The following is a 121,896-nucleotide window of genomic DNA, read 5'->3' on the forward strand; positions in this document are numbered from 1 at the left end:
TTACCTGTTGGGGTTACTGGCGTACCGGCTTCCGGCTCTGATGAGGTTCTCTTGCTGTTTGCTGTGCTAATTTGCCGAAACATCACGGCCAACAGTTTTCACTCAATTCACCCATTAGCCAGCTGGGGAGGTGGGTGACCATGGACATGCAGCTCAGCTGCAAAACCCATGCAATACGTTTTGTGCAATTCTCTGCTAGAATATTTATATTGCCTATATTTATCATTACTTACTTAATTTTTGAAGAGTAGTGTGTCTCTGACCTCCTGATGGATTGTCTTCCCTCTAGCCTTTCAGAGTAGATTTGTCTTAGATGTCATATCTCTCAAAACAAATGTTCACTCCTTCATATAGGAGGGGTGACAAATTCATTTTTGACATGTCCCTCATTGTAGTTTCCCTTGGAGGGTCATTATGACTGTGAGTCCATATGATGTATGATCGCCTTATATTAACACATACACACAACAAATTGATGGATAACAACTTTTGAAATCAGAAGCCAGTTAAGAGCAGGGGGGGGGGGTTTTCGACTACTTTTCAATTTGTTTTAAAAAGGGAGGTTAGTGAAATGCTTGAAATATCTAAATAGTATTAAAAGTCAAAAAGGCAATTTGCTACTTTTGGTATTTCAACAAGAAACAGGAAGTCACTGCACATGATTTGCCTTAGTGGACCACGTAAAATTATGTTTTGAGCTGGATCTGGCCCCGAGGCCTTGAGTTTGACAATTTTATAAATTTGGTAACTGATATAAGGGCATGCTTAGTCATGGCTCTTTATTTTTTTTCTTCTTTCTTAAACATGTCTCAGACTTATCTGAGCACTTCAGAATGGAACTTTGAGAAACAACTTGAGGTTATAATTACCAAAAATGATCAAAATATAAAAAAATAATAAAAATCTGTCTTCTGTCTTGTGAAAAGGGCATTCGTGACTCTGTTGGTGTTATAAAGTTTTATCCTCTGCGTCACTTTTGCTGATGCGGTCTTGTTCCAGCTTTTTGCCTGTGATGAGTACAAATGGACGGAGCATGTTCTATCGGCACAGGGGGGGAAGAATAGCTCATAGTTAGGCCCTATACACAACAGTCACACCTCACTGGAAACCATTACAGCAACGGAAACCAAATCATTGCAGGGGGCAGCGAGAGACGACCTTTTGTAACTGGGTTATCTCCTTCAATCATCATTCTTGTGAGACTGGAGTTGTGTCACCAGTTTCACCTTCCAGAGGGACATCATCTTCTTTTATTGACATGTCTTTCTTTTGTTGTTGTTGATTTTAAATTGACCAAACAATGGTGACGTTGCTGGGGTGGGTGGGTGGGGGGTGTAGTTATTGTTGCAGAGTAGTCGCATCTTAGCAAAGCACAAATGCTAGTCTGACATGGTGAAAAGAGAAAGTAAAAGGTTTAGGGAGACACTGCAATTAGGAAGGAAAGATACGATAAAGGGTTTTAAGGTGAGGAAATCAAATCTGATTGGAGCATGTACACCATTTATGCCCCGTTTTTCTTTTTAGACTATGTGGTTTACACGTAACACACAACACATGTTAAATCTTTACCTTTTTCATCCATGTTCCCTATTTAATACCTTGACTATACAGCACAATAGCAGTCAAATGCAACACATTTAAATATATCTGACCAATAATAATACATGTGATTCGCATGGCTGCATGCCTCTACTAACCCCAGACACAAAAGCACGATTGTTGTATAAAATTGATCATATCATCCTCCTTGGTGGTTGGCATGGGTTGCATAGAAAATGTCAGCTGGCAGTTTTATACCCTCTGTGTGGTGATGGGCTGGCAGCTAAGCATGGGAGATGGATTGTGATGTTGATGTATTTACCTTCACTGTGCTGATAGCGAGTTGTTCCTATATGCCCTGATTGACTGGGTATCATCACAGCAGCCAGCGCAGCTTTGTTTAACCCGGTGAGACGGGCGGACGGGTTGCTTATTCACTCATGAGCCGTCCATGAAGATGAGGGGAAGACCTTCGATCTTGGCTGACATTGCTGGCTCGGCAGTCGGAGCAGGTCACTGACGCACTGCATTTGAATGGAGGTAATTGTTGGGTGTCAAAATGTGGAAAGTCTCATAATATTCTCCATCGGTATTGGTTGAAGTTGGTGTCTTGGTAGAAGCATGTAAAATGGGGTCTGCAAATGTTTACATAACTTGAAAGTGACACGACTGGACTCTACCAAAATATACAAGCTTCTTAAACCAATTAAAATACAGTTGTATAGTTGGAGTCTTTTCCCGATCAGGATGATAGATGTTAGCGGTCAAAGTTACGTACCCTGGAGATGCTAATCAGACAAGTTGATGTTTCTAAGACTAAATATTGATGAGGACTACTTTTTTCTACTAGGATGGTGAACTAGCACACTGGCATCTCACTGTCAGGAGACTTCACAATGAACATCTGCCAAACAGATTAATGGGCCGTGCTGGATAGGACAATCAGGTGTTCGGCAAGTGGCCCGCAACGTCACCGGACCTAACTGCTTGTGACATCTTTCTTTATAGTGTAAGGTTTATGTACCTTAATGCAACCCTGGACGTGCTGGAAAATCATCCCACTGAATTTGTACACATGATCGCTTTGGATATGCTGCAGAGAGTGGACAGAGCTAGACAACTGTATCAATGTTTGCAGAGGAACCAGAGCGGCGCACACTGAGCTTCGATAAATTGGTGTTTCTAAAACCTTCACCGGGTCAAGGCATTAAATTTGAATAATCTCACAGAACACCACCAACAATTCTGGAATAATGAAGATTTTGTCTCAGTTGACTCAAAAAATGTATACTTTGTTTGAAGTCTGCTTGTTTAATTGGACACAAAGCTGTTATAAAGCTGGCAGGAAACCATGACTTATACCCCTTTCCCACTGCCGCAAAATCACGGGTAAGCACGCTTTTTGGGGCAGTGGGAAAGGAGTGTAGATCCGTGCGAATCAGTGTCCACCAGCAAGCAATCGGAGGCGGGTTGTGATCGCCTCGGATCGCCTCCGCTTGCAGTTTGAAAGCCTAACATGGGACTTCCCGGTAATTACGTGATGACATCGGGCGGTACGTGATGATCGCGCGCCATCGGCCTCGTGTATAGCACGCCCCCACAACAAAGCTAGGAGATCGCCCCTTAAGCTGTTGTCTCAGTAGTAGCAAAGAGTTGATCCCCCGCTGCTTTTCGACCATTTTGAGGATGGTAAAAACATGATAAAAGAAAGAACACTCGCTTCCATGTTGCATTGTTTACCACCAAGAAATCTGTCACACTATCATCTACGCAATCACAGCGTGGTGACGTAACCAGACGCAAAGTGGTGGTGGTGGGGGGTGGGGGGGGCGCAGAATCGCCTTCTGTTGGTCAATGGGAAAGGGACATATTGCCAATTGGTTGCGTGTCGCCACGGATCACTACTACCCACTATTTTCAGTGGGAAAGGGGTATTACTCTGTTGTATGAATGAGAAGAGGTGGAGTTTATTGGACCATCTGCCAATCAAAAGTAGAGCATTTGATTGAATTGCTTTTCACCACACATCGCTGGCATAGATGAATGAAGACATATACTATCAAAAATAATTTGGGACAAATTAAATGAAATTGGGCGGCCCGGTAGTCGAGTGGTTAGCACGTCGACTTCACAGTGCAGAGGTACCGGGTTCGATTCCAGCTCCGGCCTCCCTGTGTGGAGTTTGCATGTTCTGCCCGGGCCTGCGTGGGTTTTCCCCGGGTGCTCCGGTTTCCTCCCACATTCCAAAAACATGCGTGGCAGGCTGTTTGAAAACTCTAAATTGTCCCTAGGTGTGAGTGTGAGTGTGGATGGTTGTTCGTCTCTGTGTGCCCTGCGATTGGCTGGCAACCGATTCAGGCCGTCCCCCGCCTACTGCCCGGAGACAGCTGGGATAGGCTCCAGCACCCCCCCGCGACCCTCGTGAGGATCAAGCGGTACGGAAGATGAATGAATGAATCAATAAATGAAATTGGATAACTTACTGAGGTGCCCCTGATGATCTCTCATGGCAGTGGTGCCATGTACTGTGGTTGGGAAATCTGCCTTGTGCCACATGAACTGTATCATGCATATCTTGGTTTTAAAGGAAAGAACCTTACAAAAGGAAAAAAGACGCTCTGTTTGTTTTTTGTTTTTTTCTTCAATGACGTGAATGAGAAATGCATTCTACTCTGGGTATTGGTTTTGGTGTGTGTGTGTGTTTATGTATTTATTTATTTCAAGGTGACCCCCAAACTTTGGAAGGTTAATGTATGTATTGAGAATGAGAGAGGAAACGCACGCAACCCCGGCTCGAGCTTGCAAACTCCACACAGTACAGTATAGGCCCTGCGTGAGCAAGTAATCGAACCCCAACATTAGAACCGTGAGCTGGATGTGCTGCTAACCACTCTGTGCTGCCCTGCAGTTATCCGTGATATGTGGTTATAGTTATCTTGGTTATTCCGGTTCAGCATATGATGCTACTGTAATCTTCTGGAAGCACATGGCACAAACCCGTCCGTCCCCTACCATGGTCTCCTGACGCACACAAACACGCACTCGCACGCGCGCACGTTGCCTTGTCAGCTAACCCCCTCTAGTGCCGATCCTCCTGTACAGATGCGCACAGTCTCCGTCGCCGCGTGCTTCGATCATCTCCTCCTCCTCCTCCTGCGCCCTCTTCAATCGTCATCCTTTCAGAACCTCGCTCGCTGCAGCAGCGGTCCGGACAGGAGGCACATCTCGGAACACGATCGGGACAACCGTCGCGCGCGCGATGAAGCCTCAGTGCAAAGATATTTGCGCGATGCTGAAAGTGCCGCAGTAACTTAGGAAATGTGCGAAGTTTTGAAGCAGCTTATTGTTTGATGATTGATAATTGATCTTTTGTCAACTTACCTCTTGGCACCTTTATTGCTGCTGCACGGTGAAGGGATGGATCTCGTGATGAGCAACCAACGGGACTAAATGTAATCAGGAGCAGAGCAGGTGGTGCTTTTTTTTGGACGACCCTGTCGTCGATTGTTTTTTCTTCCCGGCCACGCACGCTCTCGGCTCCGCTGCAGTCGGTGACCGATGTTACAGCAGATATGAGTGTCGGACCACGATTTGTCCCCGTTGTACTTTTTCTTGGAATTGTCCTCACTCGCTGTGGCCACTGTAACCAAGGTGAGACACTTTTACACATGCAGCATCTTGTGTCTTCATCGGAGACGCGTTTACAATGCATGAATGCAAAAAGTCTTTGACTAGACATCCCTAACTCGCATGCATGTGTAAAATATTTGTCTAACTTTTGGATTGTGGTTGTGCTTTAGAAACTGGAGGATAGAATTGTTCTTTTTAAACTAGTTCTGAAATACATTTTAAACTGCTAATGTGAAGAATCAAATGTTTTACGTTTAGAATCATCCAAATAGCCCCTCATCTAAATTCTAAATATGTCTGCATTAAAACACTTTGACTTGTCTCAAATATTATCATTTAAAATTTGCAGACATATGAATGTAGCTCAAAGTGTTGGGTTGACAAACATTTTGTTTCATTTGTGTCTCTTTTCAAATATGAAAATGTATTTCAAACTTTCTCGATTTATTAGTACACAAACATGCCGGTATAGAAAAATCTGACATGATGACAAATTCACAGCAATAAAATAGGATTGATGTGGAGGCGTAATAATAGAAGATGATAAAATGTAAGCTCGGTGTGGGTGACCTGATTTAATTACACTTCAGTACACGCGTACACACAACAGGACAAGCATAGTTGCACTGAATAAGTGAGCGACAAAATGAGAATGTTCATGTGTGAGTGTGTCATCTTGCATATCAGTTTCATGGTAGGTGGTGAAAACAAAAGTGGCTCAGAGTAAACAACCGGTAAAATCCAGTGTGGAGTTCACATTAACTCCGTTTACAAGATGTTGGGACAAATGATGGTTCCATGTGTTTTGGGCTGCGTGTCTGCGCCAATGTGTTTAAGGTCTCAGGCATGGTGTACATTTGTGTGTAGTGTCTGTGATTGTGTTCACACTCCCACACGTTCCTCTGTGCATGTCTGCTGTTTTTGTAATGACGTGGATGCAAGTCAAAGTATTGCCAGCCATCAGTCGTCTTAGTGACGATTATCGATTTGTCCTTTCAGGTATTTTAGTACTTTATCTAGCTTCGATAAACCAACTTAGTTTTTTTTTGTTTTATATCCCTACATGTGTCGAATGAGTGAATGGTGTCCGCTGGCTTCGGTCCTTCATGCTTCTATATTGACCACATACGCGAAGAATTCTTGGCACGATTGCCGTCATCTTTCACCGAGTGGTGGAGCTCAGTGGGAAGATTTGTTAAGTGTCATCACATGTGTGTCAATGTTTCTCACCACAGTTTTGTACCGGTTTTGATTTTGTTAGGTCATTGCCCAATTGAATTCAAAGTGTGCGGCTGTACCGTGTATTGTCATGTGCTAGTTAGAAAATAATCCCATGATTTCTGGACTGAGGATGTGTGTTTTGATCGGCTGCGTTTGTCGGTGTGTGTTCTTCCCAGGATTTTTCCAATGAGTTTGGTAATCGTATGCTGGATTGTTAATACTTCTGCTGATTGCACGGAAATGGTTGTTGATTAATTGCATCTTGAGGCAAAAGTGACAAGTGCACTGCTTGTCTGCACTGTCAGCACTGTTGATTCAGTCTGAGTTAGTCGGCATAGTATGAGATAGGGCACTGATTCCCAACCACGACTGAACACAGTGGCCCGTTTTAGATGAGAAAAATCTCACCATAAAGTATGAAGACTAAAATAATTAGGATGTTGTCTCTATTTACCAACAAACGGAGTGAAAACTGGTCCTGTGAACATAAAGTTAATATATTGGCAGGAAGCCGCGGCTTATTTTGTTTTGTTTATTGCACCAAAAGCATTTGATTGATCTGCCTGTCACTATAGGTTCGTCGATTACGAACAAAAATGTGTTGTGAATTTTCTGATGAATTAATTGGAATTAGATGTTCAGTGGCACTTGTGATTGTGTTTCATGCCACCCTGGTTTGGAATGACTAATGTCATGCAATCTGATATTTGGTTCAATATGACACAAACCCCAAAAGGAATGAGATTATTCTATTCCATTAAAATTGTATTAAAAATAAAGATAAATCAATCATTTCTTTTCCCCGCAATTATGATTAAGAGATGGAATAAATTGAGTCAATGGCCCATAACGTCACCATGTATTAAATGATAATTAAAAAAACAAACAATAAATACAAAAACACACAGACATGTATTGTGTATGGCATTAGGGGTTCCTCTGCGTTGTCACTGATGATCATTCTTTCAGCAACGTTATACAGACGAATGGCGGCCGTCTACTGCATAAGGCACGATATGATGAAGTTGCACAGCTAGTTGATGTGGTCCACAGCATCCAGGTCCAAGATAGTCTCCAGTCCACCTGTGATTGTGAAAATGTTTTTTTTTTCCCTGAAATCCCGTTTTCCTTTCATTGCTTAGCCGTACTGCTGATGGGAAACAGAAGCTCACACGATTCCACCCAGACACCCATGTGTAAATTGCTGCTATGGAAATCAGGCCTGGAATTTCAAAGAAAAAAAAATAGGACCTTTCCTGGCTGTTGGGAGAACAATTAAAACAAAAACGACAAAGCTATCTGTAAGCTGGCACGGCAACACTTTCACGTCGACATTCAGTCCATCATTAACTTGTCTCCACCCCCCCCCACCCATTAAGATGACAGCAGCAATTTTCTCAAAAATGACAATTCATGAATCCAATTCACTACCCTGATTCATTGAGATGTTTTTAGACAGCACAAAAGTAATCTGAAGACAAGGTCTGTGTTCCTTATTTCAGACATTGCTGAGAATGTGATTGTTCTACGGGAGGCAGAGTTTCAGGAATTACAAATCGGGGATGTAATCCATCCTTGGCCAACGTGTGAGTCATGGGGAGGATCTAACAGACTTTGTGAGAAAGTCTAAAGGCAGCCACAATTATATGTCGGGAATATACTCAGTCATTCTGTTGCTGTTGGACCAGTATGAACAAAGTACAACAAAATGCAAAGTGTGCGTTTGCAATAAACGTGGGAATTATTATAAGTTATGTCGCTCTCGGTGGTTTGTTCAGTTTATATCAATTTTGAAGCCTTTAATTCTATTCAGGAGGAAAAATCAATTCGCCAATCAAGGCATCAAAACGTCAACTTGCATGCCGAGGGAGCTCATGCGTGCAGTTGAATTCTTAATGCGGAGAAAATAACCTGGTTTCTTTTCCCCGCTCAGTTCTAAATATATCGTTAGACCAATGCATTTCAATGTAAAAATAATTCATTCAAAATGTATGTATAAACTGTTAATGATGCTATGCAACAAAGATTTTTCTTTGACGGTTTTGGCGGTAAAATGTACAGTATGCACATGTATCTGCGACTTTGGAAAGTTGGGACATCACCACCGCAGCCCTTCTCTCTTTAAAATGATCCCCAAGTTGATGCACATTTTTATTTTTTTATTTTTTGTCTTTATTGCCTCTCGCTTTACATGTGTCCTTGACCTCGTTATACAGTATATAGGTGAATGCTTAGGAGCCAGTCTTTAATCATCCACTGAACACTACGGTAAATTACATTTCATCACCATAAATGTATGCAGTAGCCAAGGAGTCAGCAACCTTTTCAAAAACGAGAGCTACTTCTTGGATACTGTTTGATGCTTCTGAATTTGTTGTCAATAATAACCACAGATATTTATAGATGTCAAGGATGGGCAACTTAAATGTTGGAAGGGGGCACAGCTTTTCATCAGTGCTACTGGGTTGCAAGGGCTGTTTGGCACGAAAGATACCACTCAAGGATGACACAATAATGCTGGCCAAGAAACCAACATTAGGTGCAAAAACTCATTTTGTACATTAGTTCACAGAAATCAACTCACTGAAAATGCAAATATTTTTGAGGTACTAGGTTTCCTCTTATATTATTACAAATCTGCAAAAAACATTTGGCCTACTCACGTTGGCGGATAGGGCAGTATAAGACCCATTCTAAGTGCAACCATTACATGTCTGCCATCTAGTGGTGATTGGTGGTATTGCAACTTAAAACTACAGTTGACCCCTGCAGACTCAAATTTGCTGATTTTTTTTTTCTCAAAGTTTAGATTTTTTCTCATTTTCCGGAAGAGTTTTCACCATTCCCCCTAGTTATTACGGATAACATGAATGTGTCTGATTTCCAAACTATATTTTGGCTATACAGTAATAAAAAAACTATACATCATATGACATGACTGAAAGTGTTAAAACCCCAAGACATAATGTGACTTGCGCTAACACAATTTTAAAAAGAAGTGACTGCAACTGTGACAGAGTGTTGCACATCCTAGGCATTAAATACATTTTTCTAATTAAAATATCCCTGTTTAAAAACAAACTTCTGCAGCACCTCCTCTGTGTCCAATGCTACGTTCACAACGCCTCGTCTTTCTCACCGGAGTTTGATTGCAGAATACTGTACTATGAATGTAGCTGCTTCATTCACACCATAGTCGATCGAAAATGAAGCGTGGAGTGGTATCACATCACATGATAAAAGTTACAGCATGGTGCAACGTATGTAACTTTTTTTTTTTAACACTGGATTAACGCTAGTAATAGTTTGCAAAAAAGCAAAGTGTGTTCGGGCACAGACGACATTGTTGCCATTGCCAATGTCTTGTAAAGGGAATCATTTTAACCAGTTGAGTTGATTTCTCAAAAGAGACATTGGTTATAGTAATTTTTACGGAATATTTTTCTCATGTAATTTTGCAAAACCTTTATGTGAAGATGCATAAAGTTTCAAAAGTCTGAAAACTTGATTAAGGCAGGTTTGAAATCCTGATGTTCGGAGACCTATGTGGATTAGTAAGGGGTAAAAGGTTCACAGAGATGGTTTGTTTAATCTTAAAAAAAAATTCTTAGAGTAGTAAAAACAAAAATCAACAAACACATTATCGAGCAACTATTAACTGCCTAATTGCTTGTCAAATCCATCAATAATTATTTAGATAATCAATTGTTTAGATACTTTAACTCAAAATTGTCCAAATCCTCAGAATTTCAGTCTCTCAACATAAATACTCTCACATTTCTGCAGTCTTCTATCAAAGCAAAATGATTATCTTTGTTTTTTTTCTAAGACATATGCAACCATCTGCTTTTGCTTTGGAAAACAATGATCAACATCTTCACCCATTTTCTGACATGCTACAATCGAAAGCAGTACCTGAATTATAATGTCATCATAATTTATGTTTTTTGCACTTTTTTTTGCACTGTCACATTACAACACCATTGTTTTATGTGCTTCTGATTCATCAATTAATCAACAAAACAATTGACGGACTAATCGATTATTTAAGTCATCGCATGAATAATTGAAGCACGAAAGTACATTTCTCATTTCACAATTATTTATTTAACTTGTTATTAAATTCGAGTGGAGTTTTAAAAAATGTGGCATCTGCCATCCCTTGTGGTCTTTGTAGAGGAGGGAGCGAAGACAAACTCCTTTCATGTTATTAATTCATCCGTTGGCGAGCAACCTCACATTGGCCAAAATGATCACTGGAGAGAACGGTTCAAATTTTCTGCTTCGCTTTACTTCACTTCTCCATATTTCCTCTGAGATGCATTCTTTGCCGAGGGGATGCCGGACAGCTCCTTGAAGCTCCTCACAGTTGTCGGTGAAACATAGCAAAAAAAAACAAAAAAAAAACATTTGTGATGGTGTCTAAACTTATCCTTTATCATTCATTCATTCATCTTCCGAACCGCTTGATCCTCACTAGGGTCGCGGGGGGTGCTGGAGCCTATCCCAGCTGTCTCCGGGCAGTACGCGGGGGACACCCTGAATCGGTTGGCAGCCAATCACAGGGCACACAGAGACGAACAACCATCCACGCTCACACTCACACCTCGGGACAATTTAGGGTGATCAATCAGCCTGCCATGCATGTTCTTGGAACGTGGGAGGAAACCGGCCCGGGAGAACATGCAAACTCCACACAGGGAGGCCGCAGCTGGAATCGAATCCGGCACCTCTGCACTGTGAAGCCGACGTGCTAACCACTGGACTAACGGGCCGCCATCCTTTATCATATAACATCTAAATAAAATATTAATATTACTCTTCCATATGGGACACCGGTTCCATATTTGAAGTGGCATAGCTCATTGCGGTTGTAGATGAGTGTCGTAATAAACGAGGGGGAAAAAAGGGGAGCGGGGGGTTAATCAGAGCAAATCGTACATTGAGTACAATGTTGACGCATCATGAAACATGGCTATTATGTCAGCGTGAACATTTGGAATAAGTGCCTCGTCGGCAGGTTTGGGTTTGAGGACTCGAGAGAATATTTAAAGCAACTCAGTAAAAGTTCATATGATGCACAGAAGCAGTTAAGATCTTTTTAGTGATGCGCCATTGCCATCTAATCAGCATTCAGGAAACATTTCTTAATGGTGTCCCTTTATTCGAAAAGTACCAACATTGCTTGTCCACCTGCTAAATTGACGGCGGTCAGTAGTGACTCGCCAATGGCCGTATCACAGTTTTTGGAAGAATGCAAATTGACATGAAGTAGGAGCTGTAAGAGGCCGCCGACGAATATGATGCTATTTCAGGGTGTTTGTAAGGCGTGCGGAGGCTCTAGGACAGACAGGCGATGTCATCATTCCGCTAGAGCTCCATTTATTTGTGAGTTGGCCGGCTCATGTTCTATTTATATCAAACCAGTTGAAGTCCCGGCGGACCGCCTGCTCCAGGCAGAGTCTGTGGGTGCCCTCCTGAAAGATAACTCCATAGAGGATAGGCCAAGGGATTGATGGATATGTATTGTATATTGAGGCCAGTTGAACGCACACTGGTGAGGTAATGTACTCTTTTGGAACTACAAAGCGTGGACGCGCGACGTATAAAACCACGGCGAAATGTAAATCCGTCCCCAATGGATTCAGATTGAGGCTAATAATACTCCATTTTTCATTCCCTCTTTACGACAGTAATATTTGAGTTAAACCGATGCATCTTAATTGTCCCCACAAATGAGTAGTGTTCTCTCCCCTCATATTCATCGGATGTTTTTTTTTTTTCTTCAAAGACATTGAAAATGCCCACCGCAGTGCGTTAGAAAGCCGGCCAACCCTCAATAATCAGGCCATCCCCTCGGGAAGGTACTGGGCAGGTAAGCAGCGCAATGTGGCCTAATGATGGCCAATTAAACCATTGGCTTTTGCCAGCTAGTCTGTTCAACCTGGCAGTGGCCCTGACGTGACATCCACAGGCACAGGGAGACAGAGAGAAAAGGGAGCTCTTCCAAATCAAGCTACCGTGAAGCAAATATTAAACCAAACTCAAAGAGCAGAGAGGGCAAACGTCGAAGAAATTCAACATAAAGGCTCGTATGCCAGTCTAGATGCTAAATCATTCTTTAATTGATATCGTAATCTTGCAGGACATGTTTTCCAATGAATCAGTGCTCATGTAAGGGGCAAATTAAAAGTTTAGTGCTTACGCTCTGCTTGCTATTTGCACACGTTATTTGTTTTGTCATGACTGTAAAAAGGATTTTGAATAAAAATTGTGAGTTTCAAGGCGGCATAGGGTCTTCTGATTGTAGAATAAAAAGACAAATTCAAACGATGAACTGAGGTTTGTTACTCTCACTTCAGTGGCTCCACTATGGTTGTGATGTTACACAAAGTCGGTCTTGACTTAATTTGCGGGGAAATTCTTTATGATGTCACACAAGATGTAATATACTATGTGTCTGTAGCAAGTTTTCAGACTGTTTCTGAGTGTCGAAAATAATTCAAAAGGTATTATCTGTGTGGATGAGAAATTTAAATTCACGCTGACATGGCAGAAATGCATCAGGCCATCATACGTCGAGAGCAGCAAGTGGGTCCTCAAAGTGCCCTTTTCACACTTTAACCGACTCCACACTTGAAATGATCCCAATTCAAAAATTAGCCGATCAACTCTGAACTGCACTTGAAACTGTCTTAAATTAAAACATTACTGACTTCATTCACTGAACATCAAAGGAAGTGTCAATTCAAAAATAATTAGCCACCCGCAAAAGGAAAAGGCAGTGGTAACCTCATTTGCAAAAAGGTAAACATACTACAGGGATAAATTCACCAGGAAAATCTGACTCGCGAAAAAATAATCCAAAACATGAATTCTTTGGAGTGACGGTAAGGTCGAATGAATTATCCAACAAAAACCGAGAGCTACAGGGGAAACTCAGTATAATATGCATGACACAAAAAGACACAAGAAAAATGTAAAAAAAAAAAAAAAAGTAAAATGCTGATTTGTTGAAAACAAAAACTGAACATGGCAAGGCAGACATGGGCTGCATTTAAAACAAGATACAGATGCAGCAAAACAATGAGGTTACAAAAAGAGACTTCCATCTATTTTCTGTACTGTTTATCAGATTTATGGATGCAAGGCTCTCCTACGAAGTAGACCACAAAAAATGGAGGGAATAATTTTGCCGAAAAACTGTGAAAGTGGGACTGTAGAAACTTGCGAAAGAGTGTACTGGTTGTCCGCCTCCTTCTCGCTGCCGCATGCGTGCGTGTCTTCCCAGATCAGCTTTTTAAAAAGGCGGGCATACATCAATGAACCAAACAAATCCGATGATGCAGTTGCAGCACCACTGTAGGCTCCTTTACTGCTGGATTGGCTCATAAATGCCGCAAAAAAAAAAAAAAAGTCCAATTTTCTTCTCTGCTTGCCTCAGCCTTGTCAGAGAACCTCCACAGAGATGTAAATGTCACTTCTCCTCGAACACAGCAGTTTATAAATGACGATGATGTATACAGCGCTGAGTTGTTATTTGAAGCGCTGTCAGTTGCAATTCACACTCTCCAAGTGTAATGGCTGCTGATTTATACAGGAAATATCGTGCATTGGAAAAAGTGGTCGGAATAATCAGACTGTCTCCCCCTTGCAGCCCTACAGGCCACTTTCACAGCTCTACATGGACGTTGTTATAAAACACTGATAAAGCTTTGATTTGCCAGAAGTGCGCGTGTGTAAGCTTGTGTGTGTTTATGTGCAATTCGTCATGTAATATTGTCAGTCAACAGTCGCTCGCGGACAGATTTAGGAAGTGTGCGGTTCTGTTATCATCAGATTCTACTTTGATGACTCAGAGCAGAGACATTTGTTATGCGATTCAAACCACTTCAAGTCTAGCGTGCAGTATCATTCTTGCTCTTTCTTAATCTCTCCGAGACATTGGCATAAAAATATTGATCATAATTGCTTGATAAAACTAGAGATGTTCGATACCACATTTCTCAGACCAATACAGTACGAGTGGGTTTTTTTTCAACAGATAGCGATACCAAGTACTGATATTACTTGTACTTAAAATACATTAAATCTAAATGAACTAAATGACAGATCATTCTGAAGTAGGCGTGACGATTCACAGGTGTGTCGCGGCCACAGAGTAGCATCAATTATTGGCAAGGAATACTTACTTGATGTGAGATTTTCTTCGTATTATTTTTTTGTCTAAAATATCGTTGGCTGGTCATCATCCCGCATGTATACCCGATAGCTTGAAATTAGGCCGGATCAGCCTGATATTGGTACCTGGTATTGGTACTTGCCCAGTCCTAATAAAGACGCATGAATCCTTAAAATTGACTTCTCTTGATGATTTGGTGATCTGTCTGCTGCATGCACCACATGCACTGATGCACACAATAACTGAAAGTGTGGGAATTGGTATGCAGATTCTCTCTAGTGGTAAGTAAAAGAATCACAGCCCAAGTGCAGGCTAGTCGTATTTCCATCAAATTTTTAAGAAATATTTGTTTTGAAACTTTTTTGACTGTAGTATTGTCCTTTAACTGATGTGGAATCCAATTTAACTGAATCATCACAACAGTATTGCTGGTTTTTTTTAAATATTACTATAATGCAGCATCAATATTAAAAATGGTAGCGTGGCTGACAGTAATATTAACTCTACTTTTTTGTTCATTCTTTACTGTTTTTGATGAACACTTAAGTCTAAAATGCTACTTTTTTCCAGTATCGGTCATAATGATGGCACTTGGAATGCTAACTATATTGTTTTAGGTGGTACTTGGCGGAATAACGTGCTGCTTCCCCCAATAGCAATACAATTGCTGGTTTTGACTGTCTGATCGTCCTAGTTTTGCACAAGTGTGATTCAATTGCAGTCTGGAGAGAGGATGAACGTTTCCTGTTTTGGCTGTTTCTAAAAGTCACTCGTCACTTTTTTTGATAAATGATTTCGAAAGGGGCAGCCCTGTGGTCGACTAGTTAGCACACCGGCCTCATAGTGCAGAGGTGCAAGGTTCAATTCCGGTCCCGGTCTTCCTGTGTGGAGTTTGCATGTTCTGCCCATGCCTGCATGGGTTTTCTCCGGGTACTGTGGTTTCCTCCCACATTCCAAAAACCTGCATGGTGGGTTAATTGATCACTGTAAATTGTCCCGAGGTGTGAGTGTGACCGCGGATGGTTGTTCGTCTATGTGTGCCCTGCGATTGGCTGGCAAAGGGTTCGGGTGTACTACCCAAAGAAAGCAGGGATAGGCCCCAACACACTCCGAGACCTTTTGTTAGGATACGCGGATCAGAAAATGGATGGATGGATGGATTTCTAAAGGGGTATAAATATTAAAGGGGAGTGGGATGAGCAGTGGTTCATTTGCATGAGATGGGAGCACCCCCCTGAAAGCATGCTGATTTCAGCTGATCTCTAAAGAATGTGAAAATAAACTTTCATTCACGGTCCTCGGGATATTTTTTGATGAAATGACACGTCATGGGAACTATTTTCAATTATAAATCAAATCATTTGTTCAAACACAGAGTATTTCCATAGCAAGGTTGGATTCCAGCTGGATTTGTGTTTATATCTCAGTCGGTCGCACAGCAAAGGAAACCGAGATTGTGGCTAAAAATGACTCAAAACAGTGGATGGCAGGCAAGGGAACGGACTGTTGACAGCAATTTGAGGGCAATCTATCAGTCCCAAAATTGTGTGGCAAGTGGCAGCACTGTTGTTCCTCGTTTTTGTGTTGCCACGCTGATAAATATTCATCCAAGAAAACTCATTCCTGTTATGATAAAATGCCTAAATGAACATGTTTATGACTGATATTTCAATTTCCAGTGTGAAAATGGAACTTTTGTGCGCTGACAGATGGATAATAGGTGGATTCCCCCCCCCCCTCTTTTTCATTTCAGTTGTGCTGCTGGATACAACGTCTGTGCTAGGAGAGCTCGGATGGAAGACGTATCCTATAAATGGGGTAAGGGTTCTGTGCCCAACTATTACAATTACTGTATTTACTCTCCATGTTGGTTTTTTTTTTTTGTTTGTTTGTTTGGGGGTTTTTTTTGGGGGGGGGGGGGGTCTTTGTTGCATCGACCAGATCGATTATAGTGACGCATACGTTTTTGTTTTCGGTCAGACGCCTCTCTGGCCTCATGGGAAACAAGGTAACTTGGAAACACATAATGAGATCACATCTCTTAGGAGGCTTTTTTAATGTGGTTCAATCTTTTCTTGTCACTTGCTTTCCCTTCCCAGCCAAGTCACCGCAATATTTCACTCCCTTAAATGTGAACTGGGGGGAAGAAAATTGGGTGGCCATTAGTCCATATGTCCAGCAGTAGCTCTAATAAGTATAAATACACACAGGATCTACAGGAAAGCATAGCAATGCTGAGTGAATAAAATTTCACTGTGCATTTGGACCTCATTTCACCTTTGGTTGCCAGTGCTCCAATACAAGAGAAAAATGATTGCATGCACTGTGCCGAACACAGTCTACTACTCAAAAAGGAGATTTCCATTCCGCTCAGACAAGGTGCCTCAAGCACAATTCTGCTATCCTACCTGACTGAAAATGTGAACACAGGTGTCATGTCATATGAAGGTGTTGCTTTACTGAAATAAAAATGGCAATGATTTGGACGTTTTACAGAATATCCATTCAGCACTCAATAATAATATTGCTTTATAGATTTTTTTCTGATCCATTACATTTTTGTATGTAGTTTTAATCATAGAACACTTAGGTAAACTATGATGCGTTCCCATCATCTCTTTGTGATAATCCTCAAATTTCTGAGTCATCTTCTGATTGTTGCTTCCTTTTGAGTGGACCTACAGTAAACAAAAGTCTGGGGGCCTTATTTTCATGCAAGATCTAACTTTGTGCATGGCTGGAGATTTCTTTCTTTTGGTATTTTCTTTCGATGTACGAAGTTAGAAATGGGCGTTTGCGCTGTTTTGAGAGTGAATGCAGCCGACTTGATTGCCAGCCAATTGTTGCGACTCCTCATTATTTTTAAAGTCAGCTCAAGTGAAGTGTGCGGAGCTCTGGAGTCTATGCAGAAGATCGGCACGCCAATGTACGTTTTCAGCAACTGCAAAAAGATCATTGTCGAGCGCCCTCCACCCCCAACTGTGCATCTGTATAGATGACCCCCCCCCCCACCCACACACAAGTCCACTAAAATTGCATTACACCACCTTCACCACAACTGAGACCTGTTCGAGCTGGTCTAAAGTCTAGTCTACTTTCTGTCACCAAATTATCAGGTGCACCGCGGGCGTGTGATAGAAAATGCCCTGATCTGCAAGGATGCCCAGCGAGGTTTAGTGCCGTCTGCCAAATTAAACACTTTAAGCTAAACTTAAACTGCCACAAAAATTTAAATGGAACAATTTTTGCGCATGTGCATTTTCTACGAAAACAACGCTTCTCTCAGTCACATTCTTGTTGCTTACCCTTTGTGTGGAACAACAGTGACCAAAAGACAAGGCATTGCTGTTGCCCTTCTTAACATTTGGCATGTCACTGCCTGCTCTGATGATGCTCAAGTCCACTTCTCAGCAAAGTGTCTCACTATAAATCAACGTCCCTACTTGACTCGATGAGATGTTGAGCCTCTCACATCTGCTGACAACTTTACTTTGATGCTTTAAATTGCCAAGCAAGTTCGTGTAGTTACTGCAGTTGGAACACTGGTGTCAAACTCAAGGCCCGGGGGACGGATCCGGCCTGCTACGTCATTTTATGCGTCCCTTGAAAGTAAATCATGTGTCACCTTCTGTGATCCTTGCTAAAATATGCACACAATTGACAAATTGTCAATGAAGTTTTGCAATATTATTTAGAGCTGTCAGTTTAGCGCGTTTTTATTGGCATTAATTCAAATTAATTTTAACGGGATAAAAAATTTTCTCGCGAGATTAACGCGGCACATGTCACAGCGGATGTTACGTTGCTCTATAAATAAACCAGAAACAAAACAAAAAGCGCGCTGCATAGGTCCACGCACGTTTGTTTTGCCAGCCACAGCAGCGCGAGACACCGAAAACGGATACTTAAAGAGTTAATGAATGGAAAGTTTACTTTTAAAAAGTTGCCAGATTGCTCCACTGACAAGACCAAAGTTACCTGTATCATACAGGTATATGATGTATACACAATTGTTACTTGTTTGGAACTATTTTGTGTGGAAGGTTACAGTGTTCCGTGTCCATATAAATAGAGCGGGTGGAGCTTCTCTGTGTTCATCTGACAGTGACGGTGTAGTTCAGCGGTGCAGTGGTAGCGACCTAGCGAAAATAAAACGTCTCCAGTGTTGTCATCGAACCAAGTGGAGTCATCCGAAATGTCTACACAAAACCGTAGAGAGACTTCCGCGCAAGAAGGACCAACAGAATCACCATAGCCTCACTGCTGTGTTTAAAGCAAACTTGAGAAAAACGAAGTATGCAACCATGGCTTAAATCCACTATAGGCTGAGTACTAGTTTACCTTAGATGTGCACTTTATACTGTTATATTGCTCTGTTTTGATTCCATAAAAAGAGCTGTTAAAGCAGCTGTTGTGTGACAAAATAGTTGTTTCACTGTTGTTGCTGGACAGTAATATTGTGTGAGAGATCATGTATGAATAACTGCTCAAAGCGAAAAATGAAAAATTGAAAATCGAAATTGTTATTTCAGTAAATATTTGCATTTTGCACATGGAAAACTGATTCATGATTCCATGTTGATGAGAGCATTAAAATGGGGAAAAATAGGACAAAAAATATAAAAGGAAATTCAGAAACGATAAAAAATGCGTGAGGAATCAAGATTAATTTTTAGTGAATTTGAGTTATGACAGTTGCATTTTTAATTAGATTAAATATTTTAATCGTTTGACAGCTCTAATAATTTTATTTCCCTCTTTACACTCACTTGAACAATAATTGAGTGCCAAACTGGCTCGTGACAAAAATCTGAGTTTGACACCATGTTCTTATGCACTGTATGTAACACAATGTTTCATGCAGGCACTTCTCCCACATCTGTAAGACCTGAGCCTCTCTTACTTTGAGTATCGACTACTTAAATGATCCTCTTCAGCAGAATCCCTGAGGTCCCCCCTGTTCCTCTGTGCACTCGTCTCTCTCCATGCAACGTTTGCAGTAACCCATATCAGGGTTATGGGGGTGATTACATCATGTAGGTCGTGGTGACAGCCAGCCAGAGTATTGAGAAAAAGGCAAGGGGAGGGCCACCGCCTCCATGATTAAGCTGTCAGCCCTCTCCCCTCCTCACTCATCCACTATCCATGGATTTAGCATTAATATTTAAGGCATCAAGGTGAGAGGGCCTGAGGGAAGGTGTGAAGATCTTGGGAGGTAAAATACTTTAAATCCCCTTCTCTTCCTGGGACCTGGCAAGAGGAAGTCAATCCCCACCATATTAGACACAGCCTGGTATCAGGCCAGTTGAGTAAGCCACCTTGTAGCTGCCTGCCGGTGATGTACCAGTGGTAGCTTGACATATAAACTGTGACTCACAAATGTATGAACCTCCTTCTAACAGTAATGATGATAATAATAATAACTAACAATAATGATGATGATAATAATAATAACAATGATGATAACAATCATCACTATTATTCTTATCATTATTATCATCATTAAATAATACATGGAAGTTCATGGACGCAGTGTGAATTACTGTAGTTATTGCTGTCACGGTAGGCTTTCAAGGAATTACGCACAAAAAAGATGAGAGAGAAGGTGAGAGTTGCATGTGCAATTTCATAATTTTGGGGCAAGTGAGGTGTACAACTTAAATCATGGGCTTTCTTTTCCATTATAAAAGCTATGACGAATTGTGAAAAAGCTCAAGGTGAATGAATGAAGGACGGACTGAGTCAGGTGAAGGTAAAGAGGTCTGATCTGGCGTCTGCATGGAGCCACATTAAGTCCCAGTCCGGATGGGCAAACACTCTGCTGAAATATACATGAGTCAGTTCCCATGTGCCGTATGGGTGAATTGAGAGGAGGGAGGGGGCAGAGTGGAGCAAAGTCCAAAGCACCTTATTTTACAAATGCCGTCATGAGGAGAAGGAATTTGTCTTGTCGATAAGTGACACATTGGTACACTCTTTCGGTAAATCTCAGCCAATCGCATGCATTATAACTCCTCCCACTTGACAGGGCTCATTTATTCAAGAAAAGCGTTGCTCGTGAATATATGGAAGGCAGCAAAGTGGTGTTGAAAGAACGAAGCAGCAGGTCAAATTGTTTCTGTTATTTTAAAGGCAGTTTCTGTCCCATAATGCAAATGTCGCAACGGTGTCACAACATCTTTTGTAGCAGTACGTTTTACGGCAGTAGAGTTCACGCACCAAGCTACCGGTAATGTGGATGCCACCTCTTCCTGTCGCAACTAATAAAGAGTTCACCAATAAACTCGACTCGTATCGTTCTACAGTTTCTCAAGAAAGACTTTTTATCGCAATGCTCAACCGAAAAACCAACCTGCATCGTATCTCAAAGCACTGTCTGCACACCTGATACGATTACTGAGTAAATGTTGTCCTTTGAAGAGGACTGAGGTAGTTTTCCGACGGCATATTGCATGATGGCCAGCAGTGGGGGGGGGAAAAAGAGGAATAATCTGTAAACACTCAGCTTCCCCCAACGGAGGCTTTGAAAAAGGTAGGATGATTTAGCATGGCAGCGTTCATCCCGGTGACCTCTGCCATAACTGGGCTTAAGCAGTAGTGGGGGATTCCTTAATTGGGTTGTTTCTTTTCAGGGACACACAGGGGCTGATAGCTAATGTGCTCCCATTCGGCATCTCGCTGACAGCTTTTTGGGCTAACACTCACCATGTGAGGAGTACAGGGGAGGTAACTGGAAGGAGTAAATGATTTGGATATTTTTTAGGGTTGACAAAGTCGTAGAAACCTTTGAAGAATTGTTCACAGATAGGAAAGCAAAAACCAGACTGTTTGTTCAATAGTGCATATTATTAGCTTTAAATATAATTTGAGTTGGGGGTTTTTCAACTCATAAATCTGCTATTTAATTTTAATCGATTACCCTATCTTGAAATGAATTTATTCAAAATACAATTGTTTTAAGATTTAATAAATAAATAAAAAACACTTGTGATGTGTCATACTCAAGAGGGACAAACAGGGTACAAGAAAGCAGCATTTGAAACCAAGCACTGAATATTTGCCCATTTCCGAACTCTCAGTGAGGTCACAGTCTTCCTTCAGTTGCTGTCTTTGCTATCTGAAACGTCTTGTCATGTTCCACAGATTAAGTGTGGTTGATTCAAACAGGATTTGTCTCTGCTGGTGCCTACATCGTCGAGTAATAGCCTTGCACCTAGCAGAGCAATCACAGCGCTCCATCAAGCTCTGACACATCCATTTGTCTCACTCTTTGTGGTCCGAGAGAAAACCAAAGGAAGATACTGGCACGCCATGACTTTTATTGTATTTTGATATCTAAAGAGAACAAAATGCTCAATCTTCACCTGTTGTATTGTTTTAACGCACACATGTCAGGCCACCAACGAAAAGGGGTTTGATGAAAATGCAACTTGGTGCTGTCAAATGGTTGAGGGAAAAATGGAAATACTGCAAAGCAAGAATGATTGCTGCAATGTTGACATTTTATTCCTGCTAATCCATGTGATCAATAAAAAGCAAGCTTGTGGACATGTGCAAGATACATCATAACTCGCAGTCACTGCTATTCTGTTAGCCTATCACTAAAAAGTATTTTTACTCTTAATAATCACAGAAAAAAACAATTGGAATGTTCATGTGTTTTCAAAATCAAAACATGGAGCCCACAAACAAGATTAATACAAAAAAATTAAAAAGCATTATTTTTTTGTTGTTTTTAACGACCCTTTTTTATTTTTTACCAGAAATCACAGATAAACATTCAATATACGTTTTTCTTCTTGAAAAACATGGAGGAAACGGGGAAAACAAATCCCAAACATTAAAAATATTGGGGCTGGGGGGAGGTAGGTGGGGGATTAGCAGTTCAGCAGTTTTGTGCCATCCTTGACTTTATTCATCCATCCACTTCTTTTTATAAGGGTCGCGGGTATGCTGGAGCCTATCCCAGCTGTCTTTGGGCAGTAGGCGGGGTACACCCTGAACTGCTTGCCAGCCAGTCGCAATACAAACTTTGAAAACACATTAATAAGTGCAAAATAAAATATGTAACATTTAATTATGCACACAAACTTCTCTAAATCTTATCTGAATTTAACGTGAGAGTCTCCTACTTAAGCACTCAACAGTGTATTCTGTTCGGAGATGGCAGGGGTCTGAGGAAATCTAAAATGTGCAGTAAATTGCTGCTGTTCAGTTCCCACCGTGGTGTCAACAAAAAATATATGAATATGTGTAAAAATTAATATAATTTAAAGAAATATGCAGTAGATGTATATGCCAATCTACTCAGAGAAAAAAAAAGCTCACATTCCCTTCCCATCACGAGGCTTTTGAACTTTTTTTTCACGATTCCCGCAATCGCACCAAACACAGTGACAAGGCAAAGTGACGATTTTCAAAAGATTAAAATGAATACTTTGCAAAACTGTGATAAATGAAGAAACCCAAATGTCAAAAGTGTCGACTTGAGCACAGTGCTGTGTTTCTAGAGATATGAACAGGATGACTTGATTGTTTGATTTTTGACCCAACAAAACCATTACAAACACGGAACCCAAAAAATGTCTCATTTGAACCAACAATTTGGTTACCGTTGTAAAAAAAATAACCCAGAATTTTGACCAATACAAACGATCCAAAAATCGAGTTAATGAAATAACCCAACTGTTTTGAGAGTGTCTGAAAAATGAAATGTATTAAGAGGAAATCTTTTGCACGTATACACGTATTTTGTCCATATATAAAATGGCATTTGTGTCATACATCTGCTTAGGAAGGGCATGGTCCTTAAGTTGACCATTCCTGGTTTAAATCGTCGTCATATTTGGATAGTGAATTTAATTGTTTACATTTTCTCATTTTCTTTTCTTTTTTTTTTTAAATCACACATTTGCTCATCTTTTTTTTGTTTTGTCGGTCATCTTGAGGCCTTATCAGTTACAGAAAAATTGGGTCCTTTTCCCAAACGATATGGAGTTGCTTGCAGAATACTGACATATTTACATTACAGTATGTCTTCCGCATACATGTTTTGTGTGCAGTGATGGGAAAGGGAAACATCTTGTTTCCATCTCACCTCGCTTCTCTCAGTCCTTTTGGATCCTGCCCTATAAGAGAGAGTGGGCCTGGGTATTTGGGGTCAGACCTTGGTGCCTGTTAGAGGGATACGATTTCACTGGGGTCGAACGATTAGTCTGGCAAGCTTTCTGAAATGCACTTAACATATTATATAGTCAGAAGATGCTGAAAGCTGCGCTTTACCACTTGCGCTCTCTGGCTATGCATCTTCTGCTCCCTCTGGCCTAATTGATCGAACAGACCAGACAATCCCATATTGTCTGCGCTCATTTCCAGTCAAGCTAGTTTAGCTCCTGCACACTGGAGTCAGTAGGCTTTGGGCAGAAAAGACGTCTCTCTTCACCTCACCAGAAAGGCAGACAGGCACAAGTGAGCCATTGAAAGACACATCAAAAAGATTTTTTTTTTTCCCTCCCCGTCACTGCATGCCTTTTCGTAGGAAAAAAAAACACACATTTGTTGAAAATGATTATAAATCTATTTGACCAGTTTATATAAAATGTAATGGCTGTGTAGGACATTGGCCCAAAGAGAATGTGTTACAGATTTACTGAAAAATCATTGATGAAGAAGTAGCTCTGTTCCAATGGGAATTTTTTTCACTGTGCGATAATATCATTGTTATGCTTTTATTGAGGTGTGAGTACAGTTTGAATCCCTAGAGCCAAGTGCATTTGATTTACTACATCACATCCACTTGAGCGTATTTTAAAAATGGTCTGTGCTGGTACAATCGGTCAATGTACCGGGTTCTACTTGGTTTCAAACACTTACTGAAGCACCGCTGAGGGAGGTGGGTGGTGGGAGGGTGTGGGGGCAGTTATTTCCAAAGCAGCTTGAAAGAAACAAACAGAACAAGAGGTTGATCTTCTGCCTAACTGCTCTACGACAAAATCTAATGAGAAATATCTCAGACGAGGGATCCCCAACCTTGTTTGCCCTCTATGTCAGACAATATTTTCACGGACCGGCATTTAAGGTGTGGCGGATAAATACTACAAAATAATATGGTAAGAGCTGCATGAACACTGTGGTGTTTTCGAGAGATAATAATAAACACGAGGAGTGTCTAATCTGGCCGACACACTGATCGCTATGGTAATGTTTAATGCTTTCAAAATACGATATTCAAAGTGTATGAAAATGTCAAATCACCACAATGCTGAATCAGTGTGAGTCCCGAGCTTGATTTTTCTGAAACCGGGCGGTCCCATCTCGGGGTAATAGGAGACAATGACACCTGAAGTGTGTGCTTTATTTCGAGTCTACTTCGTAATTTTGTTTTAGTCGCCGTTGCTGCACAAAACCCCCGCCCCACACGGGTAGCATGTCGGAAATAGCAACAGTGCTATAGTGGCGATCTCAGAGTATTCAGCCATGACTTGAATCCAGAACACCGGCAGAGTTGTTGTCTCGAAAGTACTTTTAAGGCCACCGTCATTTGCAATCTCCAGCAGTTTATTTTACTCATTTAGCAAGCTCCGGTGTTTTGTTTTTAGCGTAATCAGTCACAGGACGGAGAAGCGTGGTTTGACGTGCGTCAAGAGTGACACAGACGGATGTAACGGAGAATTTTTCAAAATAAAATATCTTTCGTATTCCAAAATAAATACAACGGAATTAATGTAAGTTCTTATTGTGCGGCCCGGTACCAAATGCCCCGTGGACCGCCATCCGGTCCGCGGACCGACGGTTGGGGACCCCTGTCTTAGAAGACGTCTGAAATTGCTTCATATTTCTTAACAGTCTTTGGTCCTGTGACGGAATTGTTTTTTCGTCCGTTTTTATTTTCCGTTAGTATCATTTTTGACCTTTGCTTTAAATTGAAGTCCAAGGACTGTTGACTGTAACTGGAAAACCAGTACTTCATCTAATCCCTTCTAAAAGCTTTTTAGCCTTTTTACAATTACATCCTCTTCTAGAAGTGTTTGTTCTTTTGTAATCATTTTCTCAAACGAGCACTTGGGCTTTTCTCACCCTGACAGTCTTGCAGTCTTTGCCTATTTATCTTTGACTCGCTGTCCTGTTTTGTCTGCACCTCCATGTCATTTCTTTCTTTGTTTTCATTTCATCTCTCGCCTTCTCTCTGACATCTTTTTTCTCCACAAGTGAGTGGCAGGTGGAGAAAATGCCAAGACGGTACGCTGTGGATTTGTTTGTGTTGTCACTTCAAAGCAGCGCTGTACTCAAGCACACACTGAAGATACTGTACATAATGAGCTGACCCTAAAACAACGATACACGCTAAGCACTGCGTCTTTCAAGATAGGGTTATCAAACGGTAGTAAACGCTGATGTGTGCTTTGAAGGGAAGGAATGATACAAATGCAAAAAGAATGTGTTTGTTTTTCTCTACCAAGGTTTTACCGTCTTTATCGAAGTGTATATTATTTTAGAATGTGCGCAGCCCAGTCCGTCGAACAGCTTTAACTATAAATATAATTTTGTGTCCAATTAAATTGAACTGATTAAGGTTCAAGAGGAAACGAGAGAGAATGAGAACGCAATGACCTTTTCGAGACTTGAGGAAGCTGAAGTTGTCTCCATCATTGACTCGAGCGTTTGACTACACTTGTGAGTTAGAAGTGCAGATTTGAAGATCTACTGGACATAAACGCTTTTTAAAGGTCTGCTGCCGCGTGCAGTTGCTCCGGGAAGTCGTCTCATATCAGTTTTACTTATTTCTGTAAATGCCAACACCATTAACATTCACGAAAAGCCCCAAGCAAGCTTTTAATAAGATACACGGATCCTTTTTTTTTGTTTGGAATATAAGAAAAGGATAACTCAACTTTTAATTAATGTTCTGTTTTGAATGTATGTGTTCGTGCTGCATGCTTTCCTCTACTTGGGAGGCCCGGTCTGATCGAAATTTTATAGTTGTACCTCAAGTGTGTGTGTGTGTGTGTGTGTGTGTGTGTGTGTGTGTTTCACGACTGTGCAGCCATCACTTTGATCTCACATCAGTCAGAGGATGCTAAGCACACATTGACATTCTTGCCTCTGCATCTTTGGCAAAAATAGATATGTAAAACAACGAGCTCTTCATTTTCCCACGCATATTTTGTCAAAGCTGCTGGTGGGCTGACACTGGGCTGGGCGAAAGGTTACTTGTTTGTATCTGCAGATAAGGAGTCACTCAGTTGGAGTGAAGATGAACGGCTCATCACTATTTAGGCAAATGAGATCAAAAATGGTGATAAGTATTAGAGTTAACCAGGTTTTTTTTTCAGCGTAAAACAGTTTACTGGCTATTAAGCCGGTATGACTATTTTATTACTATTTTTCTTTCTACACTATTACATGAACAAATTCTGCTCAGTTAAATGGATTGTTGTGTAATTAAATGTACTGACATTTTCACTTTTGTGGATGTTTTGGGAAATTTTGGTTTGACAAATCATTCTCCCACTGTGGCGCAACTCATGTTTCTGTTAAATGGCTTACAGTGATGCATACTGTGATGGCATTGGCCAACCCATTACTTAGAGTTCATGCAATGAATTCAACCATGGTCAATTTCTATGCAAATCATCATAGTAGACTTGATCACTGATCATGATGTCATGGTAAAGTCCCTGTCAAGTGAAAACAAATGTGTTCTGAATTCAACAACCCTGTTAAATTGTAATTTTTAAAAAATCACCAAGAGGCTTCAAAATTGTGAAAAGGCAAGCCTTTTTCTCTGCTCTTAAATGCTGTATGTCCACTCAATGTGATGAAAGCATGCAGACTGTCAACCAAATATCACTTCAACAACTTAGAAAAGTGGATGCGACTTTGTCAAGTATGCGTTTGCATATCTACATTTTGAACTGCAAAAATATATCCACTTAAAACCTGCGGTGGCTGGAAGATATCTGTTTCGCACTGGCTGTCATCTAACAGGGAGCATTTTGTTCATTTTTGAACAAAAACACCTACAAGGGTACTCCGGAAAAAAACTAAATCGAAAGCACGAAAAAAGTCCTCAATAGAACACAATTCACAGTAACACAAAAACAAAAGGAAATAAAACACACCTCCATGAGAAACAAAACAATGTGACAGCAACAACGATCTGACAAAGACTAACAAAACCCATGGAACTCAATCCAAGCAAGACACAGAGGGGTGGAGGGAGCTGATTGAAGAAGACAATGGACCAAGGCGGTGACAAGATGAAAACAAAATGAAAATGACAAAAAACGCACACAAGGAAACAAACCCAAATAAAATCTAAACAAATCCGAATCATGACAATTGTATTTAAAAACAAATCTCTGACACTTTACATGGTCTGTAATGTCACTGGAACAACCTGCAGCAGATGTGGTCTTGTAACACTCCTTGGATGACCCACAGCACTGGTTCTGATTTGGCTTTGACAACAACCCCAAAGTGTACTGTATTTCATTTTATACATGTGAAATGAACGAATTTTATTTCAACTGAAAGGCAGACTATTGAAACTGTTATAATTTGTTAATCTGTGATTGTTTTGTCCCTGTAGTCTGGTAAAATCCTTTTTTCGGTGCCCCAGATATCTAAAACGCCACCCTTGAAAAAAAGTAACTCAGTAAGCATCCCCCCCCCCCCCCCCTCTCTTTTTAAATTATTATTTTTTCAACCATAATATGGTTGCTCAAAGCTATAATATATTTTTGGTGCTTTCTGGATGATATTGTAGCAGTCAACATAGTATTATATAATATAAAAGTATAATTATTTAATCTGAAAACTTGTTTTAATCAAGTGTACAACACAGACACAAGGTTAATTAAGCATCATCTCTGTCGAGCAAAGTCAATGCCAATGGTAACTTTGAAAGGGTACCTCCCTTTTGCCATCTTACGCCACAGCAATTTAATTACATATGTGAAGCTGCAAGGCCAATTAATATTGAGTGGGGATATTTTGCTTTGCAGCAATCAATAACATCTTGATAGGTGGTCTTGCTCATTGCCCTCGGCTGGTAACACATACTCAGTCGTGATCAGCCTTCTGTTTGTTTGTTTGTTTTTTGTCTTGTCTCTGTTGTCCCTGCATGAAACCAAGACTCAGACAAAGAGACACTCGCAGGATACAGTTCAAGTAATAACAATCTTTACTCAAGAGCCCAACACCGAAATGCCGTTGGCAGGAACAACCCAAAACATAAAAGGACAGAACCCCAAAAAAAAAAAAATCGCCCCAAAATTTTATAGTGAAGCTAACTCGGAACCTGAAAGATATCTCCTTTTCTGTTTCTTCTCTTGGCTCATATCTGAGCACTGTGGCTATTTGCTTAAAGAGGGTATACCTTCAGTGGAGTTGTTGTTGTTTTAAAACTATTTATTTTGCTGTTGTATATTTTTAGAACTCCGACAACTGAGGATTTGAAGAAAGTACAGAACCATTCATTTGGTCTCGGGTCAATAAGCTGATCTTTACTATGTTTAATACGATAAACACAAGGCAGCGCAAATGCTTCTACAACCTCTAAATAGAATTTAAAAAAAGAAAATGATGAATTGGTCACATCTAAAAAAGTTTCCTTTTAGAGAGAATATTTATTGCACATCATAAATGTAATGTTCTTATAAGCCGTATATAATGCTTGACAAAATTGTAATGCTCTTGGTCCTCATTTCTGTAGATTTGACACCACGATCAAAATATGGTTGGAGTGATTAAAAAAAAAAACACAGTTTATTCATGTGGAATACTGTCAGTGCCATACACCAAAGGGGAAAAAAAAGAAAAAACACACTTATCAGCTCAACCTGAGCAGGCCTTAAAGGGTAATATGGGCTGAACTCTATCTTCAGTGCCCTTTGGAGGATGGCTAAGGCCTTGACCAACCAGGTGTCACTTTTGTGAGAACACTCTTGAGATCACCATAGCGATGACTGATGGCTCTTCTGGCTCCACCCTGCCGGCTAGCCATTTACGGTGATGGATGTTGGAATGAGAGGAGCGCAGGGTCTTTTGGATTTCATTTGCTCGCCGCTGTTCACTTGCCATTATTGATTTAGAGGTGTACTGTTAATAGGTAGTGGGACACCGCCTGTGTGCATGTGTGTGTGTGGGTGAATGGGTGTGCTCTAAAGAGAAAGTGATGTATTGATAACCGCTATCCCTAAATGTCATATCATCCTCACATTTAAAACATCAGACATAACCATTATGCTGCCATTACGAATGTTTGCTTCGTAGCGTCTTCATTTTTGTATTTCTTATTTGCAGTGTTTTGCTGATGTGGATCAAAATCAGACAGTCAAAGCCCAACGAGGGGCCAGCTTGAGTGTGAACCCTACTCTGCAATTACAGTATTCTATGGTGTCCAAAAATGTCTTTTGATGCTATAAAATAATTCAGTTTTAAAAAAGAATAAAGGAAAAACCAGAAGTCTGGCAAACAAAGAAGGATCTATTTTCGTGAACAGCATAAATTCAGCGCGCATGTGGAACATTTCTGCATGAAGATTTGTTCGACACGATGATCATAGTTTGACAGAGCAGGCGCCATGGATCTGCAAGAGGGAGGGCTGCACCGCGGTGGGTGTGGTCACAGCCGACTTCAAGCTCGAGCAATTAGTGTTTCGTTTCATTCCTTTTAAATGCAGCTGTAGTGCGTTCAACTCTGTTGGAATAAGACGAGAGCTCGAGCTAATGCTTATTTTAGTAAGGTCGATGATTTTTTTATTAATCGATTAATCTGATTTTAAAAAACTGTTTCCATTCATTTATTTAAAAAGAGCACATAACAAATTCTCAGGCCTCAGCAATGCATGAACATCTCGGCGCTCGACAGTAATACATTTTCAACAAATTATTTCAATCTATCTCGTCTGTGATGCACATTACAAAGAAGTATGGTGGATCCTCTTTTTTACATAGTAATGGATTTAATCAATACCACCTATCATGTATATAAGGTCACAGGGAAACGAGAGTCTGTCCCTGCTGACGTTGGGTGAGAGATGCGCATACCTACAGCAGATCATCAATCTACCACATAGAAACTATTCACGCATGAATGCCACCAGGGAATTGTGACCCCGTGACAAAAACTTACTGTGAGCCCCTCCACACCAATGCTACAAATCGAACATACTGTTTCCTCGGGCCCCTCTCAGTCATGGGCCCTTATGATCTTTATCATCAAATTTATTCACGAAAAAAAACGTTTAAAAGGCTTGTTGGGATCCTCAACTGTATTGCAAAATGTTTTGTTCAGTCTTACTTTTCTTTTGAACCTGAGTAACATGAAGTACAGCCCAATGTGATGCCTGCAGTGATGATGATGCTCCAAAACTAATGAAAATGAGAGCCAAATATCACAGTGAACTTGAAAGTCCACTCTGGAGTTTGCCTGCAAGCTCACACACACACACGCACACACGCACACACACACACACACACACACTTAATTCTTATTGTTTTGCTCATAAACTCACAGAGCTGCCATCAAGTTCCCCAATGATTGCACACTCTTCATTTATCTGCCTACACCTATTACTGTACCTACTGTGTGGGGGTGTGTTTCCATAGGTGCGCGTTCTAAAAGTGAACGTTTTTAGCCATCACAGAGGGAGACTCGCGCTGAATAAAAATATCTCAATCACAGTAACAGTCACACAACACACACATACACACACACACACACACACACACAGACACTCATCAGTGGGTACACATGTATGGCACATAAAAAGACCAAGTGAAGAAATCTTTCGGTCCACGCATAAGTTATGGGAAAAGAGGGATGGATGAGATAGATGAGGGAAACTGATGGAGGGAAAACATGTCGCAAGGTAATTCGATTTTTCTAATCCAAATATGGTGAGGTATCTTCAATCTACAGTCATTCTGCTTTTTTGAGGCCAAAGACAAGACAATTAATGATAACAGTAAGCCTCAGTTTGGACTGCACTTAAAAATCCAAGGTCATATATATGTTTGCAAGGTCAGAATTTCGTCTAAATACGGGGGGGTTCATGTTGCGTATATGAGGTGAAATTCACATACAGAAACCATCGTTATGCCTATCCTGGCAATTTCAGCCAGCAATGTACACTTTAATGCTGTAATGAGGAATATAAAAATATGGAAACAGGTTCTGAGCTATTTTAGACATGCTCATGAATAGACTTCAATGTATACTGGGCTGTATATTAACATGAATTTATGTTCTGACATACCTAGGAGGTCACACTTTTTACTAGAACATTAATGTGAAGTACTTGCCGGATGAAAAGAGGTTAAAGAGGGCTGAAATCCATGTTGTCTAGCAAATTTCTTTTTTATTAAAGACAGCTGTCTAATAATAAGAATGACTTGGGTTTTATAAGATACGAGATGATATCCTCAATCCCCCTCTGACCTAGTCATGATGCGCTATAATAAACTATTCTAAGGGAGAGTCGCTAAGGGCTCTGTCTGACATTGCTACATTGCTTTTTAGTTTGGGGGGAAGGGGTTCACTGGCTTGCTCTGTTGTCCTTCAGCAACCGCTGGAGAACACAATTTTTATTTCCTCCCTTAGCACAGCTGTTATCATGCCAAGGATTTGAAAATATTTGGCCAAGTGAAAACGTATACATTATTGTGCAGGTCAGCGACAGGATCAACTGCTTACCGTAATATGTTGTATCATGTGCTCCTTTATCTGTTTCCAATTGCATAATTAGAGGGACTCAGCAAAGCAAAAAGACAGATGAAAAATATTTTCCAAATTCTAGCGATACGTGTGATGGATGAGTTCCATGTCATATATTTTGTGTTACATGCATTGTGTGTATTTAAAGCTTTCAGCTATTTGTTCATAAGATGAGTTTTATTGGCCCAATTTCAAATTGGGTTGTTTCCGAGTACTGACTCAAGTACCTTAAGTTGACAGCTCTGCTCTGGGCTACTTGATGTAAAAGAACAGTTAAATTACAAACAGCCCATAGGTTGGAATTAATCATACATACTGTGTGACATGATCACCCAGTTTGTGCATGGGCAACTTTTGGCAGCTCCAGAGAAAGTCAGTTAAAATAACTTATTGTTGGATGATTGATGAAGGGAATATTCAAGGGAACCCTTGCATCTCCAAAACCATTACTTTTCAGGAACCACTCCACCCCATGTCCCAAAGAAAAAAGATGTTTTTAGTGCTGCGAATGTTATATTGTCAAAGACAGCAAGCAATTTTCAACAATTTAGGCTGATGAGTAATTGGTCGAAAAAAACAAAACAAAACACAAGAGCACCGACAAATAGTATCCATTTGTGGAAAAATATTAATTTTGACATAAGAGGTTTCCGGCTGACAATGACAATATACAAAGGAAAATATTACCCAGCGGTCTGAACTTGTTTTTTTCACCTATCGGAGACATTTCATCGGCTCATAGGAACACTTGTGTCAACATTTTAACCCCACATGAGATTAGGATGTTGTGTATTTAAATTGATGTTATTTAAATTGTTGTTTTCTTCTCTTCTACCCAAAACTCTTATTTTCCCTCCATAGTGGGATGCCATCACAGAGATGGATGAGCACAATCGGCCCATTCATACCTTTCAGGTGTGCAACGTGATGGAGCCCAACCAGAACAACTGGCTTCGATCCAACTGGATTTTTCGGCAAGCAGCCCAAAAAATCTACGTGGAGCTTCGCTTCACCTTACGCGACTGCAACTCCATCCCTTGGGTTTCTGGCACGTGCAAGGAGACCTTCAACCTCTTTTATTACGAGACTGATGAGGCACATGGCATAAAATTCAAACCTGCTCAATACACTAAGATCGACACCATTGCCGCAGATGAAAGCTTCACTCAGATGGATCTCGGAGACCGCATTCTGAAGCTCAACACTGAGGTGCGCGAGGTGGGACCCATGACCAAGAATGGCTTTTATCTTGCATTCCAGGACATTGGGGCCTGCATCGCTTTGGTCTCAGTGAGAGTCTACTACAAGAAATGCCCTTTCACATTGAGAAACCTGGCCTCGTTTCCAGACACGGTGCCTCGTGTGGACTCATCCTCATTGGTGGAGGTGAGGGGGGCATGTATTGACCATGCTGAAGAAAGGGACACGCCCAAGCTCTTCTGTGGAGCTGATGGGGACTGGTTAGTCCCCCTTGGAAGATGTGTTTGCAGTGTCGGGTATGAGGAGATCGCCGGCTCCTGCATTGGTAAGTTTACTCTTACTCGCCATGACTTACAGATACATCAAGAAAACCCGCTACGACTGACTACCCATGACGTATTTATAAGTCTTTACGTTTGTTTTGCGTCGTAGAGTGCAGAAGGGTCTGACGCAACCTCTGACTCAGGATCAGGTGTAAGGGATCAGCCAGGTTCATGCTGCAGATAGAAGTAGAGGGGGAGGGATGCATGGGCGGAGTTGTGGAGTAGCGTAGAGTTGGGTGGAGTAGTGTGTACTTAGTAGAGATTCGAACTAATAGCGATGGGGAAATTAAAACAATTAACCCGTGAATGGGAAGAAAAATTTTCACCATGATGAGGGAGTTGGAGTTTCTGAAAGCAGTAACATGCTAAAGTAAGAAGAAGCCATTAAAGAGGGAGAAAAAAATATGCATTAATTGCAGGGTGAAGGGAACGCACACAAGTTCTTCCTCAGAAAATTGATATTTGATGAAATTTAGCGATTGTCTAATGCCGATTGCTCAAGAATGGGGGGGGGGGGGGGGGGGAAACTCACAATATTCATATATGTTGTGGGCTTGACTCCAGCACACCTGTGAACCTAATAAAACCGAGCAGTTATCGGGAATGGATGAATGAATGTGCTCAATAGCGTATCATAATGTGTTTAGACACTTAATTCTATGAGACATCAGCAATTTTGACAAATAGATGAATAGTGTGGATCAATGACCTAACCAGATGGCTATATTCACCCAGCCTGTTAATACGATATTTAAAACAAGTCTACATCTAGTTCAATGGATACGTGTGATTTTTTTTTTATCTAGTTCAACAATTATTCTTTACCTCCAGAGTTTTTGTTTGTTTTTGTTTCACAACTTGCTGCCTTCCGCTGCTTCTGAACTGCCTTCCTTCATTTTTCTGCCTCCATCTTATTACTTGCTGCTTAGCTTCTCGAGGTTAACATGACAGCTAATGTCATTTTGGACCTGTGCAGGGTTGATAGTACACCGTAAAGATGTTTTCTGGTATCGACAGATAGATACAGATCAATCGATCGATCTAATCTACTTGTCTGTCCGATGACTCTATACTTGGATTTTAAGGATTGTCTGTGACGTGACTTGTGGATTTGCAATGTTTGTTTTCTCTTGGGTTGAATGGGCTTCTGTGTGTGGGTGGGATCGGGCATCTGTACTGTGGACGCCGCCTGCCACTGCAGGGGCTCCGTTGCTGTTGCAAGTTATCCACACTGACTTGGTAGCAGTTTGAACCACAGCTGTCTAATATGATTTTTAGTTTATCCCTGGCACAATGCAGCGGCATAAGAGAGACACATTCATCAAAGTCTACTGAGAGTTTTAGATTTTTTTTTGTCAAAGTTGGCAACATCCATTTTATGACCTTGCATTTGTTGTGGTGCAGTTGCAGATCATTATAAATAAACCTTGGATAAAAACTACAATTCTACATCCTGGTCTGGATCACGATCGAATAAATAACACATTTGTTTTGGGATTATACCGAAGCACCTCATTTCTTCTTACCCTGTCTTGTATTGCACAGTCCATTGCCATCATTGAGTATCAAATTTGCTGGTGCAGATGCAAAACAAATTAGAAAGCAATGCCACTATAGGGATATGCTTTGTGCTCATTTGTAAAATGTGTTTAACCCATTGTGCTTCTACAGTGTTCTATGATTAATCATGTGGCACCGGTTGCAGTTTTCAAAAAGCAACATTGCAGTCAACACATTGTGGGTTAAAAGCACCTCTCGTGTGTTGTTGATGGTACAGATGATCATGTAATGTGGTGAATCTCCACCATCTGTTTTCTGTAATATATGTGTACAATAGAGAGAGGTCAATCGCTGTACCCTGTACTATGTCTTCTATCCATCTCCTGTCAGTCGATGAGCAACGCATTTTGGAAGCTTACGTTAGCTGACGCCGTTTTTCCACAAGCTCAGCAACTGAATTGAAAGCCATGTTCATTGCTGCCTTTTTAAGAAGGGCTGACAAGACTCGAGCAGGAAGACAAGTGTCAATATTTCAAAGATGTGTTTAAAAGGACTACTTGTTGTCTGCCTAAGACGCAAAAGTACAGCTGTGTCAGTTGAAATTGAACTGATATAAATCTATCTGATGAAGTGTGCAATAATAAGATATTTTCTGTTTGTGAACAAGCAAACATTCACTATATTATAAGTATGATATTTCCAAACGTACGTAGATCGCTGTATCATTGCTCTTGGATCAGTGTTTTGTAAAAATGTCTTCCTTTTGATGTACGATAATGCCATTTAGGAATTGCTCTGCTGCAAAGGAGCAGGAAAAATGGTTGAAAACGACTTAGAATCGTTTCCTTTTTAAAGGCTTACCCGTTATCATTTAATCTCCACTCGTCTAATCGCGGTTACAATTAAGAATGTGAATGTCAGATGGACACACATGCTACGGGGAGAGCATTTCATCTACTGTGATGCATTTTATGATGACACATTTCTGCCCCCCGTTCGGCCTTCATTCATTGATTTCAACTTGGCACTGTGTAGAGTGCTGAATGCGTTCATATTCTCGCTGTTTGATATTGCCACGCTAAGACTGGCCGTGAGGTCCTTTCAAAAGACTTCACCGCAAGTTTTCTGTGGCGTGAAAAAAATGACGACCACACTAATCATTGACTCATTTAATCATGCTGTTGGAGTACAGTGCAAAAAGTTTTGAGGCCACCACTGGCTTTGTAGTTTTTAATGGCATCTTTAAAGCAAGCATTTTTACTTATATGTACAGTCGTTCAAATATATATCTAGCAAGCTCCTGCAGTCTGTATTCTATTTTGATCAATAAGCCTCATCTCTGATTACAACACTGTTCATGAACATGTCATAATGTACAGTGCTAATTTTGGTTTGGACACACATTCTCAATTAGTAAGATGAGAATGTGTCTCAAACACTTGACCGATATCGTAAATGCCAAAGAGATTTGGAAAACAGCCCCGATTTACAGCATGTAGACAGTCAGGTCACACATCTGTCAATATGTCAAACCTCCTGATGAGAAGTGCCCCTCTCTCTCTCACACACACACACGCAGATCCTCTCAGTAGAGTGACACAAAGGTTCATCATCTCATCCATATAGATGTCAAAGCAACCTTCAGCAAAATGAACAGCAACATAAAAGAGTCCAAAATCATAAAACAGAAAATATTGAAGGAAAAAAAAAATGAAAACAAGAACCGTCTTTCTGGAAAACAAACAAAGTGGGGGAGGGTGTTTACTTACAGGTCACACTGCAGGGACACTCACACCGTGACATTTTCCAAAGGAACATCTCAGTTCAACAACCGTGGCCCTTCAGACTTAATTAAAAAGAAAGAGGAGGTGATAATTGTATATTATCAGGTAGCAGAAAAACCACCCTCTTCATGCCGCATATAAACACACTCACTGTTTTCCAGTGACGTTCTTTATCCTGACTCTTTGATTTCCTCTCAGATTTTCTCCGCCTGTCCATTCATAGCATTCCAAACATTATTAAATGAGAATATTTGTCATCACACATGGGTACATTTGTAAATTACCAGTCATTTAGTGGAGCTTTAGAAATTACCCTCCTACTTTCATGAATACAAATCATGCAGTATGACAGAATTTGAATGCAAGGCTTTTTGTTTGTTGTCTCTGCAGTGACTGCATTAGCATTTGCTTCTGCGGCGATGACAAAGAATGTAATTGAGTGCTCTTTGATTGTGTGTACAGTATTTCCCCTGACTTGTCATTCAGCTCAGTGTACCAACTCGGGTACTCTGATGCGGCTTCTGTAATGGCCCATGTAAATAGCTGGAAGAATATCATAGACGAGAGAGACAGCACCGCCGTTAAAAGACAACATCGTTAAGTCACTCGGGCTGTTTGCATTCGACAAAAACGTCAAGAGCCTGAGTGTAGTTATAGACAGCTGCCTTGTGTTATACAGTGGCGGTTAAGCATTCTGATAACGTGTATGGCGGCACTTAATAAGGCAACAATGCCGAAACACCAAATATAAAATTAGTACATAGTTCTGCTGCATCATGTCATGGAACTTTAAACCCTTTGGATGTGTTTTGCCGTAGCCTTCTCTGCATTTTTATTTCTTTGGCCTCAAAACTCACAACTAAAAATACAGAATAGTTGTTTTCAATATGGCTTGATTTGCACTACCGGACACTGAACAAAGGCTGCCTTAAACCATATACGGGTACACTGAAAAAAATTTACTCAATTTTATTTCGTCAAGTGGTTGCATGAAATCAAATCATCTGGATCCAGTCACATTTTTTAGGTTAATGTATAGTCTCCTTAAAACATGTATCTAAAGCCAGATGATTTTTATTTCATATATACACTTAATAAAAGAAATCAAATTGAGTAAATGCAACAGCTGCTTTTTTTTATTTCAGTGTACGTGGTTTAAGGCAGCCAATTCAACTCCTCAGATCGCAAACAAATATATGTATGTATGTGTATATATATGTATGTATGTATATGTATATATATTTATGTACTGTATATATGTGTGCATATGTATATGTATACACACACACACATATATATATATATATATATATACACACACACACACGTTGTCCTACGATAAATTTAAACCAGGGTAATACTGGTTGCTGCATGCCATTATTGGATATAGATGATGGATCGATGCTATAAAGTTCGTGCATAGATCATGCAAGTATATGGGAACAAAAGAGAAATGTGAGTCACAGTGCAACAGAGGAATGCATGCCAAATGAGGTAATAAAATGCCAGCTGAATTAAATTCCCTGCCAGATGATGGTTTTGTTTTGTTTTTTTGGGAGGGGGGAGGTGCTGTGGGTGAAACAGAGTGTCTTTATACATCACATTTGGATCAATGAAACATCCACAGAAATAAGAGCGCAAAGTGAGAGCATCTTTACGTCTTAAAGGCTTTTGAATCCAAATGTATCAATAAAACAGATTTCACAGCACACCGTGTGCTAAAATGCATAAATTGAGTGAAATGAAAGTGAAGCATTTTTCAACATTTTCAACTTAATCATGACGCCTATGAACTACTGCTCAGTGAAAACCATTGCAGACATTTCTGGTATTACAAAATTTGTAGACCACGTACAAAGGAAAGCACCAGTCTATAACACCACCGCACAATAAATCACTTCTCCTGGGCAGCTGTCCTGTATTCTTTGTTCTGCTTTAAAGGCCAATGCAAATTAGGTCGCTGCCGTCACATCAATAACATTTATTGTTCTAAGCAGTGTTTGAGTTTGAAGGCAAGTGATGCAAACATTTTTGTGGAACAAAAATCCAGTACTGTAGCGTCTTACAAAAGTTATTCATTGAAATCTTTCTCAAGTGCAGCTATATACCTTCACCTCTTTTATTCTGAATGATGCAATGGCCGTCAATCCAGTTTCTTTTGCATGCAAATTGCCGGCGTTTCAGTGATGTTGTTTGTGCCACAGGCACATTCACTTTTTTTTTTTTTTTTTAAGTCAGCAATGTGGGATTTGTACTAATCAGCATCAGGTTTAAACAGAGGTCAAGTAAACATTGTGGAAAAAAAATATTGTATTTGAGGGTTGGGTTTTAATTAGGGCATTCGTTTCAAAAGGAATATTTCCATATTAAAAAAAGCATTTAAAGCATGTTTAGTATGAGGCTCTGGTGTTTGTTTTAATGTGATTACGTCCAGTGTTTGAAGTTACTTTTAATAGGTTAATATATACGCTGTGTTGTTAAATTAATCTCTGACAGTGTCAATCACATTTGAGGATTATAATACAGGCAGCCTTTGACAATATCTTTAGATTGAGAAGGTATTGAGGACCTAATAATGCGGCTTGTGAGCGTATCGACTTTGAAGAATTCGGTTTCAATTCCATGAATTCAGCTATCTTTAAATCCGTCACTTGATAAGCATTAGATACTCTCATGTTGTCACTCTTCGAGCTGTAATTGAGAACAAATGTGAAGAGTATTTAATTGGGCTTGTCAAGCGGGGAGGTGGGTTTGTTGGGCACCTAGAGATCTCTCCATCTTTTTGCATTTTAATTGTTTCAAGAATAAATTATGCAAATTGCCGATTTTGCGAGTCCTAGTTGCGGCGTGAACTTTCCGTGACTTCTGCTTAGCTTATTTCTGCCTTCACTGAGACTTACTTCAAAGCTGAAAAGTGATCAAAGACGTTGGGAAAAATATTCCCCAGAGTAGCAGCACCCCGCATACATACATTCATACAGCTTCTGCCTGTCTCGACATGGCGTACTCTCTCACTCTCGAAACAAAAGCATGTGACACCTTCTGATGTTTTGCATTTTTTTCCCCCTCCTCAAGGATAGTCCTGTCAGATGCTGCAACATTTCAAGTGATTTCTATCTCCTCCGCTGCATGCGCCCGTGTGTGTTCTATTTTAGAACATCAGCCAAAGGAGTGAATTAGTCATTAAAGTGTATGGTGTAGCTCATCGTGGCCCAGATAGAATATCATAGGCCTGAAATGAGGAGAAGACTTGTCATAAATGAAAGCCCACTTTGGGAGCTGAGACAGCTGCTACGCTGATTAAAAACCGAAGAGGAAAAACAGGGGTTATGTGGGGGTCAACATCGCTGATGACTGGGATTTGTCTCCATGGTAGTTTGCCTAGCTCACAGATAGAACATATTGCTTACCCGTGTCCAGTAATTGACAACGTCCATGAACATGTTTGCTCTTCAGTGTAGAGATGAATGATTTATGGGCAGCCCTCATTAGTAAGACGGTAGCAATGGTGTATCGGAAGGTTCTATCATTGCTTTCCATATGGCGTGAATGCATGCCGATAAACTTGAAACACACACCCTTTCTTTGATGACACGGCACAGGCACATATGGGCAAACTACTTCCTCAGCTTTTATTTTCAACTTTTTTTTTTCCCAGTAAATTGTCGGACCAGAACATTTTAAGATAAGAAAACCTTTATTAGTCTCGCAATGGAGAAATTCCCAATTCACAGCAGCAAAGTTATGAAAGAAAGAAGTAGAACAACAAAATATAGGAGCTGCTGGAAAGGCAGCCACTCTCGCGACGCCATTTTGAAGTCAAAATAACAAAAATAACACAACACAACACATAGGACACAGACAGTCGTGCAATCTTCACCAATTTTCTGCATACACTTTGTTGTCTGAAGCACTTATAGATGAAAGAGGAGAGGATCAAAGTGTCCTTTCAGATCTTATTGTACTCTTTATTTTTTTATTATAATAATAACAATAATAATAATCGCATAACAGAGTATGTATCATAGTTATTCTATTCCATACTGTATATTATTATTATATTATAACTTTCCATATTCGTAATTACCTTATTAATAAATCGAAGTTCTACTACATTGTAGTGAAGCGCTGATTCAGCTTAGTTTTTTTTTTAACTCATTCCACGTATCGCTTTTTCATCTCTGACTTGAGTGCCGCAGGCCTGTATTGAATCTATTTTCAATTTTATTTGGGCAGTCCTCCCGTATTAAATATTTACATGCCGCAACATGCCAGGTGGCTTTGAAGTAATGCCACTCTACTTTTGCCGCAAAACAAAAACCTCAACATTGGAAAGGTGAGTGCAGTGACAAAATGAAGTGTGTTTTTTTTTCCTTCTGCTTTCACAAAGTGGACCATATAGTGTTATTTCAGGACTCCATTTGGGATGAAACGGCATGAGCCTACATCAGCCGAAGGCTGCTTTTTAGATTTTGCTTTTTGCCGCTGCCACAAAAAATGTCATGTGTGGACAGCAGTGTTGAGCAAGTTACTAATAAAATGTTAGTTTTTTTTACGAGTTACTGACATTTATGAGTTGTTTTACAATACAATTGTTTCTGACCTGTGATATGTCACATAATTGTGGCATTCCTTTTGAGTTACTGTTACCAAAACAACTATGAAATTCTAATACGCAGGGGACTACTTTCTCACAAAATCCGACATTTACTATTTGTTTTTACAGCCACATAATAAAATAAAAAGTCAGTTGCTCAGAAAATGTCAGTGTGGTAGACTTTGCCGTTGCCTAGCTCCAAATAAATTCTGTTCACAAAAAAACAAACAAATGGAAACAGCGAAAATATGATAATCCTTAGCAGATATAACAAACACATCATCTTAATGCACTACTGTTAATGTGAATTTGCTCAGATTGCAATCTTTGCTTGACATTTTATGATCCATTAGATGTACACACACTGAGTGGTATCTTGACTGTGGTGATTGACATCTGATTTTGTCCAGTACTACAACACATAGCAATGCCCAACAAAGTTCAGCAAAAAAATGATGTGTTGCTTTTACTCTTCATACTAGAACACAATATTTTTGAGCTACTCGTAATTGCACCTCTCAAATCATGTTTTCAGGATTATTCAGGCATGAACACAGTGTTGATTTTAAATACGATCCAATATAAGATTGCCAAAGAATGTTTGTCATAACCTATATACAAGAGCTTGATAAGATTTGGACTAAAGGCTGACAACACTTAAATGCACTGGGTTCAAAATATGTGAGCACCCTTACAAGTCCAGCAATTTACAAAAATGTGACATTCACAAATATCAACTCGAATAGGGCTTCACTTTCTGATTCAAACCAAACAATGTGTTTTGTTTATTCACTAAATAAATAGCAAATCGAAATAGGTCAATAGCGTTGTGAAAGCCATTTTTTGTTGTTGTTGATGTGCTGGTTGGTTAAGGTCACAACACAATGTCCAAAATAATTCTCCCCATGTTTTTATTTATTAATAAGTCTATTTAAATGCATTCAATTTAAGAGCTTTGCAAACGAAAATGGGATTTTGGCCCTACATATAAGCAAAAGCGACCGGACGCTTCCTCGCCCTATCCTTCCATATATGAGCAGCAGCAGTGAGGGGATGGAGCAAATGACCCCAGGGCACAAAAGGCTTTAACTAGCAGTAGGTGTCTGTTTGTCGGAATGAAACTGCCAAGCTTGTTAGTCACACTGGTAGAATTGTGGGTGCACGCTCACACATAGACAGACACACACACTGTGGATAGACTTAATCCCGCTATTGAAAGTAGCAAACAGCGATAGCAAAAGTGGGTCAGGTTTAGAGAAGACTGTGGTGGCAATCCGTTCCCCTCGGATTGGATTGAGGCCTGAACTTTGGCTGAACCCCCACAAGTAGAAACAGACAATGAAGCTCTGAATTTACACGATGATACACTACTCACAAACAATTGGGATATATGGCTTTCAGATGAAATTTCAAGATGAGCCTAAAATGTATTCAAACCTTTACAGGTGAACTTAATGTGACCTTCTGTAAGCTTTCGAATGCATATGTCCAACTGTCAAATGTTTCAGTACTTTTTGCAAAAGTTGCTATTCTCTGAGGAGCTTCACGGCAGAATTCGCATCAGAAGTTTGATCGTTGAATCGACCAATAAATGTCCTGGTTCAATTAGAGCTGTCCTCATCATCCTGTTCACATTGTGACATCATGAGACCAAAACGACACCGAACATTGGATCAGCAGTACCGTGCAATTGTGATGCTTCAAACAGGACGTTCTCAGATGGAAGTTGCCACTGAACTTAGTGTCACAGAGCGTCATCAAATTGCAATAGATATACTGAGAGACTGGAAGAGTAACAGAAAGATGTAGAAGTGGCCACATCTCATGCTGATGGCCGTTACATTGTGAACAATGCCCTGAGAAACTGGATGATGAATGCCACTCAACTGCAGGCACGTTTAAGGGAAGTGAGAGGCACCCAATTGTCACGTCAGACCATTCCCAACCATTTACATCAGCGTGGTCTGCGTGCTAGATGACCTGCAAGTGTACCTGACCACACCACCAGGCACAAGCGTCATCGTCTTGCATGGTCCAGGGAGCATTTACGCTGGACGAGGGACCAGTGGGCCTCAGTGCTCCACTCTGATGAAAGTTGATTCACGCTGAGCAGAAATGATGGCCGCCAACAATCGTGGAGACGTCAAGGAGAGTGCTATGCAACAGCCATTTTTGTCACCAGACAAGTTTTTGGTGTGTCCAGTCGGTACAGAACTGCCCTATGCTTTTTGAATAGTACAGTGACACGACCATACTTCCCGAATAACATTCTTAATCCAGTGATTGTGCCCCTACATCACGTATGTCCAGCTCCGGTGCTGGAGGGCCACTGTCCTGCCCGTTTTCCTGCCCTACATGAACAACACAGGCCTAATTTCATCTTCATGGATGATAATGCTCCACCTCATCGAGGTCGCATCATCAAGGAATGGCTGCTGGAGAATGAGGTACCTCAAATAGAATGGTCTGCACTTTCTCCAGACCTGAATCCTATTGAATAGCTGTGTGGTCAGCTGAGTCTGTAGAGGATTGAAATTCTTCACCCCAGTGGCGCCACAGTGTGCTCACAGCTTCAGCCCAGGAGAGCCGCACACAGACAATTAGACAAGACGAATCGCGGGAGGTTTCGATTGTGTACAGTTTTGCTCCCGTCTACCCGGGGATCTTTGCAGCTGTTTAACAGCAGAACACCGCAACATGGTAAATGAACATCACAATGGCGTCCTCAAATAATATTTGCATGCCTCAGACATTGCATTCACCTTTAGTGGAAGAACAGCACTGCACATTCCTGTGCTCCCTTGTGTCGGTATTTAAAATGGTTCTTAGCTCCTCTTCTGATAAATTTTTCAGTGATTTCAGAGGGGATGTGAAAAGGGGAATTGTACAAATGAAAAGGATATTTTTCTTTTCAAGTTTAGTATTTATTTAGTTAAAATTAGCATTTTGTTTTGTTTTTGTTAAATTAAGGGAGAAAAAAGACAACTACTGTTTAACAAAGTTAAAGTAAAATGTCTAATTTCCCTAAAAGGGCTATTTCTATTATTAAGCAGGCACAACTTAACAAAATAAAAGAGTTCCTGTGCCTCAACACAATACCTCTCATTATTTGCTGTGTACTGGCAAAGTGAATAATTGTTATTTTCATGCACCCCATTATTGGTTGGTTGTGAGGAGTGTTGATTTGTATAAGCTTGGCTTGACCATACTAAATGGGCATATAGCCCTGCTCCCCATGATCGCCGTGCATCGGACCGGACCTTGGTCTTATTAAAAAAAAAAAAAGTGGACCTACAGCATTTCTAGTTGAGGACCACTGGGATAGGGGGTAAATTGCATGATGGTAGTGAACACCGGCAGACTGACACACAGCAATATTTATACTGTGTGCGTTTCTTTACAAGGCAGTAGAGTCATGATGAGATATCGATAGAACTCATCTCACTGGTGTAAACAAATCTATCCACTTTTGCATTCAGATTGTGTTCAGCCGTTCAGCAAGGGGCAGCATGGTAATGGAAAACATGAATGGATAAATATATTTACAGAATCAGTGTATGTACGGTACGTTTAAATTTTTTAACACTCAAAATAATTTATATGAATTGCTTATGTTGTTTCTATTGTAAAACCTAAGGATTTACAATTTGTGGCATCACTGCTTTGTTACAAATCAGCTGACCGGGCGAAACTGAATGGGTGGCTATTTTACATTGTCATTACTCTTTGTAATACCACACAGCACGATAAGTCAAACTGCAATGTTTTATGACATGCAATAATGTCTGAGTGGCTTTTTTTTTTTTACGCAAGTGCCAATAGTCATTAACACAGAAAGAAAATCATATATTCATGAGGAGTATCTGTGAATGTGTCGAAGAGGCATGTTTAAGACAGAGGACAACTTCGTATGAGTCTGTGGGCTTGTGTTTTATGCGTTCTTTTTATCCATCGCTACTTGCAGCTGGCTGGCCATTTCTTCCCACTCTTACATTAGAGGCCATGTATGCTTATTGAGTGGCCAGGGACAGGGACTGATGTATACAGCAATATAGCTTATTTTTTATGGCGGACTGATCTGACTCTGTCTACATCACGCTGTTTTTAATTTTCATTCAAAATTACAACATACAACAGAAAATTAACACTTAAATTTACATATAGCTGATGTACAGTACCATGACCTTCTCAGATATCGATACTGCATGGCCAAAGGTTTTGAGTCCGTGGGGAAAGAGAGGAGTGGTGAGGCTAGAAGGCTCAGAGGCACGTTACATTTTGGCCCGCAGATTACTACACAGGTTCATTTCAGCCTTGCTCATCATGTTAGGATGACGTCCCTTACATTTGTGACAACATTCTGTCGAGGCTTTCTATGGCTGGAACGTTGTTGCCAGGCAGCTTTGGAGCACATTTGTTGGCTCGGTAGAGTTGAATGAATTTCAGAGCTGGCGTCAACGCGAGATTTACATGTAGGCTACCTGTATATCACTGCTCAATAACGTTTGATAATATGAGAGGTGTTGGACTGGTACACTCGTCTGACTTTGGTGCAGGCAGAATGGGTTCAATTCTCACTCAGTGATAGTGTCAACGTGGATGAGCCGTACAGAAAATGGATAGATGGAGCCTTTCCGAGCAAACCATACAAAAAGAATCTGTTATTCACACTGCACAGTGTGCTCCCACTCTCACTCTCACTCTCACTCTCTCCCACTCTCTTTCACTCTCCCACTGTCTTATAGATAGGTGTGCCGCATTGGAAGAAATTTTTCACATGGCTTGTCTTTCACAGAATTATATGTGATAATTGGATGAAGAAAAAAATTGTTTGGGCTAGAGCTATTAATATCTATTTTTTGTATTTTTACGCCGTCACTCACTCTAGATACAGTATAACAAAAACAAATGAGGGATTGGTAGCGTGAGAACCTCCATGATTTTGAATTATACTGCCTTTACTTAACAAAGCCTCTTATGACTTTGTTCATCTCCTGTTCCCTTTTCTCATCCTTCTCCACGAAATCCCATTCATTTTAGCTCATGCAAAACAGTCTTGATCTTTAGCGTGCTCTGTGTAGTCTGTCTACCCCACAAATTTATATGTCAGCCCTTGAGACTGTTGTGCATGACTGCATAGCTTCAAGCACGCTTGTCACAATGCCCCCTTCCTTCTGAGTGTTAACAGTAGCAGGACAGGATCATGGGCAGCGATTAACATTATGTGAGCTACAGGGCACCAGAAGACCCCAGGGTGTAAGAGCAAAATCTCTGTACCCTAGCACTGTCTGTTTGATGTCTCTGATACACGCTGACACACAAACAGTCACAGACTCGACCGAAAGGCCACTTAACTGGCCACTGTGGGTCTATCTCAGTTGTTCTTTTGCCTCTGTTCGGTCAGTCCGTGTTTCCAAAAAAAAAAAAAATGGCACTTTGAGTGAAAATATGTGCAACCGCTGTGCTTTTCAGTGTGCTTGACAAAAGATGGAATATTCACTGCCGCGGGTTTACAGATGCAGTGGTGCAGTTGCAGTATTTACCATGTGGGTTGTGAAGGAATGCTACAATATGAAAAAAAAAAGGTTACAAAATATATGCATCAATGGCAGTGAGTCCCAAACAGGGCGCCGTGCCACAACAAGGGTGCCATCACAGATCGTCAGGGATGCCACAGGAAATGATCTAACTGGACTGATTGAAGTTTATTGAATATACAGTTGAACTTAATTTGTCTGAAAATTATTGGATAATAATTCCAAATATATATTTATCTATCTATGCTAGCGTCTCGCAGTACAATTAAATTCCCTTCAATTACTGTGTGGTCAACCGTTACCATCATCCGACATAAGTCATGGCCTCCTGCGAACATCATGATGTCAGTATTCTTACATTTTGGAATATTTTTGCTTGATGATGTGTCGTATTAGATACCCTGGATCAATAATAGTCACCAAACACTGAGCCACAGTTCATCTCCAGTCTCTGAAACAGTCAATTGATTGTGACCAATGATTAAAGTGTGGTTGATGGAAGCTTTATAAATTCCTTTCAGTAAGTGCATGCATTGTCACATTTATTTTCAACCACAGTAATGAATTAATTGTACTGCCAGACGCAAAATTTTTCAGATATTCTTTTTTTTTAATTGGGGGTAATTGGACAGCACACAAATCCATCTGTGAAAAAGTGTCTCATGCTTCCCAGATCACTCATTTGCGATTTTAATGTCAATGAATCCTGATAATGTTATACTGGGACATATTAATGTCTTCAAGAAAGAAATTAATCATTTATGGCCATAGTTTTCAAGGACTGAGCTGACATCAAATGTGGTCATATAGCACTGTGAACTTTGACGGAAGCAGCTGAAGCAAGGACAGGCTTGTACATGCAAGGCATGTGTACCTCAGTAAAAAAAATTTTTTTTAACCCTGATCTGCCCAACACTCTCGAATAGAGTATATTTGCACTTATATCACCACTTGACCCTTTTCCATTGCTCTAGAGTCCGATTTTTATGCTCTCCTTTCTCAGGCAACCTACCATAAATGTTCCAATCCGTTGAGCTCTTTTCGCCCTGCCCAACGGAAAATGCTTACAATTCACCATTAGATATAAACCTGAGTCTTATTATTTAGTTCCAGGGATGTCATTTCATTTTTTTCAGCCACATTTTATGTTTTCATTTTCTGATTCATGACAGTTCTTGTAGTTCAGTTCATGACAGTTCTGATTCTTTCCTTCTTGTAAATGTGCAGTGGCTAAAAAAGTTGGACGATTGAATGGATCATGTGTCCCAGTTCGAGTAGAATACGAAAACGAAACTACATTTACGGACAAGGTGAAAATGATAACCTTCATGGTTTTGTTTTTACCTGAGCTACTTGAGTCATTTGGATCAGATCTTCAACAGATATAGGACAACAATCTAATTGTTCGGTGTGACCCTTAAGTGTAGAGCGGACAACTTCCACATAACTGCTGTTTGCTTTGTAGCAGAGAGGAATGGCCTGAGGGGAAAGAAAGGGTTCGAGTTATTTCAATTCAATACGGGAGGCAAGCAAGACGGGTTTATCTGAAGAACAGAAGAGGCAAATTATCGGAAAAAAAGAAGAGTGAGGCACAAGATAGGAACTAGCAAGTCGGTGACAGAGAACAGAATCATCGCTTGGATTGTTTTGGTTGTTTAAGAGCTCAGGGGGACCAGCAACTGGGAAAACAGATGTTTGAAAGTACTTGGTTAAAAAAAAAAAAAAAAGGCTCACTGTTGCAAATCTGATTTTGCACTTGACACAGACAAGACATATCAATGCATGTATGACTTTCTAAGAGAGGACTTTTTACAATTTTTTGCCATTAACTTTTCCTTTTGTCATTAATGTAACAGCAATGGGGCTACCACATTCACTGTTTTCATAGATTGTTCTTGTTGAGGCTATGTTATTCATACCTGTAGCAGTGGTACAATGCATTTGAGCCGCACCTTCCAAAGTTTCTTCTTCTCAACTTTCAGAAGTCATCGCTTTTATCAGAGCAAGAAACCCTCAGTGATGACACTGGGAGCGATTTCTGCCTCTGGTGTTTCTGATGCCAGGGACTCCAGACTGTTATCCTTCCATTGGGAGTGATGAAAGCTCGCGATGTAAGGATAATTATGCATGTAGATCTGCAAAATGCTATGAACAGTCTAGGGGAGACCACTGCTTCTGCTGTGATGAGGCAAATCATTGCTTTTCGTGACTTTATGTAGAAGGAAGAAGATTTCAAAAAATTTTGCTGTGTAAAGTATCGTATTTTCCGCACTAAAAGGTGCACCTAAAAGCCTTCCATTTTCTTAAAAGCTCAAGGCACGCCTTAAAATCCGATGCGCCTTGTGTATGGTCATTACGGTAATATGTCAACCCCAAAATGACTCCTTGCTAGGGACATGCTTATAATGCAGAGTTCAAACTTAAGGCGATCAGTTTCGCAGTTGAAGACGGAAATAGAGCAGCGGCAAGAGAGTTCAACGTTAACGAGTCAATGTTATAACTTGCTGTTGGTTAAGTGTCGCTGCTTTATTAAATAAGTTTTACTGACATCTGATCGTTGCTATATAAATCACGGTGTAGTGTAGTGTTCTGTTGGCATTTCCTTGAGTATAGCTCCATCTAGTGGACGCATTGTAGATTGTGTCTTATAATGTGGTGCGTCTAATATGACAAAAATTACTAAATAGATTCAGAAGGGCCATTCATTGAAGGTGCGCCTCATAATCCAGTGTGCCTTTTATTGTGGAAAATACAGTAGATGGTTTGTGACTACAAAGTGCGTCCTGGGTTTTCGAATAAAATGGCAAATTGAACATGTTTCTCCTCATACGTTCAACAATTTTCACACATTCATCATCCAATTCAAGAAGATACTGTGTTTTAGAAAAAAAAAACGTTCAATCTTTAACTGGGCAGTTTCACACGTTCCGTGTTGCATAAACATTTTCTTTTCCTTTTTGGAGTGGCAGGGAACTGAACGCTCATTTCTAAGCAATCATACTGATGTCTCAGTGTTCAGAATATGCCATGTTGAAGGTTCAACAGCCCACACAAGAGTGTGCCTGCACGCGCGCACGCACACACGTACACACACACACACACACACACACACACACAGTGTTCCGATGGGTCTGTCTGATAGTGCTGTCAGTGTCACTGGATGCTCAAGAGAATGAATCTGTAAGTAGATCCATCTGGCCATGCAATTAGCTGCTGAAGGGGTTCTTTTTTGCTACTGTTTTTTTTTATTCTATTGTTTTTCTCAATTGCAGATGTGGAAGATGCTATGTCAGGTCTGTCAAAAAGAAGAACATTTGGGAAAGGCTTGTCTGTAGTATCTATAGATTACCATAAGAAGGGGAATCATCCTTCTTTGTGTTGATCATATTATATGATATTTATTTACCACACACTTTTGCATCTTGCTAATTATCTCACTTGAATATGAAACTTGATAGCACCGCTGCTATTGGGATTGCTTTTCCAAATGGCTTTCCGTGAAAATAAATACAGACTGTGTGACAGATGCTCAAGGTTACCTATAGAGTCAGATCATTTCCTTTCATAATCACGGGTATTATGTGAGCTTCCAGCACACCTCTATGGCAATCTATCCAAAGGAGAAGCTCAAATGGATTGCTTCTGCAGAAGTGCCAGAATATTAAACTGCGTAAACATTTTTTTTTCCCTTTAACTGAACTTTGAGATTGAACTGTGATGATTCTCAGACAGCTTTTGTAGAGAAACTGCGAACTACCGGTAATGTATTGGATGGATGTGAAAAAGTTGGATGGATGGTAGAAGATTCCACTGGGGTTTAATTGCAAGGTAAACAAAAGATATGGAATAAATAAATCACTTTCCCGGGTTTTTCTTAAATTTCATTTAGATGCGGAGCACCACAGTTAATAGTGCTGTGATTTATAAAAGAAACCTTATATTCAAAATCATAAAATGTTTTTTTGTGTGTGTGTGTGTTTTTCCTCTCCTGCATTTATATGTAGAAGAAATAGGCTGGCTTGAGGGCGATTTTGGCTCAGTGAAATTATTTGAGATCAGCACACTGAACAAGCAAAACTGATTTCAATATATTTTTTTGTTGATATAGTGTCTGTGCAAGCGGTAGACCCTCAGGGAGTCTTGTGAATGTATTATGCAGGCTTTGAACAACATCAGAGCTGCATTATGACAAATGCTCTCAACTCAAATAAAACCTACAGCCCTCCGGTGTGAAGTAACTTTCCATTTTTGTTTTGGAAATGTTTCACATACGTACGGCAACAATCATACACATAGATGGATGCACGACTGAAAACACTATGAGATGCACTCCATACCTTTATCAACTGCTGAAAAACAAACAAACATTTGTGTCTCTGTGGATGTTAGTGCCGGTAATATATTTTTGTGTTAATGCACACTGCACCCTAATCATTCTATCAGTCTCACTTTCACAAAAAGTATTTCAAAAATAAAATAAAATAAAGCAGGTCATCTTAAAACCTACGGTGACGCGTGACTGCGTCACCGGAGGTTGTTTGCGCTCAGCAGTCTGCAGTTACAGCTTGTGATCAGAATTGTTGCGCTATATCTTTTATCGTTATCATTATTCTCATTCAGAGTTTGTTTTGTACAATTCACAGAGGGGACGGGTAAAAAATGGGAATCTGAAGGGCCAAGACGGTGCGCGTGAGCTACGATCGTTAACAGGCTGCCTAAGTGCGTCGCATGCCTCAGCGTCAGGCTATTGCTCATCATGGCATGCGTGTGTACGTGCCTGCGCGGTAACGGGTCGATCATGGGAGGTTTGTTGATCGAAAAGTAGATCTCCGGTCAAAAAAGTTTGGGCACGCTTGTTCCAGACGGTGTTTGGTTGAGCGTTTGAGTTGCGTCATATTAAGCCTTCAAGATGCCATAGCCATATGAACTGCCCCTGAAAACTCAAGACATCCAGAGCTTCTGGTCATTACGGTTATCTTGAATACTGAACGTAACATTTTGAGCTGATGGTTGATATTTTTGTTCAATTGTGTATGATTGATGTAGATCAAAATCAGATACTCACTTCATTTTGCTGATGACATTGTAAAATTATATATATAGTCTACGCAGTAATACAGTTAGGCACTATGTGGAAATGTGAAGAATTTAAGCAAGAAACTAACAGCTCATTTCTGTTTCTATGAGTCCCTTATTACGCGTTTGCATTGAGAGCGAAAATATTTAAACCAGAAAAGGATTTCTGAATGCAGTCACATGGCACGAAATGTGCATTACTTACAGATATGTGTGTGGTTTTGTGGCACGCTTCACTGTGATACTTTTAGTTGTTGTTGTATTTTCATTTTGAAAAAAACGTGGTCATAATTCGACAATTGTTTCAATGAAAATCAACCTTTCTATCAACAAACAAAGCATGGTGATATATAATGATCTGTTGACTCTTACATTAGAGCCATAAATTGTTTTTTAAATATTTTTGTTGTTTGTTTGCTTGTTTGACATTTTTAAATTGTTTATTTGGTACTTTCTCACACCAGTAGGTTTCTACGTGTGTTATCTAATGCTGTTGTGCTCAAAGACATGCTGGCCTGGCCAGTGGTATCCAGCTGTGGCGATGACAGCTGTAATTTGAATGCTGGTGGTCAACGTGATTAGAGAACTGCAGGAGGCTTTTGAGTGGATTAAGTACCCTGGTAGATGAAGACTGACACATGAACAATTAGAAATGGAGGCAGTTGCATTGCACTGAGGGGAAAAAAACGGTAGTGGCATTGAAATTTGAACGCCGGCAAGGGAGAGCCGTAGACAATGGCATAAAAAGTAGCATAAAAAGCGGTGTGAAAGGCGGCGTATAAAGTGATGCATGCGGATATGCATTGCGTAATTCAAGTCCTATCAGCTTGCCATACCAATGAAGTTGCCCCTCTCGTCCAATCACCCAAATGTTGCGTCCTTTTCCCTTTTCCTGTGTGCTTGTTTGTTTGTTTGATTTCTTTTCCTTGTATACTTGTTTTTTTTATTTGTTTGTTTTCAATTCCTTTTTTTTTTTTTTGCGATTTCTTTTGTCTTGTTTGGATTTTTTTTGTCATCCAGGGCTAAAGTGGGTCTTGACCGACACATAATGTTTCTGAAAAAAAGAATTTAGAAATATATTTTAGAGTATCAAATACAATGCTGGAAGAATTTAACTGAGGCTACACCGATTTCTGATGGGGTTCTAGCTGCCCTTAGTCCCGGAGCAGCGCCATCCCTACATGGTTCCTAACCACAAGGCTGGTAATGTGGAATCAGTGCCACTGTGTCAGTGCATTTTTACAAGTAAGAGTACAAGTATAGAAATACCGTATTGGCACGAAACCAAGTACAGGTATTGGTGCATCACTACTATTTATTGTAATATTACTCACTTAAGGAACTGCTTCAAGAAATATTGTTCATGTATTTTTTTTAATACTGTACATACAAATATGCCTGAACAACAACACATGTTATGCGCTGGAAATAGCATTGCACATTACTACATTGTTAATTTCACTTATGAACCGAGGACCAGTCACTAGTTCATTTTCCACTTGGAGGGATGCTGATGTATTCAGATATGATTTATTGATCATGTTGCGCACATTTGTCTCCCCACTGTGTTCAGTTAAAAAGCAATAACATGTTTTATACCCTCCGTTCCACGTGAATGCAATAACACTAAACTAATTACACACACTGGGGACAACAGTGTGATTTGTAAAACCCACAGCTGGTTGTCGACGAACAGCCAGGAATTATTGGGAGTAAACCACCACAGTACAATATTTTATCATTCATACACACATTAGTTAGTATGATAAAAGTCAGCCACAAGACAGATGTGGCTTTGGCTGTGGTTATATGTAAGCAATAGCTGTTATCATAGCCACTCTGTCTCCTTATCTTACTGCATGTTACGGTGTCTCATCCACATGTCAGTCTATGCTAATGCTAAAGGCAAGATGATTGTTGCAGGTTAACCGATTCACATCAAAGTTGACAAATCATAACATACAGATAACTGTAGCAGATTTTCCAGAAATGATGAGTTTATACTACTGTTGGGCCACTGTTAGCAAGTAAAGTGCAATTATTGTGAAATGTAAATTTTTGGAAAGGTAAGTACATCTGCCTCACATTTCTAAGGACGTAAGGGTGTGGGGTTGAATCTGGGCTCCGGCCTTCACCTCTGGTGTGCATCAGTGACGTGCGGTGAGGTTCATGACTGGTGAGACAGCCTGTGTGGGTTTTCTCGGGGTACTCCCATTTACTCCCACATTCCAAAAACATCAGGGTTCCCACTCTTCCACTTGCTTTTTTATTTATGGACCTTTTAAGGACTTTTGAGGGTTAATTTAGCCATTTTTAAGGACTTTTCTCCATTCAGTAGGGCAATCAGCTAACCCTTTATTTGACATACTTAATGTCAAATTGGTCCGAAATGACCCGAAGTGATCACATGATCATCATCGTAACTGATCGGAGACGGCGGGAAAAGCAGAGTGGTAACCAGGAAGGCATGTAGCCCGACAGCGGGGTTGAAGGGCGCCAGGCGCATTTTCCAACAAAACTATTAATTGGAAGGGTGGGGAAAATGATACATGAAATAAAGAAATTAAATGAACACAATAGGTTAATTTTAAGGATTTTTTTATTGTTTTTAGAAGCTTTCCCTGAAAATTAAGGTCAATTAAGAACATAAATGTACAACTTATTTTTATATGGATTTTTGTGGGAACCCTGACACATGCATGACAGATTGCCCCTAGCTGTGAGTGTGAGCGCGGATGGTTGTTCGTCTCTGTGTGCCCTGCGATTGACTGGCAACTGGTTCAGGGTGTCCCCCGCCTACTGCCCGAAGACAGCTGGAATAAGCTCGCGACCCTTGTAATAAGTGGATTAGGAAACGGATGGATGGATGGAACACAAGATAAAGCCACCCTTGAGAGTTCTCTCCACACATTGGTTGAAATTGTTAAACAAGGACTTAATTGCATTAACAATGACATTCTATGTGAAAGATAAGAGAGTTCTGCAGGAAATAACTGTGAATATGTGTTCATTAATTTATTAATAATTAAACCAAAATGTCACCCGAAATAAATTATCTAATAATTGCAGGATGCTAAATTTGAGCAAAAGCTAACTTCAAATGAACAAAAAAAATGCCTCCCGCCGCTAGGAAGGGCTTGTTGTATAACAAATCACACAAGACACATTCGACTTTGACTCGCATGAAAAACATTCTTCTTTCTCCATTTGTGTGTTTTTACTTACCCAGATGTAACATTGCCACATCCAGACAGGAACACAGCACAGTGAGATTGCTTTTGTTACCTCCACAGCAACAGAGCATGTTTGGGAGATATTTTCATGACTCTCGCTTATCCCCCCCCCCCCCCCCCCCCCACCACCACATTTAACACATAGCAGTGACCTCTCTGAGATAGTGTTGCTTGGAAAAGCAAAAATAAAAGAGAAAAAGGAAAGTTCCAGGTCTGGTGTTGCAAAACATGTATTTCAAAGGCAACTTTCTTCCATGTAGGTTTCGATTGCTTTGTAATAAAAAGCACATTCAACGAAAATGACGAGAATACCAAAGGATCTAAGGAAATGAATCATCCATCAGCTTTCTCTCCTCATTCATAATTGATATTTGAAGCCTCGTTTTGTTCATTGAAATTAGCTTTTGGAGCGCAGACAAAACAGCTGAGCCGATGGAAATGGAATTGGTTGTGTGTCGGTGCATGACAGAGTGGGGATTATACCAAGGTAATGTCAGCCTTATTAAACACTATTAAACTCTATAGATCGGACAGGAACCAGGGAGGAAAATAATATAGTGGCTACTCATCTGTGTGGAAAAGTATGCGCATATGTGACGTTAAATGAGAGAGGAGCCACATGAAATTTTATATTTAGATCAAGTGAAAGATGTGCTTCGCCTCTAATAGAATCCGGTAAGTCTGAGGATAGATGAGTAGATGTGGTCCATTTCATTGTTAGCATATGACATTGGGAGCTCAGCTCTGACACAGGGTCTGTGTGTGGTATTTAATTTGGTTTGGCTCAGCATCTCGGTCCAATAACACAAGGCATAACTGGGATTCTGGATATCAACGGATCATTCGTTCATGTAAAGCACGGGTGTCAAACTCAATCACACAGCGGGGGCAAAACTCTAAGCATATTTGACTTGTGGGCTGAACAGAATAACACCTTGAAAATAAAAGTAAAGAAAAGTTGAGCTTCTCAGAAACATTAAAATAATTTATTTTATCCAAGCTGGATTTTATTTGTGGTGTTAAATTTGTTTGCGGGGTAAGCTTCGGTGTTGTTGTGTGGAGAGATTCTCCGGATGGCCTGCAGGTATCCAATAATGACAAGACTCCTGTGTGAAATTATCTTCATATTGTGGTAATCTTCAGGCGTGCAAGAAATGGTCAAAACACTTCAGCTTGTTCTCAGGAAGTGGCTTTTTTTTTATTTATGCAGGCAATCGTCAATTATTGGGAGGCAATGTGCTGGACATATCGTGCAAACAGACAGGTGGTCAATAAAAAAAAACACTAACCTCACTCAAGGCGTCAACAAAATGACAGCACAACACACAACAGCTCGGTAAAATACACACAGCGACTACTCATACTCCGATTTGATAAACAACAAATAACATCAACCAAAAATAAATAAATAAAACTAATGCTTATTTACCAAATAGCTACACAGCGTTTGGCTTGTGGAATGAATGATTGTGGGTAGCCTTTCGTTCAATATGGCACTTGTTGCACTGCATAATGTGTCATCAGCGACTGTTGGGTGTAACAGAATGGGAGGTGTTTCCAAGCACAATTATCAAATTCGACTGCGTTGTCATTCATCTTTAATGTATTATTTTGTACAAATGTGGTGTAATAGTGAAAGTGGTACTGTTTCCAGTGGAGTCTTGTCCATAATGAATTGTTTCACTCCCCAAATCTTGTCTCCTATTTGAACTACGCGAACTGAGCTGAGGTCATTGCTTATTTGACAGCTAGCCACAAGCTCTACTTGGGTTAAAACAAATGGAAACATTCTTACGGGTTTATCCTCGAGCTTTTCTTGTTCTAAAACATGAGTGATTATTTTCATCCTCATGACATGACTCCAACAGGCGCACGTTAGTGTGAATAGGTTACCTTTGGGTCTGACTGTAGCCCTTTAAGGTTTTTTGAGATTCCCTTGATGACAATGACATAACGTTTATGTTGTCCACCTCCAAAATTTAGCAGTGGATTTATGGGAACCTTTTGTTTTGTAGTCATACATTTGAGCTCCAGGTCAGGGCTTTAAAACTGTCAGATAGTGTTGTAAAAACTCCTTCTTCCTCTCCATCCCAAAGTGATCATCGGGCAGCATTTACTCTCCTGTACATACCAACATGTTAGAGGATGTGTTAGTGCGGTACGTGAGCGTGTGAGTTTATTTAGCAAAGGGTGATTTGGATGCAAAATAATGACTGAACTTGGCTGTATTGTGGGATTGTGTGGAATATGTCTTTTTTTTTAGTGTACCGTATTGCAAGCTTTAAAACATACTGTAACTTCAATGAGATTGAATGCTGAACCTGCATTAAACCGTTGCGTGATGGTGGCTGAGAGCGCCGTGTGACTGCTTGAATCTTTTATAGAGTCGCTTCCACGCTCAATGCACTCAATGGCAGAGATAATTAGCTCTGATTATCCTTGTGAATACTGTTTCTTTCGAAAATAAGCAGAATTAAAACAGCTTATTGCCTCTCTTTCCTTTCCAATAATGAGCCCGGACCCATTTTATCTCAGCTAAGCCCGAATAAATTCAACAAACCACCACACAACAAGATTATAGCCTAATTAAACTAGTACGATGAATCACGATTGAATAACTATGGCGAAATGAAACATTTCAACAGAAACATTCCTATTTTTAAAAAAAATCAACGTTCTAAGTTCTCAGTCCGTTATACAGGATGTCAGCCTAATTTTGTTCAAATTGAAATAGTTACCAAGGAAGGGTGTAAAAGTTCTCGGTAAGAAGAGGTGTTAATTAGGCCATAGGTGCAGATGAGCCATCTAGCGTTTTAGTCACAGGAAAACGAGCGCCGTTGGATATGAACAGACAAAAAAGTTGGCGGATGCTTCTAATTGTGATGCATATTTTTCACACCTCCTGTAAAAAGGAAAAAAACCTAATGCAAAATAGAAGCCCAGATGAGAAATCACCAACTTCATATAAATTGTGTGTTGCATGATGTTTCTGTTACTTTTGGATGGATTTGAATAACGGTCACGTTAATTGCAATTAATGTACCGTAATTACAACCTATACATTATTTGGTGGAACGGTAAGTAAGCTAGCCTGTGTCAGTGTAGATGTTCTCATTGATCACGAATAACCTGCTTTACCAGAAATAAGTTATGTTGGCTTTGTTTTGTTTTGTTTTAGGGGGTTTTAAACACATCACCCTTGCATGTTTCAGATCAATCTTTGGATCATGATCAAATAATATGACAATCTGTCAAAAGTGACCATTAAAATACAGTCGCTTTTTTTTTCCAACCCTTTGATGTTAATGATGTTCCTTTGGTTTATTTCAAATTCATTGTGGACGTGCAAAAATCCAAAATTGTTTAACTATCCAATTGAATATCGACCAGATTGTACGTTCAGCTTCTGGCTGCTGTTTGTGTCCTTTACCTGTCCTCATCTATCCCAACAACCAAGACACTGGTTCAATACTCATTTACTTGCCCTGTGATCACCAGGCACTTTGCAGAGTAACTCATGATAGACACTTGAATGAGGGAGCCAGCGAAAACCGTGAGGTGTATGCAAGCTGTAACCAAATACAAACCCATCGTATGCCAATATTGAAAGTGTTGCACAAACAGCAAAAAAAAGAGGGTGTCAACCACGTTCCTATTCATATGTTACTTGGGAGGAAAAGACAGCGTTTGTTGTAAGTTTTTAAGCACCATGAAAACAGCTAACAATTTTTCACAAACTAATACCCAGTCCAACACCTCAGCAGAGATGTTAGGGGTGTTCACACGGCAAGATTTGGTCCGGTGCTGCGCCGGGGCTGCCCCAGTAGAGCGTTCACACTTGCAAATTAGCTCCGGCGTAGCCCCGGAAAACAGTTTACACCGGAGCAAATTTGATCCACCTCAGGGAGGTGGTTTAAAAATTTGCTCCAGAGCAAATGCTCGTTTGCGAAGCAGCACCGATGTAAATGTGCACGTGTGAACGCAGCTGGGTTAAATTTGCTCCAGAGCAAATGCTCGTGAAGAGTTGATTACGTACGGCGAGAATGCGTTGCTTTCTGCTCTGTCGGACTTCCGTCATGTGTTTGTTTAATAACGACACAAGACTTGGCTGGTAACATCTTTCCTTTTGTAGGAGACTGGACTGTCTTGGAGTTGTTTGTGTAGTTTGTTCCTTTGTTGTGTGTTCACAACCCCCCGCCCCCCATATATAATTAATTTTGTGATTTCCTCTCTTGATTTTCTGTTTGGCGCATTACATGTTTGCTTTTCTGAGTGTCATTGAAGTCATCGTTGATTTACGTTTTTGGGGGCGGTCACTCTCGAGCAGAAGGCACGGAGACCGAGAAGGAGAAGGACGTGCCTGTCCAGTAGTCGCTTGAGTTGTGTATACGTTTTAAAAAGAACCAACACGACAGCTCATTTGTTTTCGGTCGTTTTGCTCCGCTGCAGAAACTGCCGTGTGAACGCAAGTGGGGCTACACCGACGCTGTGCCAGTGCTGACACGCTCAGCGGCTTTGTACGTGTGAACGCTCCACAAAATTTGCTGCGGTGTAAAATATATCGCAACAAAATACATCGGTGCAGCGCCGGAGCAAATGTGTGCCGTGTGAACACCCCTGTTGTGTGAGGCAAGCTCAAGTGCAAATCAAGAGTTTGCACTCGCATCAGTTCGTGAAGATGGGGAAGGGTGGGTGGGTGACATGCAGCAGAGAGGCTCAGTCATTGGAATTTTGAGGGCCTCAATCTTGATTGCATATGAAAAAAAAAACTATGAAAGTGTTGGTTCAATAGTGCCACTTCTCAAGGGATTCCATAGATGAAATATATTTCCTCAACGTTTGGGTTTGTTGGCTTTATGCCGCAAAGCTGCTGGAACCATACGAAAACAGATTAATCGGGTTGATTCAACCACAAACAGTCATTTTGCTGCAGCTCAGAGATAATTATAGGGGATTTGATATTGTTTAAGTCAAAGCTTGATTTGCATAATCAGACGAGCCTAACTGCAAGTAACGAGGTGCCGAATGTGGTACGATATACAGTACTTTCCGTACACAAGCCGTACATTAATGCCTTCGGTAAAAACGGACAAATGAAGGTTAACATTTCATATTGGTTTTCTATGGTTTAAATTTTTTATCAGCAACTGGTGCTGTCATCTCTGTAGCAATCAATCTATTCTCATTTGCATCGCCTCCTCACCACACTGCTTTTGATTTCAAGAGCTGAACTATTCTGCAACATTTGTTGATGTGGTTCTGCAAGTAAATGCTGCAGAATTGTGCTCCTCTTGGAATTGTTCTCCTTCGCTGACCACCGGGAGAAGAATTCACCACCCATCGGCTGTAAAGACTCCTCATGCTAACAACAAACCTGAATTAGTATGCATGCATTTTACCCGTTATGACACAGGTTGCCATGATGACCAAAGGTAAATGGAACAACTATTGTTAAAATGTATGAAAATGCTCCGTGATTTTTTTATAGAAACAATAAAATCATCATTTAACAACGTGGGAGGAATGTTTGTTTTTGTTCCTGCCAAGACTTAGAAAATCCATACCAGATATCACCTACATGCATGTCCAAAAATATATATATAAAATAAAGGTTTGTTTGGTTCCCTCCCCAACAGAATTGTGGAGGAAATAGATCAACCATCCTAAATGTCAAATGTAGAAATCTTTGCACTTTGAATAATCATAATGATTCCTGTAAAGAATGTTATTGTGTGCAGCAAATGTTACAAATGTACATCTATTTATTTTTCCTACTTATACCCATTCCATTGGATGAAGCGTTTCATTTGAATATGATTCAAAATGATGTATTTGAGTTGCATGGCACCCAATACGTTTGATGGTCTTACACTACTTTTTTCCTGTCAAAAATGTATTTAAGGGTGGCCAGTCCAACAATTTGGGTAAAAGTATAAGTGAGGTCATCATGCTACTGGAATGCCTCACCAAGATGTCTCATGGTCCACGACTTTGGGCTTGGAGGATGTTCTGGATGACTTCCAGATCCCATTAACCTTGGGCAGAGGGCCAACGGTTGACCGGGGTCCCAAAGGCCAATGAGTCAGAAAACTATTTTCTTGTAGCCAGCTCAAATGTGCTCACCTTCGAGATGTGCAGAAGACCGTCTGTCTGCCCTCTAAAAGTCGCTTATTCCATTCATCAGTCAAGAAGCCACATCCAGTTGGATCTCTTTTTGCCAGTTGCAAACTTGACAGCTAGATCTGTACCCACATGACACATAAGATGCACTGTTTGAACTTAATGTAAATGGTCATGGGGATGGCTTTAACAATCAGTTCCAAAGCACAAATAAGACACGTGATGTGCTTAAGTGCTTATGTGATTAATGCTGCGCTTAAATCAGTGCAATGCAGTATTGCTCAACCCATTGTGCTAATGACAATTGGTAGTGAGCGATTCGGGCTGCCGCCGTGGCTGGCGCATCCGAATCGACAAATGTTTTGACTGAAAATTTATTTCTGACAGCAGCAAATTCAGACAATCTTGCCACCTGCAATCGGACCAAGAGAGAGAGAGAGTGATTTCTGAGTGACAACAGCGATGGTAAAGTTGTACATTGAAAATAATGGAGAAAATTAAGAAAAAAAAACGTTATTGTGACATGCTGTGTCCTATTCCGCTGCAAAAATAGTGCGGTTTGTAAGTGCCATTATTCTGGATTTAATTATTATTTTTTTTTTTTTAGGTCAATAAGACAAAAGTCTAAAGTGAATTAGACCAATTCTATTTCTGATTAGTTCGAAATTTTCCATTTTATGACAATATTCAAGTTATCAATGCAAAACAAGACATTGTTCATATAGCATGACGGTCTCAAGAGGGATCAAATTTATTTTATTAAAAAACTATTGTTTCATAAGACATTGGTGGCACAGTTTCTCTATACTGGTGAGATCTTTACTAAGGTTTTATATGAGACAGTAAGCCTCATTTTACTAAATTAAACACATGGGGACCTGACGATGTGTTATGATTGTGTTTATTTATTTATTCCTTTTTTTTTTTCCAACCAGGTAAAGCAATTGAGAACGGTTTGTCATTTACAAGGCCAATCTTGGAGCAATTTAGGACTCAGTGTTTTCCTCAAGGACAAGCTTATAGTGCAGAAACTACGTTATATAATATGACCACATTTTTTTGCATTTTTCATGTCAGAGCTTGATCTTCGAAGCCCGCTATCCTGCCTGATTTAAATGTGATCAGCTCATCGGCAAGCTGTGACGTAGAATGAAAATTACCTGATCATTTTAATCAGGTATGTTGCAGGAGGGCCACATCGAAAACAGGTCGGGCAGTGGCTCTTGAGGACCGAGTTTGGAAAACCCTGCAGTATAGTCTTTTGTGGTATGCATCGAAACCATGTATTCGTATGGGTGCATGCGTGCGTGCGGGTTTGTGTGCGTGTGTGTGTGTGTGTGGGTGTGTGTGTGTGTGTGTGTGTGTGTGTGTGTGTGTGTGTGTGTGTGTGTGCGCGTGTGTGTGAGAGTTCTCAGTTGATGCGTTTTCAGCAACAGTGTAGCGCCACTGTGGCCCTGGAGTAAAGTCTGACCAGACAAATTGAGGCAGATTGCTGTTACAAGGGTTTAAAAGAAACATCGCCTCAGTTCATGAAAGGTCGACCGGAGGCCCCATTCGGCTGACAGCGTCAAAAAGATCTCATATAGTGGGGTGGGTCAGGGTTGACAGACAGATTGTGACTCAAGGACACTGTGGTATACAAGGTTAATGATGTCAGTAACCTTGACATGCCGTAAGCAATGACACTATTCGTTGTGATACAGTCTTATTTGTGTGTGCTTTTTTTGTCACAGTCATTAACTGCATTATGAAAGTCAAGCGAAGATATACCATTCACGGAGGACGTATGTGAAAACTAACTATATATACACAGTATATATATATATATATATATATATATATATATATATTGCAGATGAATTGTCTGTATAATGTACTGTACGTTCAAACACGAAACACTTTGGAAGCCTTGCTGCTTTGATCGTATAACTTCTTTAATGAGTTTACAATAAGGGATCACAGAAATAGTTTGCATCAACCAAATGGATTTTTTAATTTCAATTCATAAGTTATTAAAGCCTATAAGTTGGTTTGCCAGCTTGTCGCATTGAGACTGTTTTTGTTCACTCACCATCTTGCTTTCATTTATTTTCTTTGTCCCACCCAGCATGCCAGCCAGGCTTCTACAAGGCTTTTGCTGGAAACATCAAGTGTTCAAAGTGCCCAATAAATAGTTTCAGCTACGGAGAAGGTGCTGCTGTCTGCCGATGTGAAGTTGGGTATTTCAGGGCTGGAAAAGATCCTCCAACAATGGCTTGCACACGTGAGTATGCCCTATCTTAATACTTAGTCATTGACAATGTTGTGTACTAGCGCCGTTACAAGTTGTGATATTACTAGTTGCACTGCATTTTTCAGTAAGTGTGGTCATAACAGTTATTTTCAACACCAAATAGGTTTTGAATAGTGAAATTACATTTGTGAATCACCAACACAAGCTGCTTTTTTCCCAAGGCACTTCTAAATCTTAATTCATCTCTTCTGCTTTACATCATGGACCTATCCTGCACATGCCCGCTCAAACAGTGTAAAAAATAAATAAATAATTTTTCAAAAAAACGCACAGTTGGAGGCAGTGTTACCACTTACTATGATTTCTCACTGAACATTGATATGTTTCAGTGTTTACCCAAGAACAAGCTTCTGTGAAAATCCAGAACATCCTACACAAATTTAAGGACATACATTTTGGTATGAAGTAGCTTTGATGGCATTGCTTAGCTTGCTCATTTTTTTGATGGTGGTGTCAGTGCAGTGAAGCTACCGGTACATTTAATGTAGAAAGAACGTCAAGCTTGGCGCACTCCGCTTCGGAAGTCACTTGCCCTTCACCTCTATTCATCTTTAAGTGGCTCATGCCTAATACTGAGGAAAATTATTAGCCTACCGCTTCAAAGTGGCTAATTGTGATTGACGTGAAACCCCACAACTTGTTAATACCTGTGACTCTGGATGATCCTTGTGATATTTAATACGTATCTGTTCAGAGTCAAAGTGTACAAAAGATAATCAAATTAATTGCATGTGGATCGGCTGCCTAATTTTCGTCACGGACAGTAATTACAAAGTAATATTTGCATTAAATAAAAGTTTAATTAGATTAATTCTCTTTTAATTAAAATGCAATATAGCTGTCATTTAGATAGACTAGGGTACCATCACTGAAATCTTTCTCTGGAGAGGGAGTGTACTATTTGTACTAGGCATTGTGGAATACGGAGTATCAGGGTTTAGTCTGCAAAGACAGATGTTTGGAGAGGAAATGTGCAAAAATTCTTGTCTTGTATTGCACCTCTAAAACTGCAGATTTTTGATGGAGCTCCACAAAATCAAGTTGCTGCTACAAGATATGACAAGGTCCGACCACGAACCAGGTGGAGTGTGGATCCCTAAAATGCAGACTCGGATAAACTGCTTTACAATAAATATTTATTATAGAAGAGCGCACCAACAAAGTATAAACAGAAATCGCTGGTTACAAGGAGCCAGGAAAATCAAAGCATAAACAAAAAGTGCTTGCAAAAGGCAAGGTAATAGTAAAGCCGAAATGACAAGAGTCCAATTGCACGAGGAGTCCAATTACACAAAACAAAGAGAGCAAGATCAAGGCCAAGGTCTAGAAAACACCACTTGAGCGTGAGCAGCAAACAAGATCAATAATCCGACAAAGACTAGGCAGCTTGGCAGTCTTTTAACACTGTACATGGCAAGGCTTGATTGGAAAAGAACAGCTGCGCCTGCTGGAGGGTAACGCCCTTTGCTCCCGCTGGGGCTGAGAACAAAGTCAAAACAGACAGAACATGACAGTACATTACACATGCTGAATAAAGAAAGAATGACGTGGATGCCCACAGCTGGTGGATCAGACAGCAGACCTCTCATGTCACTGGAATGGCAGTTTACAGTACTTTGTGGTCATTATTCTTACAAATTGGGACAAGGAATAAATTATCGGAGTAAAATTAAGGAGGAATACTGTTTAAAAAGTGAATACAGGAACGAAGAAAGCATGGGTATCACAAAAGGAGAGATAAAGGTGGAGGATACATGGGTGGAGTAGACATTGAAGAAAGAAAGGAAGGAGGATACTGATCCCAATCTTGCTCTGGAGGAGAATGGAGGCTGATTGATGGCAGTGGGGTTGATCCACAGGAGGGCAAGGTGGGTGGATTCTGCTCGGTGGAGAGAATAGAGGAGGTGCGATGATGGCCGATAAAGGCAGGGGCAGATAAAGCGAGCAAAAGAATGGACGTACGCTGACAGAAGTGGAGGAGGAGCATTGCTGTCTGCTGAGATTTCAAGCAAAGGTAGAGCGGAATGGAGGGTTGCTGAGGGACGGGGAAACATCGCATTGTCTTGGCAGACAGTGAGCTTGGCAGAAAGGGAATTTTCAAATCTCGCAGGCCTTTTAACTTCACCCTGTTGACGGCTGACTGCCTCCTACAGCACAATGCTTACTCTGGCGCACAAAGACACGCATCCAGGGAGCAGAAAAATACCTTCAACACTCAAATCAGAGGGAGGCGAAATAATGTAATGGATGGGGTCGAGAAGTACAGCAGTAACATCTTGTTAACCTTTTAACATTGTTTTGGGGGGAAACGTGTTAATCATTGGCTAGCGCTTTTAGAATTGAGTTGCACTGTGCCCCAAGGGTCAATTCTAGAGCCTGTTCTTTTCTCACTACGTGTGTTTCACTGACAGCAAAACATTCAAGGTTCTTTCTCCCCAAAATAGCCAAGTAGCTTGGTTACGCTCAAAGAATACCTTAGTTAGATGTCTGCAATTACAGAATGGAGCAACATGAAATCTGTGACATTAATGGGAACGAATATTCTGGAGGAATATATTAGCTTGTATTATTTTGCTTCAATGGTCATCATTTTCATTTTTATATCCACCAAGTCACATATAATAATAATAATAATAATAGATTTTATTTATAAGCGCCTTTCAAGACACCCAAGGACACTTTACAATAACAAAAAACACAAAAGTATTGTGTATGCTGGTTTTGGTTGTCGGTTCATTTGCATGTGTGAAACAACTACAGTATTTACGTTTTTAGTTGTTGGGACGGTTTGTTTCGAAGGTTTGCCCATGAAATTCTGGCTCCAAAGGTCTGCGACAGTGCACTCTGCAGTACATTTTAATCGTATTACCTAAGTTAGAAGCAGTTGAATCTGTGTTATGTTTCAGGAAAATAATATAATAATCATTGTAATTTGACAGAAGGAATGTTCATCATTAGTAGTTCTGGCACCAAAACCACTAATTAAATGTGAGATTAAGACGTTGAAGGCAAAATCAAGCTTTAAATTAAACAATGTGACCCTTTTGAAGGCTTCCAAGGGGTACACGATTTGTACTCATTCAACTTGATAAAAAACTCACAATATGTATTCATTGCGTTATCTCTTCACTTTCCTTCTTTTAACAGGTCCTCCGTCCCCTCCACGTAACTTACTTTTCAACCTCAATGACACATGTCTGATGCTGGAATGGTCACCCCCCAGTGACACCGGGGGACGCCGAGACCTAACTTACAATGTCCAATGTAAACGCTGTGGTCCAGAGCCTGGCCATTGCCAACTTTGTGAGGAGGAGCTGCGTTTCCTGCCCCAACCGTTAGGCCTGACTACCGCCTCTGTCACCGTCATGGACTTCTCAGCGCACGCTAATTATACCTTTGAGATCGAATCACTCAACGGCGTTTCAGACATGAGCTCATTCCCCCGACAAGTCGCCATCATTACCGTCAGCACCAATCGGGGTGGTGAGTGTGAATTATTCAAACACTTGTTTGCAACACTGTGACCTATACCTTTTGCAACTTCAAAGACATAATTGCATGCATTGTGTGGAAGATATTTTGTTCCGCATATATTTGGGTGTTCTCTTCAGGAAATGCCGTTTTTCAACCTTTATTTTCTTTTGAACTGCACCAATCACACCTTTGCCGGGTATCTTTAAAGTTTTATTTTGCTCTCTGAAAAAGTTACATGAACAGACCTTCAATTACAATGCTGAAATCAGTGATTCCCAACCAGTTTGACACATTAGGGTGCCGTGAGAGCTCAAACTGTCGATCAAATTTCACTTAATTGGTCTGAAAATGATTTATTAATAACAAATAATGTATCTTTGTCCCTCCATCTATGTCAGCCACTTATAGTGACAGACAGAACAAATAAGTGATCTTCTATTAGATGGCAAAAAGTATGAAATTGACATACGTCTCCTCTCTTTGTGACAATTTTGTTTAGTGGGGTTTTCCGAACTTTTGCCTTGGCTCAATAAAGGTTGGAAATTGCTGGTTTAACGTATGAGAACACAGTCTAACAAGCGCTGAGCAACAGTGTGATTTCATAAATTTTGACTCAATGCAAGGTTTGAGAACCTGTTGTATTTTTTTTCCTTCTCAAATCGCAAGCAGATGTCATGTCTGTACAAATAGACGAAGATAAGTTCTTTTTTTGTTGTTTCAGTTATAACTTAATGGGAAAAGGAGCAGTCCAGGTTTGGGTTGATTTGTGGCTTTGCAGATAGATAAGTTTTCGTCTCAACCCAGGAGGGCCTGTTTTAGTCCAGTCTATTTGTTAGTTTTCAGGAAATCTCCAACATAAATCTTGCTTTGGGGTTTGATGGATTGCCCAGACCCTGATCCAGGGAAACACCTCATTAGCTTTTAATGGGGATATTGCTTCTGCAAGGCCGTTTGATTGGTTGCCTCGCTTCTCTGCGGGTGAATGTCCAACTTTATTTTCTGTCCCATTCACCTGTTGTGGTTTGCTAGGTAGATCAATCTGCCCTGTGAATTTGTTGCTACTCTTGTAAGGTTTGATCCAACCATTATTTTATAAGACCAAGAAGGACATTTAGTGTTTGTCTTGATCTGCTCAAGGTTTTGTCCTTAAAGGAGCCATTTTTCTTTGCCGCTGTTGACACAATGCTCATATGGGGATCTGTTGGGTCATTTGAAATGTTGGCAACTTGTTGGCAGAATTATGTATTATTCCTTAATCACTTCTTATCATTTTAAAAAGCAGAATTATGACTGGTGTTGCTTATAGCGTCACGCTAACAGAAGTTTTATTTTGTTGATTGAAAATGGAAATGCATTTGTTGAGGCGGACATTTTTTTTTTCTAAGCCACTTTCTGTAAATAATGGCAGAGAATTAATGAGTGTTTTCCTGTTACCTGCATTCTTTTAATAAGAGTCTTCATGTTGAAAGGACCATGTTTCCTGTGGGATATGGTATGGCGTGTTAGAATGTAAAGGCTTTTAGTTTGTAATTTGCAAACACATTTTTTTTGTCTGTTCTCCCGCCCCGTGTTGTTCTCTAGTGTACAGTTTTCTGTCATCTTTGTTCTCTGGCTCCATCCCACCCTCTGCTCCTCTGTTGTTAAGGGAGTTTGGGGAAAAACACATTTTCTCATACAGCCACAACACATTAAATGCATTATTCGGTGTGTTTCCAGGGACGGCTCGGCACTCTTTGCAGGTAAACACAATGTCACACCTCGACTTTTTATTTCATTAAGATTCCCTAAGTTCAATGCATAGAGACACAGCAAGTCCCTTGGCTACGAGACAAGGCTAATATACACTAGGTTAATATACTCAGCTACAGCTTTTTAAAGTGCTTTAGGGATCTAGAGTCTTTTTTGGGGGGGGTAGTTTTTTCTGGACATGTTTGTTTTGATTTTGGCTTGATTGAATAGCTGTTTTTAAAAAAATGATCTGATCCCAATGGAGTCAGGAACCTGAGGCTCCTTCCCTGCTCTTAAGTGGCTCGGGACTGTTCTCGCTCGGTTATTTATTTTTGTAGTTTTTTTTTTAATTGCAATATGCATTTGTAGGATGCTGGATGGAATATGTACTGTATGTCATTTTGAAAATATCTAGCTGCCATAGAGGTTGAACCCCCTTCTTTTTCCTTATCATATAATAAGGAGATACAGTACACTGTACTGATGTCCGTGGAGCTCCAGTTTGTTTGGACTTTTTCCCTTGAGAAAAAAATTGAACAGATTTAATCAACCCTTTATTAGTGATTCATTTCAGCATTCACTGCAATGGCACAAAAAAAATTTGTAAAAGTGGTTTAACAATTCATCAATCTTGTGCACAGTATATATATATCTTCCCGAAGGTTACGGGTTTGCTGGCTTCGGGTGAGAGGTGTTATAGACCCTGCACTGATCACCAGCTAATCACAGGGTACAATAAAAAAAGTTAATAGTAATTAAAAATAGTTCAGCCCTCTGATAATAATTCCAACTCCAAACATTAATAGGACTCGAGAGGCGAATTTTGGTTGAATCCAAAATTGTCTGACGTTTCGGGTCAAATTTTACATCTAACTGTATTTTGTCAAAGTAATGTTGATTATAAAATTACCCTCAATTAATATTCGATATCTGAAACCGTATAATGTGTTGCACTTGATAGATTGCTGTGTTTTTGAGAAACCTCCTGTTAGTGCACATGCTCAAAAAGAGGGCTGAGCTCACAACTTAATTCAACGAATCCATTCAAGGCAAACTTAATTGCATATGTCTCTTTCCTGTATGTTCATACACATGCTTCCCAAGACACGGCCACCTGAAATTCTATGATGGGTGATTTGGAAAGGTGAAGAGAAAACACCATTAGCATAAAAGTGCCATCAGCAGAAAAGAGGCAAGCATGTGAATTCCCGTGTGTTGGAAGCATTAGCAAAAATCCTGTAATGCACCGCAGCCAAAGATGAATTTATTTTTGATATTAGAATGCAGATGGCGCTTTTGGTAAATACTTTATGCCAGTGCTGTTACCATATCTAATTTATTATGGCTGTGATGGGTTTCTTTGCAAAAACACACACAGACATAAGCCATCCTTAGTACTCTCCACATGCCTCAGAAACTATATGGCCTGTGATAATTTCCTGTCAAGCATAACCTTTTCTGTATTCTGTGATTTATATTTCTCCATATGCACAAACATCAATCTCCATGACATGCATACTTTTTACACACCGAAACTGGCAGAGAAAGGTAAAAATAGATAATTCATCCATATCGTCCAAGTACTGAGAGACAATATATTTCAATGTAAGATAAATTACTCTTCCTGATGACCACAATTAGTTGGTTGGACATACATAGCTCTTCTGACTAAAAGAAGATTCTACAAATATGAGAGGGCTTGAGAAAAAAAAAATAGCAATTGATATGAATCTAAGCAGAGAGGAGCCGGACAGAGACAAATGAAAAGGCAGAAAGAAAAAAGGTGAAGGGGGAATATAAAATGAGAAGTGGGAGAATGGGAAGATGATTGCATGGGGAGGTGAACAGAAGACAAAAAAGGGGGATGGGATGGCAGGATGAAAAGCGACTAAATTACCTGACAAAAGAGTGAGTCATTGAAGTGCAGCAGATGGTTCTCATATAATGTCAGTCAATTATTGTGGATCAAGGCTGCAAATTGTACAGTCTGTCTCTACCTATACATTTCCAAACTTTGGGATTCAAAATAAAACATATATTGAGATCTGTACCATTAAAAAAAATAAAAATAGGAACCGTGAAAGTGTTTCAGCCAATCTGAGGTTTAAAGGAAGTTATGTCAAGAAAGGCCACCATGACTCCTAATAACATGTAAAAAAAGGAAAAGGAAACATTTGCAAGCACAAGTATGATGAAAAGGTCACAAATAACACAATAACAGCAATTTCATATATACACTATGAAATAATATTTCCAGGTTTTGGGATTAAATATTACTAGAAGTCAGTGGGACTATTGAAATAGGAAACAGGCGGAAGAATAAAAGACTGAATAAACAACTGATAATTGTGTCAGCCTTATGTTGGAGACATTTACAACACACATTTTAACAATGGTCGTTGAAATTTACACAGAGGGCAAAGGCGAAACAGTAGTTTGCATTTTGCAAGGACTGCATGACCTGAGAACAGGTGATGCTGTTGCGAATTGCATAGCTGGCTTTTATAATACTAAGTAGTGAAAGGAAGAGGGCCAAGCGTGTGACTGTTGAAAGGAGGCGGCGGGAGCAGAAACGAAGATGTCCTGGAAACACGGGGGTCTTTAATCACACGAAACAGCTTGGTAATTGTCTATGTCACGGAAAGCAATCAGAGACAGGTCAGGCTCTCAGTTGTTGTGTCACATCAGAACAGCAACTTGAGACTCCAATCAGACAGTCTTTTGCAGATGCAAGGAAAGAACAAGGTTGGTGGAGAAGATGCATGTAACATGATGTGGAGAGGTGTTTTTTGGAAGTGCCATTCAAAAGGCAATCAAACAGACTCCACAAGATTGAACTTCAGTAGCTTTTTTTTTTAACTGTTAGAACACCTACTGTATATTCAGTACACTTCCTTTAACATTTTTCATTATGTAACACATCAGTAAACTTTCACAGCTGAGAGTTTCAGCATTCAAAGGCTCAGGGGCGGTTCTGGATCAATTTCACTGAGGGGGCCGGGCTGGGGCCAGGGGTTTTGATGGGGGGGCACATTCAACCCAGGGCTAAAAAGACAGATTCAAAATCTTATTTGACTTTTTATTTCTTCAGACTTTGAAATTGTAGTCATAACATTACAGTGATGAGAAAAAAACAGTATTAGGAGGGCTAAAATGTCTGCAAGCGTAACAATACGCCGTGTCCATCTGTTGAGAATATTCAAGCCAGGGGATGATATGGTACCAGCCCGCCGGGGACAAACATTGCAAATACACTGAAGCTCGATGTTTTACATGCATATAATTATCCAAATTTTAAAAGGCAATGTCTTATATATTGATCCTGTTAAATAAAAATTAAAATAAAAAGGGAGACTAAAAAAGTTACACACAGACACACACACACACATGCACACACACACACGCACACACAAACACACGCACACACACACAAACACGCACACACACACACACGCGCGCGTGCACACACACACGCGAATAGCACTCGTGTCGGTAATTTCCTTCTCTGCGGACTGCTTCTCATTTTCCCGCTCATTTTTAAATGGCGCAGTGCACTAAAGGGTCCGACTAGAATGTTAAATCACGCACTTTGGTTCCACCTTTCGCGTCGGCGACTCGGCACGACTGCGTAATCTGCGCTCGGAGGGGGGGCCACGGGGGGGCCAGAATCGGTGCTACAGGGGCACTGGCCCCCGCTGCCCCCCCCCCCCCAGAACCACCACTGCAAAGGCTAAGTTGGAGTACTTTCTCTGTACTGTTCAAAAATCAAACTGGCCAACACAACAAATGAGTCTAACCTCGTCCCATCTTTTCAAAATCTCTGATGAACGAATAAAGACTACACCACAAGGTGGCGCTTCGAGGACAGATTTTGAAAACCAATGTAGTTTTGGAGAAACCCCTCGGTCTGGCTACGTCTTCAGAGATGTGCCTGGATCAGAAATAATATAAAACTAAACCTGTCTTTGTCATCATCATTTCACCTGCTAGGCATGAAAAGACAAACAACAAATACACTTCTCCCCGATTTTATTGTATGAGAGTACCATATTTTCCGAACTATAAGGCACACCTAAAAGCATTCACTTGTCTCAAAAGTCGACAGTGCGCCTTACAGTTCTATGCATCTTATATGTATATATATATATATATGTATATATACTGTGTGTATATATATATATATATATACATATATATATATATATATATGTATATATACCTGTATATATAATTCTGATTTCTTGGACATAGTAATTTAAATGTTCTGAAAATGCTTTGTTACAGCCGCAGCAGTTGTGAAAGTGCTATATAAATAAAGCTGTATTGTATTGCCTTTAGCATAGCTTCATCTAATGCATGCATAACGTAACCTCAGCCACTATTGGAGCTTATATTCTATGCACCTTATAATGTGGTGTGCCCTATATATGAAAACCATTTTAAAATAGGCCATTCATTGAAGGTGCACCTTATACTCCGAAGCGCATTATAGTGAGGAAAATACGGTACTCACAGAAACAACTGTGTATAAGCAAATAGGCTATGTTCCTGGAGATGTGTGCTCTGGTTTGACTTTGCTGTTTCAACGTCGACAGCACCTTCGTAAAACACTTTGCATTGCACGATAGTTTTTAAACCGTTGTCATTTATGCAGAGGGAATTAGTAATTGGAACTCCAAAAACATTATTGTCAAACTTTACTAAATTGTTCGAGTCAAACTCTATTAAAGGTGACGTCTTTTCTTCCTTGACCTGTGATGGCCTTCTGCCTAGTAGCCCAGCAGGCGCCAGGATCAATTTGCAGCTGCAGTTATGAATGAGTTGAATGCATGAAACTGCTAGCCTCCTCCTAGGCAACACCTCTCCCGGCATCGCACTATGCTCTAACTAACTATGACAAATTATCCACACACTTAATTACCAGCCAGGGAAAATCCCAATGATGTTTATTAGGCACGGCATCATAAAGCGGTTTGTCCATGGCCCGAGACCAAAGCGCTGTGCTGCAGAAACGCTAATCACAACAACAACAACCATACAAATTAGATGAGTTGAAAGACCGGGGGCCTCGATGAACTGGTTCTGTGGCGTGACGTGGATGGGGGGGGGGGGGGTGAGGACCATGACAGTCTTTGAATGAATCAACAGCGATCAGCGCTGTGTTAAAGTGCTGAGCTCCACTTCCATTTAGTTGTTTCCTCCAAGCAGTACATCAGTTTAGCTTGCCACTGCATGGCTTGCTACGTCTCTATTCGTTGGGACCATTTGTGCAATGACTAGAAAGAATACCACAGGCAGTGATGATTCCAAGCAACTTACTCTATCAGATTGTAAATTGCAGCATCCCTTTAACATTTTACGATTCACATCTACAAATGACAAAATAAAATACACATGCAAATGTTAGTGAACCGACTTGCTGCGCCTTAGCTCAAAATGCTGCACTAGTTTACTTACTGTAACCAAGAGCCACGTGTTGAGGATAAAATAATGGAGACCCACATTATCCTTTCCCATGCATCGTCGTATCTCACTCCATCTGATGCGTTCAATGTTTTCCCTAACCAAGGGATGAGGCAGTGGAACATAGTCGTTGCCGATGAATTAAATTAACAAGCAAAATTCATAAGGCATATTATCACGATGGTCGATGTGCCAACAAAAAGTGAATGGTGCTCCATACCCAATGGCAATGATCAATTCGATTCTCAATATCTATTCTACATGGGCATCTAAATTCGATCCAGTTCTTCTCCTACAAGCATGTTTATGCATGCATGCGAGACGAGAGCTGGACGTGGGACATTGGCCTTGGGCAGTCGGCGGCCATAAATATTACTTCCATAGTAGTTGGCTTATTAGAAGTTTGATTTATCAGCCTCTCTGTAAGGAATATTCGCCCTTGGCACCTCAATTGAGGAAATACGCTCCCAGGAAGCCCCAATTACTGTGCAGCATATGGAAATATACAGAGAATATTTAGTGTCAAGCCATAAATGCCATGTGTCCTCGTTGCGTTGATCTGGCCACAGCTTATCATGCCGAGACGTCATTGTCATGTCTCTCATTCACAAATTAATGCGAAGCACATACTCTCCGTCACTTTCTCTGTTTCTTTCTCACACACACACACACACACAAACACACACACACACACAAACAGGGGCGCAAACACGTACACGCACACCCCTTATGCCTTCTGTTAAGGCAGATAGAGGGAGGAACAATTGGGCAGGATGGATGTGTTCGACAGTTCTCTGCCTCCTTAGTGATTTATCAAAGTGTTTATCCTGGTAATTTTCCTTATCTCTTATTCCTTCCTTTCTCTGTCCAATCCTTCATTTTCTCCCACATACATTTATGATGAAGCCATGGGAGCATTGGAGTCATTTATGTATTATCAGCAGACTCCGATATAATTTGCTGCAACTTGACATCAGCATTAATTTAAAGTTGTAGGGCTGCAGGTTAAATGGCTTATCTCATGCTATCCAGAATTGTTTCCTATCTTACTGTAAATTGTATATTGTTGTGTTTTTGGGTGTAATCCTGTCAGAAACTTTGGATGATGATGATGAACAGTTTCGAAGTATAGTATGTAAAAAGATTTCTGAAATTATTCAAAATGGATGATGGACTATGGGGTCACTGATTTTGGTCGGTCCAATTCCATTTCAGTGCCAGTGTGAATGGGAGTGTGAATTGTGATTTGTCTCGATATGTGTCCTGGGATTGGTCCGGAGTAATCTTTAGGCAAAACGCAATGATTTTGCCAACAATTAATGGTGGGAGGAAGCAACAGTGTTTATTGTTGACACATGAGTCTGAGATTAGAAAGCACATAATGATGTCAATGTACAGTTAGTTGCCATAGCAACAGATGGAGCACAGAATATAGTGGATGTGCACTTCGTAATTCACTGTGCAGCAAAGAGCCACTTCTGGGATTATTTAGGTATGTTTCCTCTTCTCTTCTCGTGTCGTGTAAAAGTCCATGGTCTGGGGGAAAAAAAAGTTCAAGTATTTGGAACAGACCAAACCATAGGATGTATCTTTATAAAGCTTTTAATTGTATTTTCCTTGCCAAATAACACATTGTGGTCAAATTGTTTTTGCAGTGACCAAAAAAAAAAAGTGTTTGGATTGCTTCATTCTTTCATTTCAAAGCAACTTTGGCAAACACATCTTTGATTGCCATGAAAGTAGATCTTGGTTTCAATAAGATGAGTGATCACTGGTTTCAACAAAGCCATAACAAATATGTGTATGGCTTTATTAAAACGAATAGCGAAAAAGGCAACCATCTAAGCTATTCCATGTGAAAAAGAACGATGATAATGTTTTGTTTTGTTTTTTTGATGGAGTATCAGATTCCACATCTGCGCTTATGTATGTTGTCAGGACATACACGATTCATCACACTTACTTTGCAAAGTTATTCCCAACATAATAACTCAAACTCATGGATTTAACATCACCATTTTATATTCAGGAATTATTTGGAGAGAAACAAAGAAGCTCAACTATATCTTTAGGGAAAGGTTTGGATATAAAAATGTTGTCTGCTTCACTGTTTGATACACTTGTGAAAGTCCCTGTGGCTATGCAGTGAGCAATGAATGTTTTTCTTTTTTTTCCCCCCTCCACAGAAAGTGTTTATTCTTAGCTTGGACTGGTGCTGTGTTGCCCTCTAATAGATCCACACCTTAGATTGTGACTGTCTGGGACGACTAGTGACATGCGGCGCTCCCTCGCTTTGGTGTAAAGAAAAAAAAATCTATGGTGCTTTGAAGGTGTTCACCCTCGGTGTGACCTTGCTCTCCGGCAGGACCCCGTTCCTTCTTCATCTCTAGGGTGCTGTCCCCTGGTGCACTGTACATCTCTCTGCACCTGCAATCATGGCGACCATCTTTGAAGCGAGATGAACACAAACACATGAGAGAGAAAATAAAAATGTGAGTGAGAAAAGAGGAGGGGGGAGTGCTACAGCACGTGGAGCCATTTTCAGGCTGAATTTAGTGAGACAGAAAAAGACAAATTATATAGTCTTTGTAAAATTCCAAATTATTTTGAAAGATGAGGTCTGTTCAAGGTTTGAGCAAGCAATGAACCCTCGTGATAGAAGAGAGAAATACAAGTAACTATGTTGCTCTTGTCTCATGGTGTTTTTTCTTCTTGCAAAATGAAACATTTAAATGAGAAAACAATGATGCATTGAGCCCCAAATTTCAGGGCCCCAAATAATGCAATTTGATTTGACCCTGAATCTACTTTGCTGTCAACATGAGAACTGATCTGCAAATATTCTTTCAGCCTTTAGGAAAGTGTGTTATTTTTTTTAGGGGGGGGGGGGGTCTGCTCTCACAGAAGAGAAAGGAAAAGTACACTCCCCAAAACAGACATTCTGTATGCCGAGCTGCAATGCCACCATCAGTACGTCTTTTTCAAAATGGTCATATTAGTTTCAGTCAAATCATCCAATTAATTTCAAACTGGTTTGAAAAATGCACAATGAATTTTTGGGCCCACTGGCATGTCAAACCAGCAGTAGGGCTGGTTTCAGAGTACACACAGCAATGGAAAACTAAACGGCAGCCTTTAGCCACAATTTCAGATATAACTTTGATTAAGAGATTTTTTAAAAAGTGTTGTGAAGCTGGACTCTTCTGCTTTTAATGCAAATCTGCTTACTTCATTTCATCTCCGGTGGATTTTCTTCTTGTCTTAACCTTCCTTGTTGAGGTCGAGAGTTAATCCCTGGATGCTTGCTGAGCTGCGGTCTCGTGAGGTACTCTACATCCTACATTCTAACATCTCTGACGGTGTTTAATCATTTGGAATAAACTTTACAAAAACAGCCACAAGAGCCAAACGTGTGTGTGTGTGTGTGTGTGTGTGCGTGTGTGTGTGTGTGTGTGTGTGTGCGTACGTGTGCGCGTATTATATATAAAATCACATATAACTTGGCTCTTGCAAGATGTTCAGACATTAAACTAAAATCCACATTTTGTGACCTTCGTGTTCAAATTAATAGACTGTACAGCACATTTTTTAAATAATTTAATTTAATAATTAAGAAGTAATCAATACAAATAGCGCACTCGCAAACAAGCCATTAAATTTTCAAATTTCTGCTGTAACTGAATTTAAAAAAAAAATCAACAAAAAATGTTCCATAAATGTGTACGGTTATAAGATGAAGCTGAAAGTTATAAATTCTAAAAGGGCTTGGCTTTCATATCTCAACATCATTTTCTCTACTTTGCCAAATTTTCCAAAGTGCAAAGTTTTTCCAAGTTATGCGCATGGCCTCACAGCTGCCGAGAGGCTGCCATTGCAGAGGATTTTGGGGTTCATTTCCACGCCGCCCACCTTTACTCGCTTCGGTGGGCCATCAGAGCATGCGTGGCCAACCGAGATGCACTCTGGCCGGCTATGGAGGTGTGATGCACCGCAACACTACTGGCAAATCTTTTTTTTTTCTTCAGAGATTATCCTTCACTCCAAACACCAATGCAGTGCTCCGCGACAACTTCCTGCATCTTGCTGCCAAGACAGTTATTTCGCACTGGTTAGACCAACCAGACTATTGGCTTTAAAGTTGTTGTTTTTTTTTTATGTCATCACAATGTTGGCCGTCTTGTTTCAGTAACTAACGTCTTTTGGAGGAAAGCTAAAAATGCCCTTTTGGGCCACTTCCAACCAAAAACTTTCGAAGAATGAGTTTTCTGTGTATCCCGACCGTATAAATGATGATAACTGCAGTGACATCAAACAGGCATGGACTGTTAAGTAGTAAGCTAAATCGTTTTTGGCATTGCAGCATCATCGGTGATTACCATTGAAAGTCGGTTGATATATAGCAGCAATAAACAGACTGCAGGACGGCACTCTGCTACACGGTGCTCCAAGAAAGTTAAGCTTGGCAATATGACACCGTATACATCCATCATTCAGCACACTGAGTACACAAACTCCTATCATAAACTCCCAATGTCACTATTTAACCTGAAACTCACGACACTATTGCACCATTATAAGAATTGCTTCACAAGTGGGTTATGGAAAGAGGTCAAATAATGGTTTGCTTTGCCTGTCGCCGTACATTTTACTGCCGCCCATCAGGCCGATGGGTAAATAATGCATCAGAACATGTAAGGCATACAGTATGTTCAAATGCTAAATATCATGATAACATGGCTTTATGTTCTTTTCCATAGCTTGGATAAAACCGAGAGTTCCTGAGGTGTATTTTCAGATCGAGTGGCAATCGCATAGTGATGACAGTAACACTTCTCACATATGGCCACATGACCTTTAGAACAGAAGTTGTGCCGCCATAACTGATGTCATTGCCGTGGTAAACTGGTCCAGTCAGCAGTTGTACAGTTGGCTTGTGTTGGAGGGCACCAGAAACGTGTGTACTGTGTGAGTGTAACCGAGGATAATAAGTGAGGAAAAAAAATGCCCCCACAATGCGTCTTTTAACAGTTTTTGTAAATGAATACAATTTTTTTTTACACTGACTTGATGCGGATAGAAAAGATAATTTACGGAAAAAATATCTGGTTTATGACGTGGTATGTCTAAGGCCTGATTTATACTACAGGTCTTCATTCCCAATTCGATTCATTGCCTTGATACAATTTTAACTTGGGCCTCTTTTTACATTTTCTGAACACCAGTCACAACCCACATGCATGAAGACCCAAAACACTCTGTTGTAAAAGAAAAGAAAAACAAATCGTGTAATGACACCCAACGTCCCTGTTAGGCAGATTCCTCACATCACCAAAATCTGCAACGAGGCATTACACTATTATTTTCTAAAAGGCCTATTCGAATGTTTATAACTTTTTTTTTTTTTTTAATCCATGTTGTCTGGAAAAAATCTTGAAGCTACATAATGTAGCAAGGCTCCCGTGTCATGTGGTAGTGGAGGAATTATCCAACGCTTCTCAGACAGTTGAAGTGTCCAAGAGAGTAAATCATAAAACTCAAAATTTGATCCTCGAGAGCCTGTTTACTGCATGTTTTAGATGTTTGCCCCCTGCAGAAGCCAGATTCAATTGATCAGCTAATCAGCAAGCCCTGCAAGAGCCTGATAATGATCCTGATGATTTGAATCAGGTGTGTTGGAGAATGGGAAACATCGAAAACGTGCAGGATATTGGCCTTCCACGACTGGACTTTGAGACCGTTGTTGTAAATACCGTAGATTTGTTCTTAAGCAATTTTTAACACTTTTTGAGATTTTTTTAAAATAACATGTAAAAATGACAGACAGCGTGGGGGAAGATCAATAATATCCCTTTGTGTAAAAAAAATTGGAAATTGACTAAATTCCGACATAAGGGGTCTCTCCGTCTTACATCAACAGTATTAATTTCTTGACTTTTCCTAGGTGCTGGCAAACAACAATATAATACCGCTCTAAGAGACTTAATCCTCTTTCACGCTGCCTTCCTGGCAAATTGGCACATCAGCGGTGTAACGTTAGGGCCGCATTTAATCGCCTGTGCCTTTCAGACAGACCTCACAGAAGCGGGACATTGCAGTATCCACAGTGTTTTCACAAAGCTGATGCAGTTTAATGCTAACAATTAGACGTGTGGTGACCCCAGAGTTAGCATCTGGGACAGCGGTTTATTGCTTTCAATACAAAAAAAAGCACGTATTAAACTTCACTTCGGCTTCCCAATACACACCTCTGTTCTGGCTTTTGTACTACACTGAAAAAAATGGTCTGTTGCCTTTACTCGATTTTATATTTTCAAGTTGCTGCACACAATCAAATCATCTGGACTTCGATACATTTTTTTAAGTACGGCAGACGTAAAGTCTCTCCAGATTATTTCATGCATTCACTTGAGAAAATAAAATTGAGTAAATACAACACGTAGGTTTTTTTTTCTATGTCCATCAGAGGTTCTCCTTCCCGCATTTGTACCTTACACACAGGGCAACGAGCCGTAAAAGTCACCTTAGATAACCATTGTGAAATGGGCTTTACAGTTCGCGACCTATCGGATCCCCAGACAGCGTTCGAATGAGAGGTGGGAGCAAAAAAAAAAAACGAGAACTCTCATAGTAAAGTAGCAAAGAGGTCGTGATGAAGGGTTAGAGGTCAAGTTGAGGTCAATTGGATGCATTGTGGGGACACAATGTTATTAAAGTTAAGTATAAGAAGAGTTTTGCTCGTTTGAGTTTTGATGTATCATTTGGCAGGCAAGAATCAAACAGCAAACTATTTCTTTCTTAAAGGTATTCTATTTTGTTGTACTTTGGCCTTTTGTTTTCCTAACGCGCAATCAGCTCTCAGCATAATCAGGGATTTGAAACAAATAGATGAAAGCTGTGATGTCGCGGCATGTAGCTTAGCGCGCAGATATTGAAAGGAAGGCAATAGAACGGAAAGTCATTAAAACATTTGTTTACCTTTTGTGCCCTTGGTGTATGGAGAAACTTTTGTCAAATGACTTAGAATTGTGTGGGGTGGTGCACACCGTTTTCACTTCGATGCGTTTATTTCCATTTAGAAAACTTATACATTATTTATTCTCACACGATTAAAGCATTAGAGTTGGCCGGTGGTCGCGTATCTGAATACATTCTCACGGAGAAAACACATTACTCAGTTCTTGCATGTGTGTTTGGACATTAAATGGCCATCAATTTGGCCGTGTGTGTGCTTGTGCAACAGATGGATGACACACATAACCCACACAAACACACACCGCATGCTTTGTGGGCAGTAAATCCCGACAGACTACACAGTCTTGTTAGCAGAAGGTTGCGCAGCCAATGTGTCCTTGAGTTTGACAGTCAACCTCTGCCGACTCACTCATCAAAAGCCACAGCACAACACTTTCTGAAATCATTCTTCTGATAATATGGTCGCACAGGTTCCGAGTAGTGTTAAAAATGTCTTGAAATGATGACGCAGTTCAATGGTTGATATCGAAGCCGGTAAATGGTTTGGTACTTAATTATTTATCATTTACGATGTATTTTGAATGGCTTGGTACACCCATTATAGCTAATAAGTGGCTAAGGTATATTTACTAGACATTGTGGCTACTTCATGATATAATGGAGTAACGTGTGCCAGGGGAAACACTCACATTGCATTGGCCATAAATTTAATAGCAACACAATTAACATTGCATTATGTTTGTATTTGGACTGAATGAGCAAGTAGTCTTGGCAATATGCTCTGTACCGTATTTTTCGGATTATACGTCTCTCCGGATTATAAATCGCACCAGCCAAAAAATGCATAATTAAGAAGGAAAAAACAGATAAGTCGCACTGGAGTATAAGTCGCATTTTGGGGGGAAATTTATTTGATAAAATCCAACACCAAAAACATACATGTCATCTTGAAAGGCAATTTCAAATAAAAACAAAACTAGAGAACAACAGGCTGAATAAATGTACGATATGCTAACGTTACATGACGCTTAAACAACCAACTGTGAATGTGCCTGATATGTTCACGTAACATATTAAGAGTTATTTAGACAACTATAGCACAAATAACATGCGAACAAATGGGGGGTTACATTATTCAATAGAGTAAGGACAAGGCAACTTCACTGAAAACATTTTTCATTAGAAATTGAGAAATGGATCTGCTTTTCCTTCTGATATAATGCTTCTGCAGACATTTGTAGTTGCTGTTTTATTATGTTGATGATTTTTTTTTATTATTATTATCAGCGCAATGGAAAAAAACGCTTTCAAAATGTGCTGAACTCCTGTTTCCCATGCCATTGTTAATCAGAAAAAATGCTGCACAGAGCACTTGTGCCATAGCGGAGGTCTGCTTTGACATAGCTCAACTTCCCACTGGTGAAAACTATTCCTCACAGTAGACCAGAATCTTAGCAAACAATCGGTTATCATGACTATCTCTCATAGAAAGTTTAGATATCAAGTGTAGCAACCAAAGAAATGGGGAAGATGACAGTTAACATTGTTTACTCTAAGATCTTTGGAATGACTTAACGATGCAGAATGTATATTTTACTTACATAAAATTTTGGAAGGTAGTGGCCAGGAAAAATGGAAATAAGTGAGGTCGAGACTTAGAATCACTGGTGTGGAACAACGACTTGTACATGTTGACAGGAAGTGAAGGGTGCATCCCTTTCCCAAAGCAGCTTATCTTGCTGACCCCGTGGGGGGCAGCGTGTGTCTATATATGTGAAATGGGCTGTCTGGCTTCCTGTACGGTTCTTCCCCCACAGGTGAGCTGAGGGCAAATTGTCTGAACACTCAGTATAGATAGATGCAATGCCATTTATTCGAGTGTTTTAATTCGCCAGCCCTAATAACTTAACCGTTGGCTTCAGCGGTCTGGATCACTACTTCTCCCTGAAGTAGCTAAAACGCAAATTATTTCAAAAAGTGAAACTGTCTCCGCTCTGGGAAAATGAATGTGCTATCTTAACACATAGGTAAGATGTGAAGAAATGGTAGTGTCAAGATGAATGATGATAATTGGGTTAACAACCTGAAAATTATTGGAGGTGATTTAGTTGAGATGCAAATAGACTCCCGTGTGTATCTCTCTATTCGGAGATAAAGGTTTCTGGAGAGGCACTGGACTTAAAAGTTTATCCGTTTTTTCACTCCCAAGGGATTTGTTGAACAAAACCATTTCAGCTAAATCGATTCTACCCTGAATTAGCTCTGATAACTGATCCCCTTAAATGACCTTCATTCCAGAATTCCATTTTGTATAATTCGTGAACACCAATTGTTATGAATACCCGACAGACAGCACCTACTTTGCTCCATGTATTCACATAACAGTGCCGCTCCCAGTCAACATTCTTGAATGGCGTCCTTTGCCACAACCGCAAAAATGACCATAGACAGCATTTACAGTACAGAAACAAAGACACCATGAGTATGAAGACCCCACCGCTGGATTGGATTTGTGCAAAAGTGAAGTTCATTGTGAAGATGCCTCATTCACTCACTCTTTGGAGGTATATCGTCAAGCAAGAACTCATTTGATTTATAGCGAATCACTGCTTTAGCATTGTTGACATATCACTTTGACCGGGCCACCCAGTTCGATGTGTCTCTGCTGCAGAGTTTAAAAGAAAAGAAAAGGGCAAAAGAAAATATTCATTTCGATGTCCAAAGAGTTTGTGGACAGTGGAATCTTTTATGAAACGGTTCAAACTCTTTATTTGCAGAAACACTAATGCATCACAACCGTCTATATGCATAATGTTAGAAACTAAACGTCGCCTAATGATTGAAAAATACGATCAATAGTCACCAAAATTCATGTTGACCTTTCATCAACCTCTGAAAATATTAGAAAGGCCGCCCAAAAATTATGACTTTTAGGTTGTTTTCCTCTTCATAGTCACTCACGACAGTTTGTCACTTAATCAGAGAAATGTTTCATCTACAAAATACAAAATATTGGGGCTATATACTTAGAACTTGGTGTGACCAGTTTTCTGACCTATTAAAACGATTTTTAAAGTTTTTCTTTTTTAAGTTTTTTTTTTAACGCCAAAGTTTAGTTTTAGACTGCTGCCAGTCTACCTCAGTGTGCTCAGAACTTATTTACACATTCGGACATTTTGTTACAGCCATGTCTTGCCACATTACACAATGCCACACTTTGAAAAATGTGCAGGACTCTCGCATGCAAACATTGACATATTTGTCATGTATACGCCTGTGTACCCGACAGTATTCTCCGTAAGGCCATGATTGCAGATAAGACTGGCCATCAATCAAACAAAAATCACATCACTGTCTCGATATCGGTACGTGTCAACACAAAAATAGCTACTGTGATAAAATCCAATAAAAATAAGTTCATTTTTAAAAATCTATGGCTCAGATGTTATGAAAAAGGCCCCGATGGCCCCTTCCACCAGCAAAATAAATACAAACTAGAAAATGAATGCAGACCATACTAATGAAGCAGCCATACGACAACGACAAGGGAAATCATCACACCTACACAGCTGAATAACTCTGTAACATGTGTAATTATTTGTTAAATTTATTCCAGGCCCAAAAACCATTATGCATTGACATTTTGTAGCTTACAATCATTGTTGGAATACATCCAAACAGCTGTACAATTAAGTTTGATATTCCACCAGAAAGGCACACATGCAGAGGAAGTTGTTTGTCCTTGAACAACTTAACAGATGTCGGACAAGGACACAGTAAATAGGACACACAATAAGGGTTGTGATGAAACACTCCATATGAGGCAGAACGTGACACCCAAAGACCCCAATACTGCATTCAGAAATTAGGATTCAATAATGCAAGAGGCAGTATGAAAGATATCGGTTCCAGGACCCAAGCTAATCATCTAATAAACTACACGGTAAAAACATGTCCACGACCTTAGTGAAGCTAATGATCCATGAAGTGTTCACAATTTCGGTGCCATAAAAGCAGTGGGCACGGTGCCAGCATACAAATCCCACAATGCAATGCACTTGAGACTGCTTATGGCATGAAGGTGGACATCGGCAAGGGGGTCTCTATTCCATCTGGTGACCAAAATGAAAAATATTTATCCACAAAACAAGACGTTGATTTTGCCCACGTGCTAAATTGTGCATTTTCAGAGGAAGATTAATACACAAACATGGTAGCACGATTTCAGGTTAAGGTTGTAAGGCAGAAAAAATACATGCGAGAATTGCCGCAATAGTGAGCGTTGACAAACGGCTCTTCATCTTTGCGTTTAAATACTATGAAGCATATCATATTGATCTGGGAGTCTGGACTTTGTACATATACTGAATAAATGACATTGTTGAAGTTATTGTATGAGGCAGTGAATTGTTGCCAACTGTAAAGTGTGTTGGAGGCCCATTCGTTCTCTCTAAAGGCACTACAACACATCGTGCGCCAGGCCTTTCCATCTGACATCAGTGATCGCTGACCTCGTAAATGTTGTTTTGTGTAAAGAGGCAAAACTTGTGAGATGCACTCCGAAATTCTTCCCATGAAATTGGAGGCTGCGCTCGCGCTAAAGGGCTACATTTTGAGTTTTAAAACGATCAAATGGGCCACCTCATTTGTTTACAGGGGGGAATTGTGTATATAAAATATAAACATTTAATGATCTAATAATTGATTCTCATTTTTAAATTAAAATCATTTGGTGAGTAAATTTGATTATTGACAATAATACATTTTATTCGGCCACGTTTGGGGGGGGGGGGGGGGGGGGACTGCGAAATGAATGCAAAGTACCGTAATATGACTGGACTCCATTTCATGGAGAAGCTGATTGGGGTGGATTAAAGAACAGCGTGTGCCGCACTTAAAATGTCACAAGCAATTTTTGGATGTGTGCCCAGAGCAACTTGCAAGCTTTCTACATTTGAGGCTTAAAAGATCCTGATATGTCATTTATTTTGTCCACCAAACTTTGGTTTGAATGTCATCTTTTCCCCTTTATTCTGAATCATTTTAGTCACGACAAACACATGAATTAAGTGCTTCCAGAGAGAGAATGAAAGCTACAGCGTCTAATACAGATGCAAAGGTAATGGAAAAAAAAAAAGAAAAGAAAGGTGTCTTTGTGTGAGAGGGTGGTAGTGAGCGCATCAATATGACTGTTTTCATTGCTGCGCTTCTCAGCCAACTGATTCTCACCCATCTGAGATCCCGAGTGAGGATTATAAAACCAATCAGCAGACAGTGATTGCTGCAGCGAGTCTTTGATTGGATCACAACCCGGGTTCTGCCCACGGCACTGTAAGGAGTGAGAGAAAAAAGGCTGCAGGGAAGAGAAAGAAGCTTGATAACCCTGAAATGCAAAGGTTTAATAGAAGGGAAGACCCGACCCAGACGTAACTGGAGATCAAGAACTCTAATATTTCTCATCAGCCTCAATTTTCAGACACACGCATAACATTTGATTAGTGTTAGTGTTCCAAAAGGCGGTCGCAGAAGGTAGACTAAAAATGATTCACTGTGCTATTTTTTGCTTTGCTTATGAAGCATCTTCCTATTTTCTGACTGAAGTTCATGCGGTTGTATTGCTTCTCACTTTATCCGCCAATTGCAGAGGTATGTGAAATGTGAAGTTGATTCGCCATTTTGTATTTTGTATTTTCTTCTTTTTTTTTTGGGCAACTTTGATTTATTTTACTCCACAGTTGCCGAATGATGTGCTCTGAAAAGCCTTTTGTCTTTATTGAAGTTCATTTGCGGAGGAGAGGGCCGAGCCATGCAGCAACTAGTGAAATTCTGCAAGTAATTGAAACCCCCTCTAAAATGGTTTGTAAATTCCTATTTATTCCCCGTGACATCACACAGCTCTCAAAACCTGCCCACCATGGTGGAGGCTACGACTTGCTTTGTTAAGTTAAGATAAGAAAACCTTTATTTGTCTCACAATGGAGAAATTCCCAATTTACTGCAGCAAAATTATGAAAAGGAGAAGTAGAAGAACAACAAGTATATCAATAAATATATATTATAAAATATTAATTTAAGCATATTAAAAATGGGTGAGTCGGGGGGAGTCCAGGTTTTCAGGTTTGTCTATTCAATAGCCTGACAGCACTCGGCAGGAACGAGCAGCGGTACTTCTCCTTCTTACAGCTCCGGTGTATCAGTCTCTGGCTGAAGGAGCTGCCCAGTGCTGTCAGGGTGGCCTAGAGGGGGTGGGAGGGTCTGTCCATGATAGCTTTTAGCTTGGCTAGCATCCGCCTGTTGCCCACCTCCTCCAGAGTGTCCAGGGAGCAGCCCTTATAATGATCATGCAGGATACCGGCTTCAGCAAGATAAAACCACAGGTGTCAAATTCCAGTCCTTGAAGGCCGCCCCCCACCCCCCCCCCCCCAGGTGTTTTCGATGTTTCCGTCCTCCAACACACCTAATTCAAATGATCAGGACCGTTAACAGTCTACTGCAGAGCTTGCCGAAGAGCTAATCGTCGGACTCAGGTATGTTGGAGGAGTGAAACAACTAAAACATGCAGGATGGTGGCCCTCGAGGACCAAAGTTTGACACCTGTGCTGTAAAACAATACATCCACCTATTTTCGAGTGCAATGGCCCACTGAGAAACATGACAACATTACAAATGTGCAGTAATGACCACTGCCCACTAACCGAGACCGGTTTTTGTACAGAGGGGTGAAGGAGGTCGAGTTGAGGAGGTGTCGCTCAATGATGGAGGTTCTCTGTGACAACCCTCATCAGTCAGTGCTGCCCTTATACATCATCTGTCAGGAATGGGGCAGCACATGCGGTCGCCGGCATCCTTAAGGTAGTTAAAAAGATGTAAGCTTCCCAGCTGTCAGTCAGAGATTAACATTTTAAGAAAGTCAAATTGTTGAGAATCTAAAATAGGTGCACTGGTAAATAAAGCTGTGTGACTTACTTGTCACACCATAAGCTCTGTGTAACTGTTAGCCTAGTAGCGCTGTTGCCTAAAATGTAGTTGATTGTTATCGGAGGGCCAAAATATAGCAGTTTTCTGCAAACACAATAAAGAATTGGCACAAAACTAAAAGAAACAAACAAAATAGATAGTGTTATGATCCGTGTTTTTGTTGTTTCCATCATATTTAGTTTAGTTGCATGTCATGTCTTGTTTTCTTGTGTTCCATGTTCATGTCAGATCTTTGTGGTTCGATTTTCTTTTCCTTCTGTTCTTTTCAGCCCTGTTCCTTGTGTCTAGCAATCCGCCTCCTCAACCGCTCATGTCTTGGATGGATGTACCGGTAGCTTGTTGTCTTTGCCTGTATCTAGTTCCTTTCTTTCTTTCAGGCTTTGTCGGTTGGTTGTTTTGTTGCCGTCGCACATTTACTTCGCCATCAGTCTTGTTTCGATTGTGAAGTCTGGTTTCCCTGTTTCTTTTTTGCATTAAATTTTGTATTGGGCACTTTTGTTAATTTAACATTTTGATTCTTCCCGGTATTTTCTTTATTTACTTACCAGTATTACCTTCCTTGCGCTTGGGTCCAGTTTTTTGCCACAATCTCAACAAAAAATTCTCAACCGTGGCACAAACAAAGAAAAAAAAAGGGCAATTAGCTTTTCAAAATGGGAGCCCATACTCATGTCACCTCTCTGGCAGGGAAGGAGCCCGAGCTGGTGTGTGAGGTAGAGAAGTTCCGACTGGATATAGTCGGACTTGCCTCCACACACAGCCTGGGTTCTGGTACTAGTTCTCTCGAGAGGGGTTGGACTCTCTTCCACTCTGGAGTTGCTCATGGTGAGAGGCGCAGAGCAGGTGTGGGCATACTCATTGCCCCCCGGCTCAGTGCCTGTACATTGGGGTTCACACCGGTAGACGAGAGGGTTGCTTCCCTCCGCCTTCGGGTGGGGGGACGGGTCCTGACTGTTGTTTGTGCATATGCACCAAACGGCAGCTCAGCATACCCACCCTTTTTGGAGTCCTTGGAGGGTGTGCTGGAGAGTACTCCTGCTGGGGACTCCCTTGTTCTGCTGGGGGACTTCAATGCTCACGTGGGCAATGACAGTGAGACCTGGAGGGGCGTGATTGGGAGGAACGGCCCCCCCGATCAGAACTCGAGTGGTGTTTTGTTATTGGACTTCTGTGCTCGCCACGGATTGTCCATAACGAACACCTTGTTCAAACATAAGGGTGTCCATATGTGCACTTGGCACCAGGACACCCTAGGCCGTAGTTCGATGATCGACCTTGTGGTTGTATCATCGGATTTGCGGCCGCATGTTTTGGACACTCGGGTGAAGAGAGGGGCGGAGCTGTCAACTGATCACCACCTGGTGGTGAGTAGGCTCCGATGGTGGGGGAAGATGCCGGTCCGTCCTGGCAGACCCAAACGTATTGTGAGGGTTTGTTGGGAGCGTCTGGCGGAATCCCCTGTCAGAAGGAGTTTCAACTCCCACCTCCGACAGAGCTTTTCCCATGTTCCGGGGGAGACGGGGGACATTGAGTCCGAGTGGACCATGTTCCGTGCCTCTATTGTTGAGGCGGCCAATCTGAGTTGTGGCCGTAAGGTGGTTGGTGCCTGTCGTGGCGGCAACCCTCGTACTCGCTGGTGGACACCAGCAGTAAGGGATGCCGTCAAGCTGAAGAAGGAGTCCTATCGAGCCTTTATGGCCTGTGGGACCCCAGAGGCAGCTGACGGGTATCGACTGGCCAAGCGGAACGCAGCTTCGGTGGTCGCCGAGGCAAAAACCCGAGCGTGGGAAGAGTTCGGTGAGGCCATGGAAGCCGACTTCCGGACGGCTTCGAGGAAATTCTGGTCCACCATCCGACGTCTCAGGAGGGGGAAGCAGTGCACCACTAACACTGTGTACAGTGGGGATGGGGCACTGCTGACTTCGAGTCGGGACGTTGTGAACCGGTGGGCAGAGTACTTCGAAGACCTCCTCAACCCCACCAACACGTCTTCCTTGGAGGAAGCAGAGTCTGAGGACCCTGAGGTGGGCTCTCCTATCTCTGTGGTTGAAGTCACCGATGTGGTTAAAAAGCTCCTCGGTGGCAGGGCCCCAGGGGTGGATGAGATCCGCCCGGAGTTCCTCAAGGCTCTGGATGTTGTGGGGCTGTCCTGGTTGACACGCCTCTGCAACATCGCGTGGTCAACGGGGAGAGTGCCTCTGGATTGGCAGACCGGGGTGGTAGTCCCTCTTTTTAAAAGGGGGGACCGGAGGGTGTGTTCCAACTACAGAGGGATCACACTCCTCAGCCTCCCTGGTAAGGTCTATTCAGGGGTGCTGGAGAGGAGGGTCCGTCAGGAAGTCGAGCCTCAGATTGAGGAGGAGCAGTGTGGTTTTCGTCCCGGCCGTGGAACAGTGGACCAGCTCTACACCCTTAGCAGGGTCCTCGAGGGTATGTGGGAATTCGCCCAACCAGTCTACATGTGTTTTGTGGACTTGGAGAAGGCGTTTGACCGTGTCCCTCGGGGAGTTCTGTGGGGGGTGCTTCGTGGGTATGGGGTACCGAACCCCCTGATACGGGCTATTCGGTCACTATACCACCGATGTCAGAGTTTGGTTCGCATTGCCGGCAGTAAGTCGGAATCGTTTCCAGTGAGGGTAGGACTCCGCCAAGGCTGCCCTTTGTCGCCGATTCTGTTCATAATCTTTATGGACAGAATTTCTAGGCGCAGCCGAAGCGTTGAGGGCGTCCGTTTTGGTGGCCTCAGTATTGCATCCCTGCTTTTTGCAGATGATGTGGTGCTGTTGGCTCCTTCAAACGGGGCTCTCCAACGCTCACTGGAGCGTTTCGCAGCTGAGTGTGAAGCGGTTGGGATGAAAATCAGCACCTCCAAATCTGAAACCATGGTCCTCAGTCGGAAAAGGGTGGAGTGCCCCCTCCGGGTCGGGGGAGAGATCTTGCCCCAAGTGGAGGAGTTTAAGTATCTTGGGGTCTTGTTCACGAGTGAGGGCAGGAGGGAGCGAGAGATCGACAGGCGGATCGGTGCAGCGTCTGCTGTGATGCGGACGTTGTATCGGTCTGTCGTGGTGAAGAAGGAGCTGAGCCAAAGGGCGAAGCTCTCAATTTACCGGTCGATCTACGTTCCAACCCTCATCTATGGTCACGAGCTATGGGTCGTGACCGAAAGAACGAGATCCCGGATACAAGCGGCCGAAATGAGTTTTCTCCGCAGGGTGTCCGGGCTCTCCCTTAGAGATAAGGTGAGAAGCTCGGTCATCCGGGAGGGGCTCAGAGTCGAGCCGCTTCTCCTCCACATCGAGAGGAGCCAGATGAGGTGGCTTGGGCATCTGATTCGGATGCCTCCTGAACGCCTCCCTGGTGAGGTGTTCCGGGCATGTCCCACCGGGAGGAGACCCCGAGGAAGACCCAGGACACGCTGGAGTGACTATGTCACCCAGCTGGCCTGGGAACGCCTCGGGATCCCCCGGGGAGAGCTGGAAGAAGTAGCTAGGGAGAGGGAAGTCTGGGCTTCCCTGCTAAAGCTGTTGCCCCCGCGACCCGGCCCCGGATAAGCGGTAGAAGATGGATGGATGGATGGATGGATGGATGGAGCCCATACTCCTCGGCAAGCTGCTTAGTTCACAAAAGTGTTATGTGTGTGTGCATGTTTGTGCAGACGTAGTGAATTTATGCAACTGGTATGTTAGCAGGTGTTGGCTCGCTGTACATGTTGGCAGGTCCGTTTAGGTGCTCGTCCCATGGGAACACGTTTGACCTGGGGCATCTGTTGCCTCCCTACCCAGTTCCTGCCCTTCATCACCTTTTCTGCTGTGTTAATGACCTGTTGATAGCACACCCTTATCCACACACAGGCGGCCACACATATTTTTTGTTTTACTTCTAAAAAGAATAAATAAAGCGAAGGAGCATTATGAATGACATGTTTTTTTTTTGTAAGTGTGGAGTTGTCAAGCAATATTTTAATCAACTTTGTTGATTTGAGAAAAGAAAAAAAAATCTGCAATGAAATGATGTCAGAGGGGATAAATGAGCACAGATGTGCCCAGGAGGACGGCCTTTATCTATGTTGATCTTCTTACAGTTTATTAAAATTCAGGTTGCAGCACACAAATACGCAACTGATTATCATCCCATCAGATTAGGTGAGCAAAGTCAAACAGTTGGCACAAACTTTTCGGGACAAAAAAGGGTTATCTGGTGATCAACAGAGGAAAATCTATTACAAGGCATTTTATACAAGACAAAGGACAGTTAGCACTGACCTCTTTGCTGTAATGTTTGGTGTTTACCCCCTTATTACAGGAGGGCTGCGACAGAGGACTTCCCACAAGTTGTAGCCCGTGTGGTCTTATATATCTTGAGCTTGGTCCTCTGAGCTCCTTGCACCTTCACTGTTTCTCCAGTCAGCAAAAAGAGTACCCGCCCCCGCAGGATTGCTATTCAGCAGTGTTCAGAACAGGTGGAGAGTTTTGAAAGAAACGAGATTAGCTGTTTTTACCCCACAAAAATGATTTATGCCCAGACTTTTATCAGTAGGCTTCCCCCTGCAAAGATAATTTCCCCTGACTTCACCTCACAGCAGGAACTATTTTAAGCATTGGCTCATTAATGCAGAGTGATTGGATTCATTGTTCTGCGCAGCTGACGGCTGTTCTCTGAAGTTTCACCGTCTCAACCCCTACCTCAATCCTCTCTTCAATCTTTGGGTTGAATTTCCTCCCAAGAATGCAACGCCATTGTCCCGTGAAAGTTAAATCAACCGCAGCAGGGCTTCTGTCGCCTTTAATTGACACTGTATTAGCCGCACTTTATCAAACCTTTCATAATGGCTGTCACTCAAATGTAAATACACTTCTCATAGCTTGCATTTCAGTAGCCTTTCAAGACACAAGTGCATCTCGTGGAGTTTTATTTTGTACTTGCATTTCAAATGTTAATGAATTATATTCAGCCTTCTATGAAAAAGGCATACTCGCCCTTTTTTGTGCGTGTTTTGTTCCAAACTCGTCAGACTACAGCCACACATAGAGGGCAATGACAATGATGAAGAATAAGGTGACAGAATGAACAATGGGCAGCATTAGATGACACCTAATCCATTGTTTGTTTGTTTTTTCAGGCAGTCATTATGTTTCTCCAATTTCAGTCAACCAATCGATTGATGTAATATGTCTTTTTGTTCCGTGCTTTATGTCAGGGGTCTTCATGAGCCCTCTAATCCAGCCTGTTTTGGACGTGTCCATCCTCCAACACACTTGATTCAAATGATCAGTATCGTTATCAAGCTTTCTGCTAAGCCTGCTGATGCGCCGATCATTTGACTCAGCTGTCTTGCAGGAGGGACATATATAAAACAGGCAGGAGAGCGGCCCTCAAGGATAGGAAGTGGACATGCCCAACTTAGGACATTGATAAAAATGTTCTCATGAGTTGCTTGTGAAACTCTGAAAAGACTTTTTCTGCTTGGCAAAAGGTTGGACCCTGCTTCAGCATGACTATTTTCTTTCTTGCAGAAAATAATGTACTTGAATCCATGATATTATACTATATCTACGGTATGTAGTGGGTACTATTTCAACCAGGATAGGGGTTCTATGATAGCAGGACTGGGTGCAGATTGCCCTGTTGAAAATAAGCTCCACAGGAATGCATTGCCTGTCTTTCTGCTGTGTGTTCTGCTGCAGCAAGTCTGCAAGGGCTTCTATAGGAGGGTGCTTTTATTATAGTGGAGGTAATCTTCACCACACTGGCTCTGGAACATTTTTATTTTTTTTTTATGAAGAAGGTACTTTGATGCTTTATTCCTGAAATACTTAATTCTCTCTGTAGCTATTTAAATCAACCCAGCGAGAAAATCAAACGTCAAAATGAAATCTTAACCATGTCCAGTTGATTTAAAGGGATTAGTGAAATACGGGTTTCCACAGTCCCCGTTGACTTCAAAATTGAAGTCTATGCCTTGATTTGTGGGATAGTCAGAGTAAACCACATTTCCTTTAGATTTTAAAACACAAAAGAGGTTAGGTCCTAACATATGCATGGTGCCCAAACACTTGTCTTTTTTCTTTCATCCCAAGATGGCGTCCGAGTCGGCAGCCGCCGGCAAGTGCTCTTGCTTTTTTTGTTGTTTTTGTGTTTTGTCACATGGTGCTTGTTGTTTCGTCGTGTGGACCTGATGTGGACTGTTTTCAGCGGTTTTTTTGGCCACGACATTCGTCAAAGGAGAAGAATCTGTGCTTGGTAGTTGCACCTTCTCTGCAGCACGCCTGTACCAGCACAGATTTCGATTGGGAGGAATGTCGGCGCCATTTGACAGTCGGTGCTGGACAGCCTCGGGGCGCTTGTGTTTTTTGCGCCTGTCATGGGCAGCATTTTTTACAGCCCCATTTTGTTCAGTGTAGATGAACGCTGTTGGACAGTCTGTGTTGGTGCGGCTGGATGGATGGCTGCTCAAGTTGAGGATGAGGAGAAAGGAGTGTCGGCGCGGAGCACAGATGCGTATTTGGAACTGAGAGTCGCCGCTTGGAATTGAAATGGATTTACATGGGGCAGGAGAAGTGAACCGATCTCTTTTTTCGTCAATGGATGCTACAGCTTCTTGTTTACTTTGAGGCTTAGCTTGTAGCCGACGTGTGCACATTTTGAGCATGACGCATCTGATCCACTGGTGAAAGGGCACTTTCATTCTTTCCTCTTTCATCTCAAACTACTTTAAACAACAAAGCGTATGAGGGGAAAAGTGGTTAGGACTGCACAACTGTCCCGTGTTTTATGTTATGTGCTGTGTTTATTATTTTACATTGTTAACTTTTTTGATAAGCGCTTTGTGACAGCGTCAGCTGTATAAATCAGGATGTATTGTATTGTATCTTTCATCTGAAAACTCATTGGACTAATTATTCAAATTTCACTTGACATTTAAATCACACATGCACTTTATTGTATCCAAAAAGGATATTCCTTGACATTCAACCAATGTTTTTGTTTGACAATCCCTTTTTTTTTTTTGCATTTTAATTTAGGAGATTAAAAAGCAAGAAGAACAACACCGTGCGTAGTACGGTATTTCAAAAGTAGTGGCACGACATTGTGAACTTGTTGTGAGCAACCAGCAGTCAGCTGTCAGTAGCCAAACACTTTGCTTCTTCTCATTAATTACCTTTTGGGGAAAGCAAGGTGGAGGAGAAATAACTATTGATCATAGCAGGCTGGTATTGGCCCGCTTTACTGGCCTTTCCCATATGTCATTTCTTCTCCACATCCCCATTAAGTGGGAACAAGAGAGATCAGCGGTGAACTGGGACTTTATTAAAAGCATGGGGGACCCTTGAATGTGAGAGGCTGGCGAGCAGACTTTATCTGACAAGAGTGATTGGACTTTTAAATCAAAAGCCGTTCAATGTCAAAGTTGCCTTCTAATCTTTCTTACGTATTTCTCACGTCTCGCTGTGGAGGCCAGGATACACATTGTTACCCTAAAGTAAAAACTGCTATTTCCCAATTGGAAATATGTAGGGGTTTTTTTCCACACCCGCTTTCCTGATTTGGTGATTGTGTAAGTTGATTTTAATTACCTGTAAACTTCGTGTCAGCTGCATGTACATTCTGTATAATCAAATGTTTAGATGACTGTTGTTGTGACCATCTGCTCGGTCAAAGTAAAATAAGGAGCTTCCCTTCACGGTCATCCTTGAGACAGCCACCACAGCAGGAGGGGACTGCAGGTGTGCAAGAAACTGTCCCAGTTTCGATCCATTTGACAGCTCGGTAGTGTCGCTGGGGTCACAGCGAATTATTCTCTTGTGGATTCAACAGCAGACACATTTGGTAGATCCCTTGTTGTTTGTGTTGTTGTTGTTTTCTCAAAGAAGTGTATTCTTGGCACATTCTTGTCAGTAACGTTGATCAAACGTTACGTTAAAATCTGGATTAAAATGGCGATTGTTTGGTTCTGGACCAGTCCAGAACAGGAATGGATCCCACAAACACAGACATGGATAAGATTGAGTACAAAAAGGTTTATGTACAAATTAAGGTCACAAGACTGACAAAGTGCAACATTAACCGCTGGAACAACCCAGGGCTAAGTAAGGTACTGAGGATAACAGTACCAAAACAAAACAGAAATAACGAGGAAACAAGCCAGAGTACAAACTGGACAAGGAACAAGATCGGGAACGACGAAGGTCTAGAAAATAAGCACTTGGATGTGAGACATGAGCAAGCGAATTATCCGACAACTTGCGATGGCTTGAGAGTCTCTTTATTACAGGTGACAAAACATGACGAGGAACAGGTGTGGCATGGGAGGAAGAGCCCTCCACTGCCACCTGCTGGAGATAAAACAAAACACAATCACGACAGTGAAGATATACACTATATTTAATCCAATAAATCAACTCTGTTACTATCCTGAATCTGAATATTGGGGAAATTTAGTCACATTTTAAAAAATATTTTGTGCAGTTAATTTGTCTTTTTTTTTCCATTAATTCTTTCATTTACTGAACTGCTTATACTCAGTAGGGTCTCGGGCATGATGTTGCTTATCCCATCTGTCTTTGGCCATCAAAATAATTTAAAAAGGTCAATAAAGAGGTCTTATGATATGTAATAACAATATGTTATGGTGTCCACCCATAACAACTTACTATTACAGATTTTTTTCCTTTTTTTTTTTTCTTTTACAAGGTCAAATGTCTATTAAAACCATTCAAGTGTTTCCCATAGGAAGAAGAGGATGGTGTATTTTCTGGAGCTTTATAAATCCTCTTCATACATTCTGCTAGCACACAGCAATCAGGCAACACTCTGAAAATGAACGTTCTTGTTGCAGAGAATGCAGGAAAAGGACACGAGAAAAGTTTTTAGCTTGCAGTTTTCACACTGGGAAATGCAATGACAATCTGACAGTTTTTAGAGAGGTTTGGAGTTTATGATGAGATCTAAAGTGGATGAAAAAAAAAATTGCGGGGGGGAGAACTGCTTACCGACAGTCAACAGAAATGCTTGCACAAGCTTGACCTTCATGGATGAATAAAGGAAAAGGAAAACCTTGTTCAACCTGTGAGAATGATGTTATTCACCAAACCAAAGTATGCCTTCCTCTCTGCTTTACCTTCAGTGATGTTCATTAACTCACCTCGTAGGAACCAAGTTGCACAGGTCATCTTTCAGTAATCTGAAAAAAACTCAACTTTTTCACTTGCACCTTGTGATTTGTCTCGTTTAACGGGACCATGTGGGATGTGGATGAAACTGTCCTGTAGAGAAATCTGAGCTTTTAATGTGATAAGCAAATTATTCATGTCATGCATTCCAACTTTCTTGCACTCAAAAGCTCATTTGATCAAGTGCTTCTGAAGCAGTGCCAGAAGTTATGTTGGAAAATATTAAATTTAACTAAGTTGCATGAAATCAAATAGAGGCGACATGAATGTAATAATACTGTACCAAAGCCCTGCTCACACACACACACACACATATGCATGCACACACACTTTTTCACCCATGAAGATTCGCTATGAAAGTGTGGTTTGGGACAGCCCCAAGACAAACCTGCGATAAACGGACATGATCAATATGTCTGTTGTCAACAACAATGCCTATATTGCGATGTGCTGATTTCTGCTCACTCGTTCTTTCTATCAGCAATGAATTCGTGAAGTGTTCGGACATTGCTTAAACTCTCTCGCTTCATCAATAGCAGTTCTATTGATTTTTTTTAAACTGTTAATGGAAGCCTTTGGGGCAGGAAAGCTAATTAAAATCATATGCAGGTCAAGCTCATTTAAAGACTCCCCATTAGTTTATGTTGAGCTTAACCACGCTTGACTGCAAAATCTATCCATTGGGCATTGTAATTGACTGGTGTTTCTAATGGGTTTCCGATGCTCCTGTCTTTCATAGAGGGAGTGATGTCCTCTGGCAGGTTTCGTGCTGCACCTCTAATAATACACAATCATTAGAGACAGCTGCCTTGTGTCCCGTTTCCCCAAAGTGAAACTTTCACATGTCTGCATTGGCCAATAAACATGTTACAGTATCAGTTGGTACCGTAGGCCCAGACTTAATATGTTTGGCGAGGTCATTTTGGTGTTCCCGTTGTTAATAGATGTCTCTACTGTCACAGAACAACCAGCATATTATGTCTTTGCGTATATTAGTATAATACAGGGTCAGGCAAAATGATCTGACACATTTGTAGGTTAAATAAGAGGCAAATAAAGTAAAGAAACAAAAAAGTGCTTTTATTTTCGAAAAGTACATATACTGTAATGCCATTCTGTTTCATTGTGTTTTCAAATTTTAAATTAAGGGTCGTCAAATCGATCCATTATTGTCCACACATTGTTGAAGGTTTTCAGGAACGTTGTCTACAACATATTCACTTTTGGTCTGAGAAAAGTCTTTAGTATCTCACAATATCGATCAGAGTTCACAGTCAGTGTAACGTTATCTGCTTCAAAGAAATACGGATCCCATATACAAAAGAAAAAGGCATTATATGTACTTTTTCAAAATAGAAACACATTTTTGTTTCTTTACTTTGTTTGCCTTTTATTTAACCAACACATTGTCAGATCATTTTTGCCTGACCCTGTAGTATACAAAATAAGCACTATTTTATAATTATGGCTTTGCGGCAAAACACAGAATGACAATAACTAGTAACAGTAATAACAACTAACTAGTACAGTCTACTGTATTATGTTTTGGGAGTAATTTGCCCAAAGCTGGTGTCATGCTGTTTGGGTCTGACTGTGCTAGGTGCATCGGGTGGTCCTAATAGTGTGTGTGTTTTTTCTATATCTGTACACATTTTATTGCCTTATTTCTCTTGCAACGCAATGACCGTGAATGAATTTAACTCATGGGTGAATTATAGATATGATCATAGAAAGACTTTTGAGTCATCTTTTCAAAAGAATTTACTGTTGAAAATCCTCATAAGTGGCCATGCGTGTGATTTTGATGTGGTTTGTCAAGGCGTCCAGATGAAGAGTACATGCCTACATGAGGTTGGGCAATAATTCAGTGGCCAAGTTGTTGGCACTAATTAAGAGAGCTTGGTTTCAGATGGAGGGCATTTAGTGGCATCTAAACAATCAATAGACTTAGTTCTGTAAGAGTCGAATTGGCTGAGAAGTATGTCTGAGTCTAAGTGTGCATTTCACACTCGCAAGCTAATTGGAATCTCTGAGTCAGGAGGAATATTGCGTTTGGTTTGTTTATTGCTTTCTGTCAGGGCCAATATAACAGCCCGAGATGCCAAACATCTTGGCCGCTGCCTTAAACCCTGTTATTCACCAGACACATTCAGAACAGATTTGATGCATTTTATCTTCCCACTGAGGAGTAAATGCAATATGAGAGAGGTTCCATGAAGTGATAACATCTAGAAAGATGTAAATGCATCAATATGCTCTATCATTTCTTATTCTCACACCTGGTACTCTTTGAGTGTGCTGGCGGGAATGTTATTGGCCATAAAATAGCTACGCCCATAAATCTTAGGTTGGTTATTAGTGTCATAGTTCTATCTGGCCTTTTTTTTTTTTTGTCTTTCTGTTAGATTTTGTATATATTTTTTCTATTTGCTAAATCTAAATTCAGGGATGGTCTAGCTTGATGATTAGACTTGTGATTCAACACTTGTGAATTTGATATTTTTTTTTAATCTAACTCTACACTCGCCTGATTTGTGAGCAGGCAGCGTGGGATAGGTTCCCATTCAGTGATGGTGTGATTGTTGGTGTGTTTGGTTGTTTGTTTGGTTGTTTGACTGACAACCAGCTCACGGGGCAATCCACCTTTTGCCCAAAGCCAGCCCCGCGACCCTTTTTAGGATAAGCGCTGTTGAAAATGGATGGATGGATAGACTTAACGTGCTGTGTACTGATTTTTTTGCATAATAAATTGTTGAAAAATGTAATTTGGGTTTATTTCAATTGTTGGTACATTCAGGGCCACTCATTTGTTATGCAGTGAGTGTTGACATTACGAAATGAAATAACCTCAGGTGTGGAGAATCCAGCAAAAGGGGGCCTTGAGGGAGAAAAAGACGGATGGATGAAAGAATCTAAGGCGGTCGCTTTGAGCTCAGAGCACCAGCAGCGAGTCTCTGTGCACCTGTTTAACAAGCTGAAAACCATGCAGTTCTCATCTGGTCTTAACTTGTTCCAAAGCCCCTACTCTCAAGCACTTGATCAAAACCTCAAACATTCAGTAACCATCCCTCATTTTCCTCTTGAACTCAGAGCTTGCTTGGCATTATAATCAGCACCACTGTAGAATGGAGAAACTAGTGTTCACCAAAAAAAAAAAAAAAAAAAAAAAAAAAAAAAACAACAACAACAATCTCTCCATGTTGCATGTCATCTTTCCCTCAGAATACCCTTGAGAAAACCGGGCCCACCTTTTATACCCGCATAATGAGTCGGCTCTGTAACACCATGTGTAATATATAATAATGACTCTCAGGACAGCTACATCTGCTGACCTCTCCTGGGAGCTGAGTACAATTATTTACCCAGCAAAAAAAAAAAAATCATTCAACAAAGCAAATGCAATTTAGTACAGGAAAATAAGATGCAGCTTCCTCCACTTGTTTTCAATTAGAACTAAATGATCTAACAGGATTCTAAAGGAATGTTGCGTATGTGCTTTTCCCAGTAGATTTGAAGGACTCGAGTTTATTATGATGTACTCTCATTGAGAGTGTGCGTGGATGTGTGACACTGATTGGACAGGTGTTAGTTAATCAAGCCTTTGTGATTCATCTCCCTGCACCTATGTCTGCTACATATTTTTGCCGGTTCGTAATAAACCATATTTTCTAATTATTTCTCCACTGTGTATGCAAGGCAGAGTCTCTTGAAAGCTCTCTTAGCTCAGGATGCGAGCCTGCTCACACAACAATTGTAATCATTACCGCATTTGATGGGTCATGGCATGTTATTAAAATCATGTTATTCTGGCACACATTTGGCAAACAGGTCAAAAAAGTTTGAAAGGGAGTTGTTGGGTTTTAATTAGCTGTGTGTTAGCTGCATGCAGTGCTTGCCTCTCATTTACTGCCACCTAAAGAATTGCGCTGAAACTGGTTTGCCTGGTATGTCACAATTTTTCAATGAAATGACTAAGACGGAGGAGGTCAAGCTGAGTATTGTAGGCAAGTATCGAGAATGCCAAGCACATATTTTTATGCAGCAACGTGCTGTTGTACGTGTCACGTGAAGTACATCCACATCAGCACATCATAGTCATCAACTGAATTTGAATGTGAATTTCTTGTCGTAAACCAGGTCCCTCACTGGTGGGGTCTCTGAAGAAGGACTGGGCCTCTCCCAACAGCATCGCTCTCTCCTGGCAGCAGCCCAAAGAAACAGCGTTGCCCATTCTCGACTACGAGATCAAATACTATGAAAAGGTACTGTTGGTCCAAGGCCAGCAAAAAAAATAAAAAATACCCTCAGTAGCCAAGATCAGACAAATATCTTGGCTCGCTAATAAAGAAGTTTAGTTTGGTCCTATTTTTGGTCTATCTATATGCACTTTTCAGTTGATATGGAACCATATGCAGCATCTTAAGCAAGTGTTCAAAAACGACTCAGTACATCTCATGCAGAAGAAACGGTTTTGAATTTCAATGAGCTCATTATGCTAACTGGAAACAGAAGATATGATGAGTTTTTTTGAGGTTTTTTCTTGGTGGAACATTGCCTGGAGAATGTTAATGGACATGGCGACATAAGGCCACTGATACCTCGATGGCTCGACAATATTTGGTCAAAAACTTGATCAGTTTACAAGGTTTTATCTCCCCCCCCCCCCCCCCCAACATAGGAACGTGACCAGCTGAGTTATTTTTCAACAAGCACCAAGGATCCTAGTGTGATCATCACAGGCTTGAAACCAGCCACCTGGTACATCTTCAGTGTCCGCACCCGCACGCCATCTGGATACAGCTCCTACGCCACAAGATATGAATACAAAACTACTGGAAATTGTAAGTTATCATATTGTCAGAATGGTTTGAATGGTCCAAAAACATTTTTGTGAAGTTGTCTGTGTTTGTTTTTTTGTTTAGTTCCCATGCCTGTTGTGGTCTGTTCAAGTTGGATTCAAAAAAACCTTTGCCTCCACTGTTGCCAGCAGTTGTTCATAGCAGTAATAAATGAGCACTTGCATGCTTCTGCAGCATCAAAGCTACAATCGATTTAAAGACTGACGTCAATTAATAAGATTAGATTGCGGAGTCGGAGTTTTAAAAAAATGCTTGTAAATGTCAGGATATGTGCTGTTCGGTCAATCGACGTACAATGTGCAAAGGTGTCTGCTGAAACAGCCTTGATGTTTCGGGTATTTGAAATCAATATTTATTTGTGTCTTTTTGAGACAAGGCAACAGCTTTATTGCAATTCTAATCATAAAATACAAAGGGGCCAGCTGCCCTTTTGTGTGAGGTCAGGCATTGTTGAGGGGTGATTTGGCACAGTGGCTCTCTCACAGTGGCTCTTTCTCCCATCCAAAGCTGCAGCGCAGGGTTTTATCTGTGGATCACACGGCGCTTGGCCAAGCCTTTGTACTTCCTGGCCTTTGATCTGAAAGTGAAAGCAGATTCGCCCCCTGTCGCTCTCTCTGTCTCTGTCAGCCTGTCTGTCAGTCAGCGACTCATACTTTTGTTTTCCCATCAGTCTTTGTCACATCTACCTCTCCCTTTCAGTCTTATTCGTCTTTATCGCGCCGCTGTCATCCTGTTTCCTCATCCCTCACACCGCATCCTTCATTGTGTCCTCAGCTCAATGTCATTGTCTTCTCACACACACCTCATTATAGCTGCATCAGTCCGGCACGTCCTTACCGGTGTGAAGAATCTGTGAAGCTGTGACAGTAGTCTGGCGTGGGCACTTAGACTCCCTCTGAGCGGTCAGTAATGGCTGGAATAGGGCGGCCTGTGGCTGAGGTGCTAGAATCGTTGTCAAGCAATGAAAAGATTGCAGGTTTGACTCCAGGTTTATTCCGCACACCTGGCACGGTTGCTCATGATAGGGTGTCATCATTGAATTTCTCCACTGTGAGGCTAATACGGGATTTAGCAATGAAGCATTGTTTTTCGATCACGTCACGTCCAATCTTGATGTGTGGATATCTTTGTTTAACGTGCGCTCATACAGATAACCCGCCCCCCAAAAAAGAAAATCACATGAAGCACTCTCAAGAAGTGTGTGTGACCAAGCACCCTGATCTGCAATTCATATTCACTAAGCACGAAATGTGATCGAAATAAGTTGGGTAATACCAATCATCTTTCAATTATCTGGTCTATGTCAGCCGCGTGACAAGACACAGAAAATGGGGGAAAATCATGAATATCAAATGTGTCCAATTTAACCAAATGATTATGGACTAAATCGCAATTTAATGAATGAATAACATGAATTAAACAGAATCCAGCCTACGAATCATTTCAGTAATAAGGCTGATGGAGGGCTTTTTGCATCACCAAAAAAAAAAAAAAAAAAAACCTCATCAAACATCTCTATCTCCCAATGGAGAAACAACAATGTCTATTTATGGCACCTTCGGGGGGGAGAAGCCCGAAGATGCATTTTCGATGACGTATTTTGATGAAGTATTTTTTCCTCTTTCCTCCCGTCATGCTTCCCACACATCCCATTTTCACCCGCAGCCTTATTTCACCTGTCTTATATATTTCTTACTTTGCTGCACTATCCGTATTTCTTCCTAACCTAAAATGTATCACCCCTAGCATCGGACCTGGCCTCTGACCAAGGTCAGGTTTTGGTCATCGTTACGGCAGCAGTGGGCGGCTTTACCCTTATCGTCATCCTCACCCTCTTCCTCCTCATTACTGGAAGGTAAGATGACTTTACTGCCCCTGACTTCAATTTGTGCACACTATATGGAGTACAAAGTCTTTTTTTATATACGTATATATATAAATACACGGGGGTGAAAGGGTAGAGAAAAAAATCTGTGTTTTTCATCAAAATGCTGTTCTGTTCTCACAAGACGTGGGTTCTGGTAAATATTGAAGTTTCTCCTCGTGTTATCCCAAAATTCAAACGTTAGTCCTCGCTCCAACTTAGAATCCAATGTGAGTTTCGAAATGGGGTTTTATATGTGTTTAAATTCAGCTGCACAAGTCATAAATACACCTTCAGTTAAGTTGACAATAAAAAGTTTACACGACAACATTTCATTGTCATGGGTCTGTTCTAGTCATCGTCATGCTTAAACCCTTCCGTAGATTCAAATCCAGCGAACAAAGGCGAACTTAAAACTTAAAATTGTATGCCTCGAATGATGGGGGCTGCTGCTTTTTATTTGATTAAATACCAACAATTTTTTGTTAAAATATTTTGAGATATTTTAGTACCAACCAAGTGGCAGGCAACTTTGTGGAAGCATCTGAAAAAACATGGAATGAGTACTTTGAACGCCTCTAAAATAAAAAAGGAAAACGGTTGATTCCAAAAGTACATGACCCCTACTTCTACTGGCCACACTGCTCTTGTCATGAATAATGTTCCTTTTGCAGTATTTAAGTAGAGACTTTGGGGCCAAGGGACGCCTTTTGAAAAGTCACAGTAACTTTGACGAACTAACTTGGAGAACCGCTTAGAATGTTGGCCCGTATGAGCTTGATGGCGGATATTTTTAACTGAAAGTAGTCTGAAGGGGTTCCTCGAGTCGAACATTTGATCGCCTGTAGTTGCTGACCTTTCTTTTTGAACAGCAATCTATTTTTGTGACACATTCACAACGATTCTGATGAAATCACCAAACCATCTCCATACCTACACTGTGTGAAATGACAACTGCTGCTTCTACAGCCATAAAAGACCAACTCACACTGTACTTAATAAGCCTGTGCAACTTCTGCCTGAAGTCGGCCATGTTATTCACCAGAAATTCCCTCCTAGAAGCACATCCTGTATGATGATATATTTGATTACAGCGATGAACTGTGCCAGTTTCATTTGTGGCAGATTATTCCTTTATTGGCATGAACAGATTACAAAACCATGACTGCCCAGTCTTGACTAGTGTCACATGCAAGGAGCTTTACTTCATAGATCACTATGACCAAAAACAGTTTCTTTCCAGGTTCAGGAGATTCTCTGGTTAGCCACTGCAAAGGGTGAAATAAGTCCATCACTTCACACACAAGGTGTTTTTGGATGAGGATAATAATGAGGGATTTCCGGCAAGCAAGGTTTTGATGCTCTGCTAGCTTCCCCCCCCCCCCTCGTTACACAAACACATAATGAGTTGAGCAACAAACCACTTGATCACAGTATGTAGTCCTTGTGCCCTGAGTAGGAGGGACTTTTGGTCTTTTTTAATGTACTTGAGCAGCTTGAGAACAATGAGAGCTTTCATGGGGCTCTTGTGGAAGGGAGGTTTTGCAAGAGCAAATGACATGTGAGGAGGTGGACCTTACTGTTCTCAAAACTTCCTGAAATTTGAATGTGTCGCTGTGCATAGTACATAAGAAAGATAACAACAAGCTGAAGCTTTTGTGTACACTCTGTCATTGAATTGATGCTCCACCTTCTTTTTTGCCCTTTTTCCGCTTCAATTCTTGGGTGACCTCTGCTATGATGATGTGACTGGTGGGGATGTTGAGGCAAGAGAGGAGTGGTTGGAATCCCTGTTCTGCTTTGATTAGTGCTCTGGGCAAAGTGCTTTAATTGAAGTTCCTGTTTTTGAGTGCTTATGTAAATGTGAGTGTGTCCTGCAAAAATCTCTTCTCATAACAAGTATTCATGTCAGTGTCGGCGTGTGCGGCCTGGACATGAAAGCCCGTCAGGGAGAAAGAGAACCAGGCGGATAAAGGGGATCAGAGGAAAGGACTGGAAACCACTGATAACAGCATATGCCGCCATTTCTTTAATGAATAACTTGACCCCATCAACAGAGGTCAACAATGGCTTTGCAAATCCCCCTTCTTCTTCTTCTTCCTATGTCTGTGTCACCTGCCATGTTATCGGCGCTGTCCATCGGTGTCCGGGACCCCACAGACTTAACTCAGTCAAAGCACACGCTGGCAACCTGTGGCTCAGAGCACCTTGACACCACTTCTAATCTGTTCACCCAGATTATGTAAAATCGCACAGGCGCTCACCTTTCGCTCTGACACAGTAGCTCTTCATCCAAAATGCTTAAAGCGGTCGTCTTGCACCTTTCACACCGCATCGTCACATTTCTTCACGTGGTAAACTCACAAGCTAAATATCTGCATGTGGCTGAAAAACACAAGCGGCAAACAGGACTGATGAACAACTGCCAGTATGGCTCTTCTGTTCTCTTTGAAGTGCTGAACATATCGTACTTAACTTTGTATAAATGATGGCTAATTCAAACTCCATCCACACTATGCTTCCCACTGGAAAAACTATATCTTTACTTACTTTTTGAGCGATATTAATAAACATCCATCCAGCCTCCTGCTATTATTTGAATATTACATGTTAATACCATAGAATTCTCAGTGGAGCTCCTCACTGTGGACTTAACTGGCTATTTATCATCTTTAATCTTACACTGTGAGCAAAAAAAACCCGAAATTGGAAGCCTTGGACTTCATTTAATGTGTGCGTTTTGCAGGTGTCAGTGGTACATCAAGGCCAAGATGACCTCCGAGGATAAGAGGAGGACCGATTATCAGAACGGACACGGTAAATGAATCAACAAACCTCATTTGTTTGGGTAATATTCATAATGTGAGCGTGATCTGCCATGGAAGTTCTGAGACGGCCTAAGGTTCGATCGAAGTCAGAAGAACAGTACACAGGACACGGGCATAATGTCCAGTAAATTCAATACAGAAAAATCTATAACTGACTTAAAAACATAGTCTTGCTTTTACATCAATATTTTCATTGTTAAAGTTGTTGTTGCCTGTGGTGAAAAGCTGCATATTACTAATTGGAGGTTTTGGTTTTTTTTGTTTTTTTAAATATAATTTCAGTTCCTCATTTGGCTATACATGATAAGGGCACAACATTGCAGTGCCACTCACCTAGTGCATTTCTACACTGATGCACACAACAACAGCAAATTATTACCTCTTTGACACAAACAAAGTGTATATATATAATATTTTTCCATTGGTGTAGCAGACCACAAAAATCATCGAATGAAGACTCGTGTTTTGATTTTAGTCAGTCAGTCAGTTCTTTGGTTAGTGACTAAGTCTGTTAATTAATCCTGCCGTACTCTGTATGACACAGCCGAACCCAAATGAATTGTCAAACATGCATGCTGCAGTCACACATTTTTTTAAAGAGTGGCCGACGAGCCGCAACTATTATTATATATTTTTTTGGGATAGCAGGTGAACGGCATCGCATTGTCATCGATGTGAAGGCCAGAGAAAAATGTTATGTTGTATCGCATGAGCCTTGAACAACAAAATTATTTTTTCCGGGTACCCAACAAGCTCAGTCTGTTTCCGTCACGTGAATGGATCAAAATATCCTTTCAAATATCCACATTCTCTCCTTTTATTTTTCGCCCGTTTCCTCTCTTTGTATGATCATAATGCAGCTCTAGCATTCAGGGCAATCTTCTTCTTCTCCTTATTTTACGGTGTTTGAGTAAAAAATAATACAGTAACATGTCAAGCCTCAAATCGTTGTTTCCCGAATTTGTATATATTTGCACTCCTCTGCACGTATGAGTGGCTAACTGTAATCAGTTGGCAATGTGTCCAAGGCAGTTATTTTCTACAGCATGGCTCAGCGTGTGGCAAGCCAAGATAGGCAAGTGGTGTATCGTGACCCACCAGGTTCTAGCAGATGGTGCTGTGGTGGGGTCGGAAAAAAAAAATAAAAAAGCATACTGCCTGACAGGTTGCATTATCGCCACCCACAAGACTGGAGATGAACAGAATGTGTGACATATCTCTCATATTAAATGCTGGCTAAGCTTTATTTAATGAAGTGGCCAGTGAAGGTACCACCGCGAACCTTATGTGTCTATTATCCGGACTCGAAATGGAGTGTAGAGGAGAGGAGAACAAAGTCCTCTGGGTTTTGCGGTTGTTGCTTCATGCATCAGAGACAACTGATAGTTATTGTTTTTTTTTTTTTGTTTGGTTGTTTTTTTTTGTGATGCTGTATCGATCATCCGCCGTGAAGCGCGGCTTGTCTCTGGCTTCCGTCCTGCAGGCAGTCAGGCTGTACTAAAGATTTGGTGACTTGCTCAAGGACACTTGTGCAGCATGGATGCTTGCATTAAGCAAGGATTAAACAGAGTTATTGAAGTTCAATAAAACAGGCAAGATGTTTCTAGATTTTATCAGATGATAATTTGACAAGAAACATCTCTCTGCTTTCCAGAGATTTTCAATGCGATGAACGGTATATCTTTTTTTCACAATGGTGTAATTTCTGTTTTTAATTAAAGGAGCTCAAGAGTTTAATTACATTTCTCGAAATGATCGTCTCTGTTGAATTAATTTCACCTTTCAATTACATCAACATATAAAGAGCAGAAAAAAAATCAGTCCACCACTTCATACTACTTTTTGTCATTCAACCTCTGCAGTTCCTTTCCCTGGGATTAAGACCTATGTGGACCCCGACACTTATGAAGACCCCGCGCAGGCCATCCATGAGTTTACCAAGGAGATCGATCCATCTCGGATCCGAATTGAGAGGGTGATTGGAGCCGGTATGCATACACTTCACGCTTTTGCTGTCACGGTTTAATGTAAGCCGCCTTCTTGGATCACATTTGCTTCATGGGTGATCATCTGTTGTTGTTCATAACACACATACTTAAGAATCCCCTGCTGCCAATGTACACCCTAAGGAGAACCCATTTTAGCATTCCAAATGGTAATGTTATGTACAGGCCCGTGTAGAAGTTACATTGACAAGGAAAAAGATTTACAGCGAATGATCGAGTGTCATTTTGAGGGGGTAGAGAGACATAATTTGAACTGGTCTAAGTCAATCAGGTGTAAATTGCAACACTGCCCCCAGGTGGAACTAAAAGGTACCTGGTGTTTAAGTGAGTTGACTCCCGCAGTACAATCTTCATTGAGATAAGGCACACATTTGACTTTTGAAAATTCCATGGAACAACACTACAAAGTGAATTGAAAGGTAAATTCGGTGCATTCTGCCATTTAAATAAAGAGTATTGATATTGTTGTGCCTATCAGTACATGTCACTGGCATAGTCGATAGATAAACCATTTTAATTAAAATTTTGAAAATTAAATTAACGTATTTAATTTAATTCATAAATAAATTTAAATTTTTAATTTTGAGAACATCTCAGTTAAATTGGATAACACTTACTTGAGATGTTTGTGTGTTTTCCACTGCAGGTGAGTTTGGAGAGGTGTGCAGTGGCCGACTGAGAACACCCGGCAAGAAGGAGATAGCTGTGGCAATAAAGACACTGAAAGGTGGCTATGTGGAGCGTCAGAGGCGGGACTTCCTGCGCGAGGCTTCCATCATGGGGCAGTTTGATCACCCCAACATCATCAGGCTGGAGGGTGTCGTCACAAAAAGTACGAAAGCCAACCACACTTGCAGATCACAGTCACACCTTTTTTAATGTAGTTATAAGCACGGTGCACAGCCTTGAAAGTGGACTCGACACCTAAGTCAGAATACAAAGAGCCAAATTTCGTCTTTTGTGTTTTCAGTTCTATTCAAAGTAGCACCATAATTCCCCTCAATTGCAAAGGCACAATCAATCGCAGAATTTCCCAGAATATTTCAATACAAAATCTACGGTCCACAGATACTCAACTCCAATAAAGGCTGTTTGCTCTGGTCATTTGATTATTTTTATTCTCATTTCTTAAATCTTTGCACCTTACTCAACTGTTTTTTTTCCTGATTTATACACAACCGTTAAATCATCTGTATGCTGTTTTGTTTTGGTTGTGAAGTTTATATATGTGTGTTGTCTGCTACTGTTGCAATAATATAATGTGAGCATTATACATAGATTATCCTCTGGTGTGTGTGTGAGTGTGTAGCGCCAAATGTCATTTTTACGGAGGGGTAAATTTTATGATTGCAAAGTGTGTGTGTGTGTGTGTGTGTGTGTGTGTGTGTGTGCGTGCGTGCGTGTGTGTATATGCATGGAGCAGTGACTTGCTAAGGACCGCTCTTTTATGGGGCTCACCCAGCGCAACATCTGGTTGTTTTTACACAGGTTGTATAAACTGAGACACTTTGTGAATGTAAATATGTTCCTTGAAGACTTTCAGCCCCTCACTAAGACCAAAAAAAGATAACCTGAGTTTATCTCACAATACTGAGATTCTTGATCTTGCTAAACATTTGATTGTAAAACGGTGGTTATCTAAAGCTATTCTCATATACTCCAGTGACGTTTTATAGGAAAGTCCTTGGTTTCGTAACAAACAAATTACATTGCACAGTATATACCTGGAATACTTTTGCACCTTTTATTATGTGGTGTGTTTATTCCAAATTCGAAATGTTAGAGCAAGACTAAAAACGCTCATGGGGCTTGATTTACCAAGATCCCACATAGCAGGAGCTCAATCACATTTTCATCACTGTAACAGATTGCTCGCACACGTGGTAGCAGGCGTAAAAGTGGGTTGTATTTACAAAGTAAGAGGGTTTTGCACTTTAAGGTTGCTCTGATGGTTTTCTCGGAGGAACAAAAGCGCCACAAGCGCAAAATGAAGTTTGAAGTGATGGAATTGAAAGTGTTAGTAAAAGAGGCAAGCAACCATTGTGCGGTTATAGAAAATAAATTGATTGCTCTGATCATTTTGGGGATGCCAATGACTGAAGAAAAGCCTTGCTTTATTTGATGTAACTTGTCCTGAATGCATGTAAATTGGATGCACAGGTCCAGTATGTGCCCATTTTGCATAACATTATGGTTAAACCTTGGGGTGGTACACCTGCAAAACTGCACTGCGAGAGGCCAGCCTCAGTTGTCACAAATGGAAATGCAAAGTTGAAAGGAGTTTTGTCATAAGTGCTCTGACATGACTCCTTCTTGTGACTGCTGGAGGTTTGGGCACTTCAGGAAGTAGTTAGGAAGCAGACTAATTGTTCAAAACCTACTTTCCCCCTCTGATTATATTTTTCAAATGTGAAATTTATGTCACCAGATTCAAAGTATATCAATAGTTTAGGATAAGCGGCTCCGATAATCAATGGATTGTTGTCTGACATGATAACTGGGGGAGGATGCCGTTAAAAATGTATATTCCACTCTGTATTATACACATAGTGCAGTCCAATCAGGCACAATTTGTGCTTGGCAGTATGATTCATCTGTCCTCTCATCAAAATTTACCTTTTTCTGTCTGTCTGCCTGTCTCACTTCCTCCCTCCATCTGTTGTTGTTCTTTGGAGACTAATTATGGTGAGTATTGTGCTGTGACTGACAGCCATACCTGCACTGAAATAACAGGTGACACACTAGACTGGAAAGCAGGTGCATTTGTTTTTTGTTGGGCTTTTTTTGGGGGGGGGGGGGGTGCTCATGAACTGTACTACAGAACGTCAATGGTACAGATCCTACTAATTATTCCTGCTCAGCCAAACAAATGAACAAAAACCTCATCAAAAAACAAAAAAATGGAAGTTAATGTTTTGGTTCGTTCAAAATAAGTTGACCTTCATTGGATCACATGCTTTCACACGCCATAGTGGCAGTGCCCATCTCAGAGTCGCTGCCAGGAATTTGTGGCCCTTGGTGGCTTTGTCTCTCGTGACTTGAGGGAGACAAAGTTGAGCTTTTATCGGCCTCTAATGTCATGTTGAAAATGAGAGATTTGCCGCCATCTTGTGGCATCTACAAACCTTTTTAGGAGAGGTCAGTGGCAGATTTGTGACAGGGCTTGGTATCGATCCCTGTCAAATGGCTATTTGCTATTGAATAGAAAGACCAATAATTGACACTCTTTATTTTATTTTATTTTTTTTTTTTTGTCTCTAAGTTGAGATGTGTCACAACACAGTTCAATGACACAAGACAGAACTTTTGGTGCCATCTTGTGACATCTAATGACGTTTCAGAGCACACTAAAAAGAAAAAAATGATGTTTTTGGCAAATAATGGAAGATAGGTTCCCAATAACGTGCTAATACGTCAATATGCGAGTAGCAAATTTGTTTTTTTTTACTCACACTGTCATTATTTTTTTCTTTCTCATTTTTTTAGCTCTGCCTTTATTTTATGTTATCTAAATAAGACTCCATATTTTATGCTAATGTTTCACCACTTCCTCTACGTATTGTCATTTGACTTGTTTTGACTCATATTTAGTTGTGAGGACTTGTCACCTCACTTCACCCGATGCAGTTCCCGTGCTCTTGTTGTGTTCCTTCTCGCGGGTGCTGTTGTTCAGTTCAGTTCTGTTTTTCACTTTGTTTCACCTATCGGATCGCTTTTCTTTTGGTCTATGTTTTCTCCAAATAAGTCCCTGTTTGTGCATTTGGACTCTTTCACTTGTCTGCTTCTAAGGCCACCCGCCTTCGCAATGCTGTTTTGGTGACATGATGCTCTGCACTTTCACTGTTCTTTCATCGTCAGAAATAAAAGCAGTGAGGTCAAACAAAGGAGCTGTTGTTCAACTTCTTGTTGATGCATTCAGTGTCAGAATACACTTTCTGTCATTACATATTGTGCTCTTGCATCATTACATAGAAAACATGTTGCTTGTCAGTATCCTCCACCCGTCTTCTTCACGCAGACAGATTTTGTTTTTTCCCCCACATTCTCCAGTGAGGAAACACTGGAATAATGCATTATGTAAGCTTTTATTTCACCATAGTAAGACTTTTTTTTTGGTGGGGCTCGCTTTCACTGTCAAGCAACTCCTGCCTCCAAGTTGTCAGAGAGTTGCTTTCTAGCTCCAAAGGGATCTTTGAAGGAACATATGCGGGAAATGTTGTCATATTTCAAGTCTAACGTTTAAATCAATCACAAACCAATTTAATGTGCTGAGGGGAAGGGATAACTTTTGTTGAAATAACTGACTTATTGCATCAGCCGTTTTAAGAATTTACCGTTTGTTCGCTATTCCTTCTCGTCTTTGTGAGAATAGGTGGACTCAAGACATTTTGGGATCTTTGCAGAAAAATTCACGATGAAGGGTGTTTTTGTGCTTGTGCTTTTGCAGGCAGGCCAGTGATGATTGTGGTGGAGTATATGGAAAATGGATCACTGGACTCATTTTTGAGGGTAAGTGTTTTCTTTTGAGAGAATGACGTGTGCGCTCCTGATGTCAGAATAGCCTTTTGTCGTAAATTCAAAATTGTAGTATGAATTATTGAAAGAGGTATTGCTTTCAACAATTAGTGTTTTTTTTAATGTTTGTTAATTAAAATTATGTAAGAAGTGTACAGGTACATCTAATTTAGGTCAAACTTAGTGTAGAGCGGTGAAGGAGATGCTAAGCAATAAATAATTGGGAATGTACTTTGTACTAAATGTTGATACAAACGCAAGTAAAAATCTATTAATTGTTTGTTCAGTGTTTGAATTGTTCCCTGTGCTTCAAAATGTCCCTTTTTTCATTTTAGGTCAATATTGTCATTCTTCCTGTCCCAATGTGAAAGAACCAGTTCAAAATCATGTGCTTGCTATAAATGTGTTTTGTTTTTCTTTGAGTAGATTCTCTGTCATCTGGTCATGGTAATGCACAAAGGCTGATTTGAAGCAAATGGAATCTTCTCATTTATTATATTTGTTATTTTTTCTTTTTTTTCCAAAAAATGATCAAAAATGACATAGCCATTGTGCCATACAGGTGAATGTTAGATTTCCATTCTGCCAGATGTCTGTTGTATGCCATTCTTGTATATCTTTGTAAGAGGCCAAGGGAGCAATATGGCAAATAATGTCTTTTACTCTGTGTGCAATTATTTTGAGTGTTTCTTCTGCCTTTATTTTTGCCCTCAATCTTATCCACCATCCAGTTCCTGTCCTGGCTATACCGTCCATCCCGCCCTCCACTCCCCAATTTACTGTCTGTTCATTCTGTGTGTTCCCTCCTCTCCCTGTCAGCAACACGATGGTCACTTCACTGTCATTCAGCTGGTGGGCATGCTACGTGGCATCGCCTCAGGAATGATGTATCTGTCAGACATGGGCTACGTTCATCGAGACCTGGCCGCTCGAAACATCTTAGTCAACAGCAACCTGGTGTGTAAAGTGTCAGATTTCGGTCTGTCCCGAATCCTGGAGGATGATCCCGAGGCTGCGTACACGACGACGGTACACCAAAACTCTATGAAAGTATTCATTGTGAAATGGAATGTTTATATATACAAATTTTTATACAAAATTTGGTTCATTTTGTGCGCCGTGCTGATAGCTTATCCAGTTGTTCCTGATGTTCCCAAAAAATATAGATTTTGTTGTTGTTACGAAACCTCACTTACAGCCGCATTTTAAAAAGGTTGTTTTCACATACTGTCTGCACTAGTGAATTCACTTGTGTGTGCATTCATTCATATTCGTTTGTGTAAGCAGGGTGGAAAGATCCCAATCCGATGGACAGCTCCAGAAGCCATTTCATACCGAAAATTCTCCTCAGCCAGTGATGCATGGAGTTATGGCATTGTCATGTGGGAAGTGATGTCCTATGGGGAGCGGCCATATTGGGAGATGTCTAATCAGGACGTGAGTGCTGTTTGTGTTGTGAAATCAATTTTCCTTTCAGTTTGTAAAAGAACCACAGAATTATTGTAGGAAAGGTCGAACACAATTCATTCTGGGACCATGGTCAAAGTTCAGTTTTTCTCATTTCCACTTAAATAATGGAAAATAAATTTTGTTCCAGGGTCACACTTTTGAGATCATGAGGTCAGCATGGTGGCCTGGTAGTTTGCACTTTTGCCTCATGGTTTTGGCGAATTTACCCATTGTGGGACTAATAAAAGGTGGCTTGTAAAACATTAGTCATTGAAATATATTACCGGGATACAATCGGAGAGGTGGGTCCCCCTCTGAACCTGGCCCAATTGATCAATGAATAAATATTCATAGCAGAGCCTCTGAGTGATTGACCCAGCTCTTGGCCAGCTCAGTCGGTGCAAATTATGTCCATAACGATCGAAGCAGAATCCATACAGTGACATCCAATTTGGGTCATCATCACCTAGCCCCCCTCTCCAGATCAAGGAGGAAGGGGAAGGACAAACAGAGGAAACGGCAGCACAAACAGGCATATAACAACATATATTTCAACAAAATGCAAGTGTATATTAAGTGTAAAGTGTCTTATCCCATTTTATTTATATTTGCTTATTGGTCCCTTGTTGTCAATTTTCGGCCATACAACAGCTTCATGTGTCAAACTCAACGCCTAGGGTAAGACAAGTCAAAAGTGTGTCACTTTTTAATTATTTCTTTTTAATCCGCACTGACATTCTGATTTCTCTTCAATTTTAACCATGTCATTGTCATTTAATTTCATCATGCCTATTTTTAACATAAAATTGACAATGTTGTACACCAAAATAATTGCCCTCGATAACTTTAGATTTCAAATTAACTCTTTCATTCAACAAGACGTACTTGTACGTCTTTTTAAAATTAGGCCTCGCCTATGAAGGACGTACTTGTACGTCTAAGTCTTTTTTTTTTGCGTCATGAAATCTGTGAATGAGAATAAGCCGTTTGCATTGCAAATATTTTTGTTATTTTGACTTCAAAATGGCGCAGCGAGAGTGGCTGCCTTTCCAGCAGCTCCTATATTTTGTTGTTCTACTTCTTCCTTTCATAACTTTGCTGCTGTGAATTGGGAATTTCTCCATTGCGAGACTAATAAAGGTTTTCTTATCTTATCTTAAATCATGTAAAAAAAGCGACCAGCAGGTGGCAGTGGTGCCTCACGTGATTGAAATGCATGCTTTTACAAAAAGCTCTTTTTCTCCGTTTTTTTGCCCAGGAATCGCCATTTTCATGAAACTTAGCCATTTTGTAATGCCGATTGCTGAAAAATGGAAAAAGATAGAAACAATTTTTTTTCTGTTGAAATAAAAGAGTCCAAACCTTATTCTGGTAGGATCCATGTTTATATAGCTTTAGAACCAAATATTCTGTGGGCCTTGCAAAATCTGTCAAAATCCAGTAAAACGCTGGGATTGAGGGGGTTGCTCCAGTGAAAATGGCTGGGATTGAATGAGTTAAATGTGCCGTGAAAAACATGGTATGTACAATTCTGTACATTTAATAACATGATGTTGTGAATCTACATAACACACTTCGCAGTCACAAACAACCATACAAATGGTGTGGTCAACAATGAAAATGAGTTTTTGCTTAATTGTCCATAGGTGTGAACGTGAGTGGGAATGGTTATTTGCCTACATAGTATGTGCCCAGCAATTGGCTTGAGACCAGTATAGGGTGTACTCTGCCTCTCACCCCGCATCAGCTCGGTTAGTCTCCAATTCACCTGTGAGCCTAATGAGAGCAAATGGTATAGAAAATGGATGGCTGGAAGTTAAAAACATGCTGACACTTCACTTGACGGTAGGTGAGGATTTTGTGTGACCTCAGAGACCAATTTTGTCCAAATTTTCGATTAGTTCTGTCTCATTAAATATTGTAGGCACAGCTAGAGGAAGGTGGGAGGCAAAAATGGAATATGAGATATTCACCAAGCGTTGCTCATGAACCGTCAGCTGAAGAGAAAGTGTAAAGGTCAAAGATTTATCAGACTTTGATCCAGTTGAGGGGAAGTTTAGAGTTGTGCCTGAGTGACCCGCCGATCCGGGAGCTGTGGTGAGGGATTGGAAGGGCCTTGGAAGCATATCCATCACTAACTCAGATGAATGTGAACGCTGCACACATAATCCCTTTAGTCTCTCTCTCACACACATACACGCATAGACATGCACTTGCAGTATACACATATATGTGTACACACACTTTACCAGCCATGGGGTTCAGGGAGGATTTGTGTTGTTTGAGAATTGCTTCAAAGTGCAGCTGGCAGTTTTGCAGCATCAACTTGTCCATCTCCTTCGGGGTCAAGCGCTAACTGAAGCTCCTCTTGTACACTGCAAATGTAGTATGAACGTCCATTGCATAGGCACATATATATGTTCGTACTCCAAGCTTGGATTTGCTGTTGTTTTTGTTTGTTTGGTTTTTTTTTACAAGAACCGCATGGATCTTTTCGCCAAATCCGGCTGTGCTTTCTTGAATATACAGTGGACGGTTTGGGGGGGTTCCACTCACAGTTCAACCAACGGAGAAGCAGGCAGGCACAGAAACAAGGAGTTCTTTGGAATGAGCATTTGTCAGCTTTAATCGTATCTTCATCCTTGTACATCTTGCTTACACCGTGAGAAGAAGCTTTTTAGAATTAACATGATGCTCAATCAATAGTGTTCTAAACAATACAAATGGCTCACACAGCACCAACAAAATAAATATATTTACAACATATAAACACCTGGTTAGGCGCTTGCTTTGAAGAATGGGTAATACCCCGTCATTGTTGTTGAATTTGAGTGTTTAATTCTTTAAGTTCTATTTAATTATGTTATTACTATGGTATTATTATTATTTTATTTATTTATCATATTTTGTAAGGCCTAATGTTATTGAGGGCTATATTCCTTATTGAAAATATGATACAAATGCTGTATAATGTTGAACTCTTCTCGGTCCAGGTAATTCTGTCTATCGAGGAGGGCTACCGGCTTCCGGCACCAATGGGCTGCCCTGTGGCCCTCCACCAACTGATGCTGCACTGCTGGCAGACAGAAAGAAGTCATCGGCCGAGATTTGCAGATGTCGTCTCCTTCTTGGATAAACTCATCCGCAATCCCGGCAGTTTATTGCCACTGGTCGAGGACATTCAGAGGTAGGCACTTACAGGTAAAATGTCTTGATAGTCGAGCAGTACCTTTCTAAATGTTTGTCTGTGTACCCCTGACAACTGACTTAAAGCTTGTGGCCATTTGTTTACATTTGGCACTGGAAAAGGGACCAACCTTGGTGTCCAATAATTAGCTTGATACATTAGTTGAGATTTTATCTTGAGGAATAGCAATGCACACCCACTATTTGTGGATGGACCATGATGATCATATGATTCTAAAAATTCTAACAGTAAGGTTTCTAGAGTAGTTTTCTGAGCCGTGAAAGCTGCCATTCTTTGAAATTAATTATGTTGCGAATTCAAAATGCTCATAAAACGCTGCCAGTGTCTGATTATACTGTGTTTTTGATTACGTCAGCCTACCGGAGTCTCCTGTGGAGGAAATGGACTACCCACTGTTTATCTCTATTGGCGACTGGCTGGACTCCATCAAAATGAGTCAGTACAAAAGTAACTTCATGGCAGCGGGCTACAACACATTGGATTCTGTAGCAAGGATGAGTATCGGGTGAGTAGCCAACCCGAAATGGCGTGACACATCACAAAACTAATGGGAAATTGTTAGCAGTAATAACCAGTGTTACCATAGTTACCTTGAAAAAGTAACTTGCTTTATGGATTACCCGATTTGAAAAGTAACATAGATACGATCTGATTTCTTCATTTTAAAAGTAACTGTAATAGATTACACATGATTAATTACATTGAACTGACGCCGATAATGACGATTAACATAAAATTCACAATCAGTTTTGCTTATACTTTATTGGAGGTACATTTTTAACATTGGCGTTTAAGCATTCAGTTTGTTTTTTAATTAAGCATGAAATAAATACAAGCCTTTTGACTTAATATCAGTTAATATTATATATCTTTCCAGACTTCAATTAAAAGTCCACAAGAGGTGATGAACCTCCCCGTTGAGCAGAAATGTTCCTCATACCACGTCGCGCCTCAATTCTGAAGTCCCTTGGCTCTGCTTTTATTTGCGGGGCTTATTCCCAGTTGGTCGCAATTCGGGGCTCATTTATCATTTCCAATCTTATCATCTGCTTTTGTAATGCAGCTCACGCATTTTTGTGTCCACGCGTGCGTGTCCTCTCCACCCAGGGATGTAAGGCGTATCGGGGTGGATCTGATTGGCCACCAACGGAGGATTATCAGCAGCATACAGACCCTCCACCTCCAGCTACTGCACGAACAGGAGAAAGGCTTCCACGTATGAGGTCGCCCTTTCACGTGACTTGGGATGGACACATTGTTGGAGCAGATGGCCGTGAAGTCTAGACTGTGCGAGAGACACTTCACAGCCTGTGCCTGAGACTAATTCCCATGGACAGTCTGCAGGAAGGACGTCATTGGACTGGACAGACTGCCTCCCAGGCTAGCAGTTACGAGCAGACACTTTTTCTACTACACACCCCTTACCCAGTATAGCTGGTCTGACCAGACTATTTTTAGACCGCCCAAAAGACTTTACGGTCTGGCCCAGGCCTTCACTTATAGGGGAATGTAATGCCTTGTTACAGCTGCGGTATTTTCTGTGTGGAGGTACATTATCTTAGACATGTAGATTTATGGACATAATCTACTGAATTTTTGGCGTTTCTTCTTTTTCTTGGAAAAAAATATATACCCTCACCACTTTTCATTTTGTAATATGATCATTTATCATGTGTGCATTACTTGACTCTCTGTCTTCGCAGTCTGGTACACTAATACTTGAAGAAAGTGGTGAGAAGCAAGTCGAGGAGATTTCTTGAACGTTAAAGTGTATAGACAAGTAATCGATAATTATTAACATGACCGCATATCTATATACAGTACGTGCAAATCTATATGTAAAAGGCCTAGTGAATCTGAATCTTATTTCAAATCGTTTATTTATTTATGTCAGATCAGCAATAATCATGCAGTCACCTCAGTGTCTCAGATGAATTGTGCAATGGGAGACAACAAACATGGAGCCTACAAACCATCCTTGTTTTTTTTTTATGATACATTTGGAGCTCGCTAAACAGCATTGTTTGCATCCATGAAGAAAAAAAAAAAGAAGAGCAATGTCAAAAAATTTTAAAATGTGGATTTTTAGAGTTGCCCGGCAGAAAACTGTCACGGCTGTCTTAACATACAGTATGAATGTTCAGATAACTTATTAGTAAGTATATTATTTCCTTTTAACATATATTTATATAAATAACCTAGACCTTTATGGTTCTTCAGGATTATGACAAATACTATGAGTATTATTCATTTGCACAGGTGATTCATGGCAGTCGGGTCAGAACTAACTGCGTATTCAGTGCAAGGCCACTGGGTGCGTTTTACGGTCATTCTGATAGGCACGCCACTGTGTGCTTACCTTGTGATCATGTTAAGGTTGTGGAATTTGTGGCAGTATAGGAATCAAGTGTACATAAAAGTAGTCTGAAATGAAAACTTTTGGATCTGCAGTAGTTGATGTCATGTCGTCAGATGCTTGCAATTGAAATTATTTATCTTCATTGGGGAAAACAATGGTAAACAGGCGGTGATATAAATATGGAAAAACAAATATGAGTAAGCTTTCTTGGTGGAATCACGGTGAGTCGGCGAGACTGGCAGCTTTTCCAACTCATGATGCAGTTATCGGAGAGAGCACGAACATAAACAGCAGCATCTTAATTGATCTTGTCCGACAAGCAACATTAACATGTACACACATGTATGCCTTACAGTCGGTTCACACTTAAGTAAACACGTTTCAGTGGAATCTAAGGACCTACAGTATCCCTTAAATCCAGTTATAGACCATATCCATAGGAGTGAAAAAAATAAACTGGCAGCAGAGAGCTGCTCCATTCAGTCTTTGTATGCCGCCAGCCATCAGGAATCATAAAGTTTTACACACACGCACACACACACACACACACACACACACACACACACACACAAACACACACAGACACACAGAGTATCAACTGTACATTACATCCACTTTCACTGGCACAAAACCATCTACAGTCAATGGGAAATATCAGATGCTGTTTGTTGAGCATGTTCTACTGCTGAGCAATGTTAGAACGTTCTTTTGTACAAAGTACAAGTATACTAATGATTATAATTCTTGTATTTTATTTTTTTATAATTTCCAAAGAGATGTTGTAGATCTTGCACACCGAAAGAGGCAGTCAACTGCAGATATTTATTTGCAAAATAAATCTGTAAAGCTCAGCAGGTTGGCTGATTTGTTTTGCTTTTTTTTTTCAAATAGTGAATGAAAAGAGGTGGAACAGCAGTTTGTATTGATACAAATCGTTTTTATGTACATAACTTAGTATAAAATTAAACCTGAAATATGCCGTTCTTTTTAAATGTTCTGTGTAAAGGTCTTGCTTTGCTAGCTGGTGTTGTATAAATGATTATTTTTGCGAAATTTTGACATATTAA

At 40.7% G+C, this 121,896-nt stretch overlaps 1 protein-coding gene across 2 annotated transcripts; it reads left to right on the plus strand.

Annotated features, from left to right (window-relative positions):
• The first annotated feature begins 4,662 nt into the window (after window positions 1-4,662).
• LOC147197996 (ephrin type-A receptor 6-like) lies at window positions 4,663-121,680 on the plus strand. Of its 2 annotated transcripts, XM_086124503.1 has the most exons (17): window positions 4,663-5,190; window positions 16,326-16,390; window positions 33,155-33,818; window positions 63,771-63,926; window positions 67,104-67,439; window positions 101,879-102,003; window positions 102,420-102,582; window positions 104,347-104,455; window positions 107,211-107,281; window positions 109,155-109,280; window positions 109,945-110,130; window positions 113,746-113,807; window positions 114,633-114,842; window positions 115,101-115,250; window positions 118,256-118,449; window positions 118,826-118,975; window positions 119,578-121,680. In XM_086124503.1, the coding sequence occupies exons 1-17, from the start codon at window positions 5,112-5,114 to the stop codon at window positions 119,690-119,692; spliced, it is 2,961 nt and encodes a 986-aa protein (XP_085980629.1). In that variant the 5' UTR covers window positions 4,663-5,111; the 3' UTR covers window positions 119,693-121,680. The 2 variants fall into 2 exon arrangements, with proteins under 2 accessions (XP_085980629.1, XP_085980632.1); XM_086124506.1 differs by lacking the exon at window positions 119,578-121,680 and having other exon boundaries at window positions 118,256-118,463; window positions 118,826-118,957.
• The last annotated feature ends 216 nt before the right edge of the window (window positions 121,681-121,896 follow it).

The sequence above is a fragment of the Hippocampus guttulatus genome, chromosome 11, assembly GCF_054856545.1.
Source record: "Hippocampus guttulatus isolate MCC_2025c chromosome 11, RoL_Hgut_1.0, whole genome shotgun sequence".
In the NCBI taxonomy this organism is placed as follows: Eukaryota; Metazoa; Chordata; class Actinopteri; order Syngnathiformes; family Syngnathidae; genus Hippocampus; species Hippocampus guttulatus.

Excerpts from the sequence above, each read along its gene's own strand:
- LOC147197996 (XM_086124503.1), top strand. The coding sequence starts at position 5,112 with ATGAGTGTCGGACCACGATTTGTCCCCGTTGTACTTTTTCTTGGAATT. Across the intron at positions 107,282-109,154 it reads CGATTATCAGAACGGACACG|TTCCTTTCCCTGGGATTAAG; the intron begins GTAAATGAATCA and ends CAACCTCTGCAG. Across the intron at positions 110,131-113,745 it reads GGAGGGTGTCGTCACAAAAA|GCAGGCCAGTGATGATTGTG; the intron begins GTACGAAAGCCA and ends GTGCTTTTGCAG.